The sequence below is a fragment of the Zeugodacus cucurbitae genome, chromosome 3 (genome assembly GCF_028554725.1).
Source record: "Zeugodacus cucurbitae isolate PBARC_wt_2022May chromosome 3, idZeuCucr1.2, whole genome shotgun sequence".
NCBI classification, from domain to species: domain Eukaryota; kingdom Metazoa; phylum Arthropoda; class Insecta; order Diptera; family Tephritidae; genus Zeugodacus; species Zeugodacus cucurbitae.
In genome coordinates this window covers 43,057,149-43,201,327 of record NC_071668.1, presented here as the reverse complement: position 1 = coordinate 43,201,327, position 144,179 = coordinate 43,057,149, and the positions used below count along the sequence as shown (strand labels likewise).

At 35.4% G+C, this 144,179-nt stretch overlaps 1 protein-coding gene and 1 long non-coding RNA gene across 4 annotated transcripts; both read left to right on the top strand.

Moving 5' to 3' along the window:
• Positions 1–9,192: 9,192 nt before the first annotated feature.
• On the top strand, positions 9,193–10,852 carry LOC114804795 (uncharacterized). Its single transcript, XR_003752911.2, has 3 exons — positions 9,193–9,740; positions 9,803–10,608; positions 10,674–10,852. It is a non-coding gene; the product is annotated as an uncharacterized LOC114804795 (long non-coding RNA).
• A 23,459-nt stretch (positions 10,853–34,311) lies between these two features.
• LOC105218874 (lachesin) lies at positions 34,312–140,439 on the top strand. 3 transcript variants are annotated; one of them, XM_054228219.1, is made up of 11 exons: positions 47,427–47,667; positions 47,745–48,010; positions 58,287–58,726; positions 81,329–81,435; positions 130,488–130,704; positions 134,421–134,579; positions 136,463–136,591; positions 138,255–138,405; positions 139,135–139,277; positions 139,465–139,578; positions 139,903–140,439. In XM_054228219.1, the coding sequence occupies exons 3-11, from the start codon at positions 58,393–58,395 to the stop codon at positions 140,100–140,102; spliced, it is 1,554 nt and encodes a 517-aa protein (XP_054084194.1). In that variant the 5' UTR covers positions 47,427–47,667; positions 47,745–48,010; positions 58,287–58,392; the 3' UTR covers positions 140,103–140,439. The 3 variants fall into 3 exon arrangements, with proteins under 3 accessions (XP_054084193.1, XP_054084194.1, XP_054084192.1); XM_054228218.1 differs by lacking the exons at positions 47,427–47,667; positions 47,745–48,010 and adding an exon at positions 34,312–34,518; XM_054228217.1 differs by having other exon boundaries at positions 47,427–48,010.
• The last annotated feature ends 3,740 nt before the right edge of the window (positions 140,440–144,179 follow it).

Sequence of the window (144,179 nt, the reverse complement as noted above, 5' to 3'; positions counted from 1 at the left end):
TTTAGTTCTTCTATTGTTAAAACATATCTGCAGATATATCCCATGGATTTTTCAACAAGTTAATGCCCCGATTGTTAACTCTCGATTAGTTAAGTCATTTATTTCGAGTCAAAACGTTAATATCATGACTTGGTCACTATATTCTTCGTATCTTAACGTAATTAGAAACGTTTGGTGGTGGCCTTCATGGAAAGTTTATGAAGAAGGAAAGCAATACGAAGATAAAGAACCATTAATTGTAGCAATTACACTTGCTTGAAGTGAGAATTCGCTAAATTACATAGACAATTTATATCATTCAAGGACGAAATAGATATATGAAGTTTTTGCAAACAAAGGAAGCAGTACACTTTACTGAAATTTTTTTATTTTATCCTAATATGACTAATATTGACACTCACTAAAAATAAAAATTGTAAAAAGATATTTTTCTTCGAAATATTAATTATTTTAAGTGCATCTATTCTAGTGACCAAGAAAATATGGCCTTATTTTAAATTGCTCTCTGAAATTGTTTGAAAAACACAATTTCGTTAATTTTTTTAAATCTTTTGAATATTATCCCTGAAATATCATTGAATTACCATGGCTTTTGCAAATCAACTTTTATTTAATTGAATCCAAAATAAAAGTTCTAAGCTGAATACTATTGTAAGTTCGGATGCGTCTAACCTATTGACGAGGAGTGTATTTTCTGCTGTTTGTAAAAATATTACTATATAATACTAGTGTATTTCTTATATACGATATAGAGGTTGAAATTGTCATACTTCTGCGGTTTCGTAATTCCTTAGTGTAGTTTATGTGTATGTATGCTATTATTTTATTGATGATCGAAATCAAATTACCAACATCAGTGGCTCTTATGAATAGTCAGCTAAAACACTGATAAAAAGTAAAACAAATCTTAATACGTACTTACGAGTAATGCTAGCACTTATGTGGTTTTTACCCTTTTTCACAGCAAACATTAAACTATCGTATCGGATAGCAGGAAAAAAGCCCAGGAATAACCGAAGCACTTAGCGCTTAAGGAAACCCATGTTTATATAATTGTACTCATTCAATCAATGTGGGATGGCTTTTTTGTTGCTTCATAAATTTGAATAGCGCAAGGAAGGGAATCAGATGTTGTATGAACATTGCAGAAACTTCTGAGAAGTTGCAACGACTCACACAGATTGCTATCACGACCAGCGCTGACGGCCGCACGTCAAGAATTTACTGCAATCACGATTAGGACTTCTTTTTTCGTGGTCATCGATAACTTCGAATGTGTAGAAAGATATTAGCAGCTTGTAGCTGCCTAAGGACACTGTGTTTGAATAAGTAACAGTGAGATCTGAAGTGCTTTATATGCATGCATGTACAAAAATTATTGTATTTATTTGGGAAATCAGTTTTTAGCGCAGTTGATATATAATATTTATAAGTACATATGTGTACATATATCGGGTGATCCAAGTAGAGATAATTTTTCAATAGCCTTTTTTTGACAGATCACGCGCTAGTCGTGTCAAGCTGTCATTATATTTTTGTTCAGTATTTTTTGGCATTTTATCATGAAAAGACTTACGCCTAAACAACATTAACAAATTGTTCAACTTCATTACGAAAATTCACGTTCTAAAAGAATGTGATTCGCGCTTCGCTCAACTTAAGATCAACATAATCGGCCTACAGATGGAGCGTACTAATCGGAGCACCATTTCCCATCTTGAGACCCAGCACTCATTATTCGATAATATTCGACCGAATACCCCACGTCCAGCACGCAGTGAAGAAAATATAGCAGCCGTAGCTGAGAGTGTACAAGACAACCGTGGAGGGTCGATTCGGCGCCGTTTGTAGCAACTCGGACTGACGCATTTTACGTCGAGATCTTAAATTAAAACCGTACAAAATACAGCATGTGCAAGAACTAAAGCCGCTTTTTGTGTTTTTTCTTTAAAAAAGTAGGGAACCTTGAGTTGGATCACCCTTTATATTCATAAGTACAAAGGTACATACATATAGGAATTGAACATAGAAATGGTCTATAAAGATGTACGCAACTGAACAGTTTTAGAAAAGAGGTTTCACATTGGAAAAAACTCCATGTATTACTTTATTAGTGACAATTTCTTTAAATTGTAATGCCGAATTTACCAGTGGTTCCCTTCCCACCAACATTTAAAATACATTATATTATGACGGTTTTTATCACAAGCAATTTATTTTCGAACTATAAAATGTGTACCTGACAATTTGCGTTTTACATTTTCATTTGATATTTTCTATTATTCCCTAATCGTTTCCTATATATAAGTATATTAATATACTCCTCTTTCCTATCGAATTTCCACTCTAACAACAACCGTATGACCGACTACTTAAGTAGCAATTTAAGCAGTTTGACGAATGTCCTATCTTATCTAATTTATGTATCAGCCACATGGCTACCAAGCATACCTTTCGGGCTTTTGTACGAGCAACCTGTTTTTTCATTTTTTGCACAATCCATTGTAAGTACTACACACTGTATATTGTAATGGTTTGGTGTGGGGCGAAGGGAGAAAACCTCAAAACATCGAAATCGTTTAGGAGATGTTGCTGTGAATTGAATAACAAATCGACTCAACATATGTTTCTGGACTTTATTTGTTACGTTGCATTGTTGTTGGGACCGACGTGACATGACACGCCGCAACAACAATGACGAGTACAAAAAAATACAAAACCATCGTCTTAAATAAATATATTTGTATTGGCGAGTCGAAGCCTCAAGGAATGTACGAACATTACAATACTCCACTCCACAAAAAGGACAATGCGGACTATCGAGAAGCAGGCGATGAAAGTACATACTATATAAAGGAAATGTGACGGGCGGTGGTAGCAAACAATCTACAATGGGCAAAGCACTTGGGTAACTGTTGTGGCTTTTCTAACTTTTATCTTGGACATACGAATCCACATAATGTGCCATACTCTTGTTTAGTTAACGGTTTTTATGCATGGCAATGTGTGTATATGTATGTATATACTAAGTGAAACAAGAAATGCAAACATGACATTCATCCACTGGATTCAGCCATTTAAGACATGGCCATTCGGTACAAATGCCATTTGACGTTTATGACCATCGCTTCTTCGCATTCCGCTCACATATGCATATTTGTATCTATAAAATATGTTGAGGAATGCAGAATAGCCTCAACAAGTAAATAATTTAAAGTTATTATTATTTAAAATGATGGGGCAATCGGCACAAATAGGGACGATAATCAGATAGAGTTTTTAAGGAAGGATAAAGAAATTATTATTGATCATTGTAATTAATCGTACTAAAAAATGATATTAGAATTATAATCCAAATGTGCTGAGGGTAATGTTTCAAAAATATAACCAAAAATTAAATAGGTAATCTTTATTTTTTCAAATTCAAATTAAAGCAAAATCAACTTTTTAAGTTGATCGCTTGTTTGGCTATCGATGGTTTGGTGATCCTTTCTGTCGACTTTTTCTTCTATTTACGATATGTTTCATAAGTTGTTCCGTAAACATAGAGATGCAGCCTACATATCATACGTATATGACCATAGGGAGAGCACTGACCACTTAAGAAATATTTTCTCGATTCTACCAAGTTTGCCAGTTGTGTTTGTTATTTGTTGGAGAGTTACATATGTACGCTTGATACGGATATGTATAACATTTACTCAACGAGCACCTCAAAGATTATAGAACCCTATACAATAGTCTAGTCAAAATCATCAATAATAACATGGAACAAATATATAAATGTGAGGGAAGCTGCAGAGTTTAGTGTTGCAATGTAATGAATAATATAATTAAAATCAATTAATAAAATTTATTTAGAATTTAGAATACAAAGCTGAGACTTCACAAAGATCGTACTGATTTCGTTAGTTTTTTTTTCTGCGGTGCTCCTGTTGCAAGCTCGTCTCTTTTCCGTCGTTTGTTAGCAGCCCATGGATTTATTTTATTATTAATATCAAGCGGCAAACCATGGGCTCTCTCAACAAGCAGAAGACAAAAGTTTTGAATTATATTATTTACGAGGGAAACAGCACCGCTCTCGCAGAAAGATCTGTATCTGGTTCAAAAACCGCCTCGATTCAAAACCGATTGACAACCCAGTATGTTTTCATATTCCTGCAACATGATGAGCAGAGTATACTAGTTTTGCTGACCGTTATACCTTAATCGAATCGAAATCGATGTGCAGTTATATAAAAGAAAATTATCAGGACGAAAAGACAAATTGAGTTCTGGGATATCTATAGGAAAGAAGTCAGATAGGTTTTTTTCACAATAACGGGGTCCAGGACGGGCTGCATCTAAATCGGTGAAAGATGTTTTCTCTTTACAATTTATAAGTCAAGTACCAATAAGAAAAAACTTGGCATAAATGGAACCACTAATATATAGCTTTGCTCTTCTTAAAATGGTCGAATTCATACCGTTACTTTTCAAGATCTCACTTACCGTTGTGGACCTCAGTGCTTATGGCTGATATTTTATCGAAAATTTCGGTAAATCTCTGACATATTTTTGCAAAGTACGTGAAATCGTTCCACCAACTACACCATACTCCATAATTTTCGTTATTCTAGTAGTGATTTTCGTTAAAATTGCGTGGAAACATATACAATCAGCTAAGGTTTTCGTCTAGCCAAAATATTAGTATGAATAGAATGATGGAATCGACCTTGGACTCTTTGTAATGAGACTAAGTAAGTCTGTGGACTGTAGTATATGTTAAAAACCAAATATATGTTAATCCATTCACGCTTTCGGAACGAATACTGAATATTTAAACAACAATTTTTGATAAAAAATGTTACCAAATCCTGAGAATATTCCCTGGCCTTTAAGCCTTGAAAATTGCTCGAGTAGAAAATGAACTAAGCTCTTTTTCACGGGATTTAAATAAAACTGCATTGGTAAACACAGCCACCTTTTTTATTTTTCCTATGTCTTAAGTACATATGTATTTCTCAATATGTTTACCAAAACATCGAGTTACAAGTTGCCGTTGTAGATGCATAAACACTCTTTAAATTATTCAAGCACACGCACAAATGTAGATAAGAGCTTGTTAGTTCATTGCATTTTTATTCTCATCCTATCCATCCATTCGAGAAGAATTGAGGCGTGGGCTCAGATCTTTCACCTGCCAGATATCACAAAATGCAACAAGACAAGAGAATCAACTATGTACATTTAAAGAGATGCGTCTTGCAGCATGTTAGTGCTGGTTAGTTATGTTTGTATGTAAAAATAAATTTATTTCAACGCCATGAGAAAGTTTCCGCGACGTAGTGAAAACTTCCAAGCAGCACAGTAAAGAGACCCGTACTGATGTGAAGTTAAATGTTGTAAGTGAAGAGGTGAGGGAGAAGAAAATCTAATGTGGAGTTCTCTGCAAAGTTTGTACTGGGGTCGCAATAGAAAGTACTCTATAGTGCACAAAGTAGATCTTTATTCGAACTACAATATTTTTAACATGACACCTGGCCTGCTAATGGAAATTCATGCAATTAACGTAAAATAGATTGCGGAATGTGAGGACCGATGAGCGCTTTAATGTGCAACAATATGGGTAAAACATCTTGTGAGAAAGGAATATTTTTCGTAAATATAGGCGGTTGGTCTCGCTCAGTGTCAAAGTTCCCGATCCATATGTGAGCCTACTGTTTCGACTTTTTGGTTCATTCCTGACGTTCGTTTTTGAAAATTGTGGCGCATTTAGTTAAACAATGTAACGCTTAATGAACATCGCAATCCAATACTCAACACGGACGAAATAATTTTTGATGTTCAAGTGCCTTAAATTTAGAAAATGGAAACTAAAAACAACTAAGTACAGACACCTTGCTTCGCTGCGATAGAGCTTCTGTAAAGCATAGCCATTATTAAAACATTAGTGTTCTTTGATAGTTCAGTTCTTAATTTGAACTCAATAAAACAGGAGCTTTCGATCTTTACATAAAAAAATCGTAATAAAGTTTTTGCTATTAAAACAGTATGCCGTAAGAAAGTTACTGGTAACTAAAATGACCGAATAGAGATGGTTGTCATATTACCAATATTCTCCTTTTTTGCATCGTAATATTTTCAGGGAGTTTGATTGATCAAACTTTAATAGTTAAATTAATCAGAAGATGGAAAAGCGTCTAATTTTTAATTTTGAAGTCGCACATTTAACTAAGTCCATTCGATCAGCGGGAAAAATCATTTTTGGTGTAGGAAAAGGTTAAATTACTACAAAATACACTTTTTCTAATTATCTATATTGTATATAAGTTAACGTGTCATCGATGAATAATCCATTTTGATCCCCATTATCGTATGCTGGGTTATGTTGGAGATCACTTTTGCGACATATTGAATACAACAAGCGATCATCGATCATTCTCAAAGTGGGCATCAACGAGGGGATTCATATCCTCATAGTGATCAACATAATTAGTTATAATTATTGTAATTAATAATTAAATAAAAAGTTATAATAAAAGTGAAATTTTAATAATAAAAATTATTCCATTTATTATCGAATAAACATAAAAATATAATTTGCACCCAAGTTGCTGCATAGTATCTTGAGAAGCTGCTCTATAGAAAAGGATCATAGAATCCAGAAGCTGGAAAAAAAGGGATCATAGTATCCAAAAGTTGTTTTACTAAAAGGATCATAGAATCCAGAAGCTGTCGAAGTCAAGAAGTACCATAGAATCCTGAATAAGGATCGTTTGCGCTGTCCCGTTGCACGCTAATACCTAATATAGGATAACGAAAAACTGTAAGAAATTTTTAAAAATACGTTTAAAGGGGACTGAAGTAATATAGTTAAATTTGATAATTAAACTGTGAAATAGTTTCAAAATTTTTCGAATCAAAACACGTTTTTATAATTGAACATATTTTCGAAACTTAAAGTTAAAATTTTGCGACATTTTCTGTAAAAACTAGCGAGTTTGTGAAACAATTTTTTTAGTTTTTGGTTTATAAATAATATTTGAAACTTTTCTAAAGTGCGGAATATTCAAACAAATTATTTCCTTTTTATACTCTCGCAACATGTTGCACAGAGTATTATAATTTTGTTCACATAACGGTTGTTTGTGTCACCAAGAAATAAAAGAGTTAGATATGGGGTTATATATGTATATATAAATGATCAGGATGACGAGTGGATTTGAAATCCGGATGTCTGTCCGTCCGTCTGTCTGTCCGTGCAAGCGATAACTTGAGTAAAAATTAAGATATCTTAATGAAACTTGGAACACATATTTCTTGTCACCCTGAGGAGGTTGCCTTCGAAAATGGGCTAAAGCGGTCCACTGCCACGCCCACAAAATGACGAAACCCGAAAACCTATATAGGGTCATAACTAAGCCATAAATAAAGTTATGAAAATAAAATTTGAAACATAGGATCGCATTAGAGAGGGGCACATTTGGATGTAACTTTTTTTAAAAGTGGGCGTGACCCCGCCCCCAACTAGGTTTTTTGTATATAACTCGCAAACCAATAAAGCTATATAAACCAAATCTTCTGCAGTCGTTTCTTTTACCCATTTTCTTATACAGACCAAAAATTAAAGAAATCGGATAATAACCACGCCCACCTCCCATACAAAGGTTAGGTTGAAAATTATTAAAAGTGGGTTAACTCACTAACGAAAAACGTCAGATACACTAAATTTCACATAAGAAAGGGCACTTCCATCTGCACTCAGATTTTTTTACAAAATTGAAAATGGGAGTGGCGTCGCCCACTTATGGGTCAAAAACCATATCTCAGGAACTACTCGACGGATTGCAATGAAACTTGGTTTGTAATAGTTTCCTTACATCGAAATGATATGTTGTGAAAATAGGCAAAATCGGTTCAAAACCACGCCTACTTCCTATATACCAGAACTTTGAAGACGATCTGAATCGTTTACTTTACAATATATAAAGTAAGCACTAGTGAAGATATCGGAACAGAACTTTGCACAAATACTACATTTATAGTGTGGCATCGCCCTTCTAAAAATCGTCGAAATCGGACCATAAATTTTCAAAGCCCCATATATCGAACATGAGGACCTCTGAGCTTCTATTTTGTTTTACCGAAAATATAGGTAAGTCCCTCAGATATTTTTAAGAAATTCGGAGGGAATATCTTTCTTTTAATAATATGACTCCGTGCCTAAAATACGTGAAATCGGGTCATAACTTCACCTAACTCCCATATTTCCAACTTTCAATGGATTTTATACCATATATATGCCGAATATGTGAGTCAAATTGTTTGTAACATATTAATAACATGTATTAAATAAATTGCGAGAGTATAAAATGTTCGGTTACACCCGAACTTAGCCCTTCTTTACTTGTTTCTAAAAATGTTTGTGAATAACTTTTGTCTTTTTGACAGAAAGAATATATAAACTTTTTTGTTTTTTTTTTGCTCACATGGTAAAGTGCTAGAATTTGGTGACACACATCCGGTATTTGTACGAACAATAGTATTGTTACTACATATGTGTCTCGGGTATAAAGTGCTAGTATTTGGTGACACACATCTGGTATTCGTACGAACAATAGTATTGTTACTACATGTGTGTCTCGGGTATAAAGTGCTAGTATTTGGTGACACACATCTGGTATTCGTACGAACAATAGTATTGTTACTACATGTTTGTCTCGGGTATTACTTTCTGGAAAAGGCTTTTAAAATTCGAATTACAAAAAAGCTGCCCAAAAACGTTATTTGTCCCAAATATTGCCAAAGAACATTACCATAATTTTAAGACTTTAAATTTTAAGACCACCCATGCATATATAATCGAAAATTTTCGTGGTTTAATATTTAGCCAAGCTAGTAACTATTTACAGTTACAATAGGATAAGATATACAGCAATCCCCCCTTTAGTGCCTCTTCTTAACATGCAAGATTTTGGAGACACTTAAACGGGAAAGGCACTTAAATTAATCCCGCTTAAGTGCCTCGAGGTATCTACCAAGCTTTTTCTCAAATATTTCGATATAATATGCTATCTTTTATAGCCGGGACACAAAATGTAGTATTTTGCTGGTAAAAATATCAGCATTTTTTATGGTATTTCACTGAACACAGCTAAAAATAAGTTTGAAACCTAGGAGAGAGCTTATATACAAAAGCTTTTCAAAATATTTTGTCAAAATGACTTTTCAAAAATAAATAATTATAAAGGAAAAGAAGAAATTTTTCAAAAATTTTTTTTTTTTCAAAAACGCCAAGGCCATGTTGTCTTTGTTCTGTTACACGATTCGGATATATAATTTAACGACTTCTGTGTTTTGTGGAGAGTATACGTGTTTTTGTCTTATTTTGCAATAATAAATCTTAATTTCTCATAATACTAGTATTTGGGTTTACTACAAATCGATGTGTGTCAATGTACGTAGTAAACACAATTCCATAATACTTTCATCATGGTATTTTTACCAGTGTGTCTCGGGTATTAAACGTACTTATAATTTTTGAAATTTTTCCTGTTATAAGTAATGTACAACTAAGAAATGTAAGCGAAGATTTTCTAAGTGATTACAGTCTGTTGTAGTTCTAACGGTACACTCGTTGATCTCGTCTAGACTTAGTGGCGCCTTTATAAAGGTGAAAAGTCACAAAGCAAAGAGGCATTTGTTTAAAGAAAATACCAACTTTTTGCAATTTTTGTTATAATTTTTTAATTGTACGAGTAAGTAATAACAATTTACAACTTAAATTGGATATTTGGATAATTGATGGAAAAAATTCTAGTTTTCTAGTTTAATTCAAAATTGGGAAATCTGATACCGTTGTTCGAAATTTATTAAAAAAGCGCAAAAATTTTAGTAAGAGACCCATGCCACAAGGTATCAAAAATCCAAGCTTGCGTGCTAAAGGCCGAAATCGTAACGAACCCACCAAAAATTGGTGGACATGTGCACAAATACACAATAAAATATGTCTTTCTGTGATCAAACGACTCCTGACGCTTGCTTTGAGAGAAACTGTAGGCATGAAATGAAAAAAAAACGATCGAGCATCGAATAGTGGCGAAGTTCCACACAGAGACGAGTTCGGCGTTTGCTCAAAAGTATATGCAGAGTGGGAATACGTCATATTTTCAGACGAGAAGAAATTCAATTTTGATACTTCTGATGATTTCACCTTCTCTTGGAAGGTTACCGGCAAATACATGTCCAAAGAACGATGCGAAATTTTGGAGGGGGTTTTGTGATGGTATGAGGTCCCTTTGCGTACAATCATAAGCTGTCGCCGTACTTTATTACTAGAAAAATGAACTCAAAGAAGGATACAGAGTTGCTGGATAATGTGTTAATTACATTTATGCTAAAGAGTACATTTTTAGGCAAGACAATGTTGTCATACATGTGTCGAAAAAAGCGAAACAGTGGTTTCAAGACAAAGAAATACATTGTTTGGACTGTCCTGCATGTTGTTGAGATTGTAATCCCATTGAAAATTTATGGGAGATACTGTCTATAAAAGTATACACAAATTGCATTTAAGGAACTTGTTGAACGGAAATTGACCCCATTGATCAAAACATCCAAAAAAGTGTAATTAATTAATTAACTATTGAATATTCACCAGAAAAATAAGTTTCCTTTGTCATTTTTTACAGAAACTCAAATGCGTTTAGTCAAATGTGCTATTTTCAAAAAAAAAAAATATATTTTGAGTAAAAATTTTTTGTAAATTAACTAAAAATAATTTTTAAAATGATTTCTAAATTAGTTCTGAGTGCTATTGCAAAAAAATATAAACAATAGATTGAAATTTTAAATATAATAACAAAAAAGAAAGTGCTTTTAATCAAATGTCTATTACTGTATATGTATGTACATATATATATATATATATATATATTTGGAGTAGGAACCGCTTTAAGCGATTATAGCCGAATCCACCAGAACGCGCCACTCATTCCTCCTTTTTGCTTTTTGGCGCCAACTGGAAACACCAAGTGAAGCCAGGCCACTTTGCACTTGGTCTTTCCACCGGAGTGGAGGTCGTCCTCTTCCGCGGCTTCCTCCAGCGGGTACTGCATCGAATACTTTCAGAGCTGGAGTGTTTTCTTCCATCCGTACAACATGACCTAGCCAGCGTAGCCGCTGTCTTTTTATTCGCTGAACTATGTCAATGTCGTCGTATAAATCGTACAGCTCATCGTTCCATCGTCTGCGGTATTCGCCGTTGCCAATGTTCAGAGGACCATAAATCTTGCGCAAAACCTTTCTCTCGAAAACCCCAAGAGTCGTCTCATCGGATGTTGTCATCGTCCACGCTTCAGCGCCATACATCAGGACGGGAATAATGAGCGACTTATAGAATTTGATTTTGGTTCGTCGAGAGAGGACTTTACTTTTCAATTGCCTACTCAGTCCAAAGTAGCACCTGTTGGCAAGAGTGATTCTGCGTTGGATTTCAAGGCTGACATTGTTGGTGTTGTTAATGCTGGTTCCCAGATAAATGAAATTATCTACAACTTCAATAATGAGTGCTGCGCAGCCTCACCAGCAAAGCCGTAGGCATTCCTTAAATGCCTACTTCAGTTTTGTGGAACCAACAAAAACAACTCCTGCCAACAAAAAAAGCAACGGCGGTGATGAGTCATCGCAGCGATCAGCTGAATTGGAATCGATGCAAAGGACGCAGTCGGCAGAAGCAGAAGTAAACAGCAATCGCGCAACAACAAATGCGCTGATAGCGACAAGTATGCAGGTACCAACAAGCACTCGGTTAACGAAGGAAAACAAAAAAGAAGGTGAGAATGTACAATGCAAGAAAGGACCATCTGTTCAGGCTGGTATTGAAGGCTACATAAACACAAAAAGGAAATCTAGTCCAATTAAATCAGCGGTCAATAACAAAAAATTTCAAGCAGGCACGCCAAATGGTAAAAAGCCAAACATTTTAATTGGCAATCGATTTGCCTTACTGAGTAAAGAACCTAACGACGATGCGAAGGGTACTACTGCAGCAGTGAATGCCAAACCTCCTCCAATCTACTTGCGTGAGCGTAGCTCAAATGCGCTTGTCTCCAAATTGAGCAATTTAATAGGCACGAAAAATTTTCATATAGTGCCTTTAAAAAAAGGTAACATAGATGAAACGAAAATACAAACGTACACTGAAAAAAGTTTCATGGATGTAGTGAAATTCTTATCAAATAATAACAAGAATTACTACTCGTACCAATTGAAGAGCTCTAAAGGTCTAGTGGTAGTCATAAAAGGTATAGAGTCGTCGGTAGACTCTAACGACGTTAAAGAAGCTCTTGAAGAAGGTGGTTTTAGTATTAAATCAGTAGTAAATATATTTAACAGAAACAAAGTACCTCAGCCAATGTTCAAAATAGAATTGATGCCAAATAATGAACAACTAAAGAAAAATGAAACACATCCAATTTACAAGTTAAAATATTTGCTCCATCGCAGAATCACCGTCGAGGAACCACATAAAAGAAATGGTCCGGTCCAATGCACCAACTGCCAAGAGTATGGGCACACGAAAGCATATTGCACTCTACGCAGTGTCTGTGTGGTGTGTGGTGATCTGCATCCTACATCAAAATGTACTCTTAAAAAAGAGGATTTAAATAAAAAATGTAGTAATTGTGGTGGAAATCACACTGCAAACTATAGGGGTTGCCCGGTATACAAAGACTTAAAAACTAAATTGACTGTTGGAATTCAATCACGCCGTAATCAAATGATAAATATTCCTTCCAACGAAATTATTGAAAACCCTGTCCATATTTCAAAACAATGTATTCTTAAAAATAATGCTGCACAAGGGAGCTATGCAAACGTGGTAAAAGGCAACACAACACAAATGCAATTGCCCCAAAATCAACCAAATGGAAGCATTGAAACAATGATTTTAAACCTTACCCAATGTATGGCACAATTTATGTCAACAATGCAAAATATGATTCAAGAGGTAATCAAAGCCCAAAACCAAATGTTGCAAACTTTTTTAAGTAAAAAATGAGCGTACTTAACATTTGTATATGGAATGCTAATGGTGTTAACCAACATGAATTGGAGCTTATTAGATTTCTGAATGAAAATAATGTAGATGTAATGCTGTTGTCAGAAACCCATCTTACGAATAAAAATAATTTCTTTGAGTATAGACTCTATGTTACAAATCACCCAGATGGAAAGGCACATGGTGGAACAGCAGTGTTAGTTAGAAAACGATTAAGCCACCACGCATTAGAATCTCATGCTACAGCGCAGTTACAAGCTACAACAATATCTATAAAAAATCGTTGCGGAGACTTAAACCTGACGGCTATATACTGTCCACCTCGTTTTAAAATTACAGAGATTGAATTTAAAGACTTTTTTGAAACGCTAGGTCATAGATTTCTAGCAGGTGGAGATTACAATGCAAAACATATATATTGGGGCTCACGACTTATTAATCCAAAAGGACGACAGCTGTATCATACTATTATAAATAGGCGCAATAACCTTGATATAATATCCCCGGGTAAGCCGACATATTGGCCTACTGATCGTAAAAATACCAGATTTAATTGATTTTGCAGTAATCAAAAATATAGATAAATCGCACATAACAGTAGATACATGTACTGACCTATCTTCTGATCACTCTCCTATACTAATAAAGTTATGTGAACAACCCATATTTGTTGAAAAGAAAGTTGGCCTAACATCTCACAAAACGAACTGGCTAAAATACAAAAAATACGTGAGTAGCCACATTAATATTGAATACAAAATAAATACAGAAGGAGACATTGACGAAACTATAAGGGAACTCAATGATATAATTATTAACGCAGCGGTCTTAGCAACACCAAAGAAAAGCTATAAGCCACTTGGTCTCAGGAAAATCAGTAATAGAGAAATAGAACAGTTTGTAAACGAAAAAAGACGTGTTAGACGAGAATGGCAGATAAATCGCTCCCCTTCCACTCAGCTTCAATTGAAATCTGCTGTACGCAAATTAAAAAAAGCGCTTAAACGCGAGGAAGAACTCAGCAATAAAATATATATAAAGAAGTTGTGTCCAAACTCAAGCAAGCAAAATTCACTTTGGAAAGCCCAAAAGTCCATGAAGCCACCAGTCGACTCCAACATGCTATACGAGACTTGGGGGGAAATTGGGCTCGAAGTGACGAGGAAAAGGCTACTTGTTTTGCAAATGACCTAGAAAAGATATTTCAACCAAATTGCCCAAAGAATAACTTTAAATTGTCAATCTTACCTACCACAGCAAATGAGTCGCCCGAGTCCTTTAAGTCTTCACCTTCTGAAATTATTGGCATCATAAAAGAACTTAATCCAAAAAAGTCGCCAGGACATGATAATATCACCCCAAAATTGCTAATTGAGTTACCAAATATTGCTGTAGAGGTGCTCTCTTTGCTCTTCAATGCAATTCTAAGTTTCGGATACTATCCAATTTCGTGGAAAAAGTCGCAGATTATCCTGATAGATAAACCTGGGAAAGACTTGACACAGCCGTCTTCATACAGACCAATCAGTCTTCTACCCTGCCTTTCGAAAATATTTGAAAAGGTGCTACTATCAAAGATGTCTCCTTTCCTCCACGAAAATAATGTAATACCAACGCACCAATTCAGGTTTCGTGCAAAACATAGTACAATAGAACAAGTAAATAGAATAACTAACGAAATAAGGAAAGCATTCGAGCACAGAGAGTACTGTTCAGCTATATTTCTAGACGTAGCTCAGGCATTTGATAAGGTCTGGCATGAAGGGCTTTTATATAAGATTAAAAACATTCTGCCTTTAGAATTGTATAAAATATTGGAGTCTTATCTAAAAAATAGACAATATATGGTTAAAGTGGGAGACTTCATATCTGATGAACGACCAATAAGAGCTGGTGTACCACAAGGCAGTGTTTTAGGCCCAACTCTGTACATCATATATACTGCTGATCTTCCAACAGCTCATAATGTTTTGACATCAACTTTCGCGGATGATACAGCTTTAGTGATCCTTAACAAATGCCACATTATAGCATCAAGAATATTATCGGAGCACTTAAGATCTGTCGAAGAATGGCTAGCCAACTGGCGTATAAATGTGAATGAACAAAAGTGTAAGCACGTTACATTTTCGCTAAGACCAAAAATGTGCCCGGCAGTAAAAATGAACAATATTCTAGTGCCTCAAGTGAATGAAGTTACCTATCTTGGTATTCACCTAGATAGAAGGCTTACATGGAGAAAACATATATCTAGTAAAATAACGTGCATGAAGATTAGAGCTGCAAATTTAAATTGGCTTTTAAATAAAAACTCTAAACTTAGCCTAGACAACAAAGTGCTTTTATACAATGCGGTCCTAAAGCCGATTTGGATGTATGGCATTCAACTGTGGGGTACGACCTGTGCAACTAATATTGATATAATAAAAAGGTTCCAATCGAAAATGCTTAGATCAATCACGTGCTCACCATTGTACATTCGCAATGAAAATATCCATAAAGATCTTGGTATCCCTATGGTGAAGAAAGCAGTAGAGGACAGCAGATTGAAATATATATCTAAACTCCGTGATCACCCAAACCCATTGGCTAATGCCTTAGTACATTCCTGTAGTAGTAGTTTTAAGATTTTATAACTTATTGTTTTAAGATTTTATAACTTATTGTTAGGCTTAAAGTAAAAGCAGATTCAATAAATAAAGAAATATTGAAAAAAAAAAAAAAACTTCAAAGTTATGACTGTCAACAGTGACGTGGGAGCCAAGACGCGAGTGCGCTGACTGTTTGTTTGATGACAGGAGATATTTCGTCTTGTCCTAATCACCACCAGACCCATACGTTTCGCTTCTTTATCTAGTCTGGAAAACGCAGAACAAACGGCGCGGTTGTTGCTTCCGATGATATCAATATCATCGGCATACGCCAGGAGCTGTACACTCTTGTAGAAGATTGTACCCTCTCTATTTAGCTCTGCTGCTCGTATTATTTTTTCCAGCAATAGATTGAAGAAGTCGCATGATAGTGAGTCACCCTGTCTGAAGCCTCGTTTGGTGTTGCTCAACGTCAACTTACATAGCCGTATTAATTTTGCAGGGATACCAAATTCAGACATCGCGGCATAAAGGCAGCTCCTTTTCGTGCTATCGAAGGCAGCTTTAAAATCGATAAAAAGATGGTGAGTATCGATTCTTCTCTCTCGGGTCTTTTCCAAGATTTGGCGCATGGTGAATATCTGGTCCATTGTGGATTTTCCAGGTCTAAAGCCACACTGATAAGGTCCAATCAGTTCGTTGACGGTGGGCTTTAGTCTTTCACACAATACGCTCGACAAAACCTTATATGCGATATTGAGGAGACTTATACCACGGTAGTTGGCGCAGATTGTGGGATCTCCCTTCTTATGGATTGGGCAGAGCACACTAAGATTCCAATCGTCAGGCATGCTTTCTTCCGACCATATTCTACAAAGAAGCTATTCTTCGCCGCCATATTTGAATAGCTCGGCCGGTAATCCATCGGCCCCCGCCGCTTTGTTGTTCTTCAAGCGGGTAATTGCTATTCGAATTTCTTCATGGTCGGGTAATGGAACATCTATTCCATCGTCATCGATTGGGGAATCGGGTTCGCCATCTCCTGGTGTTGTACTTTCACTGCCATTGAGCAGGTCGGAGAAGTGTTCCCTCCATAATCCCAGTGTGCTCTGGACATCCGTTACCAGATTACCTTCTTGGTCCCTACATGATAATGCTCCGGTCTTGAAACCTTCTGTTAATCGCCTCATCTTTTCATAAAATTTTCGAGCATTACCCATGTCGGCCAGCTTTTCAAGCTTTTCATACTCACGCATTTCGGCCTCTTTCTTTTTACGTCTGCAAATGCGTCTCGCTTCCCTCTTCAGTTCTCGATATCTATCCCACCCCAAACGTGTTGTGGTCGATCGCAACGTTGCGAGGTAGGCAGTCTGTTTTCTCTCCACTGCGGAACGACAATTCTCATCGTACCAACTGGTTTTTGGCGTTGCCGGAGACCAATTGTTTCGGCTGCAGCGGTATGCAATGAGTTTGAGATGCCGTTCCACAGCACCCTTATATCGAGATGCTGATGAGTGCTCTCAGAGAGCAGGAGTGCAAGTCGAGTAGAAAATCGTTCGGCTGTCGGTTGTGATTGCAGCTTTTCGACGTCGAACCTTCCTTGTGTTTGTTGACGGGCGTTCTTTGCTGCACAGAGGCGAGTGCGTATCTTTGCTGCTACTAGATAATGGTCCGAGTCAATGTTTGGTCCTCGGATCGTACGCACGTCTAAAACACTGGAGACATGTCTTCCGTCTATCACAACGTGATCGATTTGATTGCGCGTGTTTCGATCAGGGGATTTTTTTATGCTGGAATCTGGTACTACAGACAACCATATTTCGGGCCCCAGCGAAGTCGATCAGCCTCAGGCCGTTTGGCGATGTTTCGTCATGGAGGCTGAATTTTCCGACTGTTGTGCCAAAGACACCTTCTTTACCCACCCTGGCGTTAAAATCGCCAAGCACGATTTTGACATCGTGGCGGGGGCAGCTCTCATAGGTGCGTTCTAGGCGCTCATAGAAAGCATCTTTGGTCACATCGTCCTTCTCTTCCGTTGGGGCGTGGGCGCAAATCAGCGATATGTTGAAGAACCTCGATTTTATGCGGATTGTGGCAAGACGTTCATCCACCGGGGTGAATGCCAGGACTCGGCGACGTAGTCTCTCTCCCACCACAAATCCAACACCGAATTTGCGCTCCTTTATATGGCCGCTGTAGTAGATGTCACAAGGACCCACCTTCTTCCGTCCTTGTCCCGTCCATCGCACTTCTTGGACGGCGGTGATGTCAGCCTTTAGTTGTATGAGGACATCAACCAGCTCGGCAGAGGCACCTTCCCAATTAAGAGTCCGGACATTCCAGGTGCATGCCCTCAAATCATGATCCTTAGTACGTTTGCAGGGGTCGTCATCAAAAGGGGGGTTTCTCATCCGAGGCTCGGTGTTTGTTTTCATTGGGGAGATTTTTTTTATGTGGTGGGTCTCAAGCCCTACGCACAACCGCAGAAGCGGGCTTCGCCTTCTCACTTTAGCTCGCCTCCAAAAGGATGTCTGTTAGCTACCCAGGGGATACTTGGTCTAAAGCCGGAAGTCGTGAGCTGCTTGAGTCATATGCAAAAGAATCGTTCCTGGCCACTCCCAAGTGAATGGCAATCAGAAACTTTCCTCACTTGCGTGAACTTCTACATATGACCCCATCCCCCATGTACATACATACATATATGTTTCAAACATTTTCTATATTCTCTTAAGTGGCCCTCTTCTTTATTTGTTGCCGTACCGAGCATGACTGATAGATGCGACAAGTTATATTGAGTTTAAAGGTTATACACATTATTTATGTAAAAATTGAGTACCCGTAATTTCTCTGTCAAATTGTTGCCAAAATATTCAGTTTACAGTGATTATTTAAGTGACACCAATATATAAGAAATATAAGTATGTTTGATTCGAAAAGAAAAGTGTCATTCCTCATTTTATTTAAGAGGCTATACCAGTGTGACATTTTCAAAAAATCGATTTTTTTATTTTTTGCTTATTCGATAGTTTATACTTTCAAAAATATCCAGTGAAAGCGAGATCGTATCTTGAATAGTTTTTGAATGACAGCGTTCTAAAGAGCGACCGCTATATGGTATAAGCAGCTATAGTCGAAACTTTAAACGCGTTTTTCTCGAAACGACATTTCTTAAAATTGCTGACATCATAACTCAACGATGCATTGACCGATCGACTTCAAATTTAAACTGAACATTCGAATATATTGACTATACGATGACATACGATCTTTTTGATAGGTTGAAAGTTGTCAATTTAGCATTAAAATATTTTCAGAACTACGCCATTTTGTAAATGTTTGCTATTTTTCAAAAATCGTATGCCATTGTATAGGAAATATATTTAACTTTAATAACCTTTTTGAACTTTTCGGCAACTCATTCGGCCGGTTAGGTGTCAGCAGTTAGGGAGCTTTTTTTGGCACCTCCGAAGACAGCATATACCTCCGTTATTTTTCAATATTTTTGTTAAGAAAAAATTTTGAAAAGTAGCTAAAAATGAAATGTCAGCAAAACAATCGACCGAGTACTTTCTTTTAAAAAAATAATGCCCAAAAATATATACTACATACTTCCTGACAATACCTCTGTCGGTGTTGCTTCTTGTATGTATTTGTTTGCAGGCAACATTTCCGTACTCGTAAAAGCGATAAACTTTTACATCAACTTAAACAGCGAAGTCTAAGGAAGGTGTAGTGGCAAGCCTAGCGATGAAATATCGATCTTGTCAAGAAAAATACCAGTTTATAATTAGAATGATATAATATGATTCAACCAGTATACCAATTTTTAGAAATTTGGATCAAAAAGAGTTCAATAGCAAGTAATTTTGCAATCATGTTCCCACGAAATTTTATTAAGATAACACATAACATATATTTCACTTCAACACCAGTTGCTTGTATGGGGCAATTTCCGTTGGAGTAATAAATGGTTCCATTGCCAGTCACATTCATACAAATATTTGTATCTACAGTACGAAAGTGGCTTCCTACGATAGCAACAATACGAACAAAAACAAAACACAAGCCACACGGGAGCGTTTCAGCAGAATGCTGTGCACTGCAATGTAATGAACTTGAAATGTGCCTCAGCGTCGAGTGTGTCATCCAATGATGTAGTGTACCTGTGTGGTGATAGTGTGCTGTTGCTGCCTGTTATGTAGCCAAATCTATTTGTGGCCAAAGCGTGTGGCCACGACCAAGACGCTAAGTATATGAAAGACCGATTGGGTGGGAATTCAGTGCGGGCACAATACCAAGTGTTTAATGCCACACATGTACTCATGTCGTGAAGTTGATATAATAACAACTGCAGCAACAATGTGTGAGGAGAGCCACATGTTTCTTGTGAGGATACACGTTGTTGATTCTGCACGTTGGAGACTTATGCGCTCAAAGACCTCATTATGAGTCTTGTCTGTCAGGTGTGCAAACCACCAACAGATATTGCGACAAACTATCATATCCATGGCTAACTCGTCTACTTATCAGCACATATTTCCATTCCATTATAAATTTAATATTTTTTTAAAACAAACTTACTCAAAAGCAATTTTTGTTATTTTTTAAATATAATATATGGGTCTTATTTATTGAATTTTTTCGAATCTTTTTTGTAATATTTGAACACCCAAACGCTTAATATTTTGGAACTTATGGAATTGAAATAATACCGAAGTACATAAAAAGTTAAGTTTTGATTCATCTTAAAATAATGCTATTACTTATCTAAGGATATTATATTTTATGCTCTAACCTTTTGATCAATAAATAATTTAAAAATTAACAAGTAAGGAAAGGCTAAGTTCGGGTGCAACCGAACATTTTATACTATCGCAATTTATTGCTATAGTTTTTTTTAACCCTAGACGGTCATCCTTCGTCAAAATGACTACGAACTATTTTGTTTTCACTGTAAATATGTTTTTAGAAGACTGTGAATTATTAATTTTAAGTTAAAAGAATATAAGTTTTCCTTTTTATTTTTTACTTGCATTTATTAATAATGAAATAAATAAATAAATAAAATAAAACGCGTTCATTATTTCGACTCACACCCTACAGAAAATGGATTTGAAATAAGTCGTCGTCATATTGACGAAGGATGACGTTAATGTACAAAAAAAAAAGGATGACCGTCCAGGGTTAAGGTAACACACAATTTGACCCATATATTCGGCATAAAGTCCAATAGAATAACGAAAATCGTCATATATTGTATATGATAGCTGAGGTAATTCCTGAACCGATTTCACAATTAAGCCCATCGTATTTTTGAAAAACCTATAATTAGGTATATACGAGCTAGGGGAAGTGATGAACCGATTTTAACCATTTTTGGTACAGAGAAAGAAAAATATTCCCTCTGATCCCTTCCCTTAAATAAGATATCTGAGAGATTCACCGATATTTTCGGTGAAAAATTACCCGAAGGCACTGAACTCTGCATATTCGATATCCGGACATCGAAAAGTTATAGTCCGATTTCTAAATTTTTTCACAAGTTATGATCTGATACTGATCACATACAGTAGTTGTGTAAAGTTTTATCACACTATCTTCATTGGTTCGTTATGTACATATATATTATAAAATGAAGGAATGAGATGGAATTCAAAATTGAGTTATATGGAAAGTAGTCGTGGTTGTGAACCGATTTTCCACACGTGTCATCAGGGTGTCAAGAAAATGCTATATACCAAATTTCATTGAAATCGGTCGAGTAGTTCCTGAGAAAAAATTTTTTTACCCATAAGTGGGCGACGCCAAAGCCCATTTTCCATTTTGTAAAAAAATCTGAGTATTCGTTAGTGAGTTAACGCACTTTTAATCATTTTCAGCATAACCTTTGTATGGGAGGTGGACGTGGTTATTATCCGATTCCCGCTATTTTCGTTGTGTATGATGGGGTACATAAGGGAACCGACTGCAGAAAGTTTGGTTTGTTTAGCTTTATTGGTTTGCGAGATATATACAAAAAACCTGTTTGTGACCCCTTCTCCAAAACAAATACATCCAGATATACCCCTTTCTAGTGCAATCATTTCTACCAAATTTTACTTTTATAACTTTATTTGTAGCTTAGTTATGACACTTTATGTGTTTTCGGTTTTCGCCATTTTGTGGACGTGGCAGTGGACGGCATTTTCGAAAGCAGCCCCCTCACGGTCTCAAGGTATATTTGTGCCAAGTTTCGTCAAGATATTTTAATTTTTACTCAAGTTACAGCTTGCACAGACGGACAGTCGGACGGACGGACAAACATCCGGATTTCAAACCTACTCAGCACCCTGATCACTTTGGTATATATGACTCTGTATCTAAATCTTTTAGTTTTAGTTGTTACAAACAACCATTATGTGAACAAACGTACTTGAAGCATGGTTTAATTATTGACTCTTGACAAGTACGGAAAGGTTTAAAAAATAGCCTACATTAAAGCAATCGTTTTTTAAACAATCAACCATTACATAAGTATCAATTGGTTTCAGTTTAATTAAATTTTCCACTATAAACGGATGTTTATTGAATCGAGGAGGTTATAAGGAAAATCTTCATTAATAAACACGTAAAAAAATGAATATTATTTTATATTAATTATAGTACAGTGGAACTTCCATAATTCGAACTTTTGTATTGGCAATATAGTTTAGAAATCAAATTGCATACAAATTTCCTTCCATAATTCGAAACTCTCATAACTTGAACTCTTGAATTGGCAATAGAAGTCAAATTTCATACAAATCTCCTTCCATTAATCGAACTTTTCGACAAGGGCATAATACAAAATTTAAAATTTTACTATCGAGGCACAATTTTAAAAGAGTCCCTCTATATCGTATGGAGGAGAATAAAATATGATATTACTCTTTCATAAATCATGTAACAAATACATGATACAGACGTCAAGAGCCAAACAATAGCAAAGTGCAACAAACAAAATTACAGGATATATGTTTTAACGTATTTAAATAAAACGTTATGCGAAGTAAATAATTAAAACTGTGTATAAAGCTATATCTTATAGCTTTTGGAAATATTTATGTTTTATTTAATTATTATAACTCGAATTTTTTTTGTGGATTATGGAGATTCGAGTTAGAGAAGTTCCACTGTAATTGTTTATTTTATTCTTCTTCTTCTTGATGTCTACGCCAGTGCTTATGCGTTTGTAAATGTATACATCTAGTTGATGAACGAATGAAAAAAGAAAAGATTAAAATTTGAACTTTTTACAGAATTTTAACAAAAAACTCACTTTATTATCAAGTTTTCGGCATATATTGGATCGAAAAAAATAGTTGTAATAAAAATATAAAAAATTATTCGTTCATTAACTAGATAATATTCAAAATTTGAACAAAATTGTTTCATAACTTTTAGAGATAACGTGCCCACGGACTTGAAAAATGAAATTGAGAGTTTTGAGATAAGTGCGTATCAAAGAAATTATAACAAAATATTTTGACAAAATATCAACGAATTGAATATGGCAAAACAGTTTTATCTGAAAATCTAACGTAACTTTCTAAAAATAGATTCGAAGACGCGAGCACATGTTAATTTTCAAAGCGCAGCGAATACTTCACAACTAAAGGGCCAATTCAAAGTGGTCTGTCGAATAATTTCTTTCGCGAATTTTAATGATTTTAAATGGATTTTAAAGTGAAACGTAAAAATTTTATGTTCCAAAATTAATAAAAGCTTATTTGTGTTGTATTTTTTTAAATGAAAGCTTTTCTTTACCTTGTTTTTTGTAGATGTTGTATGCGTCTTTATTATGTTTAGTTAAAGTTTTAGTTGTGTTCCCCCCTCTCCCTCTTTGATTTTTTTGTCCAGTGTATTTGTATGTGTCTTAAGGTAATATAAATGCTAAAGTTAGCTGCAGAAATTTGCAGATATAAGCATAATCAATAATATACTAACACCGTATTATTTTCTATAATTATATAATTTCTTATATTTTATATTGATTCTTAAAAGTACACATTTATCCAACGTACGTCTATTCTTATATAATTTAATTTCTTAGTTATTTTTACAAATCCTTATATATTAACAAAAATTACAAATGATAATTAAACTTTTTAATTTAAAATATTTATATATTAATTTATTTTATTTTTTGGTGCGAATCATTATCCTTGAAAAAGCTAAGAAATGTTATACTAATGCCCGGTTTCAGTCAGTGCTTAGGTTGTGCTTAAGATAAAACAGAAATATTGCGTTTTACAGTTCATACTTAAGTTCTGATTAAGTACTAAAAATGGGAGACTTAAGCAGTGCTTAAGTAACAGCTGATTTTTGTTTTGAATATTGACTTATTTGTCAAAAAAATAAAATAAAAATAATACTCTCTTTAGCAACATTTGTTGCGAGAGTATAATTATTTGCTGAAATTTTTTTTGGAATTTCTTGCATTCAATGACGGTTATATGCTTTCCTGCGAGTTGCAATAGTTGCCCCCACTCGCTTGCGGTGAAATTCGGTGTCCTTTTATTGTTTCCATCCATTTCCCATATTCTAAATTTATTCGTCGCAAAGTTATTTTTCATCAACAAAAATTTCAATTTGTCAGATGGTATTTGTAAACAAATGTTTTTCATTGTGCTGCCATATATCATAATAAAATTTTATAGAAAATAAGCATCGACTGTGAAACGCAAATGACTACTCAGTCAACAACAATGCTTAGCTAAGATTTTATTGGGGCACAACTTAAGTACGAACTGTGAAACCGGGCATAAGTCTGATAAAACAGAAAGACAAATACTGTCATGATAACTATGTTTCATAAATAATGGCATTTCCATGGGGGGGCATTTCCAATCAATTTGTGTACCTGCTGGTGTTCTTGAGTATTCTAATCCAAGCAGGGAACTTAAATTTTTTTCTTCGAGAAGATTTTTTATTGTCAATTAAATGTCTGACTGTAAAAACTGGATTTCTATATAGAACCAAAATATAAATTTTGAAACATCTTAATAAAACTGCTTCTAAAACATTGCGTCCTGAATAAAGTTTCTTTACCATTTTTGGTTCTAAAGAACTAGCAACACTGTGCTTTGTATATATTATTTCTGCTGCTCGTTTCAGTGCTGTCGATCCGCAGCTCGTTTATTAAAGTAAATCCTGGTATCTCAAAATGTTCACCAGGAAAGCTCCAGGTTTCTACGAAGCATAAAATATCTGACGATAGCAGATACCTTTTATACCGTTAATGGGAGCGTGAAGACTCTGAGAATTATGAAATAAAATTTGAAGTGCTGATACCCGAGAAATCATAAAATTTAAATTTGTGGTTAGAACTTTATTTGTACTCAATTCCAACAGTTCTCCAAATACTGGATCTGACTCAGAAAATTGGTTAGGGGGAATAAAATTTCCTACGATGAAGAGACCTTTTGCGGTTGTAGCTCGTCTACAAGCGACATATATCGAAGCTCTAGGCATTCTTGGTCGAGTATAAACTACAACTTTACTATATGTGGCTCCCTGACTTTTATGAATAGTTATTCCCTCAGCCGGAACAACTGGAAATTGATTTCTTTCAAGTAAAATTTGTTCATTTCTTTAATATTTGAAGGATCTCATAACTTTCTCAATTGGAGTCCAAGAACTTTCTAGAGGATGAGGCTTTTTTGATCGTGCTATCAAGCCAACAGAAGGTTCCAAGAATTGAATCCAAAGAATTGCTGGAAAATTATAATGAGAATCAATTTGCATAAGTTGTCCAGTTGCCCCATTAACCAAGCCATCATACGTGTTTATATTCACTGTAATCATATATTTGGCAGTGGTTTTTAGTGTCAACTCATAAGGAAGTCCCTGCGTTTCAGATGTTTTGAAAAGTTTAGCTCTTTCCAAAGTATTCTCTAGTTGACCACCTATACCAATTCCTCTTACCGAGTCTTTGGCAATTGAAGAAATATTTTGCTTCAGTTGGAATTCGACTTAGCTTAAGGGCACTGATATTATTTGTCTCTTCATTAGACCAAAATAAATAAATTAACTACCCGAGTTTGAATTAATGATATAACAGTGCTAGGGTCTTTAAGGGGAAGTGGAACTCCAATTTCGGATAAGTTATCGGCTTCCCTCTCTTCTTCTTCATTATCACTGTCTTGTACTCTTCTACCAGATTTAATAAATCTATACAGTGATGCAAATTCAGCTAAGCAAACATTTTCTAACTGATCGGGTCGCTGCCCATAACGGTCTAAAATGCCAGCTACGAATATTTCAGTCGACTCTGAAGGAAGGTTTTGAAGCTCCGTTCTAGATTTTACCATTCGAACCCGCTCTTCAGGTCGGGAGGTATTAATAAATATTTCTGCATTACTTGCTTCCGAAAGATGGAGTCGAATGCAGCAATAGACTGCTTCTTGTGCAGACATTTCCGTACCTGATATAAATTGGCCTATACGCTGAAGTTTTTACTATACTGTGTAATTTCCGGCATTAACTTCAGATATTGCTTCATTTAAAAGCCTAGAAACTCCTATGTTTGATTTATTGATATAGTTAATTATATATGAACAGCAAGCATATGCATCCAATATATACGGGATATCCATATTTCCCCTATGGAGTTCTAAAATAAGAGGATTGTAAGCATTTATAAAGCGATCCTATATTTTCGGTTTTGATAAGCTAGACCTCAGAGCCAGCAAATAATTATCAAAAGACATATTTATTTGAATTTCGGACAAAAAATTATCAAAATCATTTAGATTCGAAATGTGTTCGGGAGTTAGGTTTGAATTCAAAATAATCTGAATTCTAGTAAAGTGTTCCGTATGAATGTCAACATTTTGAGTTGTTTCGCAAAGAGGTAGCAATATTTGTGTGAAAGACATTGGTGGATATGGTATTCCAAAACGACAAAATTATTGTCCTCTTACTTCCCTAGTACACTAACTATTGTGATTATGCTTTTGATAACCTAAATAATTTTCCAAGTGGCTCACTGAACTATCTAAAGAAATATAATTGTCAATGAAATCAATAACTTCAGGGAATGTATTAGGATTTTGAAGGTTGATTCAGGGAGCATTATTTAGCCAGCACATTCCATGTACATGCGGGGAACATCTCTGTTGAAACTCTCCAGTACCAATTTTTAACAAAATGTTCTCCGAAAATGCCGGTATTATCTTTAAAAAGTTTCAGGATTTAGGATTTAAAAAGTTTAGGATAAGGTAGCGGTAGTCAAAATATCTAGCGCAAGTAACTGCATCTGAGCGGATTAAACGATATGTTTATTGCGTTGATAAATTGTTGGCTTCCTCTTACGAAATGTCTTTAGAATCAACAGTTTTAAATAGAATTACCAAAAGTTCAACTCACTGAGATTCAGCTGGGGATAGTGTTATAAATAATGTCGGAAGTCCAAGTCTCAGCTTCGCAGTGCGCAGGAGACGATCTTTTAACAAGTTTTTCGTAATATGTACATATTGGGCTGTAACGCGGTTACGACCTGAAAACTTACGAAGGCAAATTGATGAACTATTCTTAATTTGCAACAATTCTAATTTTTTATAATCGTAGAACAATTTTATTACGATTATCTGAGAGGTTATTGTGGGAAAGTTGATCCTCAATAAGTCTAGCATCTTCAGCAGATGCAGCAAAAGGGACTTCTTCTTGGTTATTAAAACTTGAAATCCAGTTTTCATTAATACGTATATTGTGTTCACGATACAGAGGAGTGTTTATTAGGAATTGCAAAGCTTCCATAACTTTCACAGGCCGAATGGTATCAGTCATATAATCATGATTGTATTCCAAATGCCTTCTTAAGTGAATTTTTATCACATAAGTTTGATCAAAAGAACGAGGTAAAGATGTCACAATATTGTTAACAGAAATGGGAACGTTAACAACGGCACCTATAAGCGAACTTTGCCCTTGATATCCCAAATATCAATTTCGACAACATTATTTTCCCTCGTTAATCTAATTTGCTGGGACTGTCTTTCGTTCTCATTCAGCCTATTAACTAGATTATCTCTACGATAGCGAATATGAACTTGTTGGTGGCACCTTTGTTCAATAATATCTTGCAAGCCTTCTGCTAAGATGAGGACGTTGTCTATCTCTACTACGCTCATCCCTCCTTCTTTCGACATTTTTTCTAGCATGTTGCCTTTAAACTTGGTCACGCTTGCGTTCTGAATACCTAGCGTCGGAAATACTTGCACGAAGTTCTCGGTGTGCTTCGGTATTATGAACTTGCTCAATTGACTACTATCCGGTCTTGACGCAGAATTCCACGTTCCCTAGTATTTCTATTTTGCTATTCTGAGCGAATTTGTGGATTTCGACGTCTAGTTCTATGCAGAACAGTATTTATGCTATGCAGATCGTATGTCTAAGTTTTCTCGCCGAGACCTACGTTCCCTAGTATTCCTTCTTTGCTCGCTAACTCTAAATACATCGTTTGTACGAAGAATTTGCATGCATCTCCTATTTTGAAAGCGACTAAAAGCCGGTTTCACGAAACAAATTTAAGTGAAAAATAATTAATTTCAGTTTCACCATTTGACTTAATTTTTAATTAAATGGTCATTTAATATTGCCATTTAAATATTATTTAAATACTGTCATATGTAACCATGGTTACGCGTTTCTATCAGCTGAATTCCCATTTGTTTACCATTTTGATAAAGAAATATAATTTATTTGTTTACATAAATCAGCTGTTATTCTTACTAACATCCCTGAATTTTAATTTTTTGGATGCCAAATGTCAATAATGGTGAAACCCAGGAAACTTAAGTGCAAAGTTAAATAAAAATAAAAATTAAAATTAAATGGAACTTAATTTTCAATTAAAAAATTTCGTGAAATCGGCTGTAAGTATAATAGATCGTTTACTTAATCTAGGCATAATTCAGTAATTGTAAAAGTCTTACCAAAAAAGTTAAAATAATTGTTTAATATAAATTTTCCAGTGTACTGCTTCACTGCCCTGCTTCTCCTGTAATCGATTCTTTTTTTTTTTTGGTTGTGGTCCTTCAGTATTGTTATTTGGATTAAGTGTTGCTGCTCTTAGGGTAATCATTAAAGTCTACTTCTTATATGCATATCAATGTATGATATAATAATCACAACTTCTGTAATATTCACTTTTTTAAATTATAATTTATTGATGCTAGTTCACTAATCAAGTGTCATCGGACTAAAATTTGTTGTAAACCCGAGATATTAGTTATATTTATCATCAACGGCTGCATTTGAATCCAAGTTTTCATACAACTAGTACAACGCTATTGTTTTAATAGGAAAGTTTACGTTAAGGGTTATTACGAATTAGAAAAAAAAAAAATAAAAAATGCCACTCCCATTTTGTGAAAAAATCTGAGTGTAGCTTCTTTCTGCTATTTCCTCTGTAAAATTTAGTGTTTATCGTTAGTTAGTTAACGTACTTTTAGTAATTTTCAACCTAACCTTTGTATGGGATGTGGGCGTGGTTATTATCCGATTTCAACTATTTTCATGGTGTGTAGTGGGGAACGTAAGGGAACCGACTGAGTTTGGTTTATATAGCTTTATTGGTTTGAGAGATATATACAAAAAACCTATTTGGCGGGGCCACGCCCACTTTCCCCAAAAAAAATACATTCAAATATGCCCCTTACTAGGGTGATCCTTTATACCAAATTTGACTTTTATAACTTTATTTATGTCTTAATTATGACACTTAATAAGTTTTTGGTTTTCGCCATTTTGCGAGCGTGGCAATGGTCCGATTTCGCCCATTTTCAATACCAACCTCCTCAAGGTGCCAAGGTATATATGTACCAAGTTTCGTCAAGATATCTTAATTTTTACTCAAGTTATTCTTAGCAACTTTTGTTGATAGTTTATCAACATAAAATTTAAATTGATTTGATATTTATTCATTAAAATACAATAATATTGAATCGATAATTTGAAATTAGAATGTAACAGTGATGAATATTACTCATACTTTGATTTGGAATTAAATTTATTACTTGCCATGTAATTTAACTAAATAGTAATATTTTCCCAAATACAGAATAACAATTTCAAACTCAGTTCGAAAATTGTTTATAATTGTACTGATTTTAATCTAATTTAACTCAGTAATTGAATCACGATGTTTTTATTTATTTACCCAAAGCCCTTTAATTTTAATGTTTAAATTGATTAAAGTAACTTATGTGTTCAAAGTAACACTTCATTGAGGATGGAGGTATAACAAGTTAGGCATACTAAATAGCGGAATTTTCCTTAAATCGATTTTTTGCTAGTTTTGTGTTTTGAGTTTTGTTTTTCATTTGCGCACAGTTACACCTGGCAAATGTCGAATTCACACGGCTCCTTTGGAAAACATAAATTTATACCTATTGTCCTGGTATTTGTCTGCGGATTGGCAGACAACTTTCGCACAATCGCCCGGTGTTGTTGCCAATGCAAATTTTTTGCTTCATTTATCTCTACTCAAAGTAATAAACGAGAAAAAATATATTTTATTGCTTTGGGTGCTTAAAAGTGAAATGTGAATGGTAACGAATTGAATTGGCTGTGAATTTATGCATTAGTTTCCCCAGTGAATTGCCTTTAGAAAGCGTACTCCTCTGCCAAAAACATTACATGTAAGCTCCTGTGCAAATTTTTGTGTGTCATATATATAAGTATATACATGTATATGTATGAGTCAAAAATAGTATTGCCCTTATTTAAATCTCAATTGAAACAGTTAAAAATTCCTAGTTTCTTACAAACTTTGCATCTATGTATGTTCATGTCATATATAAATATTCACTTACCATAACTGAGGGTATTCACAGTACTCATTTCTTAAGATTCGATGATAAATTTAATTAAATTTTTATGATGTCATCTTTATCGCTTCTCATTCGTAACATGGAATCTAAAATACATTAGCATATACGGCAAATGCTGCTAAAGTTCGATTTCTCTTATTTTTATACTTTCGCAACAAAAGTTGCTAAGAGAGTGTTATAGTTTTGTTCCCATAACGGTTGTTTGTGTCACCGTCCGTCTGTCCGTGCAAGCGATAACTTGAGTAAAAATTAAGATATCTTAATGAAACTTGGAACACATGTTCCTTGGGACCACCATTGCCACTAGAAAATGGCGAAATTTGTGAAAAATTTGTCGTAAACGGACTTTAACTTTGCAAGGCCCCAGATATCGAACATGTTGAACTCAGCGCCTAAGGGTAAGTTTTAATCGAAAATATGGGTAAATCTCTTAGATAATTTAATGTAATTCAGAAGAAATTGTTTTCTTTCAATAGTGTTCCAAAATTATTAAAATCGGGTCATAACATCTCCTAGCTCCCATATACCTAATTATAGGTTTTTCAAAAATACAATGGGCTTTATTCCTCATATATGTATTGGTTAATATGTGAGCAAAATTAAGTGAACGTATAATCATGGATATAATGCACATTGCTGGTGAAAATGAATGAAATCGGTTCAGGAATTACCTCAGACCTCATATACTATATATGACGATTTTCGTTATTCTATTAAACTTTATGCCGAATTTATGGGTAAATTTGTGTGTTATGTAAATAAAATTTCTTCAATAAATTGCGTGACATCCGAACTTAGCACTTCCTTACTTGTTATTATATACATTTATTATATGTATTTAGAGAATATCGAAGAAACTTACTTATGTATCAGTATGTATCAGTAGTTTAATTAAGGGTTGGAGTTATAATCAAAGATCAATCCCAGTTCTTAGTTCTTAGCCTCAAGGATTACTATCTCACGTGTACATTCTCGTAGACGGTTATTCCAAGTTTTGTTTTGACCGCATGTGAAAGCGGTCGTCTTCGCTGATTCTAGAAAATTGTAAAAGTAGCAATGTCGGTCAGTGATTCGAGTCTAGTTTTTGGTAAGAGCACAGTGAAATGAATCATCACATTAATGGGACCGTCAAAAATTGGTTTAACGACATTTCGGTTTTTATTGAGCAATGCTCTGGGGATCATATCTTAGAAAATATTTTCTCGGAATAACAAGGTATGATTTATATAGAAAAAACGGCCCGATTTAGCGAAAAATGTCAAAGGCACTATGGTCAAATTGGTACAATTAAGTTAGCAATGACTGCCCCATTCACCATATTCTGCAGATTTGGCTACAATGCGACTTCTTTTTATTTTCAAAAAGAAATTAAAGAAATGAGAAGTTGAGAATTATTGAGACAACGGAGACCTACTTCGCCGACTTCCAGGAAACGTGTTAAAAAGTTAGAGTATTGGAGCCTCGGGTCAAGTGTGTCGAGCTATGTGTACAATCAAACAAATGTTGGGTTAACAAAATGTACACTGTGCAACATATTGTGGGAGTTTAAAAATTTAAAATGATTTGCTAAATATGTATGTATGTGCGTGTACCATACATAATAAATAGCCTTTTCACACAGCCAAATTAATTGATCAATCAAAATTTTGTTTTGGAATCCAGTTTTTGCCCTACACACTGCCGGCTACTCGATAACCGATCAGCTGTTATACATTTTTGTTTTGCTTTTCATAAGAAGTTGGTAAGTTTCATCAGCTGATTGCTATTTTTAGCAGCGACATCTACCGTGTAGCGTGAACTCGTAGACAAAGAACGTACCGACAATTACAAATACGGTCTTTGTCGTAGAGTTGCATTTCATTTTCAAGTCGATTAAAAATTAATGTTGATTTTTATTTTGTATCGTAAATCGATCTTAATCAGCGTTTTAATCGAGCCGGTTATTTGATCAATTAGCACCTGTGTGAAAAGGCTATAACATGCTTTTAATTTTTATTCAAGTACCCCATTGGTTTACAGTTATATTAGCATTTATTTTATGTTGCATTACGGTTTACATCTCAAAGTAACAAATTGCCAGTGGATAATCTTAGAAGTTTAAAGGTTTGATATTTTATACAATTGCCACGACTTTAGCCGAATTAATAATAGAGCGCCATTAATTTCATCTTCTTACAATTTAGCGCCAATTGGAAATACCACATGATCTTTCCAATGAATTGGGAATTGGAATCAGTGGGTACTGTTTCGAACACTTTCAAAGCTGCAATGATTTCTTCCATTCGAACAACATGCGTAGCCGCTGTCTTTTTATCCGCTGGACTACGAATATGTCGTTGTATAACTCGTACAACTCATCGTTCCATCATCTGCGGTATTCGCTGTTGCCAAATTTTATAGGACCATAAATCTTCCTCAAAACATTTCACTCGAAAACTCTTAGAGCTGTCAAATCGGATATCGATATCGTACACGATTCTACACCATACATACCATACATCAGGACGGGAATAATGAACTATTTGTAGAGTTTGGTTTTGGTTTGTCGAAAGAGTACTTTACTTTTCAATTGCTTGCTTTGTCCAAAGTAGCACCTGTTGACAAGAGTGATTCAGCATTGGATTTCAACGTCGACATTGTTTGTAGAAATAACAGCGCGGTTGTTAAGGCCAATAAGAGAGGTCCTTCCTAGCTGCGCTTCTTTGATACTACCTGTTAATCAGTCACTAGTATCAAGTTCAGACCATTTTTACATTGCAATTATACACTTATTGTATGTATATACATACATAACTGCAAAATTATTTATTTCCGTACAAATATAAAATTCATCTTTAATTTACAATTCTCTATAAATTGTCTATTAATACATATGAAAATACACATGCACTTATACAGAGGTATGTTCTGCCTGATATAGAGCCGCGTACCCACCCACATTTATTAAAACTGTATAAAATTGAAATTGTTGCAAACAGCTGTTCGAGCCAGCATTAGTATAAGTTCGATGCAACATGTATGATCAACACAGCCTCCCATCGCCCACCTTCAATGATTATGTACCAGTTCGACCGGACGCCTTCCAAACGCACTCTATACACCAACTTACATATGCACATATGGATGTTTGATTGTGTTGGTCGTGTTGTTACATTTTTGACGCGTGTTTGCGGTATGTTGTTGTGGTTGTGGTCGTTCGCTCTCAACCTAACAGCAATGTAGGCAATAGCACCGGCATCAAGCATCCGACAATACCTATTAGGACAACTTCAACGAGCTATAAGCATAGACCACCCACTTGCTCCATGCTGAGTTTCGTCGCTCTTTCTGCCGAAGTAAACCTCACATGCCTCACGAAAGCGAACACGAACAACAACATTGTTCTGGTCGGCAGCTCCATCACAACTATCCAACTCTAATAATAATATTCGCCATTCGGGTTTAGCGTCGTAAACACATTTACTCCCGTAGATATTACTATACTGCTGTCATTACTGTTGTTTTGACTTTCGTGCACATCTCGGGTTTACAACTATCTACTTCGTTTCATTGTTCGCTTCGACTTAACGCTGTTGCTATTTTTGTATCATATATGTGGCACAATCGTGTTGTTGGATAGCTCTACGTTGCGCTGGTTGGCGGTGGCATGTGCCCACATCGTCTTCGTACCTTTAAATTACATTCCGATGCATTCGTTTTTTTCTTACCACTGTGGTTGTTGTGAATTTTGGCCAATTTGTGTCGGCCTATACAGGAATTGTCGCACCGTATCCTGATGTCCTGTTTTGAGTAGCTTCGTATTCAGTTGCGCAAAGGATTCTGCACCAATTGGACGCGAGTGCTCATAGCGTGAAGCGGCTGCGACTTTTACTTTATAGCATAGTTCGTTAGTACGCCGAATATCGCGTTTATATGGTTGTATGGGCTTGTAAAGCTTGCCATTAATTATTTCAAACTTAACGAAAATTTTCTCCAAAAACCATATAGTGGAAAGCAAATACAAATTCAAAGGAGAAATAATGCGTTTGTGAGTGATTTTTTTAATTGCTACTCAAAACATCAATTCATATACAAAAGCAAAAAAACGGCTAATAAAGAAAAAGTGTCAATAGTTTTCAATCAAAACTAGAGGAATATAAAATAATAACAAATAATATATTTGAAGCCATTCCAAAATGTTTAATTATTTTCTTTCGTTAGAAGAACACAACTAATTTTCAAAACGTAATAATAAAAAATATGTTTAAAACATAATTATAGTGAAAATTTGTACGTGAACTCTTAAAAACACATTTTATTTACATTTGGAAATCGGTTATAAATTTATTTAAATCAACTTATGACAAATACCGTAAATTTATAAATCATTAAACATTACTTCGCTTTTAACTCAATATGAATTGAATTTAAGTATATTTTTAAGAATATATACGACAATAGATTTGGTGAGTCTCAATGTTGAGTGAGAACATCAATATCTTCAAAGGATTCCACGAGTGGAGCAAATTAATCAATTAGTATTATCATTTTAAAGGGTGCTGCAAAATATATGAATATGGTTATAATGATTAAACCCCAAATTAATTGGAGAGTAATATAATTCTTAGACTCAAAGTTGAAAAGTTGTCTTCAAAACACGTTTTTTTATTGTTTTGTACTTAATTAATATTATGTTTACTTAAATGTACAATTACATCTAATAAATTAAACAATTATAACGTGAAATACATATATAGAGCAATCTGAAGGAGACAAAGTTTATAAATTAAGCCCCAAATGTTGCTGAAATAACCTCACCTTAGTTTTGTGGTTATCTTAACATTTTTTTATCGATTATATAAAAATTTTTCTTGTCAGAGATATAGTAGTCTGCGGTTTGATGGGACGTTGTCTGAGAAGTGTATACCAACATTTGTGCAGTATATTTAAGATCTTCTGATTCTTTAACATATCTGTTCCATTTAAGTGTTCAGTAAATATGAAAAATGTGCCAACTTTTTTTCCTGTTAATAGGAAATACTATAAATTGGGTTCATATAAGAGCTCTTGGTATTCGACCAAACGAATTTACAGGAAAGAGCATTATTCGAATAATAATATTGGGTTTGCAGTATCCAGATAGTCGTAAGTCGTCTACGTATCCGGTTAACTATTCATTGTCGACTATTCGAATGGTATGAGTTTATTAATTTTCATATTTTTATTGAAAAAAGTGAAACTCACGAAAAATGGTACGGACTTTTCTGAAACTGTTATATTCGCGCCCAATTGACATTTTCTGAAATTTAATACAAGTAAAAATCCAAAGCTGTTGGATTTCAAACAATTTTCATTTATTCAAATACTCGCAGTAGGGCAACTATTGGAATAGTCGCAATATTACGACCATTCGAATAGTCTTATTCGGTTAATATTTATACGAACAAATCGGACATTCGAATAATCGATTTTCAGGTTATTCGAATAATTTTAAGAGCCCTAGTTTATATACTATTTATAATAATTTACAAATATATATATTTCCTAAAAAATATTTATCCTCTTTTAAAAATATTCAAAATTATAATGAATATAAAATTATATTGAAAGTAAATTAAGGATCTGTTATTGTTAGTATAATAGCACCGATGCTTTTATAACGTTAACATTTGTCTATATATCCGGATCCATGAGTAGACATTTCGGAACCGCAATATACTGCATCATATATGCATATATATTACAGTCGGACCGATTAATCGGCCTAAGTATCGGCATCGGTCAGTATCGGCCGAAAGTTTGCTAATCGGAATCGGAATCCCAAAAATTAGGAATCGGTCGGACACTAATATATGTATATATTCATATGTATATACAGATCTCCATAACTCAAACTCTTGAATTGGCAATAGAAGTAAAATTTCATAAAAATTCCCTTCCATAAATCGAATTTTTCAAACAGGACATAATACAAAATTTACTTTTACTATCGAGACAGAATTTTAAAAGAGTCTTTCTATATCGTATGGAAGCTAACAAAAAATATGATATAACACTTATATGAATGCATAAATCATGTAATAAAGGCATAGGATACAGACGTCAAGACCCAAACAATAGCCAACACAACAAATAAAATTACAAAATTCATGTTTTAAGGTTATATACATAACAAGTTATGCGAAGTAAATAAATAAAACTGTGTATAAATCTATATTTTAAAGCATTTCGAAAAAAATGTATGTTTTAATGTTTTTTCTCTAACTCGAAGTTTTTTTGTGGATTATGGTGGTTCGAGTTAGAGAAGTTCCACTGTACATTGAAATCATTACAAAATTATAAAATGAACTTTTGAAGTTCTAAAGAAGGTTATGAAAGTGGTTGCTTTCTGTGTTTGTATATGTCCTAAATATATGTACTTAGAGACCATAATAAAAAAACTATCCATTTACGTTACAATTTCTTTGATTTTGCTTTGCTTCTGAGGTAACAAATTTTAATTATGTACAACACATTTTTGTTTTTCACATTTTCTCCATCCCAATTAATGTTTGCGGCTTAATTTGTTAAGAAGTTATAACTACATGGTCGTTTTGAGTTTTTCAGCTTTATTGGATTTATACACATATTTTAAACTATCGCAATTTTCGAGGATTAAAGGTGGGGCAATATTTTCAGGGGTTAGCAAAATATTAAATAATGCACTATTTGTGTGAAATTTCATTCTGATAAAGCTATTGAACGGCATTTTATGAGGATGACCATATTCCGCTTTCGCCCAGTTTTTAGATGTATGGTTTTTAATGAGGCACAATTTTTAGAAGTTGGTCCTTTTGGCATCTACTACTTATTTTAACTCAGTTTGGTTGGTCATTTCATAATTAGCACTCTTACTCCGGTGCAACGTTTATTGTTGACAACGGCCTCAATTTTTGTAAGAGGTGGTAAAAATTGGACCTCTCGACTGGAATTTATTCGAGCCAACCTCCGTGGTCACTTGCCCGAGATCATTTTTAAAAGATAGTGGCAAGCCCCTATGTTTATAATAAAGCTAAACTCGTGGCCATAACCTTATAGTAAAGTAGGCAAATATGGACCACCAATATTTTTTTGGGATTTTTGGATGGGCAATAATACAATCAAATTTACTTCATTAACTTAAAAAAAATAGTTCTTATTTTATAAATCTGCACTTGCTGAACGATAAATTCAAACTGAGGAAGTTTGAGCGAAAAGACGAAAAAACCAAACAAAAATAACGGAGGATTTATTAACTGGAATTCAAGATAACTAGGTGATCCATATTACCCACCCTTACTCTATTTATATGAGTGTTAATTCTCCTGTAAAACCACATGTTTTAAGACAACTTTTATAAATACATATATACTATATATCATAAATTGGAAATAATCATAAAAATAATTCGATAAATTGTTTAAATGAATTGGCCTTGAAAGCTTCATATGATGATAATTAAGGAGATAACTGTCTAGAAAAAACGTCGTGGTTGACTTATTGCCGAATATATATTAATATATGATATTAATATATGAGATTGTAAATATTTCATTATTTTGTCTTCCACTACTATTGATCTCAGTTTTTTCGATTGAAATTTTAATGGGAATAGTGGTCCATATTGAGCATATTATAATTTGGTAAAATCATTGCATGACATGTTTTCCGTTCCTCTGATAGCATTTCTATCAAGCATAACGGTTAATAAGGGGTTAAATATGTTAACAAAATCAAGTGAGAATATGAGAAATGAATGATGCATACTATTAGCGTTTTTAGATAGGAGCTAATAGATCAATTAACCGGCCTCTGCTCGGTTTAAACGCTTATTAAGATCGATTTACCATACAAAATAAAATCTACATTTTTTTATTGCGATTGGCTGAATTTTTTTACTGTCTAACAACGCTATATCTTTCCCAACGCATTACTATTGTAGTTTTAGTATGTTAGCATGATTTTTAAATAACTATAAAAAGAATTATAAAAACGAAAGTAAATATGGTATGAAAGTTTAAGACATAAGACTCTAGCCAGAGTTGTTTTCTTGTTGAAATACAACAATCGGCCATTGTAGTCCGAACTTATGGTAGTACAGTCAAGGTTTCGATTCAAAATATCTTTGTAGTATAGAGAATTCAGCCTTCAAACTATTCTGTCAAGGTGTCCAACACATTGAGTCAGCATGCAGCCCCACACCATTATGGAACAACCACCATATCTAATAGTTGCTGTGATCCGATGAGGCTGCATTTTGGACACGGTTTTCCATATCCACTGATGACCGTCGGAGCCTCATCCACTTCGGTTCAATTTGCATGTTGCCTAACAAAAGATAATCGCAATTATTATGTCTTGCAGTAAGCAGTGATTTTCACTTTTGTCCTTCCTTTTAGGCCGGCAGATCTTAATGTGTTGCTAAAGTGTCAACCGAAAACAAAAGTGCAATTTTTGATATACAGTAATCCCCGCTTAAGTACCACTGCTAAAAATGTAACACGTTTGAGGTACGAAAGCGGGGAAGGTACTTAAATGAATTCCGCTTAAGTGCATCGAGATACTTACCAAACTTTTTCTCAAAACCTCGATCTACTATTTTTTTCTTTTAGAATGAAAATCACATTTAGTTCTTATTAATAACAAAAATACAAAAAATATGTCTGTACAGGACAAATTTGGTTAGTAAAAAAATTTAATTCATATGAGATGATCAAAAAAGTTTTCTTTACACTCTCTTTAGCTGGTTTCATAAGAAATAATAAGATGTGAAATGTATAGATAATATTCCGATGACGTTTAAAAAATTGCTTCACATAAATTATCAATGTCATAATCTGAGCGCCTAAAGGTCTTAAAAAACTCTGGAATTTACGGTTTTATAACATTGAAATTCCCTTATCATAAACTAAGTAGCTTAAGTTACTAAATAAGGGTATATAGAAAAGGAATGCGCAACATTGGCATTACTATAAATTGAGCTCCAATATTTATTTACTTTTACTAAAGTATAAATGATAAGTTGCAAATAGTCATATTTAGAATTTTCGAAAGTTTCAATTTCTACGCGGCGTTATAAAAGATCGTATAAATCTATGTAAATAAAGCGGGCGATAGTTACACATGCACTCACATTTTATGACTGTGTATGTACAGAGTGAGATTGAAAATAATTGAGCTTTAATGAATTACCTTTCCAACCAAACATGACCCAAGAGTAAATTTTCCTCGCATAAGTATGTGGACACATACTAACGCATGCAACGTTCGTCCGCTCACATTTTCTCCATATCATCGATCAAATTAGCAGTTTGCCACGCAAAATACATGCAGCTCAACATATGTAGTTATGAATTATATATTCATGTGCATACATTTTCTCACATGTACTTATGTTTGTACATATTTATGTACTTAAAGAGAAAATAGATGACTGTATGGACATTAGTGTGGTTAAAAATTTCACGCGTACAAATAACACTTGTAAACAATGTTTTTGTCTTATGTTGGTGTAACCTCATTGACAACATATAATAATTTTGTTTCAATAAATTTTTGTTTCTTTTTTTACAACTACATAATCAATTCTGACTGCTTTTATTATAACTGTTTTTAAATAACTGAAAAACTGAATGATCAGGAAAAACACGCCTAAAAATGTTTGTGAACCTTGTCCAAAATTTTCTAGGAAAATATAAATCGGAAAATTACAAAGACTTGTCGGTATTCTGGGAGCAGTCTCAAGTCTCTAATAGAGACTCATCTTTTTTACTTTCTTTTTCATCATGACTTTTTGGTATGCTAGGAAATTCTTTTAATTTCCAAAATATAAAAGTATATATCCAAAATTAAACTAAACACCTGATTGATTGCCCTTATTTTCACCACACTATTTGTTGAATATTTTTGAGACTATATCTGGCAGAATACCAAAATGTTACGTCCTGATTAACAGAGTTATAATGCCAGTTCCCAATATACCAAAACGCTTTGGAAATAACTTGTAACAAGCTTGCTGCCCTAAGCCTTATGCTTAGAAAACTGTAGTGACTACTGTTGTGAAAGGCTTTTTAATAATTATAGAATAAAGAAAAACGATCCCTCGCTATAAGCTTAGTAGTCGAAGTATACAACAAGCTTAGAAGTCTAATTATAGAACAAGCTTACTGAAACAATAGTTTTCTAAACATGCTTACAATAAGCTTAGTTTAGCAAAATTTTTTTAAGCTTGTGAAAATTTTAAAATAGTAAGCGTTTTTAAATTGTTGTATTGTTATTTCTCATTTATTTCATTTCATTTGAGATTACAGTTGAGCTAATTTTTTTGATTTATATTTTTCTTTGCTTTCTTGGCGGTTTTTGGCAAATTGGAAGAAAGACTTTGTGTTCCGGATGAATTCATCCTCTTCGATTCCAATAGAAATTGCAGCATCTGAAAAAAATGTGAAAAATAAATTAATATATACATTCCAAAAAAAAATTTAAGTATTTACTTCTAATTGATTTCGATGTACTTAGGCCGCGTACACTTTTTTTTTGCTCCGTCCCTTTCCAGCAAAGTTTTTCCGCCAGTTCATCGACCAATAATTTTCTCCAACAATTTTTGGTAAAGTTGGGCTTTTTTCCAACAGTTTTGAGTTCCATTTCCTTTGATTAAAAATAAGAAAAAAACAAATGATTGATTATCGAACAAATTAATTTAGTATTTTAGTAAACTTACGAATGAAGCAAACAAATTTGGATCTTCCTGTAGCTGTTTTTCAAAATAACAATTAATCTTAATAACAAACTAACAACTTCACTAGACTCATTACGAACACTCTGTTTTATTTTATATGGCATTTTAAATTATTTTAAGATATTATGTTCACTCTCACCTTATTCACTTCGTATAAAATTTTACAATGACAATGAAAAATGTGAAGACGCTGACAACGGCGCGACAGAATAACGGTAAACGAAACAGTAAGCTTTGGAAACTGTATTGAGCCTAAGTCTGTCGCAAGTGTTGTAGCAAAACTGTAGCGAGCGTAAGTTTTTTGTAAGTTTCATGTACACAACAGAGCTACAAAACTATAGCGAGGCCTAAGTCAATTACAATCATATTTGTTATGTTGTTACTATGTGAATCATTTTTCAAGCACGTTTATAAAAGTATTATTATTTTATAATTAAATAAACCTTTCATAAATATGCTTTTTAAATGTTTTCGAAAAATCATTACAATAAGCTTATTCTATAACTCTATTGCCGTTCGCTCATAGAAAGGTTTATTGGGTTAAAGCTTTGGGGAGTAATACGTTCTTCGAAATACATATGCTGATTATTATTATGTATTTATTAGCCAAATATTTGCGGATATCATATATGTTTTGAAATCACAAGAAAACCGGACGTGCAACTTTCATTCACATATTATTGTTTAGGTTAGGTCGAGGGGTAGTAGATCTTCGTTACTGCAGAGAGTCTCACTTAGACAGCTTCGGTTGTCTTTTGTGACATCCGAAAAAGCACTTGGATTCTATTATAAAGTTCTTAAGTCGGCTAATGTCGTTTTCAGTCACTTCGCTGGGTTCGCTGAAGATGTGCCTACGGAGGTGTTTTAACCTTAGTCTGGCGAATGGAAAATTCTATTCATTAAGTCGGTGGACACGATATCTCTAAAAGGTATGAAGCGATTTGATTCAAATTTGCCCATATCATAATAAATAATAATATCTAGTTAATCAATGAAGAATTTATTTTTTTGTTTTTATTACAGCTAATTTTATCGAGCCAGTATTCGGCGAAAATATGACTAAAAAGAAATTTTTTTTGCAAAAATGCTTCCAAAAATACACATTTTAATATCTTCTTTTTTTCCTCTCAAAGTATTTTTTGGTTTTTTGATTTTGGATGAACCAATAATGAGATATGTTGTCCACGGCAAGAGCTTTGTTTTAGATATGTCATGGGAGATGAGGTACCCATGTTTGAGTTTTCGAAATTTGTAAATAAAATATTCACAGGATACTGTCTAAATATGTATCTTTGATACGCTGAATTGATGATATGAAATATAAGATTGTATATGTAACAAGAAAAGGAAGGGCTAAGTTCGGGTGTAACCGACTTATACTCTCGTAATTTATTTATTTAACTTTATTAAGGGACACACCTAGTGTGAAATTTCAAAAAAATCATTTTTTTTGTTCATATTTCGGTAGATTACACCTTTAAAAATAACATATTAAAATATATCTCAAATAGTTTTTGAGTTATAGCAATTTAAAGAGCAGCCGCTCGGTAACAGTGAATACGATCATTTTATCTTTAAACGCGTTTTTCTCGAAACATCATTTTCCGAATTTGCTGCAGTGATTACTCAAAAACAAATGATCCGATCACAATCGAGTTTTTTCTTACATGTTCTTTATATAGTTCTCCGTACAATGACCTGTCGATTTTTGATCTGATCAAAAAATCGAATTTTTGGCAGGCCAAAAACGACCAAAATATTGGGTAAAATTCGACTATTTTTTTTTAAGCCGCCATATTGTAAATTTTTCATTTTTTTATCGTAGGTCATTGTACAGACAATATTATCTAGTTTAAGAAGAATTTTTTTTTTAGATTTCATCCACGGAGAAGGCCGGAATCACTGCAGCAGTGAAGGACCTTCTTTTCGCGCCGTTGGAGATCGACTATAACTTAAAAAATATTTAATTTTTTTTTTTTAATTTCACTGTATATTCTTGAAACTTGTATTTTGAAATAATTGATAAAGAAGTTTTTTTAATAAAAATTTCCAAAAAACAACTTTTTTTAGGCCATTACACTAGGTGTGCCCCTTAATATTATATAATACACAATTTGACCCACATATTCGTCATATATATTGTATAAAGTCCATTGAAAGTTGGAAACCCTAATATTTGGTTAGAAGCACTGAGGTCCTCATATTCGATATATGGGGCCTTGAAAACATATGGTCCGATTTCGGCGATTTTTAGAATGGGGCTGCCACACGATGAACGTAGTATATGTGCGAAATTTTGCACTGATATCTTCACTTGTGCTTACTTTTTATATTGTAAAGCAAACGATTTAGCCTATTTTCACAACATATCATTGGGATGTGAAGGAAACTTTTACAAACCAAGTTTCATTGAAATCGGTCGAGTAGTCCCTGAGATATGGTTTTTGACCCATAAGTGGGCGACGCCACGCCCATTTTCCGTTTTGTAAAAAAAATCTGAGTGCAGCTTCCATCAGCCATTTCTTATGTGAAATTTTGTGTTTCTGACGTTTTTCGTTAGTGAGTTAACCCACTTTTAGTAATTTTCAACCTAACCTTTGTATGGGAGGTGAGCGTGGTTATTATCCGATTTCTTTAATTTTTAGACTGTATTAAGAAGTGGCTAAAAGTTTGATTTATATAGCTCTATTGTTTTGCGAGATATGTACAAAATACCTATTTGGGGGCGGGGCCACGTCTACTTCCCTAAAAAATTACATCCAAATATGCCCCTTAATAGTGTGATACTTCATACCAAATTTTAATTCCATAGCTTTATTTATGGCTTAGTTATGGCACTTTTATGGTCAGATTTTGCTCATTTTCGAAAGCAACCTCTTTGGTATATATAACCCTATATATAACTCGTTTAGTTTTGGGTGTTACAAAAAACCGTTATGTGAACAAACTATAATACTCTCTTTAGCAACTTTGTTGCTAGCAACTATGTTACGAGAGTATAAAAAAAGTTGTAACAAGTAAGGAAAGGCTAAGTTCGGGTGTAACCGAACATTTTATACTCTCGCAATTTATTGAAGAAATTTTATTAAGATAACGCACAAATTTACCCATAAATTCGGCATAAAGTTTAATAGAATAACGAAAATCGTCATATATAGATATGAGGGCTGAGGTAATTCCTGAACCGATTTGATTCAATTTCACCAGCAAGAGACACTATATCCAATACTATATGCTCGGTTAATTTTGCTAAGATATATCACATATTAACCAATACATATATGCGTAATAAAGCCCAACGAATTTTTGAAAAACCTGTAATTAGGTATATGGGAGCTAGGGGATGATATTTTTGAAAAACCTATAATTATGTATATGGGAGCTAGGAGATGTTGTGACCCGATTTTAATAATTTTTGGAACAGAGACACACTATTGGAAGAAAACAATTTCGTCTGAATTACATTAAATTAGATGAGAGAATTACTCATATTTTCGGTTAAAATTTAACCTTAGGCGCTGAGTTCAACATATCTGGGGCCTTGAAAAGTTATAGTCCGTTTTGGACAATTTTTTCACAAGTGATGCCACAGATCATATACTGTATTTGTGTACAGTTTTATTTCGCTATCATCATTGGTTCCTAATGTATATATTATAAAGTTAAGGATTCAGGTGGAATTCAAAATTGAGTTATAAAGAAAGTAGTCGTGGTTGTGAACCGATTTCATCCATTTTCCACACATGTCATCAGGATGTCAATAAAATATTATATACCAAATCTGTCGAGTAGTTCCTGAGATATGGTTTTTGACCCATAAGTGGGCGATGCCACGCCCATTTTCCATTTTGTAAAAAGATATGAGTGCAGCTTCCTTCTGCTATCATTTCTGTGAAATTTTGTGTTTTTGACGTTTCTCATTAGTGAGTTAACGCACTTTCAGTCATTTTCAACCTAACCTTTGTATGGGAGGTGGTCGTGGTTATTATCCGATTTCTTTCATTTTTGGACTGTATAAGGAAACGGCTAAAGAAAACGACTGCAGAAATTTTGGTTTATATAGCTTTATTGGTGTGCAAGATATATACAAAAAACATATTTTCCAAAAAAATAACATTCAAATGTGCCCCTCCATAATGCGATCCTATGTTCCAAATTTTATTTTCATAACTTTATTTATGGCTTAGTTATAGTTCTTTATGTGTTTTTGGTTATCGCCATTTTGTGGGCGTGGCAGTGGTCCGATTCCGCCCATCTTCGAACTTAACCTTCTTATGGTGCCAAGGAACACGTGTTCCAAGTTTCATTAAGACATCTCAATTTTTACTCAAGTTACAGCTTGCACGGACGGACAGACGGACAGACGGACGGGCGGACAGACAGACATCCGGATTTGAACTTTCCTCGTCACCCTGATAACTTTGGTATATATAACTCTATATCTAACTCGTTTAGTTTTAGGACTTACAAACAACCGTTATGTGGACAAAACTATAATACTCTCTTTAGCAAATTTTGTTGCGAGAGTATAAAAATACCGTTGTTTTTTTACTTCTAAAACCCACCTAACCCCTTAATAATATGCAGAGATTCTTGTGCTGCGATTTGCTTTGCCACAGTTTTCTCCAAACATAACAAAATAATATGTTCTTATAAATCTTGATCTATTCCTGAGAAAATGAAGACAGTTTGGGTAGAATAGCTAGAAAAATGGCGGGGAAATAAGCAAATGAACTGAAGATTCGCAGTAGTCAAAAGTATTTATACACATTTTTTTGCGTCAAAAGTATTTACACACAACTTGAACTCTATTATCTTGTTATTTTTTAAAGATATTTTTTTAAATTTTAATGTTTATTATAAGTTACTATTCTAAGGCGGTAAATTCATAATTGGTTACATTACATTTGACATCAATAACAGCCTCCTTTATAGTCCGAATTGATTCAAACTTATTAGGCGCTAAGTTAACTGTTAATTTTGACCAAATGTCGGTAATTTCGGCATTTTCGGTTATTACATCAATTGCCCTCTGATATGTAACGAAACCCCAAATATTTTTAATAAAGTTTAGGTCGGGACTCTGCGGAGGTCAACTTGATTTGCTTCACTTAAAAGTTTTGTTGGTAACGATCCTTTATGAAATGGAGCACTGTAAAACGTGGTCTACAATGGCATGGTCATGTGAATTCTGATATATCCGAATGATTTAAGGTCCCTAAATTAGTAGCAGAATTCCAAAAACTTATGTAAGGAAAACTTCCCTAAACAGCATATTTCTTCACGTGGTAAATGCATAAAGCGATTACTAAACAAGCCCTGGAACCAAAATTCAGCATTAGCTGCCCACGACAGGCTCCGAATTGAATTTAAGGAAAATGACTGGCATATGTTTTTTTTATTTTCGGAAATTTTTACCATTTTTCGCAAACCGTCAGGTATTTATGTTAACTTTTTTTTCATTGACTGTTCATTCAATATGCTGATTCGATGCTGCTGCAATATTAACAGGACTAATTGTGGAATTTTGTATGACAGTTCTCACTAATCTTCTACATTTTCTTTGAGTTATCACAGGTTCCCGCCCAGTTATCTTTAAATTGTCCTTGCAATATTTCATGTCTTTTTTTTAATAATATTATAAACAGTATTCCTTCAAATTCTATAAATTTTAACTAACTCCGAAGCCGAAACCGAAACCGCAGTCTTAAACTTAGTTACAGTCTCTGATCTAGTTATTATCGATAATTCCTTTGTTTTCGGCATTTTATTTACCAATTTTTATATTTTAAGGCTGAGTTAGGTTGTTATGAATGCAATAGAATCCAATTATTACTATTGCTCAAACCAAATCCAAGGATAAAGGCTAAATCGTCGTGTGTAAATACTTTTGACGCAAAAAAAATGTGTGTAAATACTTTTGACTACTGCGAATCTTCAGTTCATTTGTTTATTTCTCCGCCATATTTCCAGCTATTCTTCCCAAACTGACTTCATTTTCTCAGGAATAGATCAAGATTTATAAGAACATATTATTTTGTTACCCTGCGACAACAAGAACAACAAGCAAAAGCTTTTTCTGTGTAACTTATAGAAAACATCCGATGTATAAATAATTTTGACTACCTCTGTATATATAAACTTCCACTTTGAAAATAAAGGAAACCGGACCATTAACATTAGAACTTCCTCATACTTAGAAAGAATTTCCTAATTATTTTATAATAATTCAATTATCAATGTTTCTACTGCCAGTAAAGATTCAAAACTCGACGTTCATATTCATGTCTTTACTGTAGTGAAAAATGTTTTTTTCCAGCAAGTTTGGAATTTCTTGTATCGAATATTAAATTTCAGCACACGTACGCCAAATGAAAATGCATTGACATGCCTACTTAACAAAATTACAAGGAATTAACATAAAGTTATCAAGCCAGCGTGGTATGTGGCATCGAAAGCCCACAGCAATAACAATTATGATAATGAATAATAAGAACAATTTTCAATTTAATGACCAGCACATTTTTAAAAGTGGAACAGCTAAGCCACAACTTAAGTATTCAAACAATATTAAAAAAGAACGCCGAAAAGAAGAAATCTGACTGCTAAAGCCGGTGGCATAAAAATACACAAAAGCTTTAAAAGCAGGAAAATGAATAGAAAAATGGCCAAACTCGTTTCGCCGAAGGAGTCTAATTGAGCCGCACAACACCATCGAAACAATACCGAGTATAAGGCGAAATAATGCTATTTGTATAGTTGGTTACATGTGTGGGTGTATATGGTATGTGCATACATAGTTACAAAAACAGCTCTTAAATACATATGTACATGTGGTTTAAATTCCGTTCAACACCTCGAAGCGTCCTACTAGATATGTATATTAGCCTAGCTGGTTGCTATCTATGTTTTGGATGAGTACATCGAACGCCTAAGGTGCGGGCGCGGCCTTACAGTTGCGTCAGCTTTGGCGACAGATGTTTGCAATTGTCATCATTTGCTGTTTTGTTATTTTTTCTCAGACATTTTCGCTATCGCTATGTTGTCTTTTCCTTATTTGCGCGACAAACAAACGAACGCGCACTTCTAGGCCACTAAGTGTAGGTTTGGTTTAACAAAGCTCAGCGTGAGGATGGGGTGGTGGGAGTGATATTCTGTTGTTGCACGAATATCTGATGGGGTGAGATAAATACGTTGCTAAAATTTTAAATAGCCATGGTAATGAAAGTGCCTCGGCTGCAGGAGCTGTCGGCTTAAGCGTCCTGTCCGTTGATTCGTTCATTATTTTGTTTGTCTTTATATTTGCATGAGGCGCGAAATGGAACTGCCGCCGCCCTATTCGGCGTGTAGTATATCCATTACTATGGAACGATAACAAAGCTGAGCTGAGTGAGGTGAAAATTAATGGCACGCACAGTGTGGCAGATCAATGGTATCACAAGAATTTCTTAACTCAACTTTAAAGGGGGAGCTGTAGACGGAATTTGAGTTTTGAACATTTCAAGCAACCTGAAAACATGCAACACGGACAGTTCGACGGGCAACTTCGCAAAATACAGAAAGCCCAAAATAAATAAATAAACGCACGAACAAACCCTTACTTATGCACAGGCTAGCATAGAATCGGCCAAGTAGAGTCATGTGTGCAGAAACTTGTACGTTTTTGACTAGTCAAACGGTTCAAAGAAGTTCAGCAGTGTCAAGTGGCCGCTGCGTCTGTGTCGTACCCAACACATCTGCACAAAATCAAATCACAACTCTGCGCTTGTCTTCATTAGAGTGAGTCTGGCGAACGCACGTTTTTTGCATGCTTAATGGCAATGCAGAGGTACTTTTTCTATAAATCCTTTCATTGGGCTAATGAATGGGAATATGTGTCCAGGTCGGTGAAACTAACTTTCACATACTTCTTTTTCGTCTATCTATACAAGTGTACACTGTGCAACTATGGGACAATCATGAACTTTCCACAAGGAATACCAAAGCTATATAATTTACTAATTTGCTTACAGCCGTTTTCAATAATTAAATTGGTAAATGCACTATTGTGCTTAATTGTAATCTGAAGCAATTAAATAAGATTATGGAGCTTTCGAAACAATGATATAAATGCAGCCAATTTGAGCATTAAAAAAATAACGTAATTCGGAGATGGGATATTATTTATATAAACGCAGTGATAGTTTTATGTTTCGTTTGACGTAACCATCCTACTACATATATAGAATTTCGTACTAAATATTAGCAACTATAGAAATTGGAAAATAAAATTAAAAATAAAATGTTTTTAGCAATTGTTGGAGAAAAAATGTATGGAAAAAATTATGTTTAAATAAAAACATATATAAAATTATTTAAGAGGTTATACCAGTGTGACATTTTCAATAAATCGATTTTTTTTATTTTTTGCTTTTTCGATAGTTTACTCTTTTAAAAATATCCTGTGAAAGCGGGAAGATCTTCAATAGTTTTTGAATGGCAGCGTTCTAAAGAGCGACCGCTCGCTGGAATAAGCAGTTATAGTCGAAACTTTTAACGCGTTTTACTCAAAACGACATTTCTTAAAATTGCTGACATCATAACTCAACGATACATGTACCGATCGACTTCAAATTTAAACTGAATATTCGGATATATTGACTATACAATGACTTACGATCTTTTTGATAGGTTGAAAGTTGTCAATTTTGCAAACGGCCAAAAAAAAACGAAAAATATTTTCAGAACTATGCCATATATTTAACTTTTTTTTGTTTAGCAACTCATTCTGCCGGAATCATGTCAGCAGTTAGAGAACTTTTTTGGCACCTCCGAAGACAGCATATAACTCCGTTATTTTTCAATATTTTTGTAAAGAAAAAATATTGAAATGTATGTCTTCGAAACAATCAATCAAGTACTTTCTTTTTAAAAAATCATGAAAATCGCATAATTTCATGGGTTACACTGGTATAGCCCTTAAACTAGTTAAATATTATTAGAATTAGCGAGTTTTTTCAACAATAAAACACTCTTCGCATTAAAATTTTGACAATTATTCTTACAAAAGTCAATCATAAAGTAATAATTCGCTTCATAATAAACATTTTCAACTAGAGTAATTAGGCCTTAGGTCTTTTCTAAGTTTTCCTTTTATGTGGAATTGACGAATGCTACAGCATACATTATATAACAGATATACAGACATGTACAGACGTTTTTAAAACTTTTGAGACCCGTGAAAGCTCAAAATTATAATACAAAACCACAAGATCTGCAGAAAGTTTTACTTCAGCTAAAAGTTTCAACTGAACTTGTTAAAGCTCCTGAGAACTTGTTAAAGCTTGTAAGTGATGTATTTTCGTTTGTACATAAAAAAGTATGAATAGGATTTATTATTTTATTTAAATTATTTTCCATATATATTTAAATATTTTTTGCGATTTGTTATGACACATATAATATTATAATACAATACCAAAAAATCTATTGTATCCTTTTTCTGTAAACTTGTTTCCAAGTAGATAAAAATGTTCCACTGTTGTTATGGAAGAATTTAAATTTTTTTCAAACGACCCTGTTACTTTTCTGAATTCAAGATGAGTGGATACTGTCGTACAGCAATTTTAAAAGATGCAATGAATGATATTTAATATTTTTTTGTCTTATTAAATAGTGCAATATGTTTAAAATATTCTCCAAAAATTTCAACTCATTCTGAGTAAAATTATAAGAGATATACTATATTTTTGTTAAAAAACTATTAAAATTACAAATTTTAATATTTTATTCTTATTTCCTTCGTTTATTAACTAGATTTATTCATGTACTATTGAAATATTCTTGAGTTAATTTTTAAATAAAAATTTCACAAAATACTATTTAAATAAGTAGCTTTGATATGTTGAATACGTGAATTAAAAAAAAATAGCCTTGTTTTCAGCCTCTGAAACCCACCTACATAATTAATGTATTATGTTTTATAATTAATAATAATTTCTTAAATTAAACAAATATGATTGCAATTAAATATGACGATTTTAAGCACTTTCTTGTCTAACGTACTCCAGAGTTTCTTGCAACGAACTTTAATTTCTTAAAAAAAGAAACACAGCGGTCGAAACTAAAAGAAAGAAATTAATTTGGTAAAAAAAGCTTCAGCAGTAAACCGTAGAAAATTACATTGAAATGAATTGCAGCACATATGAGTGCTTAATACAAGTTTCCATTTACACACATTCCGCACATTTACTTTTGCGAGATAAACTCACACATCTGTAGACACGACATAACTCAGTAAGAAATTTTATAGCTGGATTTTTATTTGTGAATGAAGGGAAAATTCTAGCTCATTCTAAGATATGACTGATTCAGATAATCTTAAATTTTTACGGAATAAACAACCGATATTTAATCGCCGTTATATGTGTTTTGCAAACGGTTCAATTTTTATATTAACTGATATGAAAAAACCTGTGCTATACATACATATATACAAATAGGTACAAGAATAAAGCGATTTGAAATTTTCATAAAATTTTTGTACAATATTTATCAAAACTAAGCAACGCACATCATTTATTTAACTTGCGCACTGCTTATTGGCCATTTCAGTTTTGAACCGAACCATTTTTTGGAGTGGTTTTCGGTTAAGTTTCCGTATTTGAAATAAAATCGGTTTGGTCAAAAACCTGTCAAAAAATGCGGTTCGGTTCAAAACTGGTTTGCAGCCCTACTATTTCAATATTCAAGCTTCACATGGACATGGAGGTTTATAAAGATATAAACAAAGTTACCTTTCCATATTTTAAATTTCGCATACTCGTCTGACACGAGTAACGAGTTTCGTTGCCAAAAAAATCGTATTTTAAAGTCAGACGATATTGTATCGGTATTTTGCCACTAATATTTTAAAGGCAAGGCTCCTTTAGTTTTCAATATTGTGTACATTTATTGATTAGCCTATAAGCAAACAAAAAGAGGTATTCTCGTAGGTCTCTGCTACTGAACATTTCTATTTCCTCTAGGGTAGTTAGTTACCTACTGGAAATGCAGCATTCGCAGCAATATATGTGTTCTGCGTGCATGCCCTGCATAGACGTCAACAAGAGCGTTTTGATTCGGCAAAGTGAAGAAAGCATTCGGCGTACGAAGACGCTGCATGCGCCATCCAGAAAGAGGAAATGTTTGGCACAACTTGGGCCATTAAATGAATACATATGAACATGTGTTTTCAGTCTTTGCAACATATGTCGTTTTAAGTCATTAAGCCAGTTGAAAACAAACAGACGCCCACGAATCATCTTGAGCCTTTTATGAAATTTTACTTGCTGCCTTTGCCTCTCACATTAGTTCACCATTTAATTTTATTATTTTTAATGCATTTTAATTACAACATCTTCCTAAGTTTTATTTGAGGTTGTTTTCTTTTTTCATAAAAAAAAAACAAATTAAGAATTGAATTCTGTATATACAGTGGAACTTCTCTAACTCGAATCACCATAATCCACAATAAAACTTCGTGTTAGAGAGACTTCGATTTATTTACTTCGGATAAAGTTTTATGTACACATGTTAAAAGATGTGTTCTGTAATTTTGATTGTTGCAGTGTACTATTGTTTGGCTCTTGACGTCTGTATCCCACGCCGTTGTTACATGCTTTATGCAAACCATAAGTGTAATATCATATTTTTTGTTCGCCTCCTTACGATATAGAGAGGCTCTTTTAAAATTCTGCCTCGATAGTACAATTTTAAATTTTGTGTTATGCCGTGGTCGCAAAGCTCGATTTATAGAAGGAAATTTGTATGAAATTTGACTTGTATTGCCCATTCAAGAGTTCGACTTATAGAGAACTTCGAGTTAAGGAAGTTTGAGTTCTGGAAGCAAATTTGTACGAAATTTGATTTCTAAACGCTATTGCCAATTCAAAAGTTCGGTGCGGTGCACCAAAATTGAAGGCAATGGTAAGAAGTTGATGCGAAAGCAAATGGGTGGTAAACTGACTGACTATTAAGCTACTGATCTGTCATTACAGCAAAAACTCTTTCATGTCATTTATAATTCTTTGTGATGGTGCAATTTAAGATGCTCAGGATGAAATGGAAAAGACGGTGGGCGACACTTCGGAGTAGAAACTAATTGAGAATGAAGAAATACTCTTACCATGTTTGTTGTGTTCATAGCATTGGCCAATTGTGACGATTTCCCCATTCTATTTTCGTACTAAGTATCAATTATTGGTTTCATGAATAATCATTTTATTTCCTTGATTATTGATTTCAATAAATAAATATTATAAAACTATTATTTATACGAGACTTTTTATTCGTTATATAATTCCCTTTTATTTTAATATCCAATATATCATTTTGGAAAATCTTGTTTTTTCTGAAGTGTCAAATGGTTCAGCGCTCCCAAATAATTTTTTCAGTGCGATCAAACATACATACATATGTACGAGCACATAGTTTTCGATAGTTCTGGTTATACTCTCACAACAATTTTGCTAAGAGAGTATAATAGTTTTGTTCACCTAACGGTTGTTTGTAAGTCCTAAAACTTAGCGAGTTAGATATAGGGTTAAATATCTCAGATATTTGAATGAAATTCCGAGGTATTATTTTTCTTCTAATAATTGTATGTGCCATAAATGGATGAAATTCAGTCAATTCCCCTAGCTCCCATATACCTAATATGAGCGTTTTCAAACATCCAATCGGTTCAGGTATTAATTCAGCCCTCATATTATATACAGCGAAACCTTTACTTGCGAATACCTCCAATAAGTGGAAACCTCTATTAACCGGACAAAAATTTAGGAACCTAGTTTTACGTTGCGTTTTCAGAACAAATTCCACTCTAACAACCGGACACCTCTCGTATGCGGGTGCGGACAAGAAACTTAAATTATAGAACGAAAATGTAAAGAAAACTGTGAAAAACTGATAAGTGGCATGATGCTCTAATTAACGGACAAAGAAGAAAAATAATTTAAATAAAGGTAGATTAACTAATTCCGAAAGCTTGGATGTTACGTGGAATTATGTGTGAGTGACTACAAAAGCATGATAAAAAATCTCTCAGAAGAGAAAAGTTTCAACAAACCACTCCACAGATTTTAAACAAAATAAATTATCTTCCTACCTGCTAATAGAACATACGTTTGTCAACCCATCGATCAGGGGATTATACACAATTTAATATGTGCAGATGTAGTGATATACTATATTTTGACAAGAATAGAAGGCATTTCAATGAAGAAACTTGCAAAAACATTTGACATTTTGGACGTTTCATATTTTATTAAGACTGCATAAGATAACTTAATGATGGAAACAATTAAAAACGGGCTTTCAAAAATTTTTAGTGAAATTTGACATTGATGCCGTGGTCGGAATTTAGAAATCAACGGTATCGGCTTTAAGCGGTTAGATGGGTTTCAAAGGTTAAAAACAAGGGTATTTTTTTTTAATATATATAATCACATATTTCATTTAAACAATTCAGCGTATCAAAGATACATGTTTAAACAGAATTTTGTGAAATTTTTATTTGAAAATTCCGAAAACTCAGCCTTTGGCACCTCATCTCCCATGACATGTCCATGAAATATTAAAATTTTAATTTTTGACAGATTTTTTTACAAAACACACACTTTTTTGGTAAAATTTTCGGCATATAATGGCTCGAAAAAAAATAGTTGCAATTAAAATATTAAAAATTCCTTCATTCATTAAGTAGATAATGTTATCCCAAAGATATGTGCCAAATTTGAACAAAATCCCTTAATTAATCGTGCCCACCGACTTGAAAAATTGAGTTTTGAGATAAATGCGTTTAAAGTATTACATTCGCACTGATGTGGCCTGATCGGCGGAACTCCCAAAGGAATATTACTCGGACCGATTTGTTATTTTTGGATAATATTTTAATCGTATTGCACTATTTTATAAGACAAGTTCGGGTGCAACCGAACATTTTATACTCGCGCAATTTATTGCTATATTTTTATTAAGATAACACACAATTTGACCCATATATTCGGTATAAAGTCCAATAGAAAAACGAAAATCATCATATATGGTATATAAGCTGAGGTAATTCCTGAACCGATTAAACTCATTTCCATCACCAACATACATTATGTATAAGATTATATGCTCATTTAACTTGGCTAAGATATTTTATATATTACCCGATTTATAAGCTATTAAGCCGTTTATCTGAATTAAATTATGATATGATATGAGAGATTTACCGATTTTTTCGGTAAAAAATTACCATAAGGCACTGAGTTCTTCATATTCGATATCCGGGTCATTGAAAAGTTATTTGGGTAAACTTTTATTTCGCTATCTTCATTGATTCCTTATGTATATCTTATAAAGTGAAGCAATCAGATGGAATTCAAAATTGAGTTATATGGGAAGTTGTCGTAGTTGTGAACCGATTTCATCCATTTTCCACACGTGGAGCCACGCCCACTCCCCCAAAAAAATTACATCCCCTTCATAGTGCGATCCTTTGTACCAAATTTTATTTCCATAGCTTTACTTATGGCTTAGTTATGGCACTTTATGTGTTTTCGGTTAAACTTGCACAGACGGACGGACGGATGGACAGAGAGACTGGGGTTTTGACTCGCCTCGTCGCCCTGATCACTTTGGTATATATAACTCTATATCTAACTCGCTTAGTTTTGGGTGTTACAAACAACCGTTATGTGAACAAAACTATAATACTCTCTTAGCAACTTTGTTGCTAGGGTATAATCAACAAGGTCAGTATTCGGTCGATTTTTTGCTAATCAATAATTGTTCAAAAACAAAACAATAATATTGACATTGTCATTAACAAAAATGTTACTGTGGAATTATCTGATAAAGAAACGAAGACCTGAAGGTTTTGTGCTCAAGATGAAATTTCGTGAGCGTATTGATTATGATTTGATGTGCGCTCTCTTACTATGGAAAGCAAAAAATGATGTTAGGTAACAAAGACTTAGAACACAGATTTTACAGACATTATAACTTGAATATCCAACTGTCAAAGGAAATTACAGTTTCATGTTTATATTAAAGCTTTTCCTTCTACTAACCGATTGTAATCTAAAAGATTAACATGGAAAATAATTTTTCGGCGATTTTACATAGTTGAACACGGTGCATTAAGTAAGGTTTTAATTATAATTAACACAAATACTATTGAATTTTATATTCAGTTTAATAAAAAAATTGTCTGGTGTGAGGTTGTTATTATTTTGACTATTCCGGACTTCATTTTTTGGAGTTAAATGAACAGCTAAATATACGACAACAATTCGATCAAAGAGATAATTTCAGCTGTGGCTAATAATGATACTAAGTCTAATACAAAAATATAAAATGGAATGGATAATTTTTAACGTTATTCCATGTTTACACTTCGATATAATATCGGTGCTCTAAATGTATTTAATGATACATATATACATACATAATATAAATTTACCCTATATGTCCCCTAGAGCACGATATATTATTTTAGTGTAAACATTTTTCAATATAATATGTAAATCTCGCACGCAATGAAATATTCCAACCATACTTCCAACTAGTTGACATCGTTATCCGAATTATTTACAAACCCAAATGTATGATGATCATATTAAGTTGACTATAAACGTAAGACAAACACACAACAACCCAATGGAAAATGTATCACTAACATCTGCTAAGTGTACTTTATAGAAGTAACTGTAACGATTCTAGCGAATTAAACTCATTTACAAAGTTATCTGTTGAAAGGAAACTTCAGATCCTACACTTTTAATATCTAAAAGAAAACAATTTATGTCACTGTTAAATCTCGGACACGATTCTATTGTGTTATTTGCATTTTCTCTGCTGGGATTGTAAAAGAATTCACATGTTTGGGACAAAAATGTTCATACCGAATGCATACCTGTCCAGCTATTTACATATTGGTAATGAATTAAGATTTCCAAATATTTTTTGGTGTCATTAATCATGCCAAAAGCTTTGTTTCATTTCTAGGACAACATATCGGAGATTTCTTGAATTAAATTACTCTCTTTAAATTCAATGTTGTGAATATTTATTTTCGGCTTTATGCGTTTTTGATATATGGATAAGCAAATCACTTTTCACAACACATAAGGAACTTTAGCATTGGAAAATATATAATAAAGCTGTAATGAAAAACTTACACATTACAAAAAGTGGTATGTCTGTACTTGCTGCACAAAATGTGAGAAGCTTAAAGATGCTCAGATAACTCGCAACATGTTTCACAGAGTGGCAATGGTGGCTTACTAAACGAGTTAAATATGTATATATATTATTATATATACCAAAATTATCAGGAAGTACAGTTGGAATGATGACTGACCTTGCAAGCGACAAGTAAATATTTTGTTATCTTTATAAAACTAGGTATACATGTTCCTTGGGACCTTGGGGAGGTTGATATTGTAGATCGGCACAAACGGACCATTGTCACGCGACCAAAATACAAAAAAATATGAAGTGCTATAATTAAGACACAAATTGAGCTATATAAATGAAATGTCTATTAAGTTTTTTTGTATATACACACTAGTGCAAAGTGAAAAGCGTAAGCATTATGTGGTTGTGAACATGAAAATATATGCATATTTCTTCAAAGTTTCGAAAGAAATTAAAATAAATAATAAATATATTAAAAATGTCTTATCCTGTCCATAGGAATAAAATTATTGGCCGCCAATCGCTCGACGGTGAGTGTCCGTCCAAGAGAGGTTTAACTGTATATCTATAAAACGTGAGGGATATATGTTGGTATATTAAAGCTTTATGCAATGAAAACAATGACACATAGCATAAATTAGGCGCCGATTGTCGCAATCTGTCCTCAGATCTCAAGGAATGCTTATTGCAAGATAGTTTAGAGACAATAAAGAAGTATTCGCTCTGAGTAAAGAATATTTTGAAAGTATTTTACTTTACTGTCTCCCTTAAAGTAATTTGTGAATATTATTTTGAAAACTTATTAATATTTTATAATATTCACTTTACAATATGCACATCTGTAATTACAGATTTATTTTGGAAATTTTCTGCTTAATGACAAAGTACGGAAAAATCAAATAAAAATATTGAAAGATTGAAGCGATCCAATCGACGGTGAATAATGTGCAATCATCAATGTCTACCTTGCTACGAATCAATGTACTGTGCGGACTGTACAAAAATAGCGGCAAGTTGATGGGCCCTTGGTCTCTAATCGGAGCGCTCATAGTGCTCTCAGCAACGGCTGGGAACTCCACCAGCAAAATTATAGCACCACAACGAAGTAGCAGCATTAGCAGCGGCAGCCATGCCAACGAAAACGCAAGCTACACCACAGCGTCCGTTATTGTTGTCGGTGGAGGCGGTAGCCGTGTCAGCGGAAGCGGAAATGGGGCTGGAGGCGGCACTGTTGTCAGCGGCAATGGTGTGATAGTGGCAGGTGGTGCTGGACATTCGTCTATGTTAAATAGTAAGTAACATGATTTTATCCTAATTAAAAAAAGTTGTATACAAACTAGTCAGGATGATCCTCAAAATTTATCTGTTCATAATTTGTATAACTTTCTTAAATTAGACTTTGGTGGTGAGTGCTACATTTGGTGCAATACACATCATTATACATATATATGTATGTATGTATGCGTGTAGCACTTAGTTTTCTTTTAAGCTATACAAATTTATATATTTTTGTTTATATACATAGTTTAAGTTAAATTCCGCATTACATGAGTCCTTTACATATGTATATACATATACATATATTTTTGCAAATACATATCTATGCACTGATGCATATGCATTTACAAAGAATGGGGAAAGGTCGGCGCTTTGCAGCTGTTTCGCGCTTTTTGTATCATGTTTTTTAGATTTTTTCCAAAACAAATTTTTCTGCATATTAATGATGCGCCTGGACATGGTCAGCACATATATTGTTTTTATTTCTTCCTCCCGTTATATTTCCATCAGAACACATTATTTACGATTCATGGTATAAGGCCAAAGCTGGCGAGAAATTGGGTTGTGCGTAGAACAAAAATCTATTCACAAAGAACAGCAAAAAATATAGAAATAACGACCACGAAATATGAAACAAGCATCAAAAAATGAATTTGTGTAGAAAGTGCAACAGCGAAAAGGTCGCAAGTGTTAACAAAGGCCACACAATCGTTTATATAAAGCCTTATGGACAAAATAATAAAAAATAAAATTTTCTTAATACTTCAAAATACTTTTAAATACAACAAACAATTTTGTTTTAGTTATATTAATGTTTTACGTAATTCAAACGAAATATATCAAAATTGTTTTATTCTGAAATTTCAAACTGAAAACTTTTTCATGATTTTCAAAGGGACGGCATTTTTGAGTTCCTGTAGATAAGTGTTCTCTAATGGACGCAAAATTGTACACTAGCTAATTTTTTGACCAACCTGTCGTCAAGTCACAAAAGGGTCCTTTCTCGATATGAGATCATGGGCGATCACCGATCAGGACTGTTTTTCTTGGACGAACAGGGTTTTTTCTAGGTTTTACGATCGTCCTAACATACTGACAGTGAATCTGTTGATGTCTTTCATTCATAAATTTTTTTACCAATCGATGTTCTGAATATTGCATTCTGAATAATTTCTTCTTTTCAATTTTTTCAATTTCTGGTGTTCAAAGGAAGATAACATTGCAAATACTCCAATACTACATTGACGTGATAAATACTTCTAAATAACCACTTTTTTTAATATTTTACTTACACCTATTTTATTAGCCAAGCAAGTTTAATGAAACAATGATAACTAGTGCCCAAAATGCAAAATCAACAAATGAATAATGCAAGTTGCTTATAAAACTACTCTACTATTTCACTTCATCACAAAAATATAAAAAATATATCAAATGAAAAGTTACAATTACTCTAAAATTTGGCAAAAAACAGTAATAGCTAACCGCACACCTATTATTTCGTATTTGGACCCCTTTCCAGCAAAACTTTCCAGCCCTTTTATATTATATACTTTATTTAAAACTTGTTCCCAAAAAGGCAATAAATTATATCATATAACTGGTTATACTTCTTTTTGGTATTTCATTGGCATTTAAAAAAATTGACTACTTAAGGCATTTCCCATTCTGAACTTTTCTGCCAAATTTATTTTGAAGCCTAATTAGCTACTTTAGAGTCCTCATATCTACCACTCTAATTCTGAAGAACCGTGTACCAACTTTCAACGGAGAGGCAATCTATTGATATTGGCCTAACATGATGCACAATCGATCTAATAAAGCCTAAATATAGCTTATAGATTTTTTCACCATATTCGGAGTAGTATATCCCAAAAAATATTGTGTAAAACCTTCCTGTTGAGTACCAACAATGAGAAAACCTACTTCCAAATGACTTTAATCGGTGTATATCGGGAAAACTTTACAAGCCGTTCATTATTCCCGTCCTACTTTATGGTGCTGAAGCGTGTACGATGTGAACATCCGGTGAGATGGCACCAGGGGTTTTCGATAGAAAGGTTGTGAAGAAGCTTTATGGCTCAATACATATATACAGTAGAAAACCTTTGGTTTGTTTACATTAATTTTAACATCTTTTAACACACCATCGAGGCGTACTTGGCAAACTTTTCAAGCTTTGGCAATGTCTTCCATAGATAGTCAGCATTCTATTAGACATTGTATGGAAATTGATATAATTGAAAACGATTTCCTTCAGAGAAATTAATTTTCATATTTATATGGTTATATGTATAATTAATATTTTAAAATGCATAATTGTTTGCTGTCTTTAACACTATTCGAGAAAGTGTAGATCTCTGAAGACACCTATACTTTTACAAAATAAAAAGTGTAGGATTCTCAAACTTAGTAAAAGCTCTTAACTTTTTATAAAGTTCATAAAAAAAACTTAACTTATTAGTCTTAAATGACGATTTTGATTCTTGTTATTCTAGCAAAAATTCATTTTTTTAATTTTGTGTCAGTAAAGTTTAAATATATGTAACCAAAATTAACGTACCACAGAGAAGTACTTGTATGAGAGCTGTATTTTATTCTCACCACTTATAAAATATCTCATCTACATTAAATAAATGTTTTGCAATAACACACACATTGATGTTAAAATCTTCTATAATTGAAATATAGCATAAATAAATAATTTCGCTCTATATAAGACAGCTATATATATAATATTTGCTATTTTATGACTAAAGTTTTACTAAGGTTAAGTACATACAGCACTGCGTTTTTCCAAGATGGCGGCTATCTTACCACCGAGAATTCCCCACGAATAAGGTTTTCTACTGTATGTACTGTGCTCTATGGTCTTTTGAATATCGGCAACTGTAAACACCGCAGGCGATGAACGATAAGATGTATGACATACATAGTTCACGAATAAAAAGACAGCGGCTACGCTGACTAGGTTAGTTGTTCGAATGGACGAAAGCACTCCAGCTTTGAAAGTGTTGACTGGTGGAAGCCGAGGAAGAGAAATACATCCACTCCGCTGGAAATACCAGGTGGAGAAGGGCCTGGCTTCACTTGGTATCACCAATTGGAGTCAAACAGAGAGAACGAAGAACAAATGGCCCGCTGTTGTAAACTCGTCTATAACCGCTTGAGCGGTGTCTACGCCAGTTAAGAAGAAGAATGATAGCGGAAAATATTTAATGATCCACAATATTCGTATTCAAAATGGGAAAATATGTGTGCTATTTAATGATATCTTCAAAACTCTCTAAGAGGTTCCTAAACATGCAGGCAAATTGTGCATAAAGGCCTAATTAATCGATAAAAAGTGATTAAAATAGATTAGACAGATGCACTTATGGATTTTTGTTACAAAAAAAGATTATATTATTAATAATAAAAAAATATTTTTCCCACCATTTGGATTTCAGTCAGGAGTTGCTAGTTGTAAACTGCCATTTTTTCTGACTAGTTTAACGTTTCACTGCAGGCGTAGTTTGAAGCTTGGGTGTGTGAAAATTCGTATGAGCTTAAAGTTTGGTAAATGCCCAAAGCGAAATACAAGTACACAGTATATGGTATTACACAAGCGTCGTAGTAGTTCCGTATCAGTCTATTCGCCGCTCGAGTATGCGCTCCAATCCATAAGGGCTTATGGCTTTTGGCAATTAAACTGATGTGGAGTTCCCGTGCTGCCGTCGGCGTCGCTTTCCAACGATCACAGCAGTTATGAAAATACTGAAGCTGCAGTGATGAGCAGATGTATATGGTTGTTACAAACACATGCACACATATAACCCAATAGGCAAGGTTCAGGCTGGAACGTGATACTTGTGAGTGAAGTCTCGTTGCAATTTGTATGAGTGACTGTGAATTCATACTAAAGCTATTTTCATCAATGGTGTCTTTACGGTTTGCCTCTGCTACTGTATGCTTGTATGAGTGTTGCAAATAACAATATTGGTCCACACGCTTGTACATACATACATATGTGCATTTACGAAGGTTTCATTTGGCAGTGTATGTTTCAATCGCAAACCGTATGCAACACTAATAGAAAAACAATAATATTTAGTGCAAAATACAACAAATTGTTATCATGCTGAGGAAATTCAAGCGTGACATTGTTTTCCCAAGAGCATTTTTAATTCTATTTGTACGCACTAATAAATATATGTACACTACATATATCCAAAAGTAGTATGTATGAGTAAATCACAATTTATTTGACCAAATTCATTGAACCATTTCGTAATTATAAAAATACTAGCAAACCGCTCCAGCTTTGCACGGGTTTAAACAAACATTTCAAAAGTTATAAGTTTTTATAAATTTATATACACTCTACATATACATTCCCATTTCTTGTGTGGGTTCATTTAAAAAAAAGTAAAATGAGAAAAATTCGACTATGAAATTATATTTTATTTGTAATGAGCTAAAACTTGATTACGACCTCAAGTCTTTGGTGCTCGTTGTCTTCCTTTGTTATTAATATTTTGTACTTCAAACCGTTCCACACGTTCCGTACTCGACTCTGCGTACTTGGGAGGTTTTGAAATTTTGTTCAGCAAGCAGCTGCGAGCGCTCGTTACTCGACTTTCGGGCACGCGATTGCGATGCGAAAAGAATGACCGGCAAGTGATTTTCAGTTTCAGATTAAGATTATTCATCACGGAGTCTTTTTGATACTTTCACCTGGTAACTATTTCCAGAAAGTTGAGATTCTAGCAATAAATATAGCCTGTTACTCGGGGTGAATGTAGCTTTCCATTGGTGAAAGAATTTTTGAAATCGGCACAGTAGTTTTTGAGTTTATTCATTACAAACATACATACAAATCTTCCCTCTTTATAATAGTAGTATAGATTGCAAGTTATATATATAAAGAATTATTTGAACCTAGCAAACAAAAGTAATGGTTCTTTGTAATATAAACGATTTAATTGGAAGTAATATACAGTGCAACTTCCATAACTCGTACTTCTTTAAGTCGAAGATCTCCATAGCTAGAACTTTTGAATTGGCAATAGCGTTTGGAAATCAAATTTCATACAAATTTGCTTCCATAACTCAAACTTCTCTAACTCGAAGTTCACCTTAACTCGAACTCTTAAATTGGCAATATAAGTCAAATTTCATACAAAATTCCTTCCAAAAATCGAACTTTTCGACCATGGCTTAATACAAAATTTAAAATTTTGCTATCAAGGAACAATTGTAAAGGAGTCCCTATGTTCGTATGGAGACGAATAAAAAATATAATATACATGATTTAATGTATTTAAATACAACTTTTTGTGAAATAAATAAATAAAACTGTGGGTAAATCTATATTTTACAGCTTTTTGAAAATATATGTTTTAATGAAAATTTCTCTGACTCGAAGCTTTTTTGGGGATTATGGTGATTCGAGTTAGTGAAGTTCAAAATCATTTTTAACAGTTTGTTCTAAACTAAACTCTACAAGTTTCTCATCATTCCCGTCCTACTTTATGGTGCTGAAGCGTGGACGATATCAACATCCGATAAGACGGCACTAGGAGTTTTCAAGAGAAAGGTTTTGCGGAAGATTTATGGTCCCTTAAACATTGGCAACGGCGAAAACCGCAGAAGATGGAATGATGAGCTGTATGTGTTATTCGACGACAGAGACATAGTCCAGCGAATAAAAAGACAGCGGCTACGCTGGCTAGGTCATGTTGTTCGTATGGACGAAACTGCTCCAGCTCTGAAAGTGTTCGATGTAGTACCCGCTGGTGGAAGCCGAGGAAGAGGGAGGCCTCCACTCCGATGGAAGGACCCGTCTTCACTTGGTATTACCAATTGGCGCTAAACTGCCAAAAGGAGAGATGCGTGGCGCGCTGTTGTGGACTCGGCTATAACCGCGCAAGCGGTGTCTACTCCAGTCAAGAAGAGTTCTATTCTACTCTATTCTAATTAATATTTTAAATTTTGTTAAGAATGTACGAAATATGTTTTTTTTCTAAATTAGTTTTGTGTCCGGAATAACACCAAAATATTCTAACGTATCATCCCAAGGAACAGTGATATTGCTCAGTACAATGCAGCTTTGGGGCAAGTAACATGCTTTTCATTTTCTACCGAAAAATAGCCTGTGTTTTCTGAGGGTTTGTAATATCCATTTAGAACAAGTATGGAAGGGCTAAGTTCGGGTGTAACCGAACATTTTATACTCTCGCAATTTATTTATTTAATTTTATTAATATAACACACTTATCTACATTTTCGGTAAAAAAAATATTAGAAGCACTGAGGTCCTCATGTTCGATATATGGGGCATTGAAAACTTATGGTCGACGATTTTTAGAAGAGCGATGCCACACTATAAATATAGCATTTAGCCGATTTAGCCTATTTTTACAACATATCATTGGGATCCAAGGAAAATATCGCAAATTAAATTTCATTGAAATTGGTTGAGTAGTTTCGTTTCATTTTTAGCAGTTTTCAACATAACCTTTGTATGGGAGGTAGGCGTGGTTATAATCTGATTTTCTCCATTTTTGGACTGGATAAGGTAGTACCTAAAAGAAACGACTCTATGGAGTTTGGTTGATATACATAGCTCTAGAAGTTTACGAGATATGTACAAAATACTTTGTTCCAAATTTTACTTTCATAGCTTTATGACTTAGTTACGACACATTATGTGTTTTCCGTTTGCCATTTTGTGGGCGTGGCAATGGTCCGATTTCGCCCATCTTCGAAAGCAACCTTGGTGCCAAGAAACACGGGTTCCAAGTTTCATCAAGATATCACAATTTTTACTCAAGTTACAGCTTGCACAGACGGACATCCGGATTTCAAATCTACTCGTCACCCTGATCACTTTGGTATAAATGACTCTATATCTATCTCTTTTAGTTTTTGGTGTTACAAACAACCGTTATGTGAACAAAACTAGTATACTATCTTAGCAACTTTGTAGCGAGAGTATAAAAATAGTTGAACAATGTGTTAAGAGCTGATTGTAAATTAGTAGTGAAACAGAAAGTTCTCAAGAACTTAGGATAGCAGTATCATCAGCAAATATTGATGAATTGCATTCGTTTAATTAGGAGAAATCAGCTGTAAGGATATTGTACAACGTAGGTGGTAAGCCAGTATTTTGAGGACATCCAGCTGGGATCTCGAGATATGGGAACTGACTAATACCAATGCATATGTACTGAAAACTACGGTTTTTTAAATGTTTGGAACGATTGTAATTAGTTCATTTGGAAAGTTAATTTTTTTCTTTTAATTAAGGAGTACATCATGCCACACTGAATCCAAAGCAACTTTGATGTCCATTACTGCCTTTCATGTAGATTGGTTCTTTGTAAAATTGCTTTGTATGACTTTTCTTATTCTAACCAGGGCGTAAACTATATTATGATCATTTCTAAAACCGAACTGTTTGGTTAGGAAGAACACCATTGTTTTCAATGAATGCTGTTATTTTATTAATTAACGTTTCCAGGATTTTACTAACTGTAGGGAATGAACATATGAGACGGTAAGAATATGGGGCACAATAGACCTTAGGTCGCGGTGCAATCCTCACTATAAAATCTAATCTAAGAATATGGGGCGTTTGGTGGTAGCTTTAGCTTTTTTAATTGCTATGATTTTAGCCTTTTTCCATACCTTAGGAAAGTAACTGAACCGTATACATTCAATTATTATATTTACAAGATAGCTTTTAGATTCTTTATTAATGTCAAAATTTTGTCAGAATTGTCAACGGATTTTCTGTAAAGTTGCTACGAGAGTATTATAGTTTTGTCCACATAACGGTTGGTTGTAAGTCCTAAAACTAAACGAGTTAGATATAGGGATATATATATCAAAATGATCAGGGTGACGAGAAAAGTTCAAATTCGGATGTCTGTCTGTCTGTCCGTCTGTCCGTCCGTCCGTGCAAGCTGTAACTTGAGTACAAATTGAGATATCTTAATGAAACTTGGAACACGTGTTCCTTGGCACAATAAGAAGGTTAAGTTCGAATCAGCAAAATCGGACCACTACCACGCCCACAAAATGGCGAAAACCGAAAGCACATAAAGTGCCATAACTAAGCGATAAATAAAGCTATGGAAATAAAATTTGGTATGAAGGATCGCACTATGAAGAGGCATATTTGGATGTAATTTTTTTGGGAAAGTGGGCGTGGCCCCGCCTCCAAATAGGTTTTTTGTATATATCTCGCAAACCAATAAAGCTATATAAACCAAACTTTCTGCAGTCGTTTTTTTAGCCATTTCCTTATACAGTCCAAAAATGACAGAAATCGGATAATAACCACGCCCCCCTTCCATACAAAGGTTAGGTTGAAAATTACTAAAAGTGGGTTAGCTCACCTACCAAAAACGTCAGGAACACTAAATTTCACATAGGAAATGGCAGATAGAAGCTACACTCAGATTTTTTTACAAAATGGAAAACGGGCGTGGCGTCGCCCACTTATGGGTCAAAAACCATATCTCAGGAGCTACTCGACCGATTTCAATGAAATTTGGTTTGTAATAGTTTCCTTACATCCCAATGATATGTTGTGAAAATAGGCCAAATCGCTACTTCCTATATACCAGATCTTTGAAGACGATCTGAATCGTTTACTTTACAATATATAAAGTAAGCACTAGTGAAGATATCGATGCAGAACTTTGCACAAATACTACGTTTATAGTGTGGCAGCCCCATTCTAAAAATCACCGAAATCGGACCATAGGTTGTCAAGGCCCCATATATCGAACATGAGGACCTCGGTACTTCTACAATAGACTTTATACAATATATATGACGAATATGTGGGTCAAATTGTGTATTATATAATATTAATAAAGTTAAATAAATAAATTGCGAGAGTATAAAATGTTCGGTTACACCCGAACTTAGCCCTTCCTTACTTGTTTTAATTATAGAGGAAACTTGATTTTAGAAGTGGTCCTTCATACTTACGCGCACAATCGTTCGCTAGTGTTGAAAAATGCGGATATTTTTGTTATAGTTGCAAATTGCTGCCAGAGTTCTATTATAACCTTTATTTGCCTCTGGCTCTGCACTTTGCTGCCCATTGATGTTGCTGATAAAGTGCAAATTTTTGGTCGTTTTTGCAGTTCCGTTTTATATTCTTTTTGGCTGTGACACATTTCTTCTATTCTGATCTTCGTACCTATGTATACTCCACAGCAACTACAACCACAACCGTTAGTGGATGTTTTCTTTTCGACCCTTCGGCTTCGGAAAGACTCACATATTCATTGGTATACTCACATAAGGAGACGTGATTGGAATTATCAAAATAAAAATCGACTTGTTTCAATTTCTTTCATCTTAGACGGAAACTCATTACATGGGATAGCCATAGACGTTGCGATGCCGCAACATTGCAATGGGGATAATAATATTTTTAGTTACAATGGGCATGTAACATATGTAGTTTGGTCATTTATTTCATTGGAACATTCAGCAGATGGAGACCATCGGCAAACGTCTTACGAAAAATTGAGACACAAAAACAAAAATACGTAGAAATGTCCGGGTATGATAAATAGAACAAACAAAAGCAATCTGAGTAATAGTTCTTTTTCTTTCACTGAGTTGCTGCTTAAGTTAAGCGTTAAGAGCTGGCCAATAAATTCAATCGTGTCGGCCTGTTCAATTACGGCTGCCAAAAATCTAATAAATAAATTGACACTTGAGTGAATGCCGTTATTACGATTTCAAGATATATATACAAACATATACGTATGTATACCCTAGCACCGCAGCAGCTTTAAATACCTGACACCCGACTGTCTGTAGTAGAAGAAGGAAATGACTGTTTTTTCCACCTCGTCTTCCTCAGTATAGCTATGGCTGTTTGCGTCCGGCAGGATTCCTAGCCTCATCGCACGTATGCCTATTCAGCAGTGTCCGGTGTGTACTCCCACTATTGCTGAAAGGTTAACATTTTTGGTGCACGTAATTCCGCTGTCCTCTGTGCTACACTCTGGGCAACCGGTTATTAGCCAACGCTTACCAAGCTGGCGAGAGGTCCAGTGATCCAGTGCTAGAGCACAAGAGGGCAACGGAGCGCAGACTCGTTCCCAGTATAGTGAAATAGGACGGCGGTTGCCCCTTCTTGCGAGCTCATCCACTCTGTAGTTCTCGGCACCCACACGAGTCTAATAGTGAAATAGCTTGACGCTAACGATAATGACCTAAGACTGTGCTTAATTAGCTTTGAGCACACATACAGCGTGCTCATGGCCATAATTGGAAAGTTAATATTTATAAATAAAATCTATGTAAGTTTAAACTCAATGGTGTCAATTAAACATATCGCTAATTTAAATACTTTAAAATAATCGGCATCAAATAATCTTTTTACTCAGAGAATGAAATTCTTTTGAACTTGTATGTATGTATATATGCATTTGTAAATAATTTAATTAAATTCATTTGCACTCATTGTATTATTTGTAATTTATCAAAATGTCCCACATAATTACCCTAATTAAAATGTAATTTGCAATTTTCACCCTTTCATTACAAATTGCAAATTACCTCTCTGCGTTTCATTCGATATTACTTGGTCCCCTTTGCCAACTTGTCACAATTACGGCAACTTACTCATTAACTACATACACTGCGCGTCATCAGATTAGCACACCTCTGGATCGAATAGTTTAGTTAATTTCTATCAAAACTAAAAAAGCTACAAATGTGAAATTCTTGGTGATTATTAATTAATCCATTTTCTACTAAATAAAACAAGAATTTTAATTTTATCTTTCTTCAATGTTTTTAAATAATTTTTTACGAAATCAATAGAAAAATTATTGATTTAAATGGCTCCCCGATCAATCACATCACCTCACGACTATGTAGCCATACCAGCCGACGTTCCTCCGACCGAACATCATGGAAATAATAATTATACACTTCGGATTCATCCAAATAAGACTTCTTTTCGTCCGAAAAAACAGCATAGTGCCAATTAGACTTCCATCTCTCTGCACCTAAACAAAATGTAATCATGTACCTCTTAAGTCATCGTTAAGGGGTAATTTTTTCTTTAGTTTCAATATATTTTTACGTATGGAACATAATTTATAACCCATTATATAGGAGATAAGCTCGCTTTAGCACCACTAGTTGCCCTGATCTTGACTGTCGATTGATGAAAATTTAATGCTTCTCTTGAAATTGTTCAACTATCAGCAACGAAAAATACTTTATTGTTACTGTCTTTGTTATTTTATCCGTATCCCCACTTATAACCTAAAAAATTTCATCGAACTTTTTGAATTCTAACGGATTTTTTTTTTGATATATCAGTTATCGAAAGCTGTAACTTCTCTAAGCTTCGGATATTGACTTCTCTTCAACCATATTAAATAAAACAGAGCTTTTGAGCAGTACAAAAAATTTGGTATCATAACTGTCCAAACTCCGAAGATAAATAGAAAACAAATTGGGTGTGTTAATCTGATAACCAAAAATAAAGTACACTTTTCGGCTAAAAATAAGGCTAATATAAAAAAAATTATATAACTTGACATTTTTATGACTTGCTCTTTTAATCAGAAACTGTTCATACATAGAAGAAAAAATGAAAAAAAGCAAAGTAGCTTTAAATTAAGAACAACAAAATTAGAAGCAATTATATTAGTCTGGTGAAGGTGCGCTAACCTGATGACGTGGAGTGTATTTGGCTGTTGAGAAATTTTATTGAATTCGAAATATGTCATTACATTTTTTATGTGTTCACTATTGTGTAGAGTTACCAGGTGTTGGAATGTTGTCGATTGAAGAACAAACGAGGGCTGCTATATATATTTCTGGCCTAATAATGAAAATAGGAATATTTATCAACGAAAATGGTTTTATTGTAAATTATTAAAATATTCTCCATCAAGATTTATACGCTTTTGCATGCGCTCAAACCAATTCTCGAAGCACTTTTTTGAGTCTTTTTTTTGAGCGATTGTCAAATTGTGGGGGATCCAACGAGAACAAACCTTTTTTACGGCCAGGTGTTCATGCAATATCGAATGTATGCTGGTGGGAGAAATGCATAGGCATGCCTCTATCTGAAGGTATGTTCCATGACGGTCTTGTTATCAGTTCACGTACCGCATCGATGTTTTCTGGCACAACGGCTGTTTTTGGACGACTTTCACGGAATTCGTCTTTGAGCGAGCGGCGGCCACGATTGAATTCGTTGTACCAGTTTTTCACAGTGCTATAGGATGGTGCTTCATAGCCATACAAAGATTTTAGTTCATCGATGCACTCTTGTCGCGATAATCCACATCGAAAGTTTTGAAAAATGATCGCACGAAAATGTTCACGAGTTAATTCCATTTTTTGGCCGAGATGAATTTTTTAATTCCCTGTAAATAAAACAATTCACGATTAAATGACAAAACGTTCTGAGTGATGTTATGCTAAAAAATGTCAAACTTTCCAATGGAAATGTCAGATTGCACCTGGCAACACTTAGTGTTGCCTAGGCCAGAAATATATATAGCAGCCCTCGTATTTGGTTATCTCTTTCTATTAATGGTGAAATTTTAAGGATAATGATTGAATGATCGAGTAAAGCAGAGTGGAAAGTCAACTAAGCAAATTATATTTCTATGAGACCTGATTAACGGGTAGAAGTTTTAAGCTGTGTAGATTCAATAGAATATGTCAGGGATAATCAATATCAGTAAGAGGTTTGCAAACATGTGTAATCGGATGATAATCGATAAATGTGAGATTGGAGATAATGTGAACTACAGTACTACCTGAACAATTTTTGGAATCAGACAAGATGTAAATTATGAAAATATTTTACGTTCAATTTTGTTACCATATATAAAATCATATATAAAACCATTTATATAAATGATCGACTTCGCTGGGGCCCGAAATATGGTTGTCTGTAGTACCAGATTCCAGCATAAAAAAATTCATCAAGCAACGTGGTTGTCCCCTGATCGAAACACGCCCAATCAAATCGATCACGTTGTGATAGACGGAAGACATGTCTCCAGTGTTTTAGACGTGCGTACGCTCCGATGACCAAACATTGACTCGGACCATTATCTAGTAGCAGCAAAGATACGCACTCGCCTCTGTGCAGCAAAGAACGCCCGTCAACAAACACAAGGAAGGTTCGACGTCAAAAAGCTGCAATCACAACCGACAGCCGAACGATTTTCTACTCGACTTGCACTCCTGCTCTCTGAGAGCACTCATCAGCATCTCGATATAAGGGAGCTGTAGAACGGCATCTCAAACTCATTGCATACCGCTGCAGCCGAAACAATTGGTCTCCGACAACGCCAAAAAACCAGTTGGTACGATGAGAATTGTCGTTCCGCAGTGGAGAGAAAACAGACTGCCTACCTCGCAACGTTGCGATCGACCACAACACGTTCGGGGTGGGATAGATATCGAGAACTGAAGAGGGAAGCGAGACGCATTTGCAGACGTAAAAAGAAAGAGGCCGAAATGCGTGAGTATGAAAGGCTTGAAAAGCTGGCCGACATGGGTAATGCTCGAAAATTTTATGAAAAGATGAGGCGATTAACAGAAGGTTTCAAGACCGGAGCATTATCATGTAGGGACCGAGAAGGTAATCTGGTAACGGATGTCCAGAGCACACTGGGATTATGGAGGGAACACTTCTCCGACCTGCTCAATGGCAGTGAAAGTACAACACCAGGAGATGGCGAACCCGACTCCCCAATCGATGACGATGGAATAGATGTTCCATTACCCGACCATGAAGAAATTCGAATAGCAATTACCCGCTTGAAGAACAACAAAGCGGCGGGGGCCGATGGATTACCGGCCGAGCTATTCAAATATGGCGGCGAAGAACTGATAAGGTGCATGCATCAGCTTCTTTGTAGAATATGGTCGGAAGAAAGCATGCCTGACGATTGGAATCTTAGTGTGCTCTGCCCAATCCATAAGAAGGGAGATCCCACAATCTGCGCCAACTACTGTGGTATAAGTCTCCTCAATATCGCATATAAGGTTTTGTCGAGCGTATTGTGTGAAAGACTAAAGCCCACCGTCAACGAACTGATTGGACCTTATCAGTGTGGCTTTAGACCTGGAAAATCCACAATGGACCAGATATTCACCATGCGCCAAATCTTGGAAAAGACCCGAGAGAGAAGAATCGATACTCACCATCTTTTTATCGATTTTAAAGCTGCCTTCGATAGCACGAAAAGGAGCTGCCTTTATGCCGCGATGTCTGAATTTGGTATCCCTGCAAAATTAATACGGCTATGTAAGTTGACGTTGAGCAACACCAAACGAGGCTTCAGACAGGGTGACTCACTATCATGCGACTTCTTCAATCTATTGCTGGAAAAAATAATACGAGCTGCAGAACTAAATAGAGAGGGTACAATCTTCTACAAAAGTGTACAGCTCCTGGCGTATGCCGATGATATTGATATCATCGGAAGCAACAACCGCGCCGTTTGTTCTGCGTTTTCCAGACTAGATAAAGAAGCGAAGCGTATGGGTCTGGTGGTGAATGAGGATAAGACGAAATATCTCCTATCATCAAACAAACAGTCAGCGCACTCGCGTCTTGGCTCCCACGTCACTGTTGACAGTCATAACTTTGAAGTTGTAGATAATTTCGTTTATCTGGGAACCAGCATTAACAACACCAACAATGTCCAACGCAGAATCACTCTTGCCAACAGGTGCTACTTTGGACTGAGTAGGCAATTGAAAAGTAAAGTCCTCTCTCGACGAACCAAAATCAAACTCTATAAGTTGCTCATTATTCCCGTCCTGATGTATGGCGCTGAAGCATGGACGATGACAACATCCGATGAGACGACTCTTGTGGTTTTCGAGAGAAAGGTTTTGCGCAAGATTTATGGTCCTCTAAACATTGGCAACGGCGAATACCGCAGACGATGGAACGATGAGCTGTACGATTTATACGACGACAATGACATAGTTCAGCGAATAAAAAGACAGCGGCTACGCTGGCTAGGCCATGTTGTACGGATGGAAGAAAACACTCCAGCTCTGAAAGTATTCGATGCAGTACCCGCTGGAGGAAGCCGCGGAAGAGGACGACCTCCACTCCGGTGGAAAGACCAAGTGCAAAGTGACCTGGCTTCACTTGGTGTTTCCAGTTGGCGCCAAAAAGCAAAAAGGAGGAATGAGTGGCGCGCTCTGGTGGATTCGGCTATAATCGCTTAAAGCGGTTCCTACGCCAAATATATATATATATATATAAAATCACCACATTTCTCCAAATATTTCTGATGTTATTGGTTAGAGATTTATCGCATTTACTGTAGTTCTATAGTATAAATAGATATATAGTATAATGGTAAAAAAATGGTATTTCCATAAGTGTCGATGTACATGTATAAAGATATATCAATATATCTTAATTTTTACTTAAGTTGTCAGATATAAACTCGAAGATGTGCTGTCAGAGCTCTTTTGAAACTGCGTCAAATTAATACAACCAACTTTTTTGAAGCTGAGTTTGTTTTTATAGTAGATCATCGATTTCAATGGCAAGATGCACAACATGTCACTGTACCTCTGGGGATTACACTTTTAAATTACTTATGTATGTTATTCAAAATTCTTCACAGAAAAGAAGGCAAGAATGCAAAACTAGGAAATCGTCATATGAATACAGTAAGTTCAGTTGTCAGGTATACGATTTTTGACATTTAAATAAATATAAAGTAATTTATAGTAGCGAAACTAAATAACCACATTATCTACTGCTAACACGATACCAACAATGAGGACTTTTCGTCCTTTCATTAAATACTAAAATGAACGGCTCATAAACTTATGCGCAACATTTGTACAATAAATTACTAGTGTATCTAAATTTAGTTGCATACTAACTAAGTTCACTGTATTTATGTGTGTGAGCGAAAAAATATTGATAATCGTGAAAATGGATACAATATTTGTAGTTCCACATTTTGCGTTTAAACTTATGATGATACAATACGCAAATTAATTAAACAACATACGTATCCATACATAAATTTGCGTAATATCCTAGTAGAAAATCAGAAAACAGGGAAAATGTGTGCTAGCGGATTAGCGAAATTATTAATAAAATATAAATAAAAAACATTACCAAATTTCTCTATAAATAAATGAAAAACGTAAATGTGCAGTGAACTTCCCTAGTACAATTGTCTAAAAATGGCAAAAATATATATCTTAGTTGTTAATTTTGTAATGGTTTATTAAAATTAATTAATAATTTCAGTTTATAGGTTTTAGTATAGAACTTAGTTTACTGCAATGCAATTTTAATTTTTGCTTTGAAGTCCGTATAATTTTCGATTTTTTTTTTTAAATTAACTTATGCCATACATATTTACCTGGGGACGTAGATAGACCTAATTTCGAATAAATCAGTCATGTGTTAGTTGGCAGAATAGCCAACCTATGACCACTTCATTTCTATATTAATTAGCACCCATAAAATTCAAATATATTAAAGAGTGAAATTACGACGCTCCTCAAAAATATTTCAACTACATCTGCCATTTCCTATTGTGTACCGTGTACAGTATATTGTGGCTTGCTTCCTGATTTTGTTATATAGCAACAGTGTTCTCCATGTTACTTTTATTGTTTTAAAATAGCTAAAAAGTTTAAGTTATTCTTGGTATAATTAGTAAACCAAAACAAACATAATTGTTCGCCTTATCAAGTTTTCTCACATAATGGCAGTGTGAAATCAGTCTTAAGGTTTTAACTAAATAATAAAAGGTGTTTTTGTTGATGTTGTACTTTTTGCAGAAATTGGGGCCGTATATCAGCAACAAACGTTGTTCCGGAGTAAACATTCCAAACCACATAACTTAAAAAACACCCGTTATATTGGATAGATAAAGAAAACACCAAGAGCGGGAATCGAAAGTTTTGCTCAAGATATTTTCTACTGGGTAAGCACAAATATTTGGCTTCCAGGAGTACCTTGCTGTTTGCTTTATAACATTTCTACATCCTCGTTGTTGTTTACTTTGTCAAAATGTGTGAGTGTTCGTTTCATTGAAATGTAATGAATTTATGTAACGCGATACCAGTACACCGCACCTTCACCAAAGGCGATCTAGTGCAAGTGAATGCGTCACATGCTTTAAAGTATATCAAATGATTTACTGATTCTATCCCATGCGTGTTAAAAAGCATAACGGTGTTGGATTTATTCAATTCAGTTAGGAGTCAATAACATAATTCTTCATATTTTACCAATTTATTTCGATACATATACCTTCATTTTATCCTTTAGCATCCACCAAATGCTAATTTATATAATTAACACAGATTTGAAGTTCTCATTATATTTATCATTTGAAAAATTGAAATCTGCAACTGGCTGACTAACCGCAGCTTTATTTTTATACCCTGAACAGGGTATATTAAGTTTGTCACGAAGTTTGTAACACCCAGAAGGAAGCGTCGGAGGTCCTATAAAGTATATATATAAATGATCAGTATGTTGAACTAAGTCGATTTAGCCATGTCCGTCTGTCTGTCTGTCTGTATATATACGAACTAGTCCTTCAGTTTATAAGATATCGTTTTGAAATTTTGCAGATGTTATTTTCTCTTCAAGAAGCTGCTCATTTGTCGGAACTGCCGATATCGGAATCAAGGGCTTGTATGGAAAACTTCCGCATTTTACTACATATCTTCACGAAATTTGGTGTGAGTTATTGTTCATAGAAATAATTTAATCTGTATGGAAAATTTTCGCATTTGACGTGGTATCTTCACGAAATTTGACATGGATTACTGCTGAAGATAATAATATAATCTCTGAAGAAATTGTTCAGATCGGTTAACTATATAACCTTAATGTTTCTAGCAAACAACCCGGCTAAAAAGAATTAGTAAAATGTTTTTTTTTTTTTACTTACTTTTTCTTACGTCTTTAGATTTGGTTAAACACATACATAGTAACTGAAAGAAATGCACCTGTGAGGGGTATATTAGCTTCGGTACAGCCGAAGTTAACGTTTTTTCTTGTTTAGTGCGAGTTTATAACATTATCTTAAGTATAAAGAGCAATGTTTAACGTATTTTAAATTCTGCTCTGTTCCAGCATATCTTTGAAATTGTCTGTCCATACGTGCATATACTATATAGAGAGACGAAGTTTACTTCTTCCGTAGTGTGATGCTCGTTATAGAAATGCATCATGAACGGATGATATCTATACATACATATGTTGCACATGGTGATAGAGTAGTGGTGGCCTATTAATTTAAGTGGTTGTATTATTATTGTATGGGTGGACTATGTAGGCATGTATGTGTTCGAACTGTATACAATTTAAAATATATTTTACTTCAGTATTCATTCTAGTTAGCGACTGTAAACTCATTAATCATTTTGAACACCTATTGTGTATTTATGCTATGAACATGTGTATTTATTCATATAGTATATATGTACATACATACAACTGTGTTCGAAATAATAGCAGTGGCTTATAAAAATTAAAATAAATAGGTGAAATTATTACACTTAAAATCTTCTAGCCATGTAATTTTTTTATGCAAAAACATAGGCCTAAACATTGGGAATCTGTGTTTAAATTGATATTTGATACAGTTATCATATACATGGAGTACCGTTATTTTTTCTGCAACGTAGTTGTTTTTTGCTGTGATTAAAAATAGCAGTGCAAGCGAAATCATTTGATTGAAATGCGAAAATTTAAATTGAAGTCAAGTGATACAATAGTTTTGTAGTAAATACATCGCTCTTTAAGTTTGGAAACACATTACTTTTACGAAAATAAGGCGTGGCAAACATTTTTCTTAAGGAGAACGAAATCTCATTAAACAAGTGTTGACGGAAGAAAAATCTTATAATTTTTTTGAAGATTTCGTCAGATGTTATGTAAAAACGCATCTGAATGCAATACATTGTAAACCAAATCCTGAAACAAGGGGACGAAATGGATATTTTTCGCGGCCACGGCTGAGGACCGTGGTGGGTTTGTCTCGAAAAAAGCAAATTTTTACAAACAAAACTAACGACTGGTGAAATCTTAGTGTTATAGCGTTCACAATAAGACAATAGCTAAAAAGATGTAAAATTTTTCGCCAGGAAACCAAGGAAAGTGCCTTTACTAGAACCCCGGCATGTGCAGGCCACAGTTCAATTTGCTGAAAAGCACCTGCATTGGCCAGTCGAAAAATTACGCAGATATTGTAGTCCGACGAAACGAAAATTGTTTTATTTTGTTCCCGAGAACATCAATGAAATCTTAATTTTATTTGTTTTCCGAGCTGTGTAACATGGGTGTGTTAAATCAACGTAGTGATACTACGGTATAGGTCCGTTATATTGCATTTAATAAAACATGGATACCAAAATATACGTGAAAATAATTGAACCGACTATGCTACCATACGCTGAGTCGAAAATCCGACAGAAAAGGATCTATCAACATGACAACTACCTCAAGAATACCAGCAAGTTGGCAACCAATGTGCTTACATCACATGAATTTAAGGTTATGGGTTACCCGGCTCAATCATCTGACCTTAATCCAAGTAAGAATCTTTGGGCAGAGGTTAAGGAAGCTGTAGAGAAAAAAACTCCAACAAATTCAAAGCACTTGTCTCTCGAGAAACGTAGGAATTTTGTGTACTTCATACCTTGGAGATGTGCAGCGATAGTATCCAACGATAGTAATTCCACTATGTATTAATTATTATTTTTTAACTTTATTTTGTTTTATTATAATGAATAAATTGGTTTTTGAAGTAAAATGCTCAATTCAATTAAAATTTATTTATTAAAAATTATTTATGTTATTTTCTAAGAAGATCATATTTCTTATAAGATTAAAAAGGGCAAATAATATAAAATAACAATGAACTATAACAAAAATTAATTACATTATTTTTGGTTATACCACTGCTATTATTTCGAACACAGTTGTATATACAGTGCATAAGCAAGTTTGTCTATTAGTTCTTTATGAAATCGAAAGTTCCCGATCATTTAACTGAGTCAACATTATTAAACTCACTTTAGAAAATTGGCTTTGAAGACAAAAATTAGGCAATGGAAGAGTTCATCAAATGTCAAATTTTACAATAACGGCTCTGGATGACAGAATAATTTTATGAAATACCCTGCAACTTTATGCGTGTTGCCGATGACAATTTATGCACACCATGCATTGAATGTCCGAATTAATTAGAAAGCTTTAACCCTAAATATATCCCACTTCCGTCATGTCATTTAAAAACGTATTATAACAATATGATGCACGGGCCCTGAAAAAGCACTTAAATGTCTCTTCGTTTGTAATTTATTTGCTTTCAAAATAGGATTAAAAGAAAGCATTAGGGGTATTCAGACCGAATATGTTCATATGGTAAATCGGTAGAAGTAGTAGTAAATTTAGAGGAATACGTTCAATATTTCTTAAGAACCACTGTTGTACATTTCCGTACAGTATAAATTGTGTGTTTATATATACGTGAGCATAAGCAGCATAAGCCATATATAATCTATATTGGCTATTATCACTCGTTCGTATTTGTATTTGTAAAGTATTCTTCTGAGCTTCATTCCCATTACACATCGTCAAAAAAGAAAATGGATGTTTGTAGATACTCTGAAGCCGTAACCTTCAATTGCAATCATGCATTCTGTCAACAATCATCTTACATACTTGTACATGTATTCATTTGTATACTCGAATGGAACATTGTTTAGCGCTCATCCGTTTCCGTTTCATTTATTACGAGTACATACTCATACTTATTTACAGTTATTTTCAATATCCTTCAACATAAAAAATAAACAATTGTATCAGCACTCTGTGTCAACGGATGCTGAATTACCGTCTACTGGATTATATTCCATTAGAATTCCTGATTCCGGAACATACAATGAGTATTTCTGCTTCATCAGAGTCTACAGCATTTGGTAATTTATTGCGAACCTTAAGCGAGTAAAATGCTGTAAAAGAGAATGAAGGTATATTTCTTCTACATGTGTACAAAAAAATAAGAACGAGGATTTTTGTGAAATCTCATATTAAACAATTATAAATTCTATAAATATTTTAAATGCATTTTTTTTTAATATCAGGCACAACGGGATCAAAATAAAACTTTTCAGAAATGTATAGGTGTAGCACTTTTTATCTAAAAATAACCTATATTCAACTATAGTACCTCGATGAAATTCAGGTAATATAGGAAGCGACGGTGAAGTGCCAGAGAGCGGTACGAAAAATTTCTATGTAAGTAAATTAATTTCTTAAGGCGAATTAACAAAAGTCGCCGAAACTCTTATGTGCATGCCCTTCTTGCCCTTCTTACTCAGAGACTTGACTTAAAGTATAGATATTTGATGCATCTTGGTACAAGTCACCTTTCAAGCTTTTGGAAGTGGAAACTAAATAAAATTTATTTAACCCTGGACGATTATACAGTCGTCTAATCGACGACGCATCGCCTGTGTTTCCTAGTGTATGTAAAATAAGTATAACCATCCAGGGTTAACTGTCATCAATCTGATGATTGGTTTTTCTACTTAAAACTTACCGATCCAATCAGAATAGATCGTCGAAATAACAGCCCTTGTCCGGATAAAATCTTGTAAATTCTAATAACGTAGAACCGTTGACATGTTCGAACTGAACGACTAACGCAGGCAACTTTAAACGCGCCTTAAACGTCATTGCGGAACCATTAGCACCATCGTCGATTCGCTTCAAGTGAATGCCGTCTTTGCAGTCAAATCACCACCTATTGCAGACAACAAGCTCGCTTGCCTCGCGAAACATGAGTGACCCCAGCGCAGCTTCTTCCTGAATATTGTAACATGTTAAAATCCTATATATCCAAACTAGACCCCAAAGTACCTAACATATGTATGTCCTCAACGAACCCAACTCATCTAACATCCCTCTCTATATGGTCAGACTCTCTCGAAACAGCTCGTTTCCTGGGCCCCCGTAAAATGACGTAGATGACAACTATACTTATACTTCTCCTCCAATTGGGGTCTGCTTATTTGTTACAACAACAACACTTGTCATATCGATACATGTATATTACTTGATTTTAATATCTAAAGCTTGAAATTACCATTTGCGTGTCTGCAATTGAACTATTTTTGCTAACACCTACTAGAGTTTATCAATTTGACTCCATAGAGTATATGTTAATCATGGTACGCACATAAAAGGTTGACTTGTTCCTTATGACACATAGCAATAAAAATTGACAGAATAGTGGCTGACACTTGTACCAACCTAGGAAAAAAATTTTGAAATATTCTCAGCGGGAAAATTTAATATGAGAATTTCCGGTTACTTATTTGACGGAATGTACATACATACTAATGTTTATCTGTATATGTATGCTTTAAATGTATTAGAAGGCGAAACAAAAGTGGTCAGATTTGTTACTAGTGTTTCAATATTTTAGATTAAATTTATGTGACTAATAATACAAGCATCTATAACTACATATATATATGTTCTGATAAGCAATATATTTTTTTAACACGTATATATTTGTTGCTAATCTATTTTCAGCTGTTGTTGAAGAACCCGAATTTACTGAATACATCGAAAATGTAACTGTACCTGCTGGTAGAAATGTCAAATTGGGCTGCTCTGTGAAGAATCTTGGATCGTATAAGGTGAGTCGATTTTGGCTAATCTTTAATATTTCACTGCACAGGCTTACCCTCTTCTAATTGAAATTAATGAAAATACATGCCTATGTATATGCAATTGACCGGCATGTACAAAACCCAATTAAGTGCTAATGATACACTTAGTCAGAGCTGCTGTAAGTAGTTGGTGGTTCTATAGTATATGAGTATAAAGTCATTAATTGGGTCAGCAACAACTTCAGGGCGGAGAACGATAATCCGATTCTGAATAAGTAAATTCGTGCATATACATATGTACGTGTACAAGTACAAAAACATATTTACTGTACAAATGTCTACATACTCAGCTGCATTGCACACAAATTTACCTAAACAAAAAATATCGATAACAAGTGTCCAAAACTGCATATTGGATTTTTATACTCTCGCAACAATCGTTGCTAAGAGAGTATTATAGTTTTGTTCACATAACGGTTGTTTGTAAGTCGTAAAACTAAACGAGTTAGATATCCATATTAATATTATAAATGCGACAGTAACTCTGTCTGTGTGTTACTCTTTCACGCCTAAACGGCTGAACGGATTTTGAAGAAATTGGGTATGGTGATAGATGATAACCTAGAAATGGTCATAGGCTATAAATAATCACGCCATCGTTCTTAGGGAGTTGGCAGTAGGCAGATAACTAAATTGAGTTAGTGATTTTTAGTCGTTTTTGTTGGGACTTTTGCTTTTTCACGTCTAAACGGCTGAACGGATTTTGATGGAATTTAGTAAGGTAATAGATGGTTACCTAAAAACGGATATAAGATCAAAATGATCACGTCATCGTACTTAGGGGGTAGGAAGTAGGCAGAAAACTGAATGGGGAGTTTTGCTCTATCATATTCCGGACGAAGTCGCGGGTAAAAGCTAGTAAGGTTATATATACCAAAGTGATCAGGGTGACGAGTAAGTTGTAACTTGAGTAAAAATTTGAGATATCTTAATGAAACTTGAAACACGTGTTCCTTGGCACCATAAGAAGGTTAAGGCGGAATCGAACACTGCCACACCCACAAAATGACGATAACCGAAAACACATAAAGAGCTATAACTAAGCCATAAATTAAGCTAAACTACTAAAGCTATATCAACGAAACTTTCAGGAGTCGTTTTTCTCAAGTATTTCCGTATATAGTCCATAAATGGAGAAAATCGGATTATAACCACGCCCACCTCCCATACAAAGGTTATGGTGAAAACTACTAAAAATGCTTTAATTCAGTAAGGAAAACCAACAGAAGCCTTAAATTTCATTATAAAGAAGGCACAGAAGAGCTGCATTCAAAATTGTAAACAAAATTTTAAATGGGCGTGGTTCCGACCACTTATGGGTCAAAAACCATATCTCCGAAACTACTCGACCAATTTCAATGTAATATTTCCATTTCCAATTTCGGTTTGTAATATTTTCCTTGCATCCCAATTATATGTTGTAAAAAACGTCCAAATCGGTTCACAACCACGCCTACTTCCCATATACCAGAACTTTGAAGCCAAACTGAATCGTTAACTTTACAATATATAAAGGAAGCACCAGTGCAGATATCGGAATAGAATTTTGCACAAATACTGCATTTATAGTGTGGCATCGCTCTTCTAAAAATCGCCAAAATCGGACCATAAGTATTCAAGGCCTCATATATCGAATATGAGGACCTTAGAGCTTCGAATAAACTTTTTAACGAAAATATAGGTGAATCTCTCAGATATTTTGAATAAATTCAGAGGTAATATTTTTCTTCTAATATAATGTCTCCGTGCCTAAAATACGAGAAATCGGGACATAACTTCACCTAACTCCCATAAACTTAATATTAGGACTTTCAATGGACTTTATACCATATATATGCCGAATATGTGGGTCAAATTGTTTCTTATCTTAATAAAATTAAATAAATAAATTGCGAGAGTATAAAATGTTCGGTTACACCCGAACTTAGCCCTTCCTTACTTGTTTTATAATTGAATATTATACGCAATGAAGTTGTTTAAGGATGTGTAATTAATTCTATTATCAGTGAAACGGACATATTTATGTGTTGTGTCCTATTGCGTACTGATAACTATATTTGTAACATTTTATCTTAAAATCGTAAATTTCGATTGTTTTTGACAGACTTTTTGGACATTAAAGTAAAGTACATCTAAGAAATACACATTCACCGATAGGCACTGAGTTCTTCTTGTTCGATATATGGGGCCTCGAAAAGTCATAGACCGATTTCGACAATTTTTCCACAAGTGAAGCCACAGATGATATACAGTATTTGTGTAAAGTTTTATTTCGCTTTCTTCATTGGTTCTTGATGCATATACATATTATAAATTGAACGAATAAGATGAAATTCATAATTGTGTTAAACGGGAAGTAAACGTTTTCAATCCGAACCATCAGAGTGTCAAGAAAATAGTATGTACCAAATCTAATTAAAATCGGTCGAGTAGTTCTTGAGGTATGAATTTTGATCCAAAAGTGGGCATCGGAACGCCCATTTAATATTTTTTATAAAAATCTGAGAGTAGCTTTTGCTGCCATTTCCTCTGTAAAGTTTAGTGTTTCTGACATTTTTCGTAGTGAGTTAACGCACTTCTAATAGTTTTCAACACGGGCGTGGTTATTATAAGATTTCATTTATATCCGTTCCCCACTTTTGGTTAAAAAACCATAATTCAAGAACTACCCACCGATTTCAATGAAATTTGGTACATACACTGAAGCTTCTCTAAATCGAATCACCATAATCCACCAACAAACTTCGAGTTAGAGAGACTTCGAGTTATAGAATTTTCATTAAAACATACAATTTTGTATGAGATTTGAATTATATTGCCCATTCATGAGTTCGAATTATGGAGAACTTCGAGTTAAGCAAGTTTGAGTTATGGAAGGAAATTTGTATGAAATTTAATTCCTAAACGCTATTGCTAATTCAAAAGTTCGAGTTATGGAGATCTTCGAGTTATAGAAGTTCGAGTTATGGAAGTTCCACTGTAGTATTTTCTTGACATACTGTTACATATTACCAATGGCAAACGGTCTACTTCCCATATAATATAATTTTGAATTCCATATTCTTTAAATGAAAATCAATTGCCTCAGTTTTTAGAGAATGGCATTATGAAATTACCTTTAAAATGATTTTAAGTATTTTTGGTACACATTCCCTTTGAATCATAGTAAAATATCTGAGAGAATTACCGATAAAAAAGTTTCATATATTATAAAGGGAACCGATCACATGGAATTAAAAATTGAGTTATATGGGAAGTATGCGTGGTTGTGAACCGATTTCGTACCCGTGTTATCAAGGTGCCAAGAAAGTACATATATATACCCCATTTCATTGAAATCGTTCGAGTAGTTCCTGAGATATAGTTTTTGATCATTTTCCTTTTTTTTAGTGCAGCTCCTTTATGCCATTTCTTCTGTAAAATTAAATGTTTCTGACGTTTTTCGTTAGTGATTTAACGTACTTTTAGTAATTTTCAACATGATTTTGTTAAATGTTGAAATTTTTTAGTGTGTTTAAGTATTTCAAATACTTGTTTGGGGTAATGTACTTGAACAACAGAGTTTTGTGGCAGTAATCCAGTTTCAACCATTTATTGTCCTTTGGTATCTATTTCACAAACAGACAGACGAATTACCAAACATTACATTAATCAATATTTGAAACATTTTGCAAGAGAATAAAAAACGATACTCAAAAACTAACTATATAGAATATGACAATTTTATATTCCATTCCGTGACTGTTTTGCAACTTTTGGCATAAAAAATTCAACGATTTCTTAGTGGAATGAGCCTTTTAAAGCTCAAATGTCTCTCAGCTTTCAATTTCTTTCTGCTAATTTTTTTAGGCCGTTTGTCAGAAAATTAAATTAGTTCGTGACATCATAATCATGGGAAGTCCTTTGTTTACAACGTTTGAAAATTTCCTACTTTCTCATTTCTTGTTTATGACATAGCGTTTCGTAATATGGTACATTATCATTCATGCATTTGTACATACATATGTATGTAGATATGAAAGAGTTTTGGTTTTTGTAGCGCGTTAGAGTGCGAACTCCGTGACATCAACGACGGAAAGAGCTGTCATAGATTATGTTTTACAAATTTTGTCGCCTTTCGTAGTTTCTATTATACTTGATCAGCTGTGCGGGCTTTCGTTTCAATAAATTCTCACTGCAAACATTTAAATTAAAATAATACATAAGAAGAAGAATAAAAGTAACCCCATGAACAAAGAAATTTTAATGTAGCAGCAAATTTTTGGTTATAGTTATTATAGTCTTACCCACTTTTATTGGGAAACTCACAAACAGAATTATTTAAAATTATTTGGTTACTAAGTTAGGGTGGAACCGAATATTTTGGTTATAAAGGTGTTTTCAATAAGAGCGCTAAAAACGCAGTTTGGGATATCAATTTTTTATTCCTGTAAAAGTACATTCGATACCATTATGTATGGAACTCGATTTCTTTTGCATAGCCATCACAGACGCTGAACCCATTTTTCGACAGTTTTCAAGCAATACTGCTGCAATTTTACGTTCGATATTCGCACGAAGTTCTTCAATCGTAGCTGGCTTGTTGGCATAGACCATAGACTTGACGTAACCCCACAAGAAATAGTCCGAGGCGACCAACTGGCTGGACCATTTCGTGTATAATACGTTCACCACCTTGGTTTTAATTAAATCTATTGTGACATTCGCTGTGTCGCCGTTCTGTTGGAACCACATAGTTTCAAAGTCCATATCATCTAATTCGGGCCCAAAATATTGGGTTATCATTGAGCCGTAGCGATTCCCATTCGCAGTAACATGCCGGCCTCGATCATCTCGGAAAAAGTACGACCCATAAACCGCACCAAACTGTAATTACGTGTGGATTGCTTCCTGACCAATAACACATATTTTGCTTATTTTCGAAGCCATTCAACCAGAAAAGAGCCGACCATAAATCGGTAGTAAATTTTAGCAAACCTTAGGGAAGAAAAATGCCATTCGGGTTGGCAAAAATATGGTGTCGTTTTCTGTCCCTATCGGTCTACTTCCTTCGTCCCTTTTGAAAAACACTTTACATATGTATAGTAGAGTAAGATCGGCATATATGGACCACCCTTAACGTTTTTGTTAATAAAACTGCGGTTTCTACGATTTTTTATTTATTTGTTTTTTTAAAAAGCTTTAAAAATCATATCAATTCAGTCTGTAATTAACAATTAAAAAAAAATAACACAAATAAAAAGTATAATTGAAAAATGAAAGGAACCTCAATTTAGCACTTTAAAAAATGTGCGTTTAATATGGACCATGATGTGTTTAATATGGTTTTTCGTTTCCAGAACAAAGTTCATGTGCCCACATTGTACATACTCGTATAACACATTGCATCCATGGTTCTCCTCCTTTATCATCAGAAAATAGACCGGCAAAATAGATGCATTTTGCGTTTTCCTGATTAGATCTATCTGGACTAAGATCCGGCGAGTCATTTATCACGAAGTAGTCGTCACTTTCTGATGAAGTGTTTTCTTCTACACTTTGAAGTTTCTTCCGAAAAACACGTTTGGAGTTAATATTTTAAAAATTATTTTGTAGTTTCTATCTAAGTACTCGTACCTTCTTTTTTAAAATGTTTTTTTTTTCCGGTGCGCTTTGCAACTTTTGACTTAAGTTTCTTGACATGCGTCTCAGTCTTTGTTTTCTTCAGAGATTCTTCTAGAGCCTGCTTGTATGGTGACGATGAAATTAGTTCTGATTTTCCCGATTTTCGGCCGCGGTTTGAAGTTTTTTTGGTACGGACCGGTATTGGAGAAATGTCTTGAGGCTTTATGTAAGACCTTGATTGCATACCTGAGGACGTAGAAGGTTCGAAAGAAATCGGTTCTTCGAAATTAGAACGGTGTTCCGATTGCAAAATTTCAGAAGTTTGTACAGTTGGTATTGAGGACGGAACTGTATTCACCATGCTTTCTACCGGTGCGTCAATTTCTACTGCAGCTAAAAAGTCGTGATCGCTAAAAATATTCCTATTGAAGGCGTATATACCGGTTGAAGAAAACCGTTTGACAGCAATTTCTCCAGTTTGCGTTTTCATGTATGATCGACCAAATAATTCAATAATGTCAAAATGTGTCAATGCTTTTGCATTATTTATCACCCAGCACCTTATTTCCTCGGTCAAATATTTTTTCAACGGCCCCATAAAAGTTTTGTCAAGAGGTTGAATTTTATGGCTTGAATGCGGAGGAATTGAAAGAATGCGAACGTGGTTGTTTCTAGCTAGCTCTATGATATCAATATTTCTTGTATGACTGGCATGTCCGTCTAAAATGAGCAAAACAGGTGATGATTCACAAGGGAATCTTCGAGTTCAGGACTACTACCTCTACAGGTCTTCCCTCATCTGCCACTAAACGTCTCAACGTGGTTTTTGGTACATTATACTGCTTAGATGCCTTCAAAAACCCCATTTTTTTAGTCTTAACTGCAGAAATTGCTTCCATCATATTTTCTTTGCGCCACGTCTGTCGTTGTTTCGGAGCTGGGCTTAATTTTGAAGCCATTATTATCCTTCAAAGTAAAATAATTTAGTATTATAGGCTTTGAATGAAACACGTGTCAAATATGGCCCACTGGTCCATATTATCAACATCTAAATGAGCCATATTGCCCACACCACACACTTTTCACTTTTTTCTTTATTTATGCATACTTCACTAGTTATTTATTAAAGTTAGATTCCACTTCAAGAAAACAGGTTCAATCACTGTATATTTAACATATATCCCTAACTTACTCTATACTAAAGCAATCAATGTAAAATTTAAATGTTTTATATGTATGTATGCTTTATATATATGTATATACAATATAGTATAAAGTATATACATGCTAATACATATTTTTGTACAAATTTGTTTGACAAATATCGAATTGACAGTTTTGACTTAATTTAATTAACTAATTAGTCCTAGTTATGCCGCGAATATGTGGCATACTTATACTCGTACATATGTATATATGTACATATGTATGTAAATCTGTTTTGAAAAAACATGTTCAAATAATATATGTACATATTTTTGTTCGATCATACGTTTGATCTTTTAGAAGTGAAAAAACCAGAATGACATTAACAGTTGTAGCATTAAATGTGTGACTTCCTCAAAACTAGCTCTTCCCAATGCAAATCAAAGGGTATATACACATTCGAAGAAGCAGGAAACTAGTCCGATAATGTACTATTACAGTATAGAACTAAATACAAATTATTTGAAATATTTGACCAATTGTAGAACATTGAGTTGCATTATTTGACCGATAGCTATTATCCATAATCCAACTTTTTTTTTTGTTCTTTATTTGACATGTTACGTATAGCAGTAGTATGTTTTAAAAATAACAAATGCAGTTGCCTGTATGACAAAATATGTTGGCAAATTGGTACTGGTTATGGTTCATACTAATTGTAAAGTAGTTAACAACAAGTTAAAACTGTAGAAAATCCACATGTGTGCACGCAAACATTAATATTTGACGATAACAACTGGTGTCGTCAAAGAAATGTCATGCAGCACGCATTCATAAGGTAAAAGCCATACGAACATCTGACAGTCGCGCCATTCTGCTGTGATTGTCTGGCAGTATACAAAGTATTTAGTGTTCGATAAAAGCGTAGTTATAAAATCACCAGAGAAAATACCTGATTCCCACTTTTAGTTTTGACAATGTAATAGATAATGTAATATTTAAACCAAGAAATAATTTAAACTAAACAAAGTGCAATTAGACACTGTGTGAGAACCCAACAGTGTAATAATTTAGTTGGGGCTTTGCGACCAAATACTGAACCCTATTTCTTTGTATCTATACATAATTTTTAGATTTACCTATGTTTCAGATACTTTTTTTAAAATAATACTATTTTTTGAATAACGAATTTTCGAGCTTTCTTAGTTTCATTATATTATATCATTATATTATTATAAAAGCCATATATATATATATATATATTTGGCGTAGGAACCGCTTTAAGCGATTATAGCCGAATCCACCAGAGCGCGCCACTCATTCCTCCTTTTTGCTTTTTGGCGCCAACTGGAAACACCAAGTGAAGCCATATCACCTTGCACTTGGTCTTTCCACCGGAGTGGAGGTCGTCCTCTTCCGCGGCTTCCTCCAGCGGGTACTGCATCGAATACTTTCAGAGCTGGAGTGTTTTCTTCCATCCGTACAACATGACCTATAAAAGCCATATAATATGTAAAATAATGTTTATGCTATGCTCGTACTCAATTTAAACACAGAAAAGAAAATAATAAACTTTTTATAAGAAATTCAAATATTGACATCTATTATTATTTTGAACAGAGCTGTATTTGTAGAGTATCCATTGAACTCCCGCACCTATATACTGGACTGATCGACGCTCTACTTTCTATAAAAAGTTTTTATTAGTGCGTATTTTTCAGAAAATATATTAAATGATATCTCTTCACACATTTTCACATGTAGTTAATATCGGACTTCTGGCCAAAACATCCTACACACACCTTTTAGTATTCTTCGAGTAATTGGTTTTCCTTAAAAATAAAATTTTCGGAAGCTTTCTGCTTTGCATACTGAAGCATATTATTTTAATATATTTCAGCTGCTCTTTATTGCCTTAAATAATATTTATTGACCACCCGCCATTATATGAGAAGCAGCTCCAAAAAACTATTTAAGGTCCATTATTATGTTCACAGTGTACTGAAACGCAGCAGGCAACTTGACACTACTTTCGTAAACACCAATCATTTTTAGTCGATCTTTGCTGATTATATTTCGTTTTTTTTTTTTAAGTTTTTCGATAAATTTACAGTTGCTTAGGAATTGGAATTACCGTATCAGTAATAATATACTTTAAGGCAGAATTACATATGTATATATTGTTTTTTACATAACAAACTGTTAGAGACAATACTGCTATTGTTATGAACAGTTCAAAAAGGACGATCAATGTTAAATGCGCTCGTAAATAGCCAAAACGGTTTCTTTACGCAAACCCGTATTAATACTAATTTTCTGTATCGATATGTGAATTTTAAAACAATACTTCTTAAAATTTCGATAGCAAATAGATCATGGTTTCGATATAAATCATATGACAATTGGCACTGTTATTAATATGAACAAAACGGACCGGTATGGCAATGAGAGGTTGGATACCAGAAAAATTAAAGATACACTCACGTACTAAAAACAAAAAGAAATATGAAAATCGTCGCTCCTTCGTCTACAAACTACAAATCGCGCCAACAAAAGTCTTCGTTTATGTATAATAATCCAATAATATTAAGTAACAATCTTTTGTTTGATTCAAATCGGACATCCTTCATGCATACATATGTGTGTGTATATGAATAACAGTAACTAATTATCGAACACTTTCAAAGCTGCAGTTCTTTCGTCAACATTCGAACAATATGACCTATCCAGCGTAGCCGCTGTCTTTTTATTCGCTGAACTATGTCAATGTCGTCGTATAACTCGTACAGCTCATCATTCCATCGTCTGCGATATTCGCCGTTGCCAATATTCAAAGGACCATAAATCTTTCGCAAAACCTTTCTCTTGAAAACTTTTAGTGCCGTCTTATAGGGAATGATGGGGGACTTGTAGAGTTTGTTTTTTTCGTCGAGAGAGGACTTTACTTTTCAATTGCATAATCAGCCCAAAGTAGCACCTGTTGGCAAGAGTGATTCTGCGTTGGATTTCAAGTCTGACATTGTTGGTATTGTTAATGCTTGTTCCTAAGTATGCAAAAGAATCTACAGCTTCAAAGTTATGACTGCTCACACGGGAGCCAAGACGCGAATGCACTGACTGTTTGTTTTATGACAGGAGATATTTCGTCTGTTCTCGTTCACCACCAGACCCATTCGCTTCGCTTCCTTATCCAGTTCCCAAGCGGTTGTTTTTTCCAAAGATATTCTTGTATTACTAAAGGATAAAAATAGAATGCAGTGTAATTATTCATGACGTAACTTAAATTTATATTTCGTTGGGTATCATTTAAATCTAATAACCTCTTTTAAACGTTTTGGCCCGGAGTGGGTTAACATTTTGATCACATTTGATGATATTTGACGCCATTCTGTCATTAACATTTCTTAAATCTTCCTAATCGATAGGATTATAGGTAGGTATAGATAGGTGTTTCCAAAAGGTGAGGTACTTTATGTATCAGCCACATCTTGACAATAGCTGTCATTGATTGGCTAAGCGTTATAAAGAAGCCAATAGAACACACTATCCAGTAATTCAAACAAACAGGCTGCGCTTGTGGTGCAGCCCTGCGCTAAAATATCCTCTTAATCATGCGCAATAGTGATGCACCAATTTTTTTGTGGAAAAACCAAAAACTGCGCTAAAAAATCTTCAATTACACTTTATATTAAGTTAAAGATATTAAAAAAATATCTATTTGTATTGCGATAGAATTTTTATTGAGGTATCCACATACTCTTTTGCACGAATTCAACTAAGGAACTTTGTTTTTGCTTTCACATGTACAATTTTGAACAAGCGAGCAGCGACCATAGATAGCGAGCAGAGAAGTGACCAATCGAATACAGTTAATATGTGCAATCTGTTTGCGATCGATATCCTGCTGGAAGTGGAAATCTTCCTTGATCCACATTTTCCGCACACAATCAATAAATTAAGGTAAACCTTTTTGGTCATTACTTCGCCGATACCGGAAATGGACTTGCACTTCGATGATAAGGCACCACCACAATTTTGTTTTTTAGTAATACTATAACAAACACTAAATAACTGAATTACAGTTATAGAATCTCTTAAAACACATTATGTTTATATCTATTTGACTATTCCCGTTCGATTTCGGCCAGCAATTTGAATCGCAAACTTTACGTAATTAAAGTTACAAAACTTCTTGTTAAGGAAAAGAATTTAATCAAAAAAGTTTATTTTTTAATTTGTCGGCTTTGGTCTGAGCTGTAAACAATGGCTTTGCAAGGAGAAGCACATAATGGGATTCGCGCAGAGAAGATACCTCTTTTCAAATCATCGAATTCTCGAGGAGTTGGCATTGTACGAATTTTAAGCCAGGCACCTTGTGTAAAGCTGCACTGTCATTTGCCGTTGCCATGGTTGCCGCCAACTATTGCAGTCACGTTAAAATCCTATTGAACACTTGTGTTTGTATAATTACGCAGCCATTGAGAGGTGCGTTTGAAGTAGTCGAACTTGAAAGTTTCTGAATAGGTTACACACAAACATATGTACGTACCTTCAAATATTTAAGAGACGCTCTTTCTGGATGAAGATATATACATATGCGTATTGGTAAAAGATTGTAGGTGTGTGCTTTATGTGGTTTAGTCTGAGGCTTTTGAAAAGCGTCAATTAGTCCACAATAATTAGTGTCAGCGAATACATATACATATGTACATACATATATAACTTTTCTTGTAAAAGTTGCTTAAATCATAATATTAGGCTAAAGGAATGAGATCTAACTTCGAAGAATCTTTACTGACAGTAGAAAAGTGAATGATACAAACTATTTTCAATAATGCTCACGTGTAAATGAAATATATTTATTTTTATATATATGTATGTACATGTGTATGAATATGGATGGATGCGGTATTTTACTGTCTTCGTCCTGTGATAATATTTTCAGTTACCTTTTGACAAATTGTCAAATTGCATCCATGTAAACACATACATGTTTCGCCAGAGGCAACATACGCTACAGTCGGAAAGTGACCCGAGGATGCAGCAGGCACAGTTAATTTACATATTTTATATGCATACATATATGTAGTAAACAGCGAGTTATGGGTATTTCCACAAGGCGTTATAGATACTGTTGTGAATACACAGTTTATATATGAGCATACTCACATATGTATTCAACTTCTTTGTGGACATGGACATAAACATTAAGGTAGTTCCATATGATTACATCACCAGTTAAACGTGAAAAAAAGGCTTTTACTATTCGACAACTTAATGATAAAATATAAATAAATAGTTTGAAAACAATCGAGCAAAACTTCGAAACGTTACAATTCATTCTATTAAAATAACAAACGTCAGAATGTATATTATGCTAGAGGGAAGCAGCCTTTTGGGTATGAGGAGGAAAACAATATACAACTGTAGAACCAAACGCTAGTTTTTTAGTTGCTGAAAATGCTGGTCGACTGTGACATCTCTTCTCATCCATTCTTTGTTTCAATACCATTACTGTTCTAATCTTCATCCTTAATTATCGATGGTGTGTACCACACGTTTTCGAGCCAAATTATGATCAGCAATGAGGGCTATTTCTGGTCATCCTAGGGAGAGCTGCCATTTCATTCAAAAAAAAATCAACAGTTTGGTGTGGTTTGTGGGCCAGTGGAATCAGTGGTGAGAACGTAACCGTCAATGGCGACCGTTATCGCGCCATGATAACCGATTATTTGATGCCTGAAATTGAAGCTCGTGATATAGGCGACATTTGGTTTCAACAAGACGGCGCCGCTCCCTAAACATCGCATCAATCAATGGATTTATTGGGTAAATACTTCAGTAAGCAGATAATTTCCCGTTTTGTGCCGGTCGATTGTGCATCAAGACCGTGTGTCATCACACGTTTTTCCTGTGGGGATATGTAAAATCTAAAATCTATGCAGACAATCCCGATCCCTGATTCGATTCAGGCTTTGGAGCAAAACATCATGCGTGTCATTCGCCAGTTACCATTGGTCTCAACGGATGGACCATCTCAGACGTAGCCGCGGCCAACATTTGAAATAGATAACCTTTAAAAAATAAATGCCAAAGGATATTCTTTCGAATCATAATAAAGATTCCCCACTAAATTTGATTTTTCTGTGTTCTTTATTTTAAGCAAGTTGGGAACCTCGAAATGCATCACCTTTTACAATCAAACCTTTTATGAAGATATCTCATATAAATGTGAGATCGACCAGTGAAAAATATGTATGTATATTACACACTTCTGTTTTTTGGGTAATGAGAAATTCCAAGTTTGACCATTTATGAGAATTTATTGACGAATACGAGGGCTGCTGTATATATTTCCGGCAACTTTCGACGTGGATTATCGCGACAAGAGTGCATCGATGAACTAAAATCTTTGTATGGCTATGAAGTACCATCCTATAGCACTGTGAAAAACTGGTACAACGAATTCAATGTTGTTGTTGTTGTTGTAACGGTTATCTATCCCTGCCTGAAAAGAGAAGCTTAAGTCTAGTTGTCGTCGAAATCATCTAACGGGAGGCCCAGGAAACGTGCTGTTTCGACAGGGTTGGACCAAAGGAAGAGGGGTGTTAGATGAGTAGGGTTCATTGGGCATACAAAGAAGTGGTTAGAGTCATGCGGGGACTCGTTGCATGCGGGACATGTATTTTGTATGTCGGGGTTCAGTCTGGATAAGTAGGAGTTTAACCTGCTACAATATCCAGAACGAAGCTGCGCAAGGGTCACTCTGGTTTCACGTGACAACTCGAGCTCTTCATCTGCTATAGGTGGAGGTTTGGTTCCAAGGACGCCATTCACCGGAAGGGAGTCAATGAAGGTGTTAATAGCTCCACTGTGAATGGCGTTTAGGGCGTGTCTAAAACTGTTTGCGTCCGCAGTTTGGTCGGTATAGGGGTTTAGTTCGTCGACGTAATGAAGGAGCGATCTCTTGATGCACCTGGGGGGCGGTTCTGCTTCCAGCAAGTGACTACAAGGGTGATTTCTACGAAAACACCCGAGTAGAAACTGCTTGGTAAGCAGTTCATTATGCTCCTTAATAGGCAGCATAATGGCCTCACTATGTAAGTGTGTCATAGGTGACATCAAGAGACATCCTGTTGCAGTGCGGAGTGCAGTGTTCTGGCACGCCTGTAGCTTCTTCTGCTGCGTGTCACTGCATCCAGGCCACCATACCGGTGCTGCGTAGTTTACGACCGGCCGGCCGATAGCCTTGTAAGTGGCCAGCAACGTTTCTTTGTCTTTTCCCCAAGTGCTACCGGCTAGCGACTTGAGGATTTTGTTGCGGGTCTGTACTTTAGTGACTATCGCAGTCGTGTGTGGAGTGAAGGAGTGCAGACTGTCAAATGTAACTCCCAAAATTTTGGGGTTATTTACTGTCGGAATTTGTAAGCCATCGACATGAATGTTAAGACTTAGTCTGTACTCCTTCGTCCAGTTGGTAAAAAGGGTCGCTGTGGATTTAGTGGGTGCGAGTGCCAGGCTCCTCGCAGAGAAGAAGCGAGAAAGTTCAGGGAGGTAGCTGTTCACTTACGAACACATGTCATCGATGCCAGTGCCCGACGTCATTATCGTACAATCATCTGCGTAGGAGGTAACGGAAATTCCCTCTGGTGGTTGAGGAAGTTTGGAAATATAGAAATTAAACAGTAACGGGGAGAGGACACCGCCCTGTAGAACCCCTTGTTTAATTTTCCTAAGTTTTGATGTTTTACCTCGAAATAATACCGATGATTGTCGACCGCTCAGGTAGTTCATAATCCATCTCTTCAGCCCCGGAGAAAGTGTTGTTTGTTCCACGTCTTCTAGAAGCGTTGTTAGGTTGACCGTGTCAAAAGCTTTTGACAGGTCCAACGCTACTAGGACGGTTCTCTTACAGGGTGGTTTCTGATTTAGACCATGAACTACCTGGGCGTTTATGACGCTAAGTGCTGTGGTGGTACTATGCACTTTACGGAAGCCATGTTGATGTTTAGCTAGGTTCAGGTGGTATGTGAGTGTCGGGAGCAGTAAGGCCTCAAGTGTCTTCACTACTGGGGAAAGGAGAGTTATCGGGCTATAGGACTCCCCTTGGTTGGCGGGTTTCCCAGGTTTCAGTAGTGGAACCACTCTTCCGATTTTCCACATATCGGGTATTTTAAGAGTGGTTAGCGACAAATTGAGTACCTTGGCGAGAAATTCTACTCCCGTTGAACCTAGGTGTTTTAACATTAAGGAATTTATTCCGTCAGGGCCAATGGCTTTGGAGGACTTTGTCTTCCTGATGACCTCCTGAACCTCCCCACTGGTGAAAACTCTGGTGACACGTCTTTTAGCCTTGTCAACCTGGGGGTGAAGTATGAATTGTCGGCTAAAATAGGTCGCGCACCTCTCCGGGTCCGAGGAGGCATGGCTACCGAATTGAATTTCAACTCGGTCGTCATGTCTCCTCGGGTTTGACAGGGATTTGACGGTTGACCAGAGCTTGCTCACGCCAGTGGAAAGATTACAGGACTTCAGGTGCTCCACCCATTTCGTCCGCTTCAGCCGGGAAATTAGGACGCATGTTAGCAATTCTTCCGGCTGGTATGAAACGAGCAGTAGCATCGGTGATCACCTTGCGGAATTGACGTTCGCCAACGATTACGTCCGTAGGAATGGGAAGAGCGGCGAAGGCATTCTCGGTGAATTCCGTGAAGCCGTCCCAGTTAGCTTTGTTAAAGTTAACATAAGTGCGGTTGTCCGCGGAAATAAAGTCAGAAGATTTTTCAATCGAGATAATTATGGGTCTGGTCTGATGCAAGAGTTAGCATAGGTCGCCATGTTATGCTGTTTATCAGACCACCGCTAGCAATTGTGATGTCTGGCGAGCTGCTGCAGGTGCTCATAATTCTGGTGGGAGCTTCGTCATTCATTGTGCAGAATGTCGAATCGTCTATCTGTTCTGCCAGCTTCATCCCTCTCCGATCATTTGACAGGCAAGAATGCCAAAGATCGTGGTGCGCGTTAAAGTCGCCAAGTACCAGTCGGTTTTCACCACGAAGTAGCGCACTAATATTCGGGTGATATCCTGTTGGACAACTTGTAACTGGGGGGATGTATATATTAAATATTTCGAGCTTGACATCGCCTGACCGGACAGCTATACCCTGACATTCTAGGATAGAGTCCCTGCGGTCGATGTCACCTTCGATAAGACGATATTGCACGGTGTTGTGTAATATGAATACTGGGCCACCACCACTATCTCGCTCGCAATCTTTATGTAAAACGTTGAAATCTGCACAACTCAGAAGGTCTGAGTGGCTGTTTAACTTGGTTTCTTGGACCGCAGCTATTGATATGCCTTCCCGACTCATAAAATCAGCTATCTCCTCGATCTTACTCTGGAGCCCGTTGCAATTAAATTGTAAGAGTCGGGTGTGTCTTGGTGTTGCTGTCGTGACCCTGGGAGTGAGGGAGTGACGTACAGGTGGAGGTTGTTGCGGCTGTGTTACCCGCAAAGGAAAATGTCGCACTTCGGTGTTGTTGGTTGCAGGGGCAGACTCCTATTACAGCATGGGGCAACGATTGATTGATCAGACTGGGAGTCAATCTGTCTACTTGATCTCCTGGGGGCCGAAAGGGCCCTAAGTTGGCCACTCCCTGAGGGTGGCGGCGCATTGCGCGAACTGGGTGCAGGTTGCACTGCCGTAGAGGCGACAGTCGCAGTATTGCGTTGACAGCAAGGGGCCACATAACGTGTGGTCCACTCCCTATGGGTCTTAAGGCCTGAACAGGTCTTAAGATGGCTCCATCCATTGCATGTGTTGCACCTAACCGAGGTGGAATTTGGATGGAGCCTTTTAGCGCATACGCAGCAGAAAAATACCTCAGGCCCTGGGTGCCTGATGCGAGGCGTTGCTCCAATGACGTACAACTAAACTTAAAACTAATCGATTAAAACAGGGTTAGATCGCCGAAAGGGCAGTCCTTGACCGGATAAAATCCGGGTCAACTCCGGTGCGTAGAACCGGCTGCTGTGGGAGTTATGATTCAATCGTGGCCGACGCTCGCTCAAAGACGAGACATCGGTGCCGTACTTGAACTGATAATGCAAGACCGTCATGTAACATACCTTCAGATAGAGGCATGCCTATGTATTTCTCCCACCAGCATACATTCGATATTGCATGAACACCTGGCCGTAAAAAAGGTTTGTTCTCGTTGGATCCCGCACAATTTGACAATCGCTCAAAAAAAGGCTCAAAAAAAGTGCTTCGAAAATTGGTTTGAGCGCATGCAAAAGTGAATAAATCTTGATGGAGAATATTTTGAAAAACAACAAAACCATTTTCGTTGATAAATATTCCTATTTTCATTATTAGGCCAGAAATATATATAGCAGCCCTCGTATGAGCAGAGCTATATGTTATTTTCTAGTGATTAATTATCTATTGTTTAGTTAAACAAGCTGATAAAATTCAAAATTAAGTTTCTAGGTTAGATCGTATGGAAATTCCACCAATAGTATGCAGTGTAATGATGATTTATCTAAAAATATGGCTCTTCCAGCAGCTTTGAGAGGCAGGTGTGCAGTAATGGGTACACGATATTTTCGATCTTATGAAATACGAAAATTTAACCTATTAGAGAGTAGGACTACGCGCGTTTTTTACAGATAGATTTTTAATGGCAGAATTACAAGAAGACTTATCGCGATTGTTGCAAAATTTGTATAGAAAGTATCCTAAGTTCAATGGAATGCTTTCATCTCGCCATGGTACATTAATGACACTCAAAAATTTAATGTTCGAACGAACATGTTTCTTTTATTGAGGTATATTACTAATATTTCAACTATCGAAAAATAGATACATCGTAGGATATCAGTACATAACAAGTAAGGAAAGGCTAAATTCGGGTGCAACCGAACATTTTATACTCTCGCAATTTATTGATATATTTATACTCTCCCAACAAATGTTGCTAAAGAGAATATTATAATTTTGTTCACATAACGGTTGTTTGTAACACCCAAAACTAAACGAGTTAGATATAGGGTTATATATACCAAAGTGATCAGGGTGAAGAGTGGAGTTCAAATCCGAATGTCTGTCTGTCCGTCCGTCCGTCCGTCCGTCTGTGCAAGCTGTAACTTGAGTAAAAATTAAGATATCTTGATGAAACTTGGCACACTTATTTCTTGGCACCATAGGAAGGTTGCTTTCGAAAAAGAGCAAAATCAGACCACTGCCACGTCCACAAAATGGCGAAAACCGAAAACACATAAAGTGCCATAACTAAGCCATAAATAAAACTTTGGAAATAAAATTTGGTATGAAGGATCGCATTATGAAGGGGCATATTTGGATGTAATTTTTTTGGGGAAGTGGGCGTGGCCCCGCCCCCTACTAAGTTTTTTGTACATATCTCGCAAACCAATAGAGCTATATAAACCAAACTTTCTGCCGTCGTTTTTTTTAGCCACTTCCTAATGCAGTCCAAAAATGAAAGATATCGGATCATAACCACGCCCACCTCACATACAAAAGTTAGGTTGAAAATTACTAAAAGTAGGTTAACTCAGTAACGAAACACGCCAGAAACACTAAATTTCACATAAGAAATGGCAGATGGAAGCTGCACTCAGATTTTTTTACAAAATGGAAAATGGGCGTGGCGTCGCCCACTTATGGGTCAAAAACCATATCTCAGGAACTACTCGACCGATTTCAATGAAACTTGGTTTGTAATAGTTTCCCTACATCCCAATGATATATTGTGAAAATAAGCCAAATCACTTCCCAACAACGCCTACTTCCTATATATCAGAACTTTGAAGACAATCTGAATCGTTTACTTTACAATATATAAAGTAAGTACTAGTGAAGATATCGGTGCAACACTTTGCAAAAATACTATGTTAATAGTGTGGCAGCCCCATTCTAAAAATCGCCGAAATCGGACTATAGGTTTTTAAGACCCCATATATCGAACACGAGGACCTCGGTGCTTCTAACCTAATATTCTGGTTTGCAGCTTTCAATGGACTTTATACAATATATATATGACGAATATGTGGGTCAAATTGTGTATTATATAATATAAATAAAGTTAAATATATAAATTGCGAGAGTATAAAATGTTCGGTTACACCCGAACTTAGCCCTTCCTTACTTGTTTTATTAATAGTTAATTAATTAGGTATATGAGAGCTAGGCGAAGTTACACTATTAGAAGAAAAATATTTCTTCTAAATTAAATTAAGATACCTGAGAGATTTACCGAAATTTTCGGTGAAAAATTATCATGAGGCACTGAATTCTTCATATTCGATATTCGGGGCTTTGAAAAGTTATAGTCCGATTTCGAAAACTTTTCACAAGTGATGCCACAGATCATATACAGTATTTGTGTAAAGTTTTATTTCGCTATCTTCATTGGTTCCTTATGTATATATTATAAAGTGAAGGAATAAGATGGAGTTCAAAATTGAGTTACATGGGAAGTGGTCGTGGTTGTGAACCGATTTTATTCATTTTCCACACGTGTGATCAGGGTGTCAAGAAAATATTATATACCGAATTTCATTCGAATCGGCCGAGTAGTTCCTGAGATATGGTTTTTGACCCATAAGTGGGCGATGCCACGCCCATTTTCCATTTTGTAAAAAAATCTGAGTGCAGCTTCCTTCTGCAATTTTTTCTGTACAATTTTGTATTTTTGACTTTTTCGTTAGTGAGTTAACACACTTTTAGTAATTTTCAACCTAACCTTTGTATGGGAGGTGGGCGTGGTTATTATCCGATTTCAACTAATTTCATAGTGTGTGGTTGGGTCCGTAAGAGAACCGACTGCAGAAAGCTTGGTTTATATAGCTTTATTGGTTTGCGAGATATATACAAATAACCGATGATTACATTCAAATATGCCCCTTCCTAGCGCGATCCTTTGTTCCAAATTTTACTTTTATAACTTTATTTATGGCTTAGTTATGACACTTTATGTGTTTTCGGTTTTCGCCATTTTGTGGGCGTTGCAGTTGCCCGATTTTGCAACCCTGTTGCGGTCCCAAGGAACATGTGTTCCAAGTTTCATCAAGATATATCAATTTTTACTCAAGTTATCCGATGCACGGACGGACGGACAGACAGACATTCGGATTTTGACTCGACTCGTCACCCTGATCATTTTGATAAATATAACTCTATATCTAACTCGTTTAGTTTTATGACTTACAAGCAACCGTTATGTGAACAAAACTATAATACTCTCTTAGCAACTTTTGTTGCGAGAATATAAAAATTCTAGTTTCTTGTTAAAAAAACATTGGTTTTGTTTTTTTACTAATTGTGAAGTAGCTTATAACTGGTTGATTTCGCTGCAGGGCATTTATATTCATACTTCGTTGAAAGACGCCCCTGTGACTTTAAGACACTACATTAATGTACCCATAGACTCTTATATTCTTATTATTTCGAATATCTATGGCAATTTGTATGGATGTTTGAGTATGTTTGCTGAAAGTGTGCAGCAGCTACGCGTTTATTATTCGCTCAATGACTTGTGCTACAAAATTTACATATTCATGTTTTCGCAACATTATGACAGGCAAAAATTGCTCTTATATTACCACAAGAGCAAGAACAAAATCAAGAGTATAAAAATAAAAAAATAAGTAAGGAAAGGCTAAGTTCGGGTGCAACCGAACATTTTGTACTCTCGCAATTTATTGATATATTTTTATTAAGATAACACACAATTTGACCCAATTTGAAAATCCTATAATTAGGTATATGAGAGAAGAAAAATTACTATGGGGCACTGAATTCTTCATATTCGATATTCGGGGCTTTGAAAAGTTATAGTCCGATTTCGAAAACTTTTCACAAGTGATGCCACAGATCATATACAGTATTTGTGTAAAGTTTTATTTCGCTATCTTCATTGGTTCCTAATGTATATATTATAAAGTGAAAGAATAAGATGGAAGATGAGTTACATGGGAAGTGGTCGTGGTTGTGAACCGATTTTATCCATTTTCCACACGTGTGATTAGGGTGTCAAGAAAATATTATATACCGAATTTCATTCGAATCGGCCGAATAGTTCCTGAGATATGGTTTTTGACCCATAAGTGGGCGATGCCACGCCCATTTTCCATTTTGTAAAAAAATCTGAGTGCAGCATCCATCTGCAATTTTTTCAGTAAAATTTAGTATTTCTGACGTTTTTCATTCGTGAGATAGGGCGTGGTTATTATCCGATTTCAACTATTTTCATGTTGTGTGGTGGGGTACGTAAGAGAAACGACTGCAGAAAGTTTGGTTTATAAAGCTTTATTGGTTTACGCCCACCTCCCCAAAGAAATTGCATCCAAATATGCCCCTTCCTAGTACGATCCTTTTTTCCAAATTTTATTTTTATAACTTTATTTATGGCTTAGTTATTACACTTTATGTGTTTTCGGTTTTCGCCATTTTGTGGGCGTGACAGTGGTCCGACAGTGGTTTCGATGTGTTCCAAGTTTCATCAAGATATCTAAATTTTTAATCAAGTTATCCGTTGCACGGACGGACAGACAGACAGATTTTGACTCGTCTCATCACCCTGATCATTTTGATATATATAACCCTATATCTAACTCGTTTAGTTTTATGACTTACAAACAACCGTTATGAGAACTAAACTATAATACTCACTTAGTAACTTTTGTTGCGAGAGTATAAAAGAAATGAATAAGATGAAACATGACAGCGGAATGTTCGCGCGCCAACATCGATGAAAAAATTGCGTTGACTGTAAGTGCAAGAGAAGGAATTTAAGCAGGCAGGAGGAAGTGATTTGTTTATAAATATAACAACAACAGTAACATGTGAGAAATAACGAGAACAATGGGTCGTTTGGCTCATTTCATAGACAATGCTTTATCAGGCTGCCTTAGCCAAACGGCAAAAGATACAATATGCCTTAAACGAAGTGAGGACGTAAATGGAGGCGTGTTATGACTTAAGCTGACGATAGCGAATACGATGATTTGGTTGGGGATGACAAAAACGCGCCACGCGTTACAATGACTTGGAAGCAAGGGACAACCGCAACTGAGGCCCTTCCTATACTCCCCCTTAATGCAAACAACACACTCATACGAAAAAACGTACATATGTATATCCATACTTTTGCAAGAGTATATTTCCGTTAGTCTCCATAGCATAAATCTAAAAGCCAGAATTGCATACTAGAGTGAATATTAATATTATATTCCAGCAATTTTTAACAACCACATCTCTAATTTTTATGCATAATAATATAAAATATTAAATAAAGTCCTTCTAAATGTTCCGAATTTTCGTCCTCTATTTTAGAGCAAATCATGTACAACAACAATAGAAATTGTAATCACTTTTGTATTTTAGAAGAGCTTTTGGTAAATGAAACGAAGAACCAATAAACAAGAAAACGAACTAGATTTTTAATTCTTATCGAAAACCCAACCATTTACATACATATGTATGTAATAAAGAGCGTTTACAAATGTTTGCATTTGATGCTACATATCCTACAAACAAAGGGCTCTACATTTTTGTCGCCTTTGAACTTCAAGTAAACCTCCATTAAAGACGTTCTAATTATCTACTATATTGTGATATCCGTATCCGTATTCATAAAAACGCGAATTATAAATAAATTCCAAAATCATTACATTGAAATGCTATTATGGGAAACCAGTCAGGTACTACATATTGCGAGGCATAGAATAATACAATTTACTTCCTCGTTTGTGCAGATGGCACCTTAGTCTGCAGTGACCAGTGTAAGTTACCTCTAGTAGTCAGTTTGTTTATTGGGAGCGTTATTAGCCAGCTTCTCTTCTTCTCTCTCTCTCTCTTCTTGTAAATGATTTGTAAGATCTTGTCGACCAACTGCTATGAAGGGCTCCGGCCCTTGGTTGGTATGCAAGTTCGTTGCCTTGTATACCTTTGTACCCTGGTACCCAGATCAGCGCTATACTGTTGTTGCTGCAAACCCTATTAAGCTTTTCAATACGGTCCAAACCCTGCCCCGAATCTATTTCAAAGGGTGATATTACCTGGAGAGTCGCCTATGACTATAAGTTTACCGTGTTCATGTCCAATATGGCCTCTGCACATTTGCTAATGGCATAGACCTCAGTCTGAAAGATGGTGGGGAATTGTGCCATGGCCACAGACAACTTGAGGCGTGACCACGTTAACCATCTGCTGTCTTAAACACTACGGTGTACCATTGCTGGATGCTTCTGATTATGAATTCCTCGACAGAGGAATCATTCCATATTCTCTTATTGCGCAGAGCTATTCCGTATCGTCTCTTAAAATGTATCCGTTTGATAATGTCGTCCCTTGGAAGGAGATCCATTGGCAGTTTTACCACGATAATTTCTAATTATCGGGTTCTTATCACCCTGCTGTTTCCTAGTCCTGTTCTCGTTACCGGCATATGAAGTGAAGTGAGGTTCAGGATTGCCTCCAATGTTTTGGTAAACTGTTTCTCTACCAGGGAAATCATTGATGTCCAACACACCGCTCCATAAGTGGTTATAGGCCTAAATATACAACATTTTTTAGTTGATAAAGTTTACCGCTTTTCGAATTTTCGGTATTAATAAATTGTCCAATGTGAGAATCATGAAGGAGAATCGAAAAGGAAGGTGGAAGGTGTAAGACGGCGTAAACGCCAAACAATGTGTGCACATACACACATATTGTACATACATACGTGCTCAGAATATAGATCCGTCTATGTACCATACATACCCTGTTGGGAAACATCAAACACACTTACGACTAGGATATCTTAACAAAGCTCAGTCTATCTAGGAAAATCATTGGACTTATGCATACATTTTGAAAGTTGTTTCAGAAAGGTAACACAGTTATTTCGACGGAAAAAGATAGCTTGGCTGCCTAGCTGGACTTGCACTTTATACAACGAAGAGTTCATAACTGCCTGAATTCACTCCAGGGATGGTACATAACAGACGAGAAAATACATACATACATATGTATGTAAATTTATAAAATAGAAATGTCTACGTGCAATTGGAGAAGTAAAGGTAAAGTGACTTTGTTCCAATTTATCAGTGACACGGAACATACAGTTAAATTTATATTCATAACGTGCAAGTATATAGAAAAATGTATTCATACATACAGGTTTGTACACCTTATATGCATATGTAAGAATATTATATACTAGGATACTCTTATCATATACGTATTTAGTTATTTGCTCAAATACTGTAGCGTATGTTTGCAGTGATATGAGTACGTGAAGAGTGTACAGGGCTTAAAAAATGTGCCAAGTAAATTGGGTGCGTGATAGTCACTCGGTTGGTTGAGCTTCTTACCCATATCACGACAAATTTTTACAGGGTTCAAAATTGAATGTCAAAAATAAAAATACATGAACTGTCCTTAGTCGGTGTCTAACTGCTAGTATATGATTTTAGCCCTTCTTTTTAATAGTTTTCGGCAAGAGAAAATACGTTTAAAAAACACTGTAAAAAATATTTATTTATAATTACTGGTTCAATCAACTGCAACTACCCCAAATCGATTGTTCTACGCTAGCCAATGCTTGAGGAGAATCAACATTTTTTATTATACTCTCGCAACCTGTTGCACAGAGTATCATAGTTTTGTTCACATAACGGTTGTATGTGTCACCAAGAAATATAAGAGTTAGATATGGGGTTATATATACATAAATGATCAGGATGACGAGTAGATTTGAAATCCGGATGTCTGTCCGTCCGTCTGTCCGTCTGTCCGTGCAAGCGATAACTTGAGTAAAAATTAAGATATCTTAATGAAACTTGGAACACATGTTCCTTGGCACCCTGAGGAGGTTGCTTTCGAAAATGGGCAAAATCGGTCCACTGCCACGCCCACAAAATGGAGGAAACCGAAAACCTATACAGTGTCATAACTAAGCCATAAATAAAGTTATGAAAATGAAATTTGGAACATAGGATCCCATTAGGGAGGGGCACATTTGGATGTAATTTTTTTGGAAAAGTGGGCGTGACCCCGCCCTCAAATAAGTTTTTTTGTATATAACTCGCAAACCAATAAAGCTATATAAGCCAAACTTTCTGCAGTCGTTTCTTTTAGCCATTTCCTTATACAGTCCAAAAATGAAAGAAATCGGATAATAGCCACGCCCACCTCCCATACAAAGGTTAGGTTGAAAATTACGAAAAGTGGGTTAACTCCCTAACGAAAAACGTCAGAAACACCAAATTTTACATAAGAAATGGCAGAAGAAAGCTGCACTGAGATTTTTTTACAAAATGGAAAATGGGCGTGGCGTCGCCCACTTATGGGTCAAAAACCATATCTCAAGAACTATTCGACCGATTTCAATGAAATTCGGTATATAACACTTTCTTGACACCCTGATGACACGGGTATCAATATGGGCGAAATCGGTTCACAACTACGTCTACTTCCCATATAACCCAATTTTGAATTCCATCTGATTCGTTCACTTTATAATGTATTCATAAGGAACCAATGAAGCTAGCGGAATAAAACTTTACACAAATACTGTATTTGAGCTGTGACATCACTTGTGGAAAAATTGTCAAAATCGGACCATGACTTTTCAAGGCCCCTGATATCAAACATGAAGAACTCAGTGCCTAAGGTTAATTTTTCAACGAAAATATAGGTAAATCCCTCAGATATTTTAATGTAATTCATTCCCTCTGAATTTTTTTCTTATAACAGTTTCTCTCTGTACCTGAAATGGTAAAAATCGGGTCATAACTTCCCCCAGATCCTATATACCTAATTATAAGTAATATTAAATTAAGTGATCGTATAGTCTTCGATACATTGTATCTTGGTGGTGAAAACGAATGAAATCGGTTTAGGAATTACCTCAGTCCCCATATACTATTTATGATGATTTTCGTTATTCTATTGAACTTTATGCCGAATATATGGGTCGAATTGTGTTGTCTTTATAAAATTACATCAATAAATTGCGAGAGTATAAAATGTTCGGTTACACCCGAACTTAGCCCTTCCTTACTTGTTTTTTAATTATGTTCTTTTCAATAATCTTCAATAAGTATTAAGAGGGATAGGTGGTCGACATTCAATTAAACAAGTTAAATATGCGAGAACTCTTTCGATATGATAACTCTTATAAAAAATAGATAAAACTTTAACTAACAACAAGTAAGGAAAGGCTAAGTTCGGGTGCAACCGAACATTTTATACTCTCGCAATTTATTTAGAGATTTACCTATATTTTCGGTGAAAAATTACCCTTAAGCACTGAGTTCTTCATGTTTGATATCAGGGGCCTTGAAGTCATGGTCCGATTTTGACAATTTTTCCACAAGTGATGTCACAGCTCAAATACAGTATTTGTGTAAAGTTTTATTTTGCTATCTTTATCGGTTCCTTATGTATACATTATAAAGTGAAAGAATCAGAAGGATTCAAAATTGAGTTATATGGGAAGTAGGCGTAGTTGTGAACCGATTTCAACCATTTTCCACACGTGTCATCAGGGTGCCAAGAAAATATTATATACCGAATTTCATTCGAATCTGTCGAGTACTTCCTGAGGTATGGTTTTTGATCCATAAGTGGGCGACGCCACGCCCATTTTCCATTTTGTAAAAAAATCTCAGTGCAGATTCCTTCTGCCATTTCTTATGTAAAATTTGGTGTTTTTGACGTTTCTCGTTAGTGAGTTAACGCAGTTTGAGTCATTTTAAACCAAACCTTTGTATGGGAGGTGGGCGTGGTTATTATCCGATTTCTTTCATTTTTGGACTGTATAAGGAAACGGCTAAAAGAAACGACTGCAGAATGTTTGGTTTATATAGGTTTTTATTGGTTTGCAAGATATATACAAAAAACCTATTTGGGGGCGGGGTCACGCCCACTTTTCCAAAAAAATTACATCCAAATGTGCCCCTTCCTAATGCGATCCTATGTTCCAAATTTTATTATCATAACTTTATTGATGGCTTAGTTATAGCTCTTTATGTGTTTTTGGTTATCGCCATTTTGTGGGCGTGGCAGTGGTCCGATTCCGCCCATTACTTCGAACTTAACCTTCTTATGGTGCCAACGAATACGTGTTCCAAGTTTCATTAAGATATCTCAATTTTTACTCAAGTTACAGCTTGCACGGACGGACAGACGGACGGACAGACAGACATCCGGATTTGAACTTTATTCGTCACCCTGATCACTTTGGTATATATAACCCTATATCTAACTCGATTAGTTTTAGGACTTACAAACAACCGTTATGTGGACAAAACTATAATACTCTCTTTAGCAACTTTTGTTGCGAGAGTATAAAAATGTTGAAGTTTTTTCGGCACTGCAGTAGCATCTGCTTTTGGGTGGGGCTACACGTGCATGATGAGAATAACGAAATAGTTGTCCACGGTTGTTCGCAACAACAAAAATGCCTATGGCAACAGCCAAATCTAAAGGAGGGAAGAAAACGCAAGCAGAAACTGAAACTAAGTTTTCTTAAAATGATAAGTAAGAACGAAAAATGAATGGCAATTCAAATACCTACATTAGAACTGACTGCCTTTGAATTTGAAATGTCTTGATGAGTGAAATAATTTTGATTAATTGTATTGCCATATCCTTCATAGGTTGGGATGTATAAAATATAAAGTAGATCAGAAAGTTGGAATTTGTTTTATTGGTTATATAAAGCTAGGGAAAGGTCTACCCAGATTTCAACCATTTCTAGCACCAAGCCAAGTTACATATGTACATATATTCAAGAAAATTACTTCATTAAATTTCATTCAGAAAATCAGTCGGAGAGATCAAAATCGGCATAGGAGATCCAATATTTTGTAACAAACAATTTCGACAACTAATAACTATTTTTCAATAATTTTGGAACGTCTCATGGCTTGTAAATGATTAAGTTTAATCATGCTCGGTACAAGTTACAATCATTAATTTCACGAAAAATTAAGCACCAATACATGTTCCTTATGACTCAGTCTGACTGCTACTTTTTTGCAGAACAAAATACAGAAAATTCAAATTTCTTCCCCATGATTTCGACTGGTAACTGGCGAATGACACGCGTGGTGTTTTCCGCATAGAATTTAGACTTTACATATCCCCACAAGAAATAGTCTAATGATGTGATATCACACGATGTTGGTGGCCAATCAACCGCCCCAAAACGTGAAGTTATCTGCTCACCGAAGTGTTCTCTCCATAAATCCATTGATTGATGCGATGTGTGGGAAGTTGTGCCATACTGTTGAAACCAAATGTCGCCGATGTCGCCAAATGTAGAGTGCTTCAATTTCAGACATCAAATAGTCGGTTATCCTGGCGCGATAACGGTCGTCATTGACTGTTACGTTCTCACCCACATAATTTTTTAGGAAATTCTTGGAACTTTTCTAGTGATGTCGTTTGAGTTGGTCGAGCGTTTCAGTTCTTGCACAAGCTGTATTTTGTATGCTTTAAGATCTCGACGTAAAATGCCCCAATTCGTTTCATTCGTCAGTCCGAGTTTCTGCGAACGGCGCCGAATCGACTCTCCACAATCTTCGTGTATTCTCTCAACTACGGCTGCTATATTTCTTCACTGCGTGCTGGACGTGGTCTATTCGGTCGAATATTATCCAATAATGCACGCTGTGTCTCAAGATGGGGATGGTGTTGCGAATAGTGTTGGCCATAAGTTGAGCGAAGCGCACGAAATTCATTCTTTACAGAATGTGAATTTTCGGAATAAAGTTGAATAATTTGTAAACGTTGTTCAGGCGTAAGTCTTTCCGTGATGAAATCCCAAACTATGTATGTAATTGGCGTTGCAACCGTTTAGCCGGTTATAGCCGCATCGATGATAGTGCGCCACTTCTCTCTTTCATTCGCAGTTCGGCACCAGGTGGAGATGCCAAGTGTAACCAGGTCGCTCTCCACCTGGTCCCTCCAACTGAGTGGAGGCCTTCCCCTTCCACGGCTTCCTCCGGCGGGTACTGCATCAAACACTTTCAGAGCTGGAGTGTTTACGTCCATCCGGACAACATGACCTAGCCAGCGTAGCCGCTGTCTTTTTATTCGCTGAACTATATCAATGTCGTCGTATAACTCGTACAGCTCATCGTTCCATCGTCTGCGGTATTCGCCGTTGCCAATGTTCTGAGGACCATAAATCTTGCGCAAAATTTTCCTCTCGAAAACTCCTAGTGTCGTCTCATCTGATGTTGACATCGTCCAAGCTTCTGTACCATAAATCAGGACGGAAATGGTAAGCGACTTGTAGAGTTTGATTTTGGTTCGTCGAGAGAGGACTTTATTTTTCAATTGCCTACTCAGTCCAAAGTAGCACCTGTTGGCAAGAGTGATTCTGCGCTGGATTTCAAGGCTGACATTGTTCGTGTTGTTGACTTCGAAGTTATGACTGTCAACAGTGACGTAGGAGCCAAGACGCGAATGCTTTGACTGTTTGTTTGATGACAGAAGATATTTCGTCTTGTCCTCATTCACCCTCAGACCCATTCGCTTCGCTTCCTTATCCAGTCTGGAAAAAGCAGAACTAAAGCGGTTGTTGCTTCCGATGATATCAATATCATAGTGAGTCACCACCAACCAAGTTTGGTATCGAACGGCTCGGAGAACGGCTTATACTCACGCATTTCAGCCTCTTTCTTTTTTGTCTGCAGATGCGTCTCGCTTCCCTCTTCAGCTCTCGGTATCTATCCCATCCCGCACGTGTTGTGGTCGTTTGCAACGTTGCCGAAATCCAATTTTTTCGGCTGCAGCGGCACGCAGTGAGTTTGAGATGCTGTTCCACAGTTCCCTTATACCGAGATGCTTATGAGTGCTCTCAGAGAGCAGGAGTGCAAGTCGAGTAGAGTATTTCATGGCTGTCTGTTGCGATTGCAGCTTTTCGACGTCGAACCTTCCTTGTGTTTGTTGACGGGCGTTCTTTACTGCACAGAGGGTGCGTATCGTCGCTGCAACCAGATAATGATCCGAGTCTATATTTGGTCCTCGGAGCGTACGCACGTCTAAAACACGGGAGACATGTCTTCTGTCTATCACAACATGATCGATTTGGTTACGCGTGTTTCGATCAGGAGACAGCCATGTTGCTTGGTGAACTTTCTTGTGCTGGAATCTGGTACTAGAGACGACCATATTTCGGGCCCCAGCGAAGTCGATCAGCCTCAGGCCGTTTGGCGATGTTTCGTCATAGAGGCTGGATTTTCCGACTGTTGTGCCAAAGACACCTTAGCGTTGAAATCGCCAAGCACGATTTTGACATCGTGGCGGGGGAAGCGCTCGTCGGTGCCTACTGGGCTCTCATTGAAAGTATCTTTGATCACATCGTCCTTCTCTTCCGTTGGGGAGTGGGCGCAAATAAGCGATATGTTGAAGAACCTCGCTTTGATGCGGATTGTGGCTAGACGTTCATCCACCGGGGTGAATGCCAGGACTCGGCGACGCAGTCTCTCTCCCACCACAAATCCAACACCAAATTTGGGCTCCTTTATATGGCCGCTGTAGTAGATGTCACAAGGACCCACCTTCTTCCGTCCTTGTCCCGTCCATCGCACTTCTTGGATGGCGGTGATGTCAGCCTTTAATCGATGAGGACATCAACCAGCAGGGTAGAGGCACTTTCCCAATTAAGGGTCCGGACATTCCAAGTGCCTGCCCTTAAATCATTATCCTTAAAACGTTTGCAGGCGTCGTCATGAAAAGGGGGGTGACTCATCCGAGTCATTGGTACTTCGTTTTTATGTGGTGAGTCCCAAACCCTACGCACAACCGCAGAAGCGGGCTTCGCCTTCTCATTTTAGCTCGCTGTTTGTTGGCTACCCAGAACATACTTGGTCGTGAGCTGCTTGAACCATGTGGAGTAGAATCATTTCTGGCCACTCCCAATTGAATGACAATCAAAAACTTTCCTCAGTTACGTGAACTGACACATGAACCCATTCTCCAATGCCAAACTATACTGAACAAAAATAACGTGACAGCTCCACCGATCTTACGTGTATTCAATTTAAAAAGTAAGGAAGGCCTAAGCTAGGGTGCAACCGGACATTTTATACTCTCGCAATTTATTGATGAAATTTTATTAAGATAACACAATTTTACCAATAAATTCGGCATAAAGTCTAATAGAATATCCAAAATGACCTTCCCTGGTGTGATCCACTGTACCAAATACTACTTTACTTTAATAAGTTTCTTATGGCTTAGTTATGACTTTATATAGGTCTCCAGTTTTCGCCAATTTGTGGGCTTGGCAATGGGCCCATTTTCAATAGTCTCAACTCGTCTCGTCATTCTGATCACCTAAAACCTATATCTAACAAAAAAAAACTATATCTAACTCGTTTAGTTTTATGACTGATGTTTTATCAAGAAATCTATTTTACTATCTTAGTAACATGTTGCGGGAGTATGAAAAGTACCTCTATTAACCCATATATTATTTTCTTCGGATATATATTTTTTAAACCATTATAACACCTGAAGTCTCCAGTGCCTTAAATATAATATATAGGCTAAAATTACTTGGCATGTATTGATATCTGGATAGCATTATTATTCAATTCAAAAAAAAATTTATTCTTATAAACTTATATATCTTGTTTTTTTTTAGCCAGTAACTTTCTTAAAAGTACATAATAGCGCTGTAGATTATAGAAGAAATGTATTATTTTGCTTTTCTCTTTTTCAAACCCCACACTGCAACTGACTGTCTTCATATACATACATACGTAAATATACATATATAAATATATAAATATATGTTTATGTGCGGCTGAATAAATGTACTCTTCCTACTTTCCTACTCAACAAATTATCCAATCAACCTGCAATGACCAACCAAAAATAAAACAACAACAACTCAAACAAAACCCTATGGATGATGATAAATATCCTGTACTTTTCTTCTCTTGCTTTTCTTGATGTGCTTTCACTGTGATTTGAGCACCCTAAGTCCTTTGCTCAACTGCAGCTGCCAAGGTAAATGGTTGTCAGTTCGTTAAGAGCAATGAGTACTTTTCCTGCTATTTTTGATTGGAGAAGGAAAAAAGGATCAACAATTAAGCTCCGATAAAAAATGGTGTTTAGTTATCAACTGTGCATCAATAGACAAGAGGTGAAAGCGGTATGGCGATTCTGAGTGCCGAGACAATGAGATTACACGGAAGAGTACTTTCCCCCAAAACCTTGCAGCGAAATTGCCGTTTTTTGTAATATGCTTTCTAATAGATACTTATTTTGTACATAATTCTCGAAGTTTGCACTGCCACTGAGGATAAGAAGTTCGTTAAAAATAGAGAAAAGCCGCAGGAATTTAAGGAGCAGCAGAACAAAAAAATCTACACATATAATATATATTTGTTGTCTATGCTGCGCTAATAATGCAGAAAAAATAGTAGTGGTGTGGTAAGAATGAACTTTTTGTACAAGGCACGCTTCTCGTTATGCAATTTGGATTTAAATTTATAATAAACAGTGGAACAAATTCATAATACTTTAGTTAAGTTTGGTCAATTTAAGTACTTAAGTCTCAATCTCCCGGAGAAAAATTGTTTGGTCCAATACCCAGTCGAGTGTTGTATACCCAGTCTCTAAACGTAAGGTTTGGACCCGTCTGGATCATGCTATGCGTGCTCAATTTTTTTCACCTTCATTAACCATCTACTTAGAAAACTGTCTATTATGTGCCCATTCCTTTTTAAACTTAATTTTTTATTGCAATTAATAAAATTTAAGACTCAATGCACATAGGTATTTCCACTTGATGTGTAGATAAACTTTTTAACATCATTACCTAAGATAATGCATATGAACATATACAGAGATGTATGTATGTATATGCAATATGTGGTATACACGAATGATTGAATATTAAAATACAGACTTCATAGATTTGTGTAATTTTATTCGAGTTTGCGCTTTACAGCCGTGTCGCCGGCGACTCACTTACATTTCTCATAATTTAAGGAATTCCAAAATTACGCTACGCTTGTGAGGTTTTCTGAAAAAGAACTATGTAAATTTGATTTGGCAGCGAGCAAAGAAAGACGTTTTTACATACCTTTCGGTTATTTCACAGGAGATTTTTTAATACTGCTCTTCTTATAACGACCATCACATTTTCCCCATTTCTTCTTAGCATAAATTTCACAAAAATTCGTAGCGATATGTGATTACCTCTGCGCTGCGAAGCACTCCGAAGAAGGAGTGAAAACGGGGCTGCTGAATGGCAAATTCTCCAAGTATCACACACTCATTGTTTTCTTGTCGATACATATTTTTATACTTTCGTATAAAATAAAGTATACTAGTTTTGTTCACTTCAAGGATGTTTATAAACTAAGCGTAATAGAAAATTATAAGCATAACGACAAATGTTAAATCCCAGGTGCTAGTCTGTCCAGGATCATAGTTGGGAGAAACATCCATACAACATTTTATTCAATAAGGGGTGGCTTCGTCCCAAGTACGCTATGTCAACCAAACTTGCTAAGAAGATTTTCCTAATCCCACATGTGAAATGGTTGAAATAGGATAATGATCACCATACAAGGGTTATGTAGAAAGGAATTTAATGGGCGATAACTTGTTAAGAAAAGAAAAAAATAAAATAATGGGATTTCTTGTGTGAATTGGTATACGAATTGGACAGTGGGAGTGGCCCTGCACACTTTTGTAATCATATATGTACCTCTGCAGCTACTTTAGTTTTCATCCAAATTTGCTACATAATACTATTTTGGCATCTTCATGTTAAAATTTTAATTGAAATCAGTCTACTATAATTTCACATTCCATCCGATTCTTTCACTTTGCAATGTAAAAATTAAGCACAAATGAAGATACTGGAAAACTACTGTGTACACGTAGTACATTCAAGGTCACTTCACGCTTAAAATTAGACAATGACTCCAGATACCGAATATGAGGACATCAGTTAACAAATCTGACTTTATAGCGTAAATAACGATCGGTTATACTTTATTTAAATTTCAAAAGTAAATGCAATGTTAGTCACTTACGCTTTATATCGCCCCAACTTTTTATAACTTTTAATTCCTGAACCGATTTCACTTATTTTCACCACTAATCTACACTATATTCAAGATTATATATCTAGCATTAACCGATGTTCAAAACTGCTAAGTTTAGGTATATGCGAGCTATAAGAATTTATGACCCGATTTTACCCATTTTTGCACAGAGATACGTTATTAGAAGAAAATGATTCTCTCTGAATTTCTTTAAAATATCTGAGAAATTTACCGATATTTTTAGTAAAAAATTATCCATTGGCACTTTATCTGGGGTCTTCAAAAGTCTAGAGTGAACATATTTTCCTTGCCTATTTATATCCAGATATGTATGTATATAAGCATATGTGTATACATATATACATATGTACGTATATATATATTATTTCAGGATATTTCCCACCACTCCATATAAAACTAATTTTCTTTAACCTTTTTCTTGGCTACCATCACACTTCCTGTATTGTTACATAGAATATAAATTTTTATTTGTTCCTGTATATACATATATTGTAGCACATATACACCTACGTTACATAGGAGCAGAATGATGGTGATAAATTTAATTTACTTGATTCGCATGTTATTTTCATTATTCACCCACATTAATATCAATAAGAGATTCTCCTACCTAACTTTACGAAATAACAAAACACAAACGAAAAAGAAACCCATCAACAGCATTTACGACACATCACAAACCATCAAAAACTATTTTCATAAACACTAACGAAATTCAACGCCACTTGCCAGCGGTTGCCCACAAACCGCAAAAAACTGCCAATAAACATGTAACAGATAAACGAAACCAACAAAAACAGCAGCATAGTACATTTTAAGAACAACAATGACCACAACTGAAACTAAGATAAAAGCTACAACCACAGTGGATCATAATAAAAGCCGAAAATGACTGTCAAGCAAAAAACAGCAATTTACGGAATATTTGAATTGGACAACAAACAGACAAATATTGACTACAAAAGTACAATCAGTTGGAACACAGTGTCTCGAAGTGAACAAAGTAGATATTTTCCTATATATATAAAAATTCGCCAAAATAGTTGAAATTCGTAATACCAAATTTTAGTTTGACTGATTTGCAGTTTGTCTTAACTTTAATTCCACTCAGTCGGATTGTAAACCGTAATAAGGCAAAGGTTTATGTATGGACCTCGGAAGGTTTTAGTAAATAATATTATTTTTTAAACTCAATTGCTGCTCATGAAACAATATAGAAGTATGCTGATCTCACACTAAATGGCAATCTTATTTTAATACAACTCTCTAATTAGATTAGAATATGAATTTAGAACTACTGCTCAGTTAAAAAAGACAACATCTTACGTGTAACTTATTTATTTAATTCATCTTAGTTAGGAGTACTAAAAAGTTAGGTTTTTCAATCATTTTTCCTGAGAAAATTTATTATTCTAAGGATTTGAACACATATTATGGTTACTTTGAAGAGTATTAGTATATAACAGTAGCTGCTACAGCAGATCTCCAGGAATGCCTCTCCAAAAAGTGGTTTTGCGGTGACCACTATATCTCTGAAGGGGATCAGATGTAATGAAAACATCAAACGGATTTCGTTAAAGTAATGTATAATTTTGTAATTAATTGAAGGAATACTTTTTTTTTTTTTTTTTCAATATTTCTTTATTTATTGAATCTGCTTTGTTTAAAGCCTAACAATAAGTATTAAAATCTTAAATCTATTTACAACTAAGTAAGCTCAAGAATGTGTTTAAGCTTTTTGGCAGAACGTTGCTCTTTAGTAGGCAGGTAGATCTCTTCTTTTTAAACGAGTTTGATTGGAATGTACCAAGGCGTTTGCCAATGCGTTTGGATGTTCACGAAGTTTAGAAATATATTTCTTTCTGCTGTCCTCTATTTCCTTCTTTACCATAGGAATATCAAGATCCTTATGGATATTTTCATTACGCATGTACCATGGTGAACCCGTTATTGTTCTAAGCATTTTAGATTGGAATCTCTGAATTATATCAATGTTGGTTGCACAGGTCGTACCCCACAGTTGAATACCATACATCCAAATCGGTTTTATGATTGCATTGTATAACAGGACTTTGTTGTCTAGGCTAAGTTTAGAATTTTTGTTTAGAAGCCAATTTAAATTTGCTGCTCTTAACTTCATGCAAGTTACTTTACTCGCTATATGTTTCCGCCACGTAAGCCTTCGATCCAGGTGAATCCCAAGATAAGTTACTTCATTCGCTTGGGGTACTAATACATTGTTTATTTTAATTGTCCGACATGTTTCTGGCCTTAGAGAAAATGTAACATGCTTGCATTTTTGCTCATTAATTTTTATACGCCAGTTGGCTAGCCATTCTTCGACACAAGTTAAGTGCTCCTCTAATACTCTTGATGCTCTAATGGGGCATTTGTTTCGGCTTACTATGGCTGTGTCATCCGCAAAAGTGGATGTCAATACGTTGTTAGCTATTGGAAGGTCTGCTGTATATATTATGTACAGAGTGGGGCCTAATACACTGCCCTGAGGTACACCGGCCCTTATTGCTCGTTCTTCTGATATAAAATCTGCTACTTTAACCGTAAATTTCCTATTTCTTAAATATGACTCCAATGTTTTATGCAATTCGTAAGGTAAAACGTTTTTGATTTTCCATAAAAGGCCTTCATGCCAGACCTTATCGAACGCCTGAGCTACATCGAGAAAAATAGCTGAACAGTACTCTCTGTGCTCGAATGCTTTCCTGATTTCGTTTGTAATTCTATTCACTTGCTCTACTGTGCCATGTTTAGCACGAAACCCGAATTGATGGGTTGGTATTATATTATTTTCGTGGAGGAAAGGAGACATTTTTGATAGTAAAACTTTTTCGAATATTTTGGAAAGACATGGTAAGAGACTTATTGGTCTGTAGGAAGATGGTTGTGTTAAGTCTTTTCCAGGTTTATCTATCATGATGATCTGCGACTTTTTCCACGAAATTGGATAGTACCCGAAACCAAGAATTGCATTAAAGAGCAAAGAGAGCACTGATATAGCAATATTTGGCAACTCAATTAACATTTTTGGAGTAATATTATCGTGTCCTGAAGACTTTTTCGGATTTAGCTCTTTTAGGATCTTGATAATTTCATAAGTAGACGTCCTAATAGACACGCTTGACTCGTTTGCAATATTGGGCAAAGTTGGCAACTTAAAGTTGTTTTTTGGTACATTGGGTTGAAATACCTTTTCAAGGTGATTTGCAAAGCAATTTGCCTTTTCCTCATTACTGCGCGCCCAATTACCATTCGACTGTCTTATAGGCATCTTGGAATCTACTGGAGGCTTAAAATACTTTTGGGCTTTCCAAAGGGAGTTTTTCTTGCTAGAATTTGGAGACAGGTGCTTTATATAATTTTCAGTATTGTATTCTTCATCGCGTTTAAGTGCTTTTTTTAACTTACGTGCAGCCGATTTCAGTTGACGCAGAGTTGAAGGGGAACGACTTAACTGCCATTCACGTCTCGCTTGCCTTTTCTCATTTACAAGCTTTTCTATTTCATTATTAGTCATGTTTCTAAAAACCTTAACTTTTCTTTTAGGTGTTGCCAAGACAGCTGCATTTGTTATTACATCATTGAATTCCATTACGCTTTCATCAATATCTCTTCCTGTACTTATTTTTAAATCGATATTAATGTGGCTACTGATATATTTTCTATATTTCAACCAGTTAGTTTTAAAAGATGTTAGAGATACTTTTGGCTCAACTATCATGGGCTGTTCGAATAACTTTATTAGTACAGGAGAATGATCTGAAGATAAGTCTGTACATGTATCTGCTGTTATTAGCGATCTATCTATATTTTTGACTACAGCAAAATCTATTAAGTCTGGTATTTTGTTTCTATCACTGGGCCAGTATGTCGGCTTACCAGGAGATATTGTATCAAGGTTATTGTGCTTATTTATAATAGTGTAGTACAGCTGTCGTCCTTTCGGATTAATAAGACGTGAGCCCCAGTACATGTGTTTTGCATTATAATCACCACCAGCTAGAAATCTTGGACCTAGCGTTCCAAAAAAATCTTTAAATTCGTAGTCTGTAATTTTAAAACGAGGTGGACAGTATATAGCCGTCAGATTGAGGTCAGAGCCTCGATTTTTCAATGATATTGTTGTAGCTTGTAGCTGCGCTGTAGCATGTGGTTCTAAAGCATGGTGGTTTAGCCGATTTCTAACCAATACTGCTGTTCCACCGTGCGCCTTTCCATCTGGATGATTTGTAACATGAAGTCTATATCCCTCTATAAAGAAATTGTTTTTATTTGTTAAATGAGTTTCTGATATCAGCATAACATCTATGTTTTTTTCAGTCAGAAATCGTATTAACTCCAGTTTGTGTTGGTTTACACCGTTGGCATTCCATATACAAATATTTAATATACTCATTTTTTAGATAATAAAGTTTGTAACATTTGATTTTGAGATTTGATCAAATCTTGGATCATGTTTTGCATCGTAGACATGAATTGTGTCATACATTGAGTCAGATTTAGAATCATATTTTCAATACCTCCACTTGGTGGGTTTTGCGGTTGTTGCATTTGCACAGCGTTGCCTTTTACCACATTTGCATAGCTTCCCTGGACAAAGATATCCTTAGAATTACCAGGTTTCGAACTCTGGTCTGTAATTACTACATTTTCGTTACGAGGGATATTCAACATTTGGTTACGACGAGCTTGAATTCCCAGTGACAATTTTGATTTCAAGTCTTTATATACAGGGCAGCCCCTGTAGTTAGCAGTATGATTTCCTCCACAGTTACTGCATTTTTTATTTGTATCCTCTTTTTTAAGAGTGCATTTTGATGTTGGGTGCAAATCACCACATACCACACAAACACTGCGTAGAGTGCAATATGATTTGGTATGCCCATACTCTTGGCAGTTAGTGCATTGTACCGGACCATTTCTTTTATGAGGTTCTTCAACGGTAATTCTACGATGGAGTAAATATTTTAAATTGTATATTGGGTGTGTTTCATTCTTTTTTATTGGATTAGAGTTTGGCAACAATTCAATTTTAAACATTGGTTGTGGTACTTTATTTCTATTGAAGATATTTACCACATTTTTAATTCCAAAGCCGCATTCTTCAAGGGCTTCTTTGATATCATTAGATTCTACCGAAGACTCAATGCCTTTTACAACAACAACTAGGCCTTTAGAGCTCTTCAGTTGATAAGAATAATAATTCTTGTTGTTATTTGACAAAAATTTCACTATATCCATAAAACTTTTCTCAGTGTAGGATTGTATTTTAGTTTCATCAATCTTGCCTTTTTTCAAAGGCACGATATGAAAATTGTTGGTACCTACAATTTCACTGAGTTTATCAACAAGTGCATTTGAGCTACGCTCACGTAAATATATTGGCGGCGGCTTAGCATTCGCGACTGTGGTGGCACCCTTCGCATCGTCGTCCAAACCATTGCTTAGTATGGCAAATCTGTTGCCATTTAAATTTCCAGGCTTATTTGTATTAAGCGTGGCGGGTTGAAACTTTTTGGCACTAACCGCTGTCTTGATAGGACTTGATTTCCTTTTTATGTTGACGTAGCGGTCAATGCCAGTCTGTACAGATTGTACTTTTCTCTTCGGTACATGCTCACCTTGCATTGTTTTTTCCATTGTTGTCCGCTCGTTTGCTGATACCTGCTTGGTTGATGTTGCCTGCTGATTTGTTGTTGCGCACTTGCTGTTTTTTCAGTTTCTGCTGATCCCTTCTGCTGCTCGGCTGAGCGCTTCGATGACTCATCTTTCTCACCGTTTGATTGTTTATTTGAGAGAGCAGATTTTGCAGGCTCAACAAAGCTGAAGTAGGCGTTCAGAGAATGCCTACGACCTTGCTGTTGAGACTGCGCAGCGCTAGCGCTCATGTTTGTTTTTTTTATTTGTTTGTTTTGTTCACTTTTATATGTTGTTTGTTATTTATTGTTATTTTAAACTAATTTGTTTTGTTTATGTTTTACAAATATGAAAGTAAATTTAATGTGGTGCATTCTCAAGCGTCGCATGCTCGTGATATACCGTTATAACGGTTCTAATGTTATTCTTATTATCTTATTACGGTATGGAAAACCAGTAAGGGATAGTGTGACTTTGAAATATTTCATATTTGTTTTTTTTATTTGTTTGTTTTGTTCACTTTTATATGTTGTTTGTTATTTATTGTTATTTTAAACTAATTTGTTTTGTTTATGTTTTGTGTTTTGATTTCAAATTACGAATACACAAATTATTGGTTGTTTATTTTTTTGTTTTGCTTTTATTATTAATTTATTATGAAAGTTTTCACGGAGCGCATTAAACACGTCCGTACTCTTTGAAAGCTCACACTGAAGGAATACGCTGTAATTTTTTTTTTTTGGTAAAATGGCGGCTTCTAAAAAATTCAAATTTTTGCCATAATTTTGGCCATAAATTGTGTATAAAAGAAAATAATTTTTCAATATTGAAAATATTTTTTTTCTATGTAAAATATTTATTTAATTCAAACTCTGTTCTGTCTTATATATACATATTTAAAGAATAATTTCTGAAATTTTCAAAAATAAATAATTAAAACTGCTCTATTGTGACGTGGCACAAAAAAGGTGCGTCCGCGTTGTCAGAATAAATCCTGACAGGTTCATCTAAACTAAAAAAAAAAATAAGAGCAGAAATTTTTCCAGAAAAATAAGAATTTTGGTCAAATTTTTTTGACATTTTTTTTTTAAATGGGTGTAATTGAAAAAAAAGAATCCGTCGTTCAAAGATGAGTAAATTGTAACTCGAACACCTGTGCAAATTTTCATCAAGATCTCTGAAACTATTATTCGGATCGACTTTAAAATTTAGGATTTATTGAGATGTTGTAGAAATTAATAAGCCAAAAATTGATTTTTTTTTCAATATTGAAAATATTTTTTACCCGACAAAACCCCTTCAAGAATCTCTGACGTTATAACGTGTGCTCACTTAATTCTTTTTAATGTAAATTAAATAACATTACATTTTAATCATTACAGTTTGGATTATGACCTATATGAAATTTTTAAAATGTGTGTGTGCACATACATATATAGTTACAAAACAGAGTTACTAAAAATCTTACAAATTAGTCGATAAGGATTTAAGATTGATGGGAGATAGGCGCACAAATGAAACGAATAGTGGTAGTGTTGCTATTACATTTTGTTCAGGTGATATATGGATTCGTATACTGTGCGGTATTCTCTCTTCCCGTACATGTGTATGCACGTAAAAATACATATACATATACCGCCACAATTAGAAATATTACTATTATTTTTAAGATATCGATATTTTCATATATTTTTTATAATAAGATTATTACTAGATGGGTTTTAAAATTTCAAAATTGTAATTTTTTTGTCTTACCAAATAGTAAATATGTTTAAAAAATTATCAAAAATTATCAAATCGATCCGAGAAAAATTCTAAGAGATATACCCTTTGAAAGTTCTGCCTATCAGGCCCCGTCAGTTACAATACAAAACTTTAAACGCGTTTATCTCAAAACTCAATTTAAAAAAAATCAGACTATTGCCACGCCCACAAAATGGCGAAAACCGAAAACACATAAAGTGTCATAACTAAGCCATAAATGAAGTTATAAAAGTAAAATTTGGAATAAAGGATCGCACTAGGAAGATCGCATGGGGAAGTAGGCGTGTCTCGCCTACAAATCGGTTATTTATATATAACTCGCAAACCAAAAAAGCTATGTAAACCAAACTTTCTGCAGTTCTCTTATGTACCCCACCACACACCATGAAAATAGTTGAAATCGGATAATAACCACGCCCACTTCCTATACAAATGAAAATTACTAAAAGTGGGTCAACTCACTAAGGAAAAACTACAGAACCACTAAATTTCACAGAAATAATAGTAGAAGGAAGCTGCTCTCAGCTTTTTTTACAAAATGTAAAATGGGCGTGGCATCGCCCACTTATGGGTCAAAAACCATATCTCAGGAACTACTCGACAGATTTCAATGAAATTCGGTATATAATATTTTCTTTACACCCTGATAACACGGATAAAAAAATGACTACTTTCCGTATAACTCAAATTTGAATTCCATCTGATTCCTTCACTTTATCATGTATACATAAGGAACCAATGAAGTTAGCGGAATAAAACTTTACACAAATAGTACATATAATCTCTGACTTCACTTGTGAAAAAATTGTCGAAAACGGGCTATAACTTTTCAAGGCCCCAGAGTAAATTTTAACCGAAAATATGGGTAAATCTCTCAGATAATTTAATGTAATTCCGAGGAAATTGTTTTCTTCTAATAGTGTGTCTCTGTACCAGAAATAGTTAAAATTGGGTCATAACTTCACTTTACATATTTATACTTTATTCGATTGTTGTTGTTGATGTGCCTATATATGGGACACCTACCCGTATACACTATGAAGGGAGGAATATGGAATGAACGATGGGTTCTTTGAACAAAAAGCTAAAAACGTGACATTGTGAATTTATTATTGCTTAACTACTTCACGTACGTGTTTGGCCGCATTAACACTCAACAAGAATACCCTTACAAACAATACTAACATTCATACGAAAAAAATGTGGTTCAACGCAGAATTTCGTGAACGAAAACCAAAATTACGACAAGAATTAAGGTGGATATGTATGATGCCAAGGCATAAGTAAATTCCCGTTTGTCGCAGAAGCGTAAAACAAAGGCAGTAAAAGAAAACAAGTAAGGAAAGGCTAAGTTCGGGTGTAACCGAACATTTTATACTCTCGCAAATTATTGAAGAAATTTTATTTACATAACACACAAATTTACCCATAAATTCGGCATAAAGTTTAATAGAATAACGAAAATCGTCCTATGTAGATATGAGGGCTGAGGTAATTCCTGAACCGATTTCATTCAATTTCAATAGCAAGGCAACACGTCAAACTGTGAAGTTTAATTTTTCCTCGGTTCTTGAATTTGTGCTTAAATTTATTAATATAATTGAAGAAAGTTTTACTTTTAATAAGTGTAATCTAAAGCTAAGTATTTGTGCTAATTTGCTTTTGTGTTATATTTAAATTTTAATTGTATTTTAACTATTTTCTTAAATTCTGGTGCCGAGTCTTTTAAATCATTTGTTGTTGTTATCAATTATCAATTTTATTTCCTACTTTGCAATTGTTTGTGCGATTGCATATTGTTTTGGTTTTAATTTGCTCTTTTTCTTTTGATTCGTCTTTTTTTTCTTTCATTTTTGCTCACAGCTGTTTGCGTGTTATTTTTAAGTGGCTCAGTGCTTCTCAAACTGCTCACTATTATATTGGTTGTGATCTCGGCTAATTCAGTATAACTATTATTGTTTTTCTATTTACTATTATATCATATTTTAATTTTTATTATTATTTACTATTCTGTTTTTTCCTTCAATTTAAATTTTTTTTTTTTTTCATAATGACTTGCAATTTTCCGAATTGTACTATTAAAGGCGATTCTGATCGTTTTGTTTCTTGTTGGCTTTGTGACGGGCTTGCCCATCTTAAATGTGCTGGATTGACAGGTAGAATCTTAGATTCTATTCTCGATGGAAAGGGTCTGCGCTGGTCGTGCTTAAAGTGTAGACCGACAGATATTGAATTATTTAAAGTTTTTAAACAGGCGCGCAATAATTTTAAAGAAATCGGTCGAGAACTTCAAAACCTTACAGAAAAATTTAAGCATTATGAAGTGTTGTTTCAATCATTTAAATGCCTAAATGATCAAGATGATAATGCTAAGCCTTCATCAAAACGTAAACGTCCGTCTAATGAAGAACCTGCCACTTTGTCCGTAAAAAGTATGTCACCGGTGAAATTAGACCTTATTAATCTCTCATCTCCATGCCCTCAAGGAGAGAAGCCTTCCTCTTCAAAAGTGCTTAATCCTCCGAAAACAAATAACGATAACCTTAAGCGGAAAACTATTCAGGATCCGCCTCCTATTAACTCTGAGTTTGTGGCAAAAAATTTGGTAGTAATACCTCAACGAAAATCAATTTTCGTTTCGAGATTCGCTTCGGATACCACAATCGAAGATATAAAGTTTTACATCTCGTCGAAATTAAAAATTAACGATATTGATATTGATGTCAGAAAATTTAACTTTAAATACGAAAGAAACATATCTTCTTTCAAGATTGGCGTTTCAGCTGTTAATTTTCAATTGCTACTTGATGAATCATTTTGGCCACCTGGTGCTTTCGTGCGCGAATTCGAGCAAAAGCAACAAAAACAAACTGTAATTGCTCATATTCCAAAAAATGCCGCGGATTCAAAAAACTAATTATAAAAAATTCATTACAAATTCACTATCAAAATGTAAGGGGTTTAAATACAAAATTAAAAGAATTGTATTTGAACAGCACTAATTGTAATTTTAAAGTCATCGCTTTTACTGAAACTTGGCTTAAACCTCATATCTTTGATAACGAAATATTAAATAGTGAATTTCAAATCTTTAGATGCGATCGACTGAACAGAGTCGGGGGGGGTGTACTATTTGCTGTGCATTCTTCAATTCCATCTGAAGAAGTAGAAGTTCCTCATGCGGACTTTATTGAATTTAAGTGCATACGAATTTGTATTAATAAATGTTCTATTTATCTAACTTTATCTTATATTCCGCCTCAATCGGACTTATCTGTATATATGCAGCATGCTTCTTTAATAAATAATGTTTTTTCAATTGCTAAGAATACTGATTACATAATTGTTCTAGGCGATTTCAATTTACCGTGTGTATCTTGGAAATCTGTTGACGATTGCATTACCCCTTTTTGCACTCGTTTAAGCTTTAATGAGTTTTTGGAAGAAATGTCTGGGATGGGTCTTAACCAAATTAACTTAATTCCGAACAAGTTTGGTAAATTCTTAGATTTGGTCTATGTTGATAATTCTTCAACAGTTTCTGTGGTCCGATCTGATCCTTTAGTTTTGCCAGAGGACTCTTATCACCCTGCCTTGGAAATTAATATCGAAATCATAGACGAATTACTTGTATGCAACAAACAGGACGTTTGTTCTCGGTTCAACTTTGCGAAAGCTAACTTCAAAAAGATTAATTGTGAACTTTCTAAATTGACTTGGCCTGATTATAGTGGTAATATTGAATTAAATGTATCACATTTTAATGAAACAATTTATAATATTTTTGAAAGATTTGTTCCGAAATGTTTTATTATCAAAAGAAAAAGTTCAAATTTGTGGTATTCGAATGAGCTATGTAAATTAAAAAATAAAAAAGCTCGTGCTTTTAAACTTTATAAAAGAACTGGAGCTCTTGTTGACTATTTAAAATATTCTAAATTGCGTCGTCAGTTTGAGGAACTTAACAAAAAATGTTATAAAAACTACATAATCAAAGTAAAAAATAATATTATTCGTAATCCGAAATTGTTTTATGGTTTCGTTAACTCCAAACGCAGGATTTCAAATTTTCCGTCCGCGATGAAATATAAATCAACAATGTCATGTGACAATTATATTATTTCTAATATGTTTGCAGAATTCTTCAAATCCAATTATTGTTCAAACTACCCTATGAATGTGCCATATCATCAAGTGTTATGTCCGAGTACTGTAATTAATACACCAATTATTTCTGAAACAGATGTCTTAAATTATTTAGTTACGTTAAAAAATTCGTTTAAATATGGCCCTGATATGATTCCCTCAAGCTTTCTTAAAAATTGCGCAAAATATATCTATCTGCCCTTAACTAAGCTTTTTAACCTATCTCTTAAACAAGGTATTTTTCCGTCAATGTGGAAAAACTCTTTTATATTACCTTTGCATAAAAGTGGAGTTAGATCATCTGTTGAGAACTATAGGGGGATAGCTAAAATGTCAGCTATACCCAAACTTTTTGAAGTTATTGTCACTGACCAAATAACTTTCTTAATCTCTCCTTTAATTTCATTCTCTCAGCATGGATTTTGTAAAGGGAAATCTACAGTAACTAACTTGCTTGAATTTGTAAACCATGTGTCAATGGGTTTTAGGGATAATAAGAATACTGATGTTATATATACAGACTTTAGTAAAGCATTCGATAGAGTAAACCACTCAATTCTTTTGCAAAAACTGAATCTTCTTGGTTTTCAACCAAGACTTCTTGAATGGGTATCCTCTTATCTTACTAACAGAAAACAACAAGTTTTATTTAATAATACATTATCCGATTCAATTAGTGTCACTTCAGGGGTTCCACAGGGTAGTCATCTCGGCCCGATTCTGTTCTTGTTGTTCATCAATGATATACCTTCAGTAATTAAGTTTTCAGAAATTTTATTATATGCGGATGATGTAAAACTTTTTAAATCATATACTTCTCATAACGAAAGGACTGAGTTGCAATCGGATTTAAATAATTTAGTTACTTGGTGTCACAAAAATGATATGCCACTGAATCTTAAAAAATGTAAAGCGATGTGCTTTTCCCGTAGAACTGTTGATCTTTCCCCCTATGTAATAAATAACTTCAGTTTAGAGCAAGTTTTTAGCTTTGTTGATTTAGGAGTTAATATGGACCCTAAACTAAATTTTAATTCTCATGTAAATTCAATTGTCTTAAAAGCTAAAGGTGCTCTTAGCTTTGTTAAACGTTGGTCTAAAGAATTTAGTGATCCGTATATTACTAAAATTCTTTTTACAACATTGGTAAGGCTTATATTGGAGTATGGTTCTGTGGTATGGAATCCTAGCTATCAATCCCATTCTGATAAGCTTGAGTCCGTTCAAAAACAATTTTTACTTTTTGCTTTAGGCCACTTACATTGGGATTCAAGATTGAATCTTCCCCAGTATACTAGTCGTTTAAAACTTATAAGTCTTCCCACACTCACTAGTCGCAGAGAAATGCTAGGTATAATTTTTCTAGTAAAACTTCTGAATGGTTTAGTTTCAAAAATTTTTAACTTTTTGTTTTTATATATTTTTAAATCTCAGCTGTTGAAATGTTTCTTTCTGTAGCTGAGCAGTTTGAGAACCGGACGCTTAAAAATCTCTTGCCTTTCTAGACTCGGCAAATTCCGCTCGTATGCGGACTGCGCCCCACGCGTCGGTTGGGCGGGAGGAGGGTAATCGTTTGGGTTAAAAAAAAAAAAAAAAAAAAAGGTACACTATATCCAATACTATACGCTCACTTAATTTTGCTAAGATATATCATGTATTAACCAATACATATATGCGGAATAAAGCCCAACGAATTTTTGAAAATCCTATAATTAGGTATATGGGAGCTAGGAGATGACCCGATTTTAATAATTTTTGGAACAGAAACACACTATTGGAAGAAAACAATTTTCTCTGAATTACATTAAATTATCGGAACAAAACTATTATACTCTATGCAACATGTTGCGAGAGTATAAAAATCGCCAAAAGTATTTAAGTTTGAGTTCTCTGCAATATTTGATTCGTAAGATTTTCACTTTAATGACTACAGTCAATTGTGCTTATGCGATGAACACATTTGTTAAAAAAACTAGCCCACCGGGCCTAGATGATGAAGTAATGTATGTATAAGCAAATATTTATAGAAGTACCATAATGTTGTAATCTATACTACTATTATAAGGATAAAAGGTTTGTATGTATGTTTGTATTGAATAAACTCGAAAACTACTGTGCCGATGTCCAAAATTCTTTCACCATTGAAAATCTACATTCGCCCTGTGTAACATAGGCTACATTTATCCATACTACTATTATAAAGAGGAAAGATTTGTATTTATGTTTGTATTGAATAAACTCGAAAACTACTGTGCCGATCTCAAAAATTCTTTCACCATTAAAAATCTACATTCACCCTGTGTAACATAGGCTACATTTATTGCTAGAATCTCAATTTTCTGAAAATAGTTCCCAGGTGAGGGTATCAAAAAGACTCCGTGATGGAGAATCTTAATCTGAAACTGAAAACCGTCCTGCAAGTCATTCTCTACGCATCGCAACCGCGTGCCAGAGAGTCGAGTAACGAGTGCTCACAGCTGCTTGCTGAACAAAATTTCAAAACCTGCTAAATACGCGCTTGAGAGTCGAGTACGGAGCATGTGCAGCGGCTTGAAGACCAAAATATTAGAAATATACAAGCTCGCACTAGGCCGTCGAACTTCGTTCCCAACGCCTTCGTAATCAGAGTTTTAGCTCATTGCAAGTAAAATATAATTTCATGTTCGAATTTTCCTCATTTTACTTTTTTAAAATGAACCCATGCAAGAAACGGCAAAGTACATAGATATGTATGTATGGGGTAGTGTGTATAAGTGTGTAAAAACTTATAAATTTCGAAATGTTTGTTTAAACCCGTGCGAAGTTATTAATATAATTATTATATTATTTTATATTCACCTTTCAAATTTTTAAATATTTAAAAAATTAATTAGAAAACTCATACAATTTTGGACATCATTCGAAAAGAAAAATGCACTAAAATGATAATTCAAATCGTGGAGATATCCACAAGTAAAGTAGATTTTTTTCATATGTGTGAGTAATTGTTGTTTTATATAATATATAGACTGATACATAGGACATTTGAATTCTTTAATATTTATTATTTTACACAAAAATTACATGGCTTTGTCATATCAAGTTTAAATGCTATTCATTAGTGACTGAGAAAAACACAAAATTTAGAGAACCTTTTGCTTTACATTGAAAGCAGCAGACATGGGCAACAAGCCTCTGGGCGATTTTTGCGCTTTTTGTTACAGTGTTAAGCAAACGAAATATTTCACTTGCCTTTGGCTAAACCCGAAATGCCACTTTGCATTCCTAGCCTATACTTCGCTAGCAAATTCGCTTTATTTCATTCATTCATACTTTTCTCGTCGCATTGCTTTTGCTCAATTTCATGAGTGCCCCTAGAAGAAGTAGAAGCAACTTTACGCGTTTATTCATATCTTATCCAAACATCAAAGCTCAACATCGTAATATTCAAAAATCAGTCCAAAACGGACGGTGTTAAAATTACAATAGCGCATTTAGAAAATAAATAAAATACAAAATTTATTTTCATAAAATTACTTTTAATTTTAGTTGTATATTTTATGGGAATTTCAATTATTGTTACTTGTTATTAATTTCGATTTAGGTTGCTTGGATGCATTTCGAGCAATCTGCAATATTAACGGTGCATAATCACGTGATTACGCGCAATCCGCGCATCAGCGTAACACATGACAAACATGATCGGCATCGGACATGGTATCTACATATCAACAATGTACATGAAGAGGACAAGGGACGTTATATGTGTCAAATAAACACTGTAACGGCGAAGACACAGTTTGGATATCTAAATGTGGTTGGTAAGTATCAATAAATGCAAACATTAAATTTGACGATCAGGAAGATTTTGCTATGTGTTCGGTGGATTTGACCTCCACGGCCGAATGCCCAGAAGCAGTTAGCCAATAGTAAAAGAGTTGTGTACTATAACGAAACAATGAACCACTGATACATAGTTACTAGATAGAAAATTCGGGAGCTTGTTTTGGGAGGTTCTTTTGCTTCCACCTTATAGTCCAGACCAGGCACCAAGTGATTAATATCTGTTCATTTCAATGGCGAATGATGCTGCTGATGAAAAATGCACAAGAGAAACTTTTAAGGAATGACTGTCCCAGTCACACGAACGATGTCAGTGTGGCGTATTCTTGTCTTCAATCATTCTTGGCTAGAACGGACTCAGGCAGCCTTAGTGTAACTACGTAACGTATTCATACTGATAGGAAATTATTTATGGTGTTACAAACTCCTAGTATAAGGTAACCAATGCATTTTTGCAAATTGGCCTAATACTTTATAAATATTCTTCTTCTTGACTAGCGTAGACACCGCTTACGCAGTTATAGCCGAGTCCACAACAGTTTGGCACCAATTGGTAATACCAATTGAAGGCAGTTCCTTCTCCACCTGGTCCTTCCATCGGAGTGGAGGCCTCCCTCTTCCTCGGCTTCCACTAGCGGGTACTGCATCGAACACTTTCAGGGCTGGGGCACTTTCGTCCATTCGAACAACATGACCTAGCCGCTGTCTTTTTATTCGCTGGACTATATATATGTCGTCGAATTATACTTACAGCTCATCATTCCATCTTCTGCGGTTTTCGCCGTTGCCAATGTTTAAGGGACCATAAATCTTCCGCAAAACCTTTCTCACAAAAACTCCTAGTGCCGTCTCATCGGATGTTGACATCGTCCACGGTACTGCACCATAAAGTAAGACGGGAATGATGAGGGACTTGTACAGTTTAGTTTTTGTTCGTCGAGAGAGGACTTCACTTTTCAATAGCCTACTCAGTCCATAGTAGCACCTATTGGCAAGAGTGATACTGCGTTGGATTTCAAGGCTGACATTATTATCGGTGTTGATGCTGGTGCCTAGGTATACGTTCACCACCAGACCCATACGCTTCGCTTCCTTATCCAGTCTTGAAAAAGCAGAACTAACGGCGCGGGTGTTGTTTCCAATAATGTCGATATCATCGGCGTACGCGAGCAGCTACACACTCTTATAGAAAATTGTACCTTCTCTATTTGGCTCTGCAGCTCGTATTATTTTCTCCAGCATCAGGTTAAAGTTTTCATTGGGGAGATTTTTTTTATGTGGTGGGTCCCAAGCCCTACGCACAACCGCACAAGCGGGCTTCGCCTTCTCACTTTAGCTCGCCTCCAAACGGATGTCTGTTAGCTACCCAGGGGATACTTGGTCTAAAACCGGAAGTCGTGAGCTGCTTGAGTCATATGCAAAAGAATCGTTCCTGGCCACTCCCAAGTGAATGGCAATCAGAAACTTTCCTCACTTGCGTGAACTTCTACATATGACCCCATCCCCCCATCTTCGGCTATAATCGCTTAAAGCGGTTCCTACGCCAAATATATATATCAGGTTAAAGAAGTCAAATAATAGTGAGTCAGCTTGTCTGAAGCCTCGTTTGGTATCGAACGGCTCGGAGAGGTCCATCCCGATTCTGACGGAGTTTTTGGTGTTGCTCAACGTCAACTTACACAGCCGTATTAATTTTTCAGGGATACCAAATTCAGACATAGCGCCATAGAGGCAACTCCTTTTCGTGCTATCGAAGGTCCAATCTCACGCATTTCGGCCTCTTTCTTTTTTTGTCTGCAAATGATTCGAGCTTCCCTCTTCAGCTCTTGGTATCTTTCCCATTCTGTTTTCTCTCCACTGCGAAACGACATCCTCATCATACCAGCTGTTTTTTTGGCATTTCCGAAATGGTTTCGGTTGCAGCTGTACGTAAGGAGTTTGATATGTCGTGTCACAGATCCCTTATACCGAGATGCTGATGAGTGCTCTCAGAGAGCGGGAGTGCAAGTCGAAGGAAAAAAATAGAAAATCGGCTGTCGGTTGTAATTGCAGCTTCTCGATGTCGAACCTTCCTTGTGTTTGTTGACGTGTGTGACCACGAAGCGTATGCACATGTCGTCCATCTATCACAACATGATCGATCTGGTTGCCTGTAATTCGATCGGGGGACAGCCAAGTAGCTTGATGGACTTTCTTATGCAGGAATCTAGTACTATATACTTTATAAATATGCTCCATATATGTATATATGTATGTACATATCACACATTTAATGGGATGAGATCACATTATTAAAAATTAGATGTATGTATGTGATTGGCGTTGCAACCGTTTAGCCGGTTATAGCCGAATCGACGATAGTGCGCCATCTCTCTCTCTCCTTCGCAGTTCGGCGCCAGTTGGAGATCCCAAGTGTAACCAGGTCGTTCTCCACCTGGTCCCTCCAACGGAGTGGAGGCCTTCCCCTTCCTCGGCTTCCTCCGGCGGGTACTGCATCGAACACTTTCAGGGCTGGAGTGTTTTCGTCCATTCGGACAACATGACCTAGCCAGCGTAGCCGCTGTCTTTTTATTCGCTGAACTATGTCAATGTCGTCGTATAACTCGTACAGCTCATCGTTCCATCGTCTGCGGTATTCGCCTTTGCCAATGTTCTTAGGACCATAAATCTTGCGCAAAATTTTCCTCTCGAAAACTCCTAGTGTCGTCTCATCTGATGTTGACATCGTCCAAGCTTCTGCACCGTAGAGCAGGACGGGAATGATTAGCTACTTGTAGAGCTTGATTTTGGTTCGTCGAGAGAGGACTTTATTTTTCAATTGCCTACTCAGTCCAAAGTAGCACCTGTTGGCAAGAGTTATTCTGCGCTGGATTTCGAGGCTGACATTGTTCGTATTGTTGATGCTGGTTCCCAGGTATACGAAATTATCTACGACCTCGAAGTTATGACTGTCAACAGTGACGTGGGAGCCAAGACGCGAATGCGCCGACTGTTTGCTTGATGACAGGAGATATTTCGTCTTGTCCTCATTCACCTCCAGACCCATTCGCTTCGCCTCCTTATCCATGCGGGAAAAAGCAGAACAAACGGCGCGGTTGTTGCTTCCGATGATATCAATATCATCGGCGTACGCCAGGAGCTGTACACTCTTGTAGAAGATTGTACCTTCTCGGTTTAGCTCTGCAGCTCTTATAATTTTTTCCAGCATCAGGTTAAAGAAGTCGCACGATAGTGAGTCACCTTGTCTGAAACCTCGTTTGGTATCGAACGGCTCGGAGAGGTCCTTCCCAATCATGACGGAGCTTTTGGTGTTGCTCAACGTCAATTTACACAGCCGTATTAGTTTTGCGGGGATACCAAATTCAGACATCGCGGCGTAAAGACAACTCCTTTTCGTGCTGTCGAAAGCAGCTTTAAAATCGACAAAAAGGTGGTGTGGGTCGATCCTCTTTTCACGGGTCTTCTCCAAGATTTGGCGCATGGTGAATATCTGGTCAGTTGTCGATTTTCCAGGTCAAAAGCCACACTGATAAGGTCCAATCAGTTCGTTGACGGTGGGCTTTAGTCTTTCACACAGTACGCTCGATAAGAAATTAGATGTAGGTAAAATAAAAGTAATCAAACTAATCACAAAACCATATACGATATTAATTTTATAACCGTTAAGCATAATTTTTCACTTTTTTTAATAAAGTACCACCCAACATCGACGATTCACTAAGTTCCAGTGACGTTATTGTACGTGAAGGTTCTAATATATCATTGCGTTGTCGAGCCAGTGGTAGTCCCCGACCGATTATCAAATGGAAACGAGATGACAATTCAAGAATTACAATCAATAAAAATCACATAGGTATGTACATACTCGTATAATCAATATTATATATTTACCATAAAAGTCCGTCCGTATAATTTTTAAGTCCCTCATATATTTTAAAGTGATTTACAGGGAATATTTCTCTTTTAATAGTGTGTCTCTGTACTAAAACTGTATACGGTGTGGTTTATACTATATACATATGTAAAATGTTGGATATCTAAGGAAAATTAAGTGACTGTATAATCTTTCGGCGACGACAAAAAACAAGCTGGTACGATGAGGAATGCCGTCTCGCAGCGGAGAGAAAACAGACTGCCTAACTCGCAACGTTGCAAACAACCACAACACGTGCGGGATGGGATAGATACCGAGAGCTGAAGAGGAAAGCGAGACGCATCTGCAGACAAAAAAAGAAAGAGGCCGAAATACGTGAGTACGAAGAGCTTGAGAAGCTGGCAGACAGAGGTAATGCTCGAAAATTTTACGAAGAAATGAAGCGACTTAACGATGGTTTCAAGACCGGAGCATCCTCATGTAGAGACCAAGATGGTAATCTGGTAACCGATGTCCAGGACATACTGGGATTATGGAGGGAACACTTCTCCGACCTGCTAATTGGCAGTGAAAGTACAACACCAGGAGATGGCAACCCGATTCCCCAATCGATGACGATGGAATAGATATTCCATTACCCGACCATGAAGAAATTCGAATAGCAATTAGCAAATAGCAAAACGAGGCTTCAGACAAGGTGACTCACTATCGTGCGACTTCTTTAACTTGATGTAGGAAAAAATAATACGAGCTGCAGAGCTAAATAGAGAAGGTACAATCAAGAGTGTACAGCTCCTGGCGTACGCCGGTGTTATTGATGTCATCGGAAGCAACAACCGCGCCGTTTGTTCTGCTTTTTCCCGCATGGATAAGGAGGCGAAGCGAATGGGTCTGGAGGTGAATGAAGACAAGACGAAATATCTCCTGTCATCAAGCAAACAGTCGGCGCACTCGCGTCTTGGCTCCCACGTCACTGTTGACAGTCATAACTTCGAAGTCGTAGATAATTTCGTATACCTGGGAACCAGTATCAACAACACCAACAATGTCAGCCTCGAAACCCAGCGCAGAATCACTCTTGCCAACAGGTGCTACTTTGGACTGAGTAGGCAATTGAACAGTAAAGTCCTCTCTCGACGAACCAAAATCAAACTCTACAAGTCTCTTATCATTCCAGTCCTGCTTTATGGTGCAGAAGCTTGGACGATGTCAACATCAGATGAGACGACACTAGGAGTTTTCGAGAGGAAAATTTTGCGCAAGATTTATGGTCCTAAGAACATTGGCAACGGCGAATACCGCAGACGATGGAACGATGAGCTGTACGAGTTATACGACGACATTGACTAGTTCAGCGAATAAAAAGACAGCGGCTACGCTGGCTAGGTCATGCTATCCGAATGGACGAAACACTCCAGCCCTGAAAGTGTTCGATGCAGTACCCGCCGGAGGAAGCCGAGGAAGGGGAAGGCCTCCACTCCGTTGGAGGGACCAGGTGGAGAACGACCTGGTTACACTTAGAATCTCCAACTGGCGCCGAACTGCAAAGGAAAGAGAAGAGTGGCACGCTATCATCGATTCGGCTATAACCGGCTAAACGGTTGGACGCCAATAACATACATACATACATAATCTTTGATATAATTTAGCTTGGTGGCAAAAATTGTTGAAATCGATTTAGGAATTACCCCAGCTTCCACATAAGTGGACTTTATGCCGAATATATGGGTCAAATTGTGTGTTATCTTAATAAAATGATATCAATTAATTGCGATAGTAGAAAATGTTCGGTTACATCCGAAATTAGCCCTTCTTTACTACTTCCACAATATACATATTGTTTTATTTTTTTTATTTTTCAGTGAACGAATGGGAAGGGGATACTCTGGAGATTACAAGAATATCCAGACTTGATATGGGTGCCTATCTCTGTATAGCATCGAACGGAGTACCTCCAACAGTGTCCAAACGTATTAAGGTCAGCGTAGACTGTAAGTAAAACATGAATATAAAATACATATATAACCTCTAATGTTTAAATATAAATACATATAAATATGATTCTGTTTGTAAGTCAAATGAAATTTACTTTAGCATGTAAATGCCTATGTTGTCATAATTAAACAGTGGTGATATGAAACAATTCTTTAAAGCGTCCAATGTTTATTTTAATACGTAATAGGTACAATCAGGTATACGAGGTTTAATCACAACGACCATTTAATATGTATTTTGTGGGTGTCTAAAACAATGAAAATTACCAAATATATATCGAAATATCACAATCAAAACTCTCATTAAATTGCTTGGTCAAACTTCTAGCAGAGGTGTAGCACTTCGTTTTAAATGTAAACTATACTCGCTTATATGCTCTGTTAATTAAAAAATTCCGTACGAAAACTTTTCTCGCTTGTTACCTAACTATATACATATGTATGTATGTATCGTTCTTCTTAACTGGCGATTATGCGGTTATAGCCGAGTTTACAACAGCGCACCATTCGTTCTTCTTTCTCGCTATTACGACCCTATATTTCAATATTGAGTAGACTTATACCACGGCTTATACTTTTGCTGTATGGCTGTGAGACTTGGAATGTCACTACCAAGGATTCACAACGATTACAAACCTTCGTCAACCTTTGCCTTCGAAGAATACTATGCATTTACTGGCCGGATATAATCTCCAATGAAACGCTATGGAGACGCACGCAGCAAACCCCACTGCGTTTCGAAATTCTGAAACGTAAGTGGGCGTGGATAGGGCACACTTTGCGCAAACCTGCAAACGATATAGTAAGAAATGATATTCAATGGAACCCGCCAGATTGGAGCAGTTTGTGGGCCTCTCTTTTTGTGGATGGGGCAATACACATTTATGTTCCAAACATCGGGTATGCTTTCGTCCGACCATATTCTGCAAAGAAACTGATGCATGCACATTATTAATTCTTCGCCACCGTATTTGAATAGCTCGGCTGGCAATGCATCGCCGCCGCAATGTATCGCCGCCGGTCGCTTAGTTCATTTTCAAGCGGGTAATTACTATTCACGTTTCTTCATAGTCAGGCAATGGAACACTTGTTCATCGATTGGGGAACCGGGTTCGCGATCACCTGGTGTAATTGACTGCCATTCAGCAGGTTAAAGAAGTATTCCCTCCATAAACCCAGTACGTCCTGGAAATCAATGACTAGATCACCTCCTTGGTTTCTATATGTGGATGCTCCTGTCCTGAAACCTTCTGCACGTCGCCGCATCTTTTCTTAAAATTTTCGAGCATTTTCCCTGCCGACCAGCTTTTCGAGTTCATCATACTCCCGCATTACGGCCTCTTTCTCTACCATGGAGGCGAGGCGCAAACCAGCGATATGTTGAAGAAGTTAACTTGGATACGGATTATGGCTAGACTTTTATCCACAGGGGTTTTGTTTTGTCAATTTGAATATTCTTTATGTGGTTGGTCCCAAACCCTTCGCATAACCACGGGGCCTTCCCACTTTAGCTCGCTTCAAAACTTTCCTCACTTGCGTGAACTTCCACACATGGTCCCATCCTCCTACGACATTATCTTACTAAACCACATTTACAATTAAAATCAATTCAATGTACTACATACGCGTAAAATGTTCGAACACTTTTTAATTTTTACAGTTCCACCCATGCTTTTGATACCCCATCAATTGGTTGGGGCTCCCGAAGGTTTCAACGTAACAATCGAATGTTTTACGGAAGCACATCCAACTTCGTTAAACTACTGGACTCGTGGGGAAGGTCCAATTATACATGACTCCTACAAATACAAGTGAGTACATACATAGTTAATGACGAATTAAACTATAGCATATTTATGTATTTGTTATTAATATATGCTCAATTAATTTTGCTGAGAGCTAGGAGTGGTTATGCCCCGAGAGACATATTATTAGAAGAAAAAGATTCCATTTGAATCACATTAAAGTATCTAAGAAATTTACCGATATTTTTAGTAAACAATTATCAATTTGCACATTTTGATCTTTAGGATCGACGTACATACATATTATATGGGAAGTAGGAAACAACAGAATATCAAATTTGATTGAAATAGTAGTAGTTTCTGAGGTGGACGATGCCACTCCCATTTCTATTTTTATTTATCAATATGAGTGCAGCCGTTCTGTACCATCTTTTCCATAAAACTTACTGTGTCTGACGTTTTTTGTTAGTTAGCTAACGCACTTTTAGTAATTTTTAAAATAACCTTTTTATACCATTTCACCATTTTCATGGTATGATAGGGCACAAAAAGGAAATGTTTCCAGTATTTTTGGTTTATAAAGATTCACTATTTTGGGTTTGATATACACAGAAAGCCTATTAGAGGGCAGAGCCACTTCCTACGTACTTTAAAAACCACATTTACTTGACTAACATTTGACTAAAAATTCCACCATTTTAATAAATCTTATGAAAACATTTACTCGACCGTGCTGAAGTATTCATATAAAAATTAAATTGTTATTTTACCTCTTCCTTTCAAACCCTCTTTTAGAGTGGAGTCTAGCGTGGGTGTCCCAGTTTATAAAACTCATATGAAACTAACCATTATAAACGTTAGCAGTGGCGATGATGGAATTTATAAATGTGTGGCTAAAAACCCACGTGGAGAAACTGATGGCGTCATTCGGCTGTACGGTAAGTTTAAATTAATTGTAGCTCGGAAATATCGTACGGAATACAAGTAAAGAAGCACACATGTCGCTGTCAAAATTTACCAAAAGTGTGACCGCTCTACACACTATTTGAAGGAAACAATTTCGATATTAATTTATGTTGGTTTGCATCACATAAGTATTGATTTACATTTTTCCTATATTTATAGTTTCATATCCACCAACCACATCACCTCCTGGACCCTTTTCTACTGAAATTCGCTGGGATGTGTTTTTTGGGCACGGTAGTGAGACGTCACGATCAAGCTATGGTCCGGATAAAAGTAAGTATATTGTCGGGTTTTCAATTTAAATATATTATATTAAGTGCAAGTCTAAGAACGTCCCTGTATAAAAACCTTTTTGGCGTCTTACATAGCTTTGAATATTTGCTTTTAAAATCTCATAAACGAGAGAATTGCAAATACGAAAATGAATATCTTGAACTTAATTGAAAAGATATAAATATACATACATATGTATGTATATAGATGTGTGGTCGGCACATTCTAAGGCCGAAAGAAGAACTGTTATCTCCGAATATTTGTATTTTGAAAGAATTAAAGTAGAACGTTACAACGTCTTCTTATCGAACTTTTCTATTCTAGGTACACGCTTTCTATCCAATCTAAATGAAATCGGCTTGTCGGAACAAAAATCATTTGCTGAAAAAACGAATGGCGGCCTAGGGACCAGTAGCACCGATGCTACCCACGATGATAAGATAAACGGTGATGCATTGTCAAAAATATACGCCAATGAACTAGTGTGGATTGCTGGTTTTATAATATTCAGACAATGGTTATAAGGGCATAACATTGCACATTCCTATCCTCAAAAGCGAAGCATGAGTTTATTATACATACCATATATATATAATATCTACATACATATGCATATATACATACAACTAAAATGTGTAATGCAAAGCTTTCGTAGCACGTATTATTCCCCAAATGCCTTCATGCTCGTTCTCTCAAATCATACTTCGCGATCACATGACCATATCCCTATATACATACATACATATATTGTATATATACATGCATATATATCAACATGTACAATATATATTCGAATATATAAGTTTAATAATGCTGTAAATTGTGACCCTTATATAGATATTTTTAATAAATAATCGAATACCAGAATCACTGATAAAGTAGTTGAAAAGTGAAACAATTAATATGGCGTTTAATGCGCTTATGTTGCCTTTTAGCAAAAGAAAAAAATCATTGCGGCGAAAAAACCTAAAAGTGCTCTAGGAAAAGCTTAACATATCCCTAAGATGAGATTAATGCTTAACAATTTATATACATGAATACATAAATATGTGCAAATAAATTTATATATAATATATACATACATATATGCATAAAATAATCAATGTAATATCATACACATACATACATATGTACGTACATATTATATACTATGTACCGTGGATGATTTGAAGAACACACTTATACCATGAATAAGAAAACATATATGTTTATTGTTAGTACACGTATTTTGTTTGTTTGAAAAGGAAAATCAGGTAATATGATTTTAACTTTAGTGCAATGATAGTTCTACGATTCTCAAGAAAATTAAAATATACGTGGAAATATTGTACATTAATTTTATTTTATATTAATAAAACTATCCGTGCTCTGCGCTGAACATATATACTTTCACATCAATCCGTAGGCAGGGCTTAGGACAACACTGCTATATGTTCCGTTTTTACTGATAATTCCGTACTTACAATAATTTATTTTTACTAAATAAAAGTTTATGATCAATAATTTAACCAATTAAAAAAAAAATGAATTACTTTTCAAATAATACAACTGAAAGAAGTCAAAAGAAGCCAGTCTGCGAAGATACCCACGTGACTTCTACATTATCCTTAACGTTAAAGTTAATGTTTCTGAGATTATTCATTAGATAATAGTCACTCTATTAGCAGTTTCGAATATAATGGTTATATAATATCCATGGGCGACCACAGGGGGGGGGGGGGCAAACTAGGGCCACTGCCCCCCTTTACAATTTGAGAGAAAACAATTATTTCAAATTTAAATACAAAAGTACATACATATTTTTTAATAATTTTTTGTTCAATATTATTATAATTACAATGTATACAGTGCGAATAAAGAAAATTTCCTTGCGTAAAATAACTAAAAGGCATCGGCTTTGGACGGCCAATCACTCTAATAATAACACTACACAACACGTAAAATTACATTGGGGTGCGACATACATTTTCTAGTTAATTTGGGGTCGCTGATTACGAATATCAACATTAAAAAGCTGTGGTTTGGATCCTAATAAATGCATCGGACAGGGTTATGATGGTTGTGCAACAATGGCTGGCAAAGATGGTGGCGTGCAAAAAATTGTGAAAGATTTTTATAAAAAAGCTTTGTTTTTCCATTGTGCTTCTCATAAGCTAAATTTAGTGATCAATGATTTGAACAGCGTTGCAGAAATTCGGAACACGACAACTACTATTAATTTAATAAGGTAATTACATTTTTTCGGGAATCGCCACTTAGGAGAAAACATGTCCCAAATTTGCCACTTTTATGTGAAACTCGTTGGTCACAAAAGTATAAAAACATAGGGGTTTTCAAAAATAACTTTGTGGCCATAACAGAAGGTTTAAAAAAACATTCACTTGAAGGAAACCAGCAACAAGGAAAACTGCTTTCCAGCTGATAAGTTGTGCAGCTAAAAGTACATTCGTTGTCTGTCTGTGCATCATTTCACACTATTCAGCAATCTTGGAGCCAACAGCAAATTTGTTCCAGAGTAAGCAGTTGGATACACTTACCATTGCTAACCATATAAAACGGATCGTGCAATTAATCAAGTCTGATAGAGAAACAGCAGACAGCACTTTTAAATCCAATTTTGACGAAGCTACAAATATTGCCCTGCAACTTGGTTCTGAAATTAACTTGTCAAGGATTGTTGCCCGTCAAGTTTATCGTGCCAATCAACCAGTAACGACTGTAGTTGAATTTTTTAAGATTTCAATTTACATTCCGTATTTGGACTCGTTAATAATGGCTTTTGAAAATCGCTTTTCCGATCAAAATAATCCTGCTTTTGCTTTGTCATAACTTCACCCAGCTTTATTTAAAACAAAAACTAAAGCAGAGATCGACCTTCAAATATTGTCTGCAGCTTCTTTTTATAACTTAAATGACTTGAAATATGAAATAGATCTATGGATAGCCTTGTGGAAAGATAAAACTGAATTTGATGACATGGCTAAGCTATTGGAGGTGTCTAAATTCTTTTATCCATGCATATACAAAGCTTTGCAGATATTTTTAGCTCTTCTATATACAACTGCAAAATATATACAAATATATATAAATAAAACAACCGCACAGGCACATCGTGGTAAGCATATAGTATATATCTTTATATACTTATATATATAAATATATTTGGCGTAGGAACCGTTTAAAGCGATTATAGCCGAACCCACCAGATCGCGCCACTCGTTCCTCCTTTTTGCTTAGAGGCGCCAACTGGAAACACCAAGTGAAGACAGGTCACTTTCCTCTTGGTCCTTCCAACGGAGTGGTCGTCTTTCCGCGGCTTCCTCCAGCGGGTACCGCATCGAACACTTTCAGAGCCGAAGTGTTTTCATCCATCCGTACAACAGGACCTAGCCAGCGTAGCCGCTGTCTTTTTATTCGCTGGACCATGTCAATGTCGTCGTATAAATCGTACAGCTCACCATTCATTCGTTTGCGGTATTCTCCGTAGACAATGTTTAGAGGACCATAAATCATGCGCAAAACCTTTTTCTCGAAGGCCCCAAGAGTCGTCTCGGATGTTGTCATCGTCCACGCTTCAGCGCCCTATATCAGGACAGGAATAATGGAGCGACTTGTAGAGTTTGATTTTGGTTCGTCGAGAGAGGACTTTACTTTTCAATTGCCTACTCAATCCAAAGTAGCACCTGTGGGCAAGAGTGATTCTGCGTTGGATTTCGAGGCTGACATTGTTGGTATTGTTAACGCTGGTTCCCAAGTAGACGAAAGTATCTACGGCTTCAAAGTTATGACTGTCAACAGTGACGTGGGAGCCAGGACGCGAGTGCGCTGACTGTTTGTTTGATGACAGGAGATATTTCGATATTTCGTTTCAAACGGCGCGGTTGTTGCTTCCGATGATATCATTATCATCGGGGTACTTCTCTATTTAGCTCTGCAGCTCGTATTTTTTTCCAGCAATAGATTGAAGAAGTCGCACGATGGTGTGCCACCCTGTCTGAAGCCTCGTTTTGTATCGAACGGCTCGGAGAGGTCCTTCCCGATCCTGACGGAGCTTTTGGTGTTGCTCAACGTCAGTTTACATAAGCGTATTAATTTTGAGGGGATACCAAATTCAGACATCGCGGCTTAGAGGGATCTCCTTTTGGTGCTATCGAAGGCAGCTTTAAAATCGATGAAAAGGTGGTGAGTGTCGATTCTTCTCTCTCGGGTCTTTTCCAATATTTGGTGCATGGTGATCATCTGGTCCATGGTGGATTTTCCAAGTCTAAAGCCACACTGATAAGGTCCAATCAGTTCATTCACCGTGGGCTTTAGTCTTTCACACAATACGCTCAACAGGACCTTGTATGCAATATTGAGGAGACTTATACCACGGTAATTGACGCAGATTGTGGGGTCTCCATTGTTATGGATTGGGAGATTCCAATCGTCAGACAAGCTTTCTTCCTACCATATTCTACAAAGAAGCTGAAGCATGCACCTTATCAGTTCTTCGCCACCGTATTTGAACAGCTCGGACGGTAATCCATCGGCCCCCTCCGCTTTGTAGATCTTCAAGGGGGTAATTGCTATTCGAATTTCTTCATGGTCGGGTAATAGAA

What these genes read in the sequence shown, in the direction of transcription:
- LOC105218874 (XM_054228218.1), top strand. Translation starts at nt 58,393, where the DNA reads ATGTCTACCTTGCTACGAATCAATGTACTGTGCGGACTGTACAAAAAT. An exon ending in AGAATCTTGGATCGTATAAG is followed by an intron (nt 81,436 to 130,487) that starts GTGAGTCGATTT and finishes ATTTCGATTTAG; the next exon opens with GTTGCTTGGATGCATTTCGA. An exon ending in CATGACTCCTACAAATACAA is followed by an intron (nt 138,406 to 139,134) that starts GTGAGTACATAC and finishes ACCCTCTTTTAG; the next exon opens with AGTGGAGTCTAGCGTGGGTG.